Source organism: Misgurnus anguillicaudatus, chromosome 21, assembly GCF_027580225.2.
Source record: "Misgurnus anguillicaudatus chromosome 21, ASM2758022v2, whole genome shotgun sequence".
Lineage (NCBI taxonomy): Eukaryota > Metazoa > Chordata > Actinopteri > Cypriniformes > Cobitidae > Misgurnus > Misgurnus anguillicaudatus.
In genome coordinates, this window is record NC_073357.2 from 58,152,325 (window position 1) to 58,275,508 (window position 123,184).

At 36.1% G+C, this 123,184-nt stretch overlaps 8 protein-coding genes and 1 non-coding gene across 17 annotated transcripts in view; all 9 read left to right on the forward strand.

The window, feature by feature from the left end:
- The window catches only part of LOC141353071 (uncharacterized), a 121,954-nt gene extending 103,782 nt beyond the window's left edge, over window positions 1–18,172 (forward strand). The window contains exon 6 of the transcript XR_012360108.1: window positions 18,011–18,172. The gene's annotated coding sequence lies outside the window, so the exon portion shown is untranslated. The remainder of the gene's footprint in view (window positions 1–18,010) is intronic.
- LOC129452210 (uncharacterized) overlaps window positions 1–35,907 on the forward strand; it is a 44,074-nt gene extending 8,167 nt beyond the window's left edge. For 2 of the 4 annotated variants that reach the window (XM_073859504.1, XM_073859503.1), the window contains one exon: window positions 34,189–35,907. In XM_073859504.1, coding sequence (XP_073715605.1) covers window positions 34,189–35,165 — 977 coding nt within the window. In that variant the 3' untranslated portion in view covers window positions 35,166–35,907. Of the gene's footprint in view, window positions 1–6,175; window positions 6,347–11,294; window positions 12,997–34,188 lie in introns of those variants that run through there. The other 2 variants (XM_073859501.1, XM_073859502.1) reach the window with 2 other exon arrangements.
- Window positions 20,039–21,288, forward strand: LOC141349118 (uncharacterized). Its single transcript, XM_073859718.1, has one exon. It carries the CDS (start codon window positions 20,039–20,041, stop codon window positions 21,281–21,283), a length of 1,245 nt encoding a protein of 414 aa, XP_073715819.1. The 3' UTR covers window positions 21,284–21,288.
- On the forward strand, window positions 24,144–28,961 carry LOC129451991 (uncharacterized). The gene is made up of 3 exons (XR_012360117.1): window positions 24,144–24,325; window positions 25,928–26,090; window positions 28,242–28,961. It is a non-coding gene; the product is annotated as an uncharacterized protein (transcript).
- A 13,308-nt stretch (window positions 35,908–49,215) lies between the features above and the next one.
- On the forward strand, window positions 49,216–119,677 carry LOC141349128 (uncharacterized). 5 transcript variants are annotated; one of them, XM_073859482.1, is made up of 2 exons: window positions 49,216–49,408; window positions 117,776–119,677. In XM_073859482.1, the coding sequence occupies exons 1-2, from the start codon at window positions 49,333–49,335 to the stop codon at window positions 119,044–119,046; spliced, it is 1,347 nt and encodes a 448-aa protein (XP_073715583.1). In that variant the 5' UTR covers window positions 49,216–49,332; the 3' UTR covers window positions 119,047–119,677. The 5 variants fall into 5 exon arrangements, with proteins under 5 accessions (XP_073715583.1, XP_073715586.1, XP_073715584.1 ...); XM_073859485.1 differs by lacking the exon at window positions 117,776–119,677 and adding an exon at window positions 102,373–104,826 and having other exon boundaries at window positions 49,218–49,408; XM_073859483.1 differs by lacking the exon at window positions 117,776–119,677 and adding an exon at window positions 90,775–92,360 and having other exon boundaries at window positions 49,218–49,408.
- Window positions 53,873–72,404, forward strand: LOC141349099 (uncharacterized). The gene is made up of 2 exons (XM_073859453.1): window positions 53,873–54,013; window positions 70,214–72,404. Exons 1-2 carry the CDS (start codon window positions 53,947–53,949, stop codon window positions 71,380–71,382), a joined length of 1,236 nt encoding a protein of 411 aa, XP_073715554.1. The 5' UTR covers window positions 53,873–53,946; the 3' UTR covers window positions 71,383–72,404.
- On the forward strand, window positions 72,790–79,547 carry LOC129451938 (uncharacterized). Of its 2 annotated transcripts, XM_073859455.1 has the most exons (3): window positions 72,790–72,810; window positions 73,895–74,057; window positions 77,193–79,547. In XM_073859455.1, exons 2-3 carry the CDS (start codon window positions 73,982–73,984, stop codon window positions 78,377–78,379), a joined length of 1,263 nt encoding a protein of 420 aa, XP_073715556.1. In that variant the 5' UTR covers window positions 72,790–72,810; window positions 73,895–73,981; the 3' UTR covers window positions 78,380–79,547. The 2 variants fall into 2 exon arrangements, with proteins under 2 accessions (XP_073715556.1, XP_073715555.1); XM_073859454.1 differs by lacking the exons at window positions 72,790–72,810; window positions 73,895–74,057 and adding an exon at window positions 74,137–74,590.
- On the forward strand, window positions 94,287–96,407 carry LOC129452272 (uncharacterized). Its single transcript, XM_055216031.2, has 2 exons — window positions 94,287–94,686; window positions 94,980–96,407. The coding sequence occupies exons 1-2, from the start codon at window positions 94,611–94,613 to the stop codon at window positions 95,930–95,932; spliced, it is 1,029 nt and encodes a 342-aa protein (XP_055072006.2). The 5' UTR covers window positions 94,287–94,610; the 3' UTR covers window positions 95,933–96,407.
- LOC141349094 (uncharacterized) lies at window positions 105,599–112,720 on the forward strand. Its single transcript, XM_055215647.2, has 2 exons — window positions 105,599–105,761; window positions 110,798–112,720. The coding sequence occupies exons 1-2, from the start codon at window positions 105,686–105,688 to the stop codon at window positions 112,021–112,023; spliced, it is 1,302 nt and encodes a 433-aa protein (XP_055071622.2). The 5' UTR covers window positions 105,599–105,685; the 3' UTR covers window positions 112,024–112,720.
- Window positions 119,678–123,184: the final 3,507 nt, after the last annotated feature.

Here is a 123,184-nt window from a genome sequence, read left to right on the forward strand (position 1 = left end):
TTTCTTTAGGGTAGCTTTTACTTCAAATTAAACTCTCTTTTAACTCACTTATCCTGACAGTACGTTCTTATTTTGTCCTCGTTGGTGTCAAATGACCTCTGCCAGTGATCTGACTTTTCTTTGTAAGCTTAGAATTTCTCCTCTATCCTTACATTGAACGGGTAAGTCCAAGGAGGCTTCCATGTCGTTCCGCCATACTGATAATCTATAATAGCCGAGAGGGACAAAAAGCACTAGCCTACCAACGCATTTCCACAATGCGTTTTCATTTAGAACACGTGAACCAGCTGAAACGGACAAGGAGATCAGTGATTACATAATGGCTAGCGTAGCTGCAACGCGCATTTGGAAAAGCGAGGCGCTAGAGAGCACTATGAATGCAAAATACAATTTCACCACTAGATGGGGTAAATCCTACTTATTGTCCCTTTAAACATCACCTGATTGTATTTTAGGATAGGACAATATTTGGCTGAGATGAAATGGTGCAAAAAATTTTAATATTGAGAAAATCGCCTTTTTAAAGTTGACCTTAGCAACATGTTTTACTAATGATATATTAAAAAAAAATGATGCATTTCTTTACAAAATATCTTAATGGAACATCATGTTTACTTAATATCCTAATGATTTTTGGCATAAAAAAATAAATCACTTTGACCCATAGAATGTATTGTCGACTATTACTACAAATATACCTGTGCTGCTTATTACGGGTTTTGTGCTCCCAGGTCACAGATGTAAATAAATGTGATGGTATTGAATATGACAGAATTTGATTTTCTGTTTTTTTTTTGCATTCTGATATTAAATTTGCTTTCAGTTTTATAAATGTTACTGTGTTTATTTCAGACTTTGTGGAAGTGAATGATGAAGGTCAAGAACACAGTGAAGTAAAGGATAAACATCAGGACCACAATTTTATGACTGACAGCTGCTTAGAAACTGATGAAAATTCCCCTCAAGAAGGAGTTAAAGCCAAAAATGTTTTCGCATGCCATCTTTGTGATAAGACTTTCTCACTAAAAGGGCACCTAACACATCACCTAAAAATTCACACTGGTGAGAGGCCCCACGCATGCTCTCGTTGTGAGAAGACTTTTATCCAAAAATGTGAACTTAGGCGTCACATGATGAGTCACACAGGTGAGAGGCCATTTGCCTGCCCTCATTGTAATAAAGGTTTCATTAGTAAAGGAAGACTTAATTATCACATAAAGACTCACAGTACTGAAAGGTCGTACATTTGCCCTCAATGTGGAAAGAGTTTCTCATGTAAAGGATATCTTCAGCAGCATATGATAACTCACCGTCAGACACATGAGTCACATGAGTTGTTTTTATGCCCTCAGTGTGGAAAGAGTTTTTCACAGAAGAGATACTTTAATGATCATGTGAGACACCACACTGGTGATAAGCCGTACACCTGCACTCATTGTGAAAAGAGTTTCTCATGTAAAAAAAATCTTCAGATTCACATACGAGTTCACACTGGAGAGAAACCTTTCAGGTGCCCTCAGTGTGAAAAGACTTTTGCGCAACAAGTACAGCTCAAGTGTCACATACGAGTTCATACAGGTGAGAAGCCTTACTCGTGCCATCTGTGTGATAAGAGCTTTACACAAAAAGAAAATTTTAGGTGTCACGTACGACTTCATACAGGTGAGAGACCTTTCTCATGCCATCTGTGTGATAAAAGTTACACACGTGCAAAAGATCTCAGAGTTCATCTGCGCTTTCACTCGAACGACAGGCCGTTTAGCTGCGATCAGTGCGATAAGAAGTTTGTTTTGGCATCTGTGCTTAAAAGGCACCTAGAGACTCATTCAGATGAGAGGCCGTATCTGTGTTCTGTTTGTGGGAAGAGTTTTCCATCACCACAAAAAGTTAAAGTGCACCAGAAGACACATACAGGTGTGAAAAATCATGTGTGCTCTGTGTGTGATAAAACCTTTCTGAGAGGCACAGACCTAAAGCGGCACCAAAAGATACACTAAGGAAAACTTTGAAAGTGCTCAGCTTGTTGAAAGAGTTTTATTGAGTTTGTGAAGCTGATGAAACACAAGTGACTTTATATATCTCACAGAGAAAAGTGCTGTCCACACTGTAAAAAATCAGTAGAAATTACAATGTAATTGCAGCTGGGTTGCCGGTAATTTACCGTAGATTTTAATTTATGTTATTTACTGGCAAGGGTTTGTTCATAGTTAAATAAATTTTAAATATTAACAAGTCTTTATCTTTACAGAATAAAACTATACAATAACAGCCTCATGCAAAGAAATCATCATCAACCTTTTTCTGTTTTTTGCTTCAGATTTTGTTTCCCAGAATGTTTTGCTTGATGCTGTTTTTTGCTTTTACTCTGTAAAGACAAAGACTTGTAAATGTAAAATGTTTATTTAACTTTGAACAAAATGTTGCCAGTAAATAACATAAATTTAAATCTACGGTAAGTTACCGGCAACTCAGCTGCAATTTCTACGGATTTTTTTTTACAGTGAGCAAAGATCAACTTTAGTCTTTAGTTCCAAGCACATGGTTACCCCTAGCATTTTGTAAATTAGCTGCCGGTATTTCTGAATGACCTGAGGTTGAAATTAAACGCTAAAATATTTGATGAACTTATAAGTTGAAAATTGGATGGAATCTACAAATGGATAATGATCCTGAACACAACTCAAAATCCATGATGGACTACCTCATGAGGCACAAGCTGAAGTTTTGCCAAATCCCTCACAGTCTTCTGACCTAAACATCATTAAAAATCTGTGAATAGACCTCGAAAGAGCAATGCGTCCAAGATGGCTTAGGAATCTCACAGAACTGGAAGACTTCTGTAAGGAAAAAAGGGTGAAAATCCCTCAAACAAGAATTGAAAGACTCTTTGCTACAGCCACTGAACAAGCACTAGACTGAAAAACCACTTCATCAACCAGGTTGTTATAAAGCTAAAATCTCGATCTGTCCTCCTCAGATGCACTGAACTGTAACCCTCCACCCCCCAATGCACACACACTTAATCACACAATACACCAGTCACTTTTATATAAATGCTGCTATCCTATATGCACTACAATGTAAATATACTGTACTTTTATGTGTTTTTCAATGCCTTTTTCTTCTTTTTAAACACTGTATGGGTGATTCTCACAGAATCCAGACTTAAAAGGTCAAATTTTTTTAAAAAGCCATTGAAGCCAATTTTTTGCACATATAAGATGAACTATAACCATTATTTTTTAGAGGATTTAAAACATATTTCCTATATAATTATTTAAATTCTTTAGATTATCATTATAAGAAATTATCGTTACCTCAACATTATATTACTGTAAATTTATGCATTTACAAACACATGTTTCGGTAATGAGAACTAAAAAGTTGTCTTGGTACTATGACAAACAAAATTTCAACTTTTATCTGGAGAGAAAAAATAAGAACTGCTTACCTGTTAGTCATCTTGAGTGTCACAGTCAATTATGTCCCTTCCAACAATTATTTTTTTTTTTTTGAAAATGTTAGTTCCTTGAGGGCTTAAACAATGATTGAAAATTGTTGCGGAGGATGAGAATGGTCTTGGACACATTCATATTCCTTTTTATTGTCTCTACATTTATCAATGATCACCAATATCACATGTTTCTTTACTGTAAATGTTTATAGTATAACATACACTGAAGCTTTTTATTTTTTAGATTTTTTTAATTATAAATATTTCCATGTCAAATAACCCAAATCCAGTCATGGGCACGTTGCTGTACTGAAAATTTTCACCTTAAATGTGGAAAAAACAACAAAATTGGTTTGTATGATGTCATTTGAAATCATGTGCGAAATAGTACATGAAGAGATGTTTGTAACTGTATGCTTCTTGTTTTGATACACTTACTTTGCATTTACTTTTTTTTAATCAAAATGTTTCATGACACCTCATAAGTCTAATTTTGCGAGAATCACCTGTATATTATTTCTAATTTTTCTAATAATTTTGTGTTAAGTAATGTTGTTGTTGTAAAATGCAGACTTGAACGTGATTTCAATACTATGTATGTCCTGTACAAATGAAGAATTGACAATAAAGACAATTAAGTTGACTTTTTCAAGGGACTTTTATTTTGCTTCTCGGAGCCTGTCGTGTGGTGACGTCAAAAGGAGAGCGCTGCCGCTCGTCTGTCGTTGATGAGAGACTGGGGTATCTGTGAGGTAAATAAACTATACAGCATATGATTTAATTTTTTAACAAATGTACTTAAACAACTTAAATGTTACTGAAGCAGCTTTCGATAATATTAGAATATTGTAATACTTTATTGTAAAGTACTGAGAGTCGTTTTCATGTTCAACTGCATTGAGTTGCGTTTGGTCTCTAAAACAAGAATGTAAACAAAAAGAAAAATATTTACTTTCTTTTTCAAGAAAGGTTTGTATGTTTTTAAATCTGCTGATGACTTTTTTGAGTAAGTGTCTTTGAAGATTTTTTAGATATGCACGTCTATAATCTTTATAAATCTACATTCATACTTTTCATATTAAGTTGTAAATTTGAAAATGTGAATCTTAATTACTTGAACATCTTAATTATTAACTGTAGCTGTATTTGAATGGTACATCTTATTTACCCTTTTATTTTAAAATGAATTAGGATGTAACCTAGTTTCGTCACATACAGTATATGACAGGGCTCTAGTCTGACATTTGAGAGTGGTGGTAAGAAATAAATAAACAAACACTTAAACAACATCCAAATGTTGTTATATAAAGTCTATATATAGACTAATGTCTTTATTTTAAATTGTTTTAAATATTAAGTACATTTTACTATAAGTGGTAACTAAATCAATTTTTTGCACATTGTAGTTCATATTAACGCTGTTTCAAAATAAATAAGAAACATTGATGTACTTAAGATTATCTTAAGAAGTTCTAAAGAATATTTTTTTGAATATCAAGTACACAATTATTGCACAAAAATATAAGTTATGAGAGTGTACTACTTTTTTTACCTGGGAAGTTAATGTATACCGCTTTTTCTGCAATATAGTGCAGCCCTTACCTGTTCTTAGAGCAACTCCTAAAATGAAACGTGTTTATGTATTTCTATATTACATGGGTGATTCTCACGAAAACTTGGTTTTAAACATGTCAAGCATGAAAATATGAAAATTGCTTAAATTTACTTTTTTTCCCACCAGACATTGAAAAACAAAGTCTGGAGTAAATGGGAACATTAATTTAAAAACTTTTACTTATCATTTAACAGTTTTTGTAACATAATTAAAAAAAAAAATCCTAAAAAATCTCATTACCGCAACAGTCAGAAAACATCAACACTGACATATTTTCAAAATGACATGACAAACCTGAAAGAACATAATTTGGAGATTCTGCACATGCATTTAAAATCAAAGTATTATGCTTCTATTAATTAAATTAACATTTAATAAGCATCTGTTGCGGTAATGATAATCAAAATGTTGTGTAAGCATTCTGACAAGACAATATTTCAAATTAACTGTAAAAAAATGATCTTACCTGGTAGCCATCTTGAAGTAACTGGTCCATGTGCTTGGTCACTCAAAATCAAACTTTATTAAAATTCTCTATGTGTGCTTAAACTGTTCTCAAAAAGTGTTGCGGAGGATGAGAACATCAGGCATGGACACATCATTTTCCTAATTTTTCTTCATTATTACTATACATGAATATTCAGTAAATAGTTTTTCTGTCATCTAAAGTAGTCTAGCAAAACATCCATTTATTTTTTTCTTAATATTTTTGTGTTAATTTGATTAAATTACAACATAACGCATGTTCAAACACAGCCGGACACATTGCGGTAATGAGAATTTCAGCAGAAAATGAGATAAAATTTACAATTATAAATTCTTATGTTGAAATCACACATTGTGCAAGGTAGAACACAGTATTGTGTTAATTCTGATGCTTTTTAATGTTACTATATTACTCATTTTAAAGCTAAAATCATTAGTGCCGTGGTGTTTCAATGGTTTCGTGAGAATCACCCACATACCTATAAAGATCTTTGAAATGAAAAGTGTTTAAATCATGATGAACAACACAATGCTGAGAGTTTGTGTTGTAGATCACAGAGTAAACAGTGTCATGTTATTACATTGAAGATTCTGTCATTGTTTACCCGTTATGTTTATTTGATTATAGTTCATCTATAAATACTGTGAAGAAGTCAAACAAGCAGCTGCTGTCACAACACATTCAACTACTCTACTATTCTGATCCACTGTTGTAATGATGGAGTGTGTTAAAGAGGAGACTGATCCTGAATCATTCACAATAACACCTCAATGTACTGAACAACAGAGAGGTTTGTGTCAAATCTTCATTTATCATTAATAACTGTTTACTCAATGTCAGGCTCGGGAGCAGGGGTGGACTGGTCTTTCTGGAGAAGTCCTGGCTGGTTCGTCTTCGAAGAAAAAGTGTCTTAAAAAAAAGTTGCCAGCCAGCGCCAGCCATTTTTTTTTTGTGTGATTTTCACAAAAGTTTTATGCCTTCCAGTAGGGATGCACGATATATCGGGTGACATATCGTTATCGGCCGATAACTGCTTATTTTTATTTAATTTTATCGGTTATTGTTATGATTTGCAAGAGGGAACCCAAGTGCAGACAGAGGGATAAACACTAAAGACCTTTATTGATAATATAAACAGAAAACAAAACCCACGAGGGGGCAAAACAATATAAACAGGAAGACTAAAGAACACTAAACTAGACAGGACTAAACTGTGACACTAAACTGGAAACACTAAACAATAAACTAGACAAAACACTTAATATATAAACACTAGACTTGACTTGACTTTTAAACAGAGTACTCACAGGTATTGGGAACACAGAAACAATGCACAAGCACAGGACAATGAATACAAGAGGATTAAATAGGGGAACAAATCAAGAGGGGAACAGGTGATATAAATCAAACAATAATGGGATAATTAATGAGGAAACAAGGGGGCGGGGTCAAGAGACGAGACTGAGAGCACATGGCTAGGAATAAACAAAGCCAGTGCTCTCACACAAAACATGGGTCTGTCATGGTTCTGCCACAAGACTAGATAAAACAAAGGACAAGATGGCAGAACCATGACAGGTTATCGTCTGATAGCAAAATTAGGCCGATAAATGAAAGCCGATAAATGATGGATTATTTTGGTTTGTTGATCCACTTCACTTGCTCATTGCTGGCCATGTGGAGTTTTGATTGGTGCTTTCTGTGACATAGCACGAAGATGACACGTGTTGCGGGCTTAAGAAGAGTATGCTAGTCTAGTGCAAAGACAAGATGTCCGCGGTCTGGGAGTTTTTCATTGTGAATATATGAATATTTATCGCCCTATATATATATTGGTTATCGGGCCCCAAATATAAAGAGTTATCGGTATCGGCCAAAATTTCCATATCGGTGCATCCCTACCTACCAGAAAATGTTCTTCTTTAAATATTGTAACATAACAGACCCTATGCTTTCAGACAAACAAACAAACAAACAAACATTTGTACTCTTTTTACCACCTCTCAAATATGGGTAGGTTTTCTTTTAAAAATACCAAATTTTGAGCAAAAAGCTGAGATAATACATTTTTTGTGAAGGACTTTTGATAGAGATCAGAGTTAACTTGTGCCAAACTCATGCAAAAAATATTGCATAGCTTTTGTCAGCCGTTTGTTTAACTTCACTTAAGTCTTTCCCCGCAATTGACGAGTTAACTCGGTTGGGAGAGAAGCTAAAAGTAAAAAGCAGGCCGCAGTAGCCCTAATATTGAGCCAGATGAAAGAGAGACAGCAGCATTCAATTATTCAATCGATCTTCGATTAATTGTCGATAAGAATTAAATCAATAAAGCTTAACGATTGGCGTACGCACATGTTTGCGGTGCCTGTGCAAAACACATACTGTATTTCGACATGTCATGGACGCATGGATATGCGACTGTTGCAGAGTGCGCATGTTAAGGTGGAGTTATACACTGTGTCTATTAGTCATTATATTTCATTACTAGATAATTTTAACATTTTCTCATTTTACAATCCCACTAGCATGTTATTTAATCAAAATAAAATCTTTTAATTTGCGTGAGGAAGCTGGCGTTTTTACGCACACTTTTATGTCATTGGCTCAGAGGTGGGTTGTAACGAATTACATTTACTTCGTTACATGTACTTGAGTACATTTTTTGTGTAACTAATACTTTTAGAGTGAATTTAAGGATAGGTACTTTTTACTCTTACTCAAGTACATTTCTAGTGAAAAAACTGTACTTTTACTTCGCTACATTCGGCGGTGTTACTGCGCTACTTTCAAATGGTAATAATTAATGAATATATATTTTTTAAAAAGTTTATAGGGTCGTGTTCAAAAGTTTCGCGAGACAGGCTGCGTCACCCTTTAGCGCGCGCGACCGCGCGTAGATGATAGGAGAAGCAGATGAGGGTGCGTGTGCGTTGTCCAAGATATCGGGGGCAGATCATGCATGGCAAATACAGAGTTAACCGTCAGAAAAACATCTGTGTTTGTGTGTGTTTGAGATCTATTCTCAAATTACACGTTATGTGATGTTAATGTCCCATTGCAGGACTGAGATAGGCTGCTTTACTTGTATATAAGCAGAACAATGAGACTTTTAAGGAGAGGTTTGTGAAAACCCTCCAAGTAGTCTGAAATTCAGTGCTTTTGCCCTACTTCTCTATCAGATCGGAAGTAACGAGTTACTAACTACTTGAGTAGTTTTTTCATCTAATACTTTTTTACTCTTACTCAAGTAAATAATTAGATTGATACTTTTACTTTTACTTGAGTACATTTTTGTATAAGTACTTGTACTTTTACTTGAGTACAGACTTTGGGTACTCTACCCACCTCTGCATTGGCTATATGCCACTGCAGTAAAGGCTTATTGCATTATTACAGTTAAAGATTATTCGATTGAATGATTGTTAATTTAAACAATCATCGAATATGGGAATTTGCATAAATTGAGATCCCTAATTCAAATTGATAATTGATACTGGTTATGTTATAATGTATAAATAATCAAGTATTGACGATAATCAATTGTATTGATGCACTGAGAGCCCTCTACACAGGGTCCTATAAAGCCCTGGACTGGCCCTGGCTACAGTACTATGTGATCTTACAGTGTGAGGGGCAGGCCCGGTACTAGGCTTGCTGGACTGGGGGGGCAGTCAGGATTTTTGGGTGGGCAGCCATTTCTCGGCTAAAACGATTCATACACTAAAATTATGAATGTTTCAATCCAATATTATTTTGCATATGTCTTATAATAAAAGGCCATTTATATGTCATTTTGCACGTTCAAATTTTAAAAGTAGATGCAATTAGATTAATGATTTATAATGTTATAATGATTACACTTAATGTAGTTTTACACATTTAGTCACAGTTAATGAAATCAGGCAAGCAGGTGATATGAATACAAAGCTGTACATATAGCTATATTTTATTAATGTTTACACTGCATTTAATCAATTATTTCACTTATAGATAAATTAAAGCCATTCTTATACCTACCCTACCCAACATATACCTTTATTTTAAATAAACACTTGTTAGGAACTTTATTTCCACTTCTCAAACATTTTCTTCATTTAAAATAATGTATTTTCAATGTGATATATGTGATAAGCTGTATTGTCATTAATTCCTGACCCTATCATACATGCTGCTGCAGCAACCTCTAATATCACAACAAAGCACAACGCTTTAAATAATATATTTTGAAACATCATGTAAGCAAATTGACGTGCATGACAAATTCGTCAAAGGTTATCCTGTTTGCCTATAGCAGCACCAGACAAAAGCACAAGCCATAAAATACTGTAAGTGTGATTTGCGACGAGACTAAAGATAAATCACACTGCTTTGTTCATAACACAGCAAATCAGATATTATAATACAACGCAACATTATAAAATACAACGTTTTACCTTATGATGACCTTGCGGAGTGAAAGCTCCTCTTGAACTTAAAAGTCTGTAAATTTGTGCGTGTGAAGTTTTTCTCAAACGCGAGCTGAATGAGCTGATGAATGACGATGACAAAACCGCTAAAATGTGATTTTAAAACTGCACGCGATGCTCAGCTGTTACAATACTGTATATTTACTGTATAACCATCTTATATCATTTATATCTACTATATATAGTATGCCACAACCAAACTGCATATTCTAATTTTAATAAACAGAACTACGTCTAAAACAAACACATGAAATGCTGCTGGAGACTTGCCATTGGCTGTTGTATTTGAATGAATAAATTCTGAGGTGAGTCTAAGAAAGGATAAGGGGCTATTTTGGGCATGTTTTACTATAAAAAAGTTTTAATTTAATATGTGTTGGGTTATTACGTTTATGTAATACTAAATTGCATTGTTTCTGATATATATTTTAAAGATGCGTTTTATTTTTTAGTTACCGTCATAGAGAACAGTAGTACTTTTCCTATGACTTAAATACTGCTGAAAAGACCTTCAAAGCTAGAATAAGCTAAACAGACGATACTGGGCGGGAGCTGCAAACGCCTAAAGTAGATATTTTTTGTTTAAAGAGACTCCGTTATTTTAAGGTTGGCTGGACATTTTTGGGGGGGGCAGAAGGAAAATCTGGGGGGCAATGCCCCCCCAGCCCCCCCGTAGACCCGGCCCTGGTGAGGGGTCAGTCATAGAAACACACCATGTGCTGTCATTAATAATTATGCTAAACGTTTTCTCATTGGATGATAACACGCAGTCTCATGAATAATTATGAGACACTCACATGTCATCAATGAACTATAGTACAAATCGTAGTTTTAAACCCAGAAGATGAAAATCACGTCACTACTAGAGCAAGCTCTCTTTTCCACCAAAGTTCAAATTTTTCAACTCGCGCGTTTGCTGCGGCTACGCTTAATTTGCGCCATTCGCGTGAACTAGATGTGCAAATGAGGCGGAACATTTGACGTAATATTGAAATCACTCGTGCTTGACCCCTCTACTGCGGCTGGTCTGAACGTAGCATGAGGAAGAAATTGTTTTATAGACAAACAGGAAGTAAAGCACTCTTGAATGACTTTTGCGTGATTTGTGCTAACAAAATGCATTTCACACGTGAGCCCACCTCTCCAACTGGGCCAGGTTAAATATGTAAATATGATGATATTGATGTGAATTATTTAATTGGTTTTTCTTTTTTGCATTCTACTATTAAATTGGAATTCTTATTTGTATAAATGTTACTGTGTTTATTTCAGACTTGGTGGAAGTGGAAGGTCAAGAACGCAATGAAATGAGGAACGTACATCAGGACCACAATTATATGACCCATCAAGAAAGAGTTAAAGCCAAAACTGTGTTTACGTGCCATTTATGTGATAAGACTTTCTCACAAAAAGGGCACCTAACGTGTCACCTAAGGATTCACACGGGTGAGAGGCCTTACGCGTGCTCCCAATGTGAGAAGACTTTCGTCCAAAAAAGTCACCTTATGGAACACATGAGGAATCACAGAGATGAGAGGCCTTTTGCCTGCCCTCAGTGTGATAAAGGTTTTATTAGTAAAGGAAGACTTAATTATCACATAAAGACTCACAGTACTGAAAGGCCGTACGTCTGCCCTCAATGTGGACAGACTTACATATTTAAAGAATCTCTTAAGAAGCACATGGTTGTTCACACTCACACAAAACCTTTCTCATGCCCTCAGTGTGGAAAGAGGTTTTCACATCAGAGAAGTTTTAATGCACACATGAAATGCCACAGTAGTGATGGACCGTACACCTGCTCTCATTGTGGAAAGAGTTTCCCATGTAAAGCAAATCTAGAGAATCACATACGAATTCACACTGGAGAGAAACCTTTCACGTGCCCTCAGTGTGATAAGAGTTTTAGGCAACAAATACAACTTAGATATCACATACGAATTCATACAGGTGAGAGGCCTTACTCTTGCCATCTTTGTGATAAGAGTTTTAGACAAAAAGACAATCTTAAGCATCACATACGGGTTCATACAGGTGAGAGACCCTACGCATGCCATCTGTGTGATAAAAGTTACATATATGCACAAGATCTTAGAAATCATCTGCGCTATCACTCGAATGAAAGGCTGTTTAGCTGCGATCAGTGCGATAAGAAGTTTGTTTTGGCATCTGTGCTTAAAGATCACTTAAAGACTCATTCAAAAGAGAAGCCGTATCTCTGTTCTATTTGTGGGAAGGGTTTTCAATCACTCAAAAATGTTAATCAGCATCATAGGAGGCATACACATGTGAAAAGCCATGTGTGCTCCGTGTGTGATAAAGCCTTTCTGAGACCTGCAGAACTCAAGCAGCACCTAAAGATCCATGAAAAAAACACTAAAAGTGCTGAGATTGTGTAAAGAGTTTTATTGAGTTTGGGAAGTTGATAAAACACAAGTGACTGTATATCTCACAGAGAAAAGCACTGTCCACAAAGATCAACATGGTTACCCCTCTTTCATTGGGACTCGCCCCGTGCTGCACTACATCTTGAGAGAATGCTGATTGTAATACGTCAACAATGCCCAGAATTGTGCAGGGTTATGTTAAACTGTAGTGTTTTATATTTTATTACTAAGCATTATGTCATGTTGTTACGTTATATTATATAAAGAGTTCAGATGCAAACCCGACTAAGTGCATCTGACATGATTTCTTGTTAAAAAGCATTTTTATCTTAATGGATTCTGCATGTCCTGAGGGCAAAATTAAACTAATTTGATGCTAAAGTATTTTACAAACGTATAGTGCTGGTCGAGAGCATTCTCTGGTAAGAGGTTTCAGAGCCTCCAGGCCTGAACCACTAGACTGAAAAACAGCTTTATCTACCAGGCTGTTATGAAGTTGAACTACCTGTCCTCAGATACACTGAACTGTAACCCCTCCACCACCCCCCAATGCACACATACTAAATCACACAATACACCAGTCAATTTTTAATAAATGTATTTAATTTTTTTATGTAAATAAACAGTACTTTTATGGGTCACAATTCATGTGTCCTTTTCTCCTTACTGTATATTATTCTTTTATTTTTTATTTTTGTTTTGTGTAATGTTGTTGTACAATGCAGACTTGAGGGAACGTAATTTCAATACTCTATAGGATGGTTTCACGGACAGGAATTAGCCTAAACCAGGACTACGCCTTAGTTTAAAATAACCTAGTTACAATATAACAAACATGCCTTACTAAAAACATTATTGGCATATATTTTGAGGCATAATATAGGGCATTAATGTATTTTAAGACATGTCAGTGCAAGTTGTTTTCAGTTTGGACAGCTCTTACATTTATTTTAGTCTAGGACTAATCTAATCCCTGTCCGGGAAACCGGCCCCATATGTCCTGCACATAATTAGGGAGCGGGTAAATTAGAAAATTATTTGCTTTTCATTTAAAACATAATAATTTTGAACCCAGGGGGAAGAATAATTAAGAGAACGATTAAATTGAGTATTAAATAAAAATACTGTAAAGCTCACACAAGATTAGGGTCTTCGTAGCCTTCTTATTGAAAGATTTTTAATACTGCTCATACACAGATTTATCTCGGACAACAAAATCATAAAATTAGGTTTCTTATTTGTAAACTTACAGTTATCAATGTAAGATTTACAAAATTAAATAAAAGCATTTTTTATTTTCTTTGAGATAATCATTAAAGCCATAGAATATTTTACCATAAAAGTGAGAGAAGTAGTCCAGGCAAACTAACTAATTTTGGAGCAAAAAATAGAAGTAATTGTAAAATAATTTTTTTCAGCATAGATCATTTCTATGAGGTGTCCAGAACAACATACTAAAAGTCCTAAGAAATCCTAGTTGAGGAAATATGTTAATTTCTCATCAATCCGAAATGTGTGCCAATAAGGCCAGACTACAGTACAACCCAATGGGGCTATTTTTTTCCTTTACTCCTATCAAAATGAAACTTTACACAATGAAAGTACCCATGAAAAGTACTTTTTTTGTATTACAAGTTGCTTTGAAAATGAAATGTAATATGCAAATGAGCTATACACTAATCGAATATGCCCAAAATACACCCAAAAGTAACGTTTTGGTATTACAAGTTTCTCTTGAAATGAATTTGAATATCCACATGAGCTTTACACTTATTTAATATGTCCTAATTTGCATAGGCAGAAACACCGTTCATATGTATGATAAATATATCGGCCCAATGTTCATCCAATCATCTGCTGCTTTTAAACTGGCCTCTAACCTGAAAACTGCCTGGCTTGGTAGGTCCTGCCAGCTGTATAACCCCCGCCGGTATAATCTTCAGGGTCACGGAGGAACACAAGCCTGAACAGAAGGGGAGGGTTGTGTTTTTTTGTGTGTGTGTGTTTGTTTTTACATTTTTTATGTTTTTTTATCCAGCCTGGATCCTCAACCCCTTCTCTGTGGCTTTTGGTTCGGGCACCCCCATATCATTTCCTGGTTTGTTCTTTACTTGGTTCTTCCCCTCTGGATTATATTCATCTGATAAAATTGCCTCACTAAAGCAATCTGAATTGCAGCACTAGCTAAATCTGTACAATTTAAATGCATGTTAAGTTAGAAAATAGATCAACACAGTAAATGCATTAACAAAACACAAGAAAGACTGATACCTTTTTCTTAAGGTCACTAGTATAACAGCATAAATGTACCTGAGGTTCATGCAGCATTGATATGGGTAAAAAAATTGCATTGCAAAATACATTCATTACAATGCAGTGCAATTGGCCATTTATTTTGTTGGGGCACTATTATGGGTCAGTGCTGAAACAGTTTATATAAAATCCTCTTAAGTTTCTGAATTTAAATGACATTTTTATTAAGAATGTGTAATTGATTGTTTTCCATACTTACATTTTAATCAGGGAACGAAAACCCTACTGTATTATAGATTTTTATTTAAAAGCAACTAAATGATTTCAGACTTTTTCCATTCAAGATGACACATCGAGCTCTTCAAACAATCCAACCCCAATCATTTTGAGGCTGTAATTCTACATCTCGTCTATTTGTCATAGGAAAGGGATGGCACTGAAAAAAGTAAAGAATGACACTAGCTTTCTCAAACAAGCTAAGGTGTTTAGCCAGTCACAGGAAAATGTGGGAAAAGGCATCATCATTGCAGGTGAAAAAGCTCTAGTATCACTGTATGGGGGCAAAAGGATGAATCACTGGACATGCTAAGATACAGGCAATTCTTTATTAAAGTAACTCAGAACTCATCTCCAGTGGAAGCTCAATCTCTCCCTCCAACGTCAGCAGCTGCAAAGTTCCATAGTCGTCGGGTCTTTTACCAAATGATGAAGTGGAAAGGGGGAAGTGAACCTATGGACCCAAAACCTTGGGGGTGCCATGTTTTGGATGGGAGATTAATGCCAATAATGACTGATCAGCCAAGCAGCGTAATGAGCCAACACCATGTCAATTTTTTCCCAGGCTGGGAGGACCAGCTTAAACCAGCTACTGCCACCTTAAATCAGCAAAAACCAGTTACCAGCTTATGCTGGTCTTAGCTGAATTTTTCAGTAGGGATTGTTAATCACTGCTATGACTAAACACATACGCATAGGTCTAAAAGGTACCAAATTGTGAAAAGCGCTATATAAATAAAATTGAATTGAAAAAAATTAAATACATAAATAAGATGCTCACTTACATTATAGGCTATAGCGTTACATTATAACCACATTATACTTTATACATTATACTTTCATTTTCCGGGCTTCAGTTCTGGATGGCATGATGCACACAGCAGCTCTAAACTTCAGCTCAATCATTACATACGCAGAAAGATTGATCCATACCGTTTAAAATCATGTTTACTTACTGCTGCACTTTTGTAGTTGATAGTTACGTCCACTGTAGTTGCAAGAAAGACTGCAGCACAAAGAGATGCACATGCAAAAAAACATGGACTCCCTTGCACTACCATTTGTGGAGAATGTTGTGGTAATAGCTGTACAAACTCACAGTTGCCTGATTTGTCAGATGAATATGACCCAGAGGGGAAGAACTAAGCAAAGAACAAACCAGGAACTGATATAGGAGGTGCCAGAACCAAGAGCCACTGAGAAGGGGTCGAGGATCCAGGCTGGATTTAAAAAAAGATGTAAAAACAAAATCACCAAAAAATAAAAACACCAAAAAAAGGCCTCCCCTTCTGTTGCTACCTTGTTGTGGTGGGGAGGCTTGTGTTCCTCCGTGACCCTGAAGATTATACCGGCGGGGGTTATACAGCTGGCAGGAACTACCAAGCCAGGCAGTTTTCAGGTTAGAGGCCAGTCTAAAAGCAGCAGGATGATTGGATGAACATTGGGCCGATATATTTATCATAAATATGAATGGTGTTTCTGTCTATGCAAATTAGGACATATTAAATAAGTGTAAAGCTCATGTGGATATTCAAATTCATTTCAAAAGAAACTTGTAAATTCAAAAAGTTACTTTTGTGTGTATTTTGGGCATATTCGATTAGTGTATAGCTCATTTGCATATTAAAATTATTTTTCAAAGCAACTTGTAATACAAAATAAGTGCAAAGCCCACGTGGACACTCAAATTCATTTCAAAAGAAACTTGTAATACCAAAAAGTCACTTTTGGGTGCATTTTGGGCATATTCGATTAGTGTATAGCTCATTTGCATATTAAAATTAATTTTCAAAGCAACTCGCAATACAAAAAAAATCACCCCCCATGGTCACTTCCATTGTGCAAAGCCTCACCTCGACTGGAGCAAAGGAAAAAATAGCCCCATTGGGGTGTACTGTAGTCCGGCCCTACTGCACACACCTCGGATCCATGAGAAACCAACACACCTCCTCAACCAGGATTTCCTAGGACTTTTAGTATGTTGTTCTGGACACCTCATAGAAATGATCTATGCTGAAAAAAATTATCTTACAATTAGTCTGTCGTAAAACGCTATTTTGCCTGGACTAAAGGGATTTTTTTATTGGGATTTCAAATGTACATACAAAACAGGCCTGCAATAAAAAATAACTACAATTGTCAAAGGCAGACACATTGCACCATAAACATTTACAGTTCAAATATGAAAATACAAAGAAATGAATTAAATAATATAATTAATGAAAAAAATGAATTAAAGAAGAGAAAATAAATAACTAATGGTAAAAATAAATAAATAAATAATACTTTTTAATAATGTTGACAATACAAGGGGTTACAAATAATTATTGGGTACAAAGATCTTTGAAAAAACTGGCAATAACATTAAATTTTTCATTTGAAATGGTATGAAGAGAGTTTGCAATCGTTTTAAGTTCTCTGATGAAGCGAGGAAAGGATGGAGGGGGGACTTTTATTTTACTCCTCGCAGCCTGTCGTGTGGTGACGTCATAAGTAGCGCGCTAGCGCTCGTCTGTCGGTTGAGGGAAGATTCAATCGAGGTACAATACAAACAAAATACAATACAATACAAAATGTTTTTTTTTTACCAATTTATTCCAACAACTTAAATGTTACTGAAGCAACTTTAGATAATATTACAAAATTTTAATACTTTGTTGTGAAGTATCTGAGACTCTTTCTTGTGTACAACGGCAATGAGTTTGGTCTCTGAAACAAACAAAAACACAGGAAGAAATATTTTCTTTCTTTTTTTTTAAACCGTTTATGTATGTATGTTTTTATAAACCTGTTACTGAAATTTTGTTTCTTTTTTTGAGTAAGTGTTTATTTAAAATATGCAGACTGAAATATGAAATTCTTTTACAAATTCTGTTTATGGTATAGCATTAATATTTGTTTTGATTGGGGTAACTGGAATAGATAAACATGTTTATTTTTTCTTAACGTCATTTCAGCATTTATGGCAAATTTGGCAAGGTTTGCCACAAAATCAACCTTATGCTGATCTCAAGAGACAGTTTTATCTTGTTATACCCCTAATGTTTACCTTTTATGTTTATTTGATCATAGTTCATCTATAAATACTGTGAAGAAGCCAAACAAGCAGCTGCTGTCACAACACATTCAACTTCTCTACTATTCTGATCCACTGTTGTTATGATGGAGTGTGTTAAAGAGGAGACTGATCCTGAATCATTCACAATAACACCTCAACATACTCAACAACAAAGAGGTTTGTGTATAATCTTCATTTATTATTAATAACTGCTAAAGTTTCAAAATGTCAGATTTGACTTAAAGGGTAATGACACCACTTCTTTCAGATCCAGTCTACATCACTATTGTTTTAAAAATGCAATTTCAATTTAAATGGTGGTGGACACTGTGAGAGGAAAGGAAGTAAGGGCTGACTGGCCATAGGACTTTCTGGAGAAGTCTATAACGGTCGTCCGTCCTTGCTGGATCTGATGGCCAACAAAAAGGGCACTAATGCAATCTTTGTTGCTTATAATAAACAGAACTGATGAAGTGGGCTCGTGGTGGGAAGCAAAAAAAACATAAAAATAAAGGTGGTTGGGAGAAGCTAAAAGTTGAAAGTAGGCAGCAGTAATATTGAGCCAGATGAGAGAGAAACCGCAGCAGTTGCTCCTGAGCCAGTGGTTCTGGTGAGTCACATGTCAGGAAAGTTACATCAGGTTACATTTGCCCACCTCTTTCACTAAAAAGCATGTAGGGGGCAGTTTCCCAGACAGGGTTTAGATTAATAAGATTAATATAATTAGGCTTTGGTTATATTAGGACATTTAAAGGTGCAGTGTGTACATTTTAGCAGCGTCTAGTGGTGAGGTTGCGAATTGCAACCAACAGCTCAGTCCAATGCTCACCCCTCGCTTTAGAAACGTATAGAGAAGCTATGGTAGCCGCCACCGGAAAAACATGTCATTGACGGAGACAACTTGGCAAAAATAGTTTGTCCGTTAATGGCTTCTGTAGAAACATGGCGGCACAAAATGGCGACTTCCATGTGGGGGGACCCTCGGTGTATGTAGATAAAAACATCTCAATGTAAGGTTAAAAAACATAACGGGTCATTATAAAAAGGTATTTATACACCCCTGATAATATAGTTTTGTATATTATTTTGCATTTCTGTCAAGAGATCCTTTTAAAAATTACACATTGCACCTTTAATACTGGTGTGCATCTTGACACAAAAACAATGGCATTGATATATGTTAAGAAATGTCAGTGCAAGATGTTTATAAATTAAGGCAGCTCAAACATGTATTTTAGTCTGGGATAGGGCTGCCTAATGATTAGTCACGACTAATTGTTTGCATAATAAAAGTTTTTGTTTACATTATTATTATTATAAACAGTACATCAACAAATATTATGTATATATAAATACAAACACACGTATGTATAATTTTAAGGAAAAAATATATTGATATAATAAATATTTATATTTAAATATATATGATATGAATTATTTGTAAATATACAAATGTTTATACACATGCAAATATTTCTTAAATATATACATGCATGTATGTGCATTTATATACACATAATTATTATACACGTTACACACACATTTAATATGTAAACAAAAACTTTTATTCTGCAGATGTAGGCAGCTCTAGTCTGGGATTAGGATAAACTCTGTCCGGGAAACCACCCCTCAATATTTCAGAGCAGTTTAAGGATAGAAGTGATGAGTGACCGACAGTATTATCCATTGATGCAAACTATAAAACAGCATTTTAGATGGACAATATGAGATTGATTCACAAGAATCAGTAATGGGAGCCCTTTTCATCATTTTATAAGGAATAGGAAAAAATGTGTGCATTTGAAAAGAAAAAGAAAAAATATTTAGTAAAAAGAAGCATAGAGTTTTAAGTTTTATTGTTTAATATAACTTTTAAGTTTTATACGTTTTAAATTGATTGTTTATTGATAAATCATACTTCGAATTTTATAACAGCATCTGCCAAATGCATAAATGTTATATGATGGTATTGAATATTACAGAATTTGATTTTCTTTTTTGCATTCTCATTTTAATTGGATTTGACAATAAAAAAAGTTACTATGTTTATTTCAGACTTGGTGGAAGTAAAAGAGGAAGGTCAAGAGCAAAATGAAATGATAGAAGAACATCAGGAGGACCACAATCTTATGACTGACATCTGCTCAGAAACTGATGAGAATTCCCTTCAAGAAAGAGTTGCAGCCAAAAATGTATTTGCATGCCATTTTTGTGGAAAGATTTTCTCACAAAAAGGGAACCTAAGGCAACACCTAAGGATTCACACTGGAGATAGGCCTCACACATGCTCCCAATGTAAAAAGACTTACATCCATAAAAGTCATCTTAGGAAGCACATGATGATTCACACTGATGAGAGGCCTCACGCATGCTCCCACTGTGAGAAGACTTTTATCCAAAAATGTCAACTTAAGTATCACATGATGGTTCACACAGATGAGAGACCTTTTGCCTGCCCTCAGTGTGATAAACGTTTCATAAGTAAAGGAAGACTTAATACTCACTTGAAGACTCATAGTACGGTAAAGCCGTACATCTGCCCTCAATGTGGAAAAACTTACACATTTAAATCACATTTTAAGAATCATATGATAACTCACAGTGAGACAAAGCCTTTCTCATGCCCTCAGTGTGGAAAGTGTTTTTCATATAAGGGACACTTAAATACTCATGTGAGAATCCACACTAGTGATAAGCCGTATACCTGCTCTCATTGTGGAAAGAGTTTCTTATTTAAATCACGTCTACAGATTCACATACGAGTTCACACTGGAGAGAAACCTTTCAGGTGCCCTCAATGTGATAAAAGTTTTAACCACCAAGTACAACTTAGGTATCACATCCGAGTTCATACGGGTGAAAAGCCTTACTCTTGTCATCTTTGTGGTAAGAGCTTTAAACATAAAGATCATCTTAAGTGTCACATACGAGTTCATACAGGTGAGAAGCCGTACTCGTGCCATCTGTGTGATAAGAAGTACACTCAACAACAACGCCTCAAACATCATTTGCTGTTTCACTCGAATGAAAGGCCGTTTAGCTGCGATCAGTGCGATAAGAAGTTTGTTTCGGCAGCTCTGCAAAAAGCGCACCTAAAGATTCATTCAGTTGAGAGGCCGTATTTGTGTTCTGTTTGTGGGAAGAGTTTTCAATTGCTCAAAAAAGCTAATGAGCACCAAAAGAGGCATAATGCTGTGAAAAACCATGTGTGCTCTGTGTGTGAAAAAGCCTTTTTGACAATCACAGAACTAAAGCGGCACCAAAAGATCCATAAAGACAAATCCTGAAAGTGCTCACTTTGTAGACAGTGTTTTATTGAGTTTGTGAAGCTGATAAATAAAAGTGACTGTATATCTCACAGAGAAAAGTGCTGTCCGCAAAGATCAACTTCAGTCTTCAGGTCCAAGCACATTGTTACCCCTTTTCCTGGACTTACTCCATGCTGAACCAAAGCTACGTTGACCAGGGCTGGGTTTCCCGATAACGATTGAACTTAGCTCTTAAGAGCGCTTTCTACGAGCTACTTAACGAACATTCGTTGTTCATTTACGTGCGTTTCCCAAAGATGCACGTTAAATGATCGCTCGCAGCTGGGTTTTAAGTGCTACTTACGAGTCGCTATCCGTTTGTCAAGTGCTGAAATGTCACTAATAGAATGACTCGAATTTGTAGCAGAAGCTTGTTTAGGCTATACAGGCTATATCTTCAGCTGATGTGCACTAATGTTTTTTTTATAATATTTTTCATTATTGTTTAAAATTATTTAAATTTTTTAATAATTTGTGCATAATGAAATATTTTCCGTATGTAGTTAGGAGTCGCCCCACTGCGAAATGCCTTCTGCATTTTATGTAATAGTTTAGTTTATTATTATTATTTGTTTTTTTTATTATCTATGTTTATTTATTATTGGGGATTATTGAATTGTACCGTACATATTTATTTGGTTTCCTTAATCAGATGCCATTTCACTTCAAAACATTTTTTTTTACTGTAGATTAATTATAGAAACAATTTGTAGGAACCATTTATCAATTTGCTAGTACCAACTTTTACCAAAATACCAAATATGTTTTCCTTCTTTATTAATTTATGTTTAGTAATTTAAATTTCTAATTTTAATTTTAAATATATTATATTAAAGTAATTTAAACAAATAAACAAAGAAGAACCCAATAAATAAAAATACATTTAAAGCATTACATTATCGTCATTGCAGGAGTGCAATTTGCTGGTTGTCCTGTAGGTGACCTTGTAACTCTGTTGTCTTATGATGCACTTATGAATGAACGATTACTCCAGAGCACTCGTAGATCTACGATGATTTTCAAGTGCTACTTAAGTTACGAAGCTTTTGGGAAAAGGCCCGTAATTCTAAGATGATTCGTACGATCGTTTTTACGATCAACTTAGCCTTACGATGCTTTTGGGAAACACGGCCCAGAATTGCAGCAGGTTATATTAGTATACTGCAGTGGCAGCCGGAGACTTCTTTTTTCGAGGGCGCTCGATGCGAAGTTCGTCACAACATGTATGTAGCCTGTCGTGTGTTGTTTCTTTTTCAGAATATGTATTTTGCACGTCGAGTGATCCTGTGTGCATTACGTGTCTTGTCGGGGTGGGTGCCTGCTGCAGATGCGTCTAGGGGGTTTGTGATGGAGGGGACGCTTGTGTTTGCTAGATACTCGCATAATCAGAGTTTACTGTTAAGGGAGTGTCTTGCGTGTATTTTGTGAACGTGAGCGTCTCTTTTGTCGTGGGCCCATTGGACGCATGTGCGGCAGGCACTTGTTTTGACAGGACACGTGATGCACATGGATTACATGATGCAACAAACACCAGGGTTCCCACGGGTTCTTGAAATCCTTGAAAGTTTGTAAATCTGGGGGAAAAATTCAAGGCCTTGGGAAGTTTTTGAAAATATACATACATAGATACAGGTCATTGAAAGTGCTTGAAACTATTTTATGCAAGACATTTTCTGGGAAAAAAATCCATATTATTCCCTGTGTAGTGTAGAATAATATCATAAAAATATAAGCACATGCACATGTTAAACTGTTCGCTTTAAATGCTTATATCTTCTGTATGCGAATGTTGATTTATACCAAAATGCTTTTTTGCGTAGTTGTGTTTGACACATGAAAACATCTCTGGTTACGTATGTAACTGTTGTTCCCTGAGAAGGGAACGAGACGCTGCGTCTCCCTTGCCATACTCTCTGGGTTCCTGTAACGCCATCTTTGGCAATATTTCAGATAGCGATATACTTCCTGATCCCGCGTCACCCTGTCTTTGTCGTTAAGCCTCACCATTGGTTGAATTTGATATACATGTTCAGATGCACTTACCCCTGGAGGCGTCCCCAAAGTGTCACCGCAGTGACGCAGCGCAAGTTCCCTCGAAAGGGAACTGTGACAATGTACCTTTAAAGGTAACACAATGTATCCTGGCTCTTACTTGAAATGTGTCTCCACATTTAGTCCTTGATTTTGAGGGTATTGGACCAGGAAGTCCTTGAAAGGTCCTTGAATTTAAAGTTAACTAAGGGGTGGGGACCCTAAAACACATATTGTGAAAACGCAAGCAACACACATGACAGTCACGAGCCACCACTGCAATACACCAGTCACTTTTCATACAAATGCTGCTATCCTATCTGCACATTGTAATGTTTGTACTACATTGTAAATAAATATTTACTGTACTTTTATGTGACGCACTGTTTTTTAAATGCTGAATATTATTTATTTCTAATACTTGTTTTGTGTAATGTGGTTTTTGTACACTGCACGGCTGGCTTGAGGAGAGTAATACTCTCTATGTCCTGTACATATGCTGAAATGACAGTAAAGTTGACTTTGACTTAAAGGGATGGTTTACCCACAAAATAAAATTCAGCATAATTTTCTCACTCTCGTGTTGTAACTCACGTATATAATTTTTTTGTTCTGATGACCACAAAGGAAGATATTTTGAGAAAACTTTGAAACCAGAATGATCATGAGCCTCATAGACCTCCCTAGTAGGATAAATAATACTATAGATAGAAGTAAATGGGGCTCATGATCGGTTTATTTTAATTTGCCACTTACACGTTACATGAGGGAATCCTTTGGTTTGTCAGTTAAAAGTTAAACAAAACTAGCCTTTAAACACAAAGTAATTACTATTAACATTCAAATAGAATCAGTATATGTCCTATTTATATTCTATTTTTCAAAACGTTTTTTATTCAAGGGACTTTTATTTTGTTTCTCGAAACCTGTCGTGTGGTGACGTCATATGGAGTGCGCACGCTGGCTCTTGGTTGAGGGTGTTTTTGTTAGGTAAGTTAAAAACGATACATAATATGATTTTTTTTACACAAATGTTCTCCAACAACTCAAATGTTACTGAAGCAACTTTAGATAATCTTTGAATATTGTAATACTTTGTTGTGACAAATACAACGTCAATGAGTTATGTTTGATCTCTGAACCAGACATGTACACATGCAAATATTTACTTTTTTTTTTAAACCATTCAGGTATTTATGCCTTTATAAATCTGCTGATGATAATTATTTTTCAGTGAATGTTTTTGGAAAAATTTTAATGACTATTATACATCCATATCCAGTTTATACTGTGTCATGATTTACATTAGATGGCAAAAGTATTTTAGGACACCGATTCTAATGTAACGTTACAGGTTTGACTATTTCAGTATGCATAAATCTTAATGCTATAGCATTTAATGATATGAATTGTGTGCTTCTAATTATATAGCTACAGTTTGGGCAGAGCACATTTTTTTTATTTCAACGTGACAATGCTCCTGTGTATCATTGATAACTGCTAAAGTTTATAAAGCTATTGACATGAAATTTTCACCAGATGTTGGTAACATCCCAAAAATTCTTCTTTTATTAGAAGAGGTCTCCCAATACATGGGTGATTCTCACGAAAACTTGGTTTTAAAAATGTCAAGCATGAAAATGTAAATATTGCTTAAATTTACTTATTTTCCCACCAGACATTGAAAAACAAAGTCTGGAGTAAATGGGAACATTAATTTAAAAACTTTTACTTATCATTTAACACTTTTTGTAACATAATTTAAAAAATTAGTCCTAAAAAATCTCATTACCGCAACAGTCAGAAAACATCAACACTGACATATTTTCAAAATGACATGACAAACCTGAAAGAACATAATTTGGAGATTCTGCACATGCATTTAAAATCAAAGTATTATGCTTCTAGTAATTAAATTAACATTTAATAAGCATCTGTTGCGGTAATGATAATCAAAATGTCGTGTAAGCATTCTGACAAGACAATATTTCAAATTAACTGTAAAAAAATGATCTTACCTGGTAGCCATCTTGAAGTAACTGGTCCATGTGCTTGGTAACTCAAAATCAAACTTTATTAAAATTCTGTATGTGTGCTTAAACTGTTCTCAAAAAGTGTTGCGGAGGATGAGAACATCAGGCATGGACACATCATTTTCCTAATTTTTCTTCATTATTATTATACATGAATATTCAGTAAATATAATCTAAAGTAGTCTAGCAAAACATCCATTTATTTTTTTTCTTAATATTTTTGTGTTAATTTGATTAAATTACAACATAACGCATGTTCAAACACAGCCGGACACATTGCGGTAATGAGAATTTCAGCAGAAAATGAGATAAAATTTACAATTATAAATTCTTATGTTGAAATCACACATTGTGCAAGGTAGATCACAGTATTGTGTTAATTCTGATGCTTTTTAATGTTACTATATTACACATTTTAAAGTTAAATCATTAGTGCCGTGGTGTTTCAATGGTTTCGTGAGAATCACCCACTTAGGCTTATGTAGTGTATGATACCAGTGCCATGTTATTACATTGAAGATTCTCTCATTGTTTACTCTTTATGTTTATTTGATTATAGTTCATCTATAAATACTGTGAAGAAGTCAAACAAGCAGCTGCTGTCACAACACATTCAACTACTCTACTATTCTGATCCACTGTTGTAATGATGGAGTGTGTTAAAGAGGAGACTGATCCTGAATCAATCACAATAACACCTCAACATACTCAACAACAAAGAGGTTTGTGTCTAATCTTCATTTAATATCATTTAATACTTCATTTGACACCATTAATAACTGCTAAAGTTTACAGATTGTCAGGCTTTGGTCATAAAATCATTAGAGCTGTATAATTTTAGTGAAATTTGCCTTAAAGAGACCCTATTACGTTGCTAAAAAGAACATTATTTTGTGTATCTGGTGTATTGCAATGTGTTCACTTGGTTTATGGTTCAAAAACACATTATTTTTCACATACCGTACATTATTTTTGCTCCTCTATGCCCTGTCTTTTTGAAACGCGTCAATTTGTAAAAAAGCTCATCATTCTAAAAAGTGTGGTGTTCTTCGATTGGCCACCTATCCAGTGCATTGTGATTGGCCTAATACCTCAAGCGTTTGGCGGAAAGGTGAGGCTCCTTACCATATTTGGAATGTCAGCTCCCAAAGCAGATAATAAAGCAATAAGCCCCGCGAAGAAGTGGTGTTACAGTGCATTTTATAACAGGTAAGGGGCGTTGTTAGGCATGACGCGAAGCCAAGTTTCCACCACAGGAACTTTCTCCAGTAACTCATGACTTTGGGGTAGTACTCTGTGTGTTTCCACCACCGTAACAAGAAATTAAATAAGGTTCCGGGTAAAAAATTACCCAACAGAATGTCCCTACTCAAAAGATAGTACTTTTTCAAAGTTCAGGAAGTTTTGGGGCTGGGACTTGGGCACTGAACATGCTGATTGGTTTAGTTCACGCATGATTTTATTGGTTGACTGTACGCAGCATTGTGTGACGTTAAAATCCAAAACGATTTTTACACTTACGGTTAGGTTTGAAGTGCTGATTTGATGTTACAACATTTAATTAATGACATATATTTCAGTTATGTTATAATACAGCCCCCACCCCCAAAAAAGCTATAAACAAGAGTGTAGTCTCACTAAAGGGATAGTTCACCCAAATATTCTGTCATGATTTACTCACCCTCATGTTGTTACAAACCTGTATACATTTCTTTGTTTTGATGAAAACAAAGGCAGATATTTTGAGGAATGTTTGTAACCAATCAGAGGCCAGATTGACCTCCATAGTAGGAATGTCCAAGGGTTTTTGTCCTTCTAGGAGTTTTCCCACAGGGTTTTTCTCCTAGGGGTTTTTTCATCAGCCAACTTTGGCTTAACTTAGCACTTTACTGTATACATTACATTATTGCTACACTCGCTTGTACGGTTTAGTCTTAGCCACTGTATTCTACTTCTTTATCTATTGATTATTCTGTGTTTTCCCCTACATCTAATCGTGTAAAGCTGCTTTGAACCTGTTAACAATTGTGAACAGCGCTATATAAATAAAATTGAATTGAATAAATAATAGAGTGGAAGTGAAGGGGGCTCATGATCAGTTTGGATACAAACATTTCTCAAAATATCTTCCTTTGTGTTCATCAGAACAAAGAAATTTATACAGGTTGGTAACAACATGAGGGTGAGTAAATAATGACAGAATTTAAATTTTTTGGGTGAACTGTCCTTTTAATTTGCCTAATCTTCAGGGTACTTTAGGCCCGATGGAAACTGAGACAGCAACGTATGTGTCGGGGGGTTGTTCCTGGGAAAAGTTTTTGGGACAAATTGTTCAAAGTTATTCTGGTGGAAATTCGTTTTTAAAGGTCCCGTTCTTTCTGTGTTTTTGAAGCTTTCACTGTGTTTACCGTGCGTAATATAACATGTGTTCATTTTTCATGTGTAAAAAATTTGTTATTTTTCACATAATTGACTTATCTGTATAGCGCTGTTTTCACTGTCCTTAAAACGGGCTGATGTTTTTTTTTTGTATGAAGTCCCTCCTTCAGAAATACGTATAGAGTTCTGATTGTGTAGTTTGTTAAGTGTGTTGTGATTCGATAGCAGCTCAGCTTGCTGTTAGCTTAGCTGGCGACTGATGTATTCCTGTGGGCGGAGTTTAGTCAAAAAACTGTTTTATTGACGTCATTAAAGCAGGAAGTAGAGGGCTGTAGTTCAAACCGGCAGCTCGCTGTAGGCTTTGAAAGGCGAATTCTGTGACCTTTAAATGGATGTGGATGCTTTGTATGCTTTGGATGAAAGCATCTGCCAAATGCATAAATGTAAATATGATGGTATTGAATATGACAGAATTACATTTTCTTTTATTTCAGACGCGGTAGAAGTTAAAGAGGAAGATCAAGACCACAATGAAATAAAGGATGAAGATCAGGACCACACTTTTATGACTGACAGCTGCTCAGAAACGGATGAGACTTCCCTTCAAGAAAGAGTTTTTGAATGCCATCTTTGTGGTAAAATGTACTCAAAGAAAGGGCACCTAACACATCACCTAAGGATTCACACTGGTGAGAGGCCTCACACATGCTCCCACTGTGAGAAGACTTTCATCAAAAAAAGCCACCTTAAGTATCACATGATGGTTCACACGGGTGAGAGGCCTTTTTCCTGCCCTCAGTGTGATAAAGGTTTCATTACTAAAGCAAGACTTAAAACTCACATAAAGTCTCACAGTACTGAAAGGCCGTTTGTCTGCCCTCAATGTGGAAAAACTTTTACATTAAAAGGAGCTCTTAAGACGCATATAATCACTCACACTAAGACTAAACCTTTCTCTTGCCCTCAGTGTGAAAAGAGGTTTTCACATAAGAGAAGTTTTATTGCTCATGTGGAAAGATGTGTCAGTAATGGACAGTTAACCGGCTCTCACTCTTGAAAGAGATTTTCATGTAAAGCACATCTGCAGGATCACATTCGCGTTCACACTAGGGATGGACATTTTCAGTAATATAATATTTGAATATTTGAGCTTATAAAGAATATTCAAATATTTGTTTATTTAGATAAACTTATTAAAGACATACTTTTTGGAAGTTTTATGTATTTCTCATTTTGTCACAATTTTTACTGAAGGCTTATAATTAGGAAATATCCACAACAAGCTAAGCTTATATTCTGTGTGTGTGTATATATATATATATATATATATATATATATATATATATATATATATAGTTTGGTTCCAAAATGCGAAAAACACCATTTTTTAAAAAAATTAGTTACTGCCAAAATCAGTATTATATCAGGTCAGTATTTAAAAATAAATTCTTAATTTACGCAAAATACACTATCCGCCGTGTTATTCTGTCATCTTTTCTACCTTTTTTCCCAAAACCCAATATACGCCACTCCTCATTTTCTACAGAACGCAATAAATCCGCTCCACATATTACAGCGCACCATTCACGCAATGTAAACAAACAATGGCGGCGCGTTGAGTACACAGAATCCTAGTTTTCCTCATCTACTTTGTACTTCATGATCAACAAACAAACAAAAGCAAAATAATACTTTAATGGCATTAATAAACCTGTGGTTGTTTTCTGTGACGGGAAAGATTGTAATAGAATAGATTGTAAAAGAATCCAATACTCGGCAGATGGGTGCTTGTTCTCCTGACAGCATCTGTGATTCTAACACATTGACCCCAGGGGATCTTATGAAGAACTTTCCATTATTTTACTCAGTCAACGAAAATCGAGCAGGACCAAAACATTTTACAGCGGATCGCTTTGAAAAATGTTAAGCGACGGAGTCAAGTATAACCGCAGCAATGACAGTGTTCTTAATATGACAAAGTAAGTATTTTGATTAATGCCATTAATGTTTATTTTTTATCAGGGTCAACTGTTCAACTAAATTGATATATCATGGCAAAGATGAATGCACATTTATACATTGATTGAATAGATTTATAGCATTTTGGAAAAAAAAACTTGTCATGGATTAATTTGCATTTTGTGGAAAAAAAATGCGTTTTTATAATAAATCTTTGAAAATCAAGTTATGGATTTGAGTTTTTTTATAACCTAAAGATGCTATGTGAAAGTTTGTAACAGAAAATAGTGGTTTTCATCTTGTCACTTTCTTGGTATAGAAAACACGTTTTTACCGAAATTTGTCAAAATGAATTTATTGCGTTTTGGAACCAAACTCTTCATATAGGCTACAACACGAATTCCGGAAAAGTTGGGACGTTTTTTAAATTTGAATAAAATGAAAACTAAAGGAATTTCAAATCACATGAGCCAATATTTTGTTCACAATGGAACATAGATAACATGGCAAATGTTTAAACTGAGAATTGTGCACTTTTATCCACTTAATTAGCTCATTTAAAATGTAATGCCTGCTACAGGTCTCAAAAAAGTTGGCACGGGGGCAACAAATGGCTAAAAAAGCAAGCAGTTTTGAAAATATTCAGCTGGGAGAACATCTAGTTAATTGATATCAAGGCTGTAACATGATTAGCTATAAAAGATATGTCTTAGAGAAGCAGAGTCTCTCAGAAGTAAAGATGGGCAGAGGCCCCCCAATCTGTGAAAGACTGCGTAAAAAGATTATGCACTGTAGATGATGAGATTTGCAAAGCCTTTGCAATTTGACGTTGAGTAACATTGTTTTTAAAGTATTCCACACGGAGACCTTTATTGGATGCCCGTGGTTTTCGGGCCCTCAAACGACACTGCATCACTCATCGGCATGATTGTATCAATGACATTACTAAATGGGCCCAGGAATACTTCCAGAAACCACTGTTAATAAACACAATCCGCCGTGCAATCAGCAGATGCCAACTAAAGCTCTATCATGCAAAAAGGAAGCCATATGTGAACATGGTCCAGAAGCGCCCTCGTCTCCTGTGGGCCAAGGCTCATTTAAAATTGACTATTTCAAAGTGGAATAGTGTTCTATGGTCAGACGGGTCCAAATTTGACATTCTTGTTGGAAATCACGGACGCCGTGTCCTGCATGTTATTAGCGTTCAGTTCAAAAGCCAGCATCTCTGATGGTATGGGGGTGCATAAGTGCATACGGTATGGGCAGCTTGCATGTTTTGGAAGGCTGTGTGAATGCTGAAAGGTATATAAAGGTTTTAGAGCAACATATGCTGCCCTCCAAACGATGTCTATTTTAGGGAAGGCCTTGTATATTTCAGAAGGACAATGCAAAACCACATACTGCAGCTATTACAACAGCATGGCTTCGTCGTAGAAGAGTCCGGGTGCTGAACTGGCCTGCCTGCTTTCACCTATAGAGAAAATTTGGCACATCATTAAACAAAAAGACGTCAAAGACGACCACAAACTCTTCAGCAGCTGGAAATCTATATAAGGCAAGAATGGGACCAAATTCCAACACCAAAACTCCAGCAACTCATAGCCTCAATGCCCAGACGTCTTCAAACTGTTTTGAAAAGAAAAGGAGATGCTACACCATGGTAAACATGCCCTGTCCCAACTATTTTGAGACCTGTAGACGAAATCAAATGTGAAATTAGCTCATTTTGTGCATACAATTGTAAAATTTCTCAGTTTAAACATTTGCTATATTTTCTATGTTCTATTGTGAATAAAATATTGGCTCATGTGATTTGAAAGTCTTTTAGTTATAATTTTATTAAAGTTTAAAAAAAGTCCGAACTTTTCTGGAATTCGGGTTGCATAATGTTTTTTATTTTTTAAATTGATTTCACAAACTTAATGGAATATTGTATCGCGTATCATTTAGCAAGTGACCCCTTATACAACATACATTTCCCTTTAATATCATGCAGCCCTTACTTGTTCTCAGAGCAACTCCTTAAATGAAATATGTTTTTGTGTTTTTTTTCCCTTTTTTATTGAATATCATCAACAGTATAAAACACATTTTGTTCAATGCCACATGGACATGAGGTATTATTCACACAATTATTCACATGTTATCAGAGAAGAAAATAGAAAAAAATATACAAAAAATATATAATATTATATATTATAAAAATATTATATATATTATATATTTTTTAACTTTTCAGGGGGACTTTTATGTTGCTTCCCGCAGCCTGTATTGTGGTGACGTCATAAGGAGTGCGCTCATCATCTGTCGGTTGGTTGAGGGAATATTAAGGCGTCTGTTCGAGGTAAATTAAACGATAGATTTTTACAGATGTACCCCCACATCATAAATGTTACTGAAGCAACTTTAGGTAATATTAAAATATTGTAATACTTTATTGTGAAGTACAACGGCAATGAGTGACGTTTGTTATCCGAAACAAACATGAACGCATGAAGAACAAACGTTTACTTGCTTTTTCAAACCATTCAGCATGGTTCATGGAGTTTGATGTGTGAGTTTTGTAGTTACCTTACATGCAAATCAAGTAAACCTGTTCTAGGACAGCAAGATATAATGATTTTAATACTTTATAAAGTTATATATAGACTAAGTTTTTAATGCAGATTGCAGAGAGACTGGTGAGACAGAGATCCCCTTTTCCCAGAAAAAATGTAAAACGTCCTTTATCTAATCATTTAGTGAGCTACTACATATCGCATTGTAATATCATGCATCCCTAACCTGTTCTCAGAGCAATAAAATGAAATGTTTATGTATTTCTATGTGGCAGAGTGTAATAAGATCTTTGAAATGAAAAGTGTTTAAAAACCACGCTGAACAACACAAGTGCTCAGAGTAAACAGTGTCATGTTATTACATTAAAGATTCTGTCATTGTTTATCCTTTATGTTTATTTAATTATAGTTCATCTATAAATACTGTGAAGAAGTCAAACAAGCAGCTGCTGTCACAACACATTCAACTACTCTACTATTCTGATCCACTGTTGTAATGATGGAGTGTGTTAAAGAGGAGACTGATCCTGAATCATTCACAATAACACCTCAACATACTCAACAACAAAGAGGTTTGTGTCTAATCTTCATTTATCATTAATAACTGATAAAGTTTATGTCTACCTGTCTCCCAGGAGCGTAGCTAGGGGGTGGTCATATGGGGCCAGTGCCTCCCCTGATTGTGTTTAATTAGAGTTGGAGCTAAACTTTGCAGGACAGTGGCCCTCCAGGACCAGGAATGCCCACCCCTGCACCAGCCGAATTAAGTTTTTACCGCTCTTTGACGCAAGCAGTCTGTAGTGGTGGCTGAATAGCTACTAACTGCCTTTATGAGAAGAACGTGTGTGTGTGTAAGAGTCTAGGAGCTAAAGATACACAGATTGTCCGCCGGTCTGGTGGGTCAAGTAATTTTAGAAATAGCATTCTGATTATTTGGCGAGTCGCAAGTAGATGCGTTAAATCATTGACAATAGAATATCATCTACATTCTTTGTGCATGTGTATGTGACAAGCACAATAACTTTAAATACATGTTCATTTAAAAACATAATAATTTACCATATCATACATCTGTCACAGTGAAGGTAATAAGCCTATGGGTTGGGGTGTCGATGTATAAATATATACATTTTATATATATAAAACCCCAACCTACAAAAAGCCTTTTTAAGCAACATAGTTTGTCGATTTAATAAAGGTCTGAAGATGATTTATTATTGATAATAAATTGTTTTCACTTTGGCAGTGTAGTTACTTGATAACCATAACATTTATTCACATGCAGATATTTATGTATATCCCTATTAAAATGCTGAAAACAGCTGCATTACTGTTTCTAAGAAATTACATTATAAGAAAAAATGACAAATGGTTATATTTAAGGACGTGACCATTAAAACAGAATAAGGCTTAATGTTACCGCAATGTTAACACTTTAAAATGTTACAAAAAATTATTTTGTTTGTATCTTCTCATTGTCATACTTCTTTCTATTTCTGCACCCGAATGATATACTCGTTTTATTTTTTCTCGTCCAAAATAAATCCAAGTCCAGGGAAAGGGAACTAGCGATAGCGATTTTTTTTAAGGTCTATGGTCAGTGAAGCATAGTTTGTTAGTTAGTGGGGCCCCTAGTGGCAGCAGGGACCTAAGCAGGTGCTAAATTTAAGTATTGGGAGGGCCGGTACAGAGCAATCACACTAGTCAAAGAAACAAGGCTTTGGGGGTCCAACAGGCTCGGGTACAGTTTGGTTTGGATTGTGTAAGTACACCCACTTTGCTTTAAAAGCATCTGCCAAATGAATAAATGTAAATATGATGGTCTTGAATATGACAGATTTTTTTTTTTATTGGAATATTAAATTGGAATTAGATTTTTCATTTGACTCTATTTTTTTACATGTTACTATGTTTATTTCAGACTCTGTGGAAGTGAAAGAGGAAGATCAAGAACACAATGAAATAAAGGATGAAGATCAGGACCACAATTTTATGACTGACAGCTGCTCAGAAACTGATGAGAATTCCTCTCAAGAAAGAGTTGAAGACAACAATGTTTTTGAATGCCATCTTTGTGGTAAGATTTTCTCACAAAAAGGGAACCTAACGTATCATCTGAAGAGTCACACCGGTGAGAGGCCTCACGTGTGCTCCCACTGTGAGAAGACTTTTGTCCATAAAAGTCTGCTTAGGTATCACATGATGATTCACACAGGTGAGAGGCCCTATGCCTGCCCTCAGTGTAATAAACGCTTCATTAGTAAAGGAAGACTTAATAATCACATAAAGACTCACAGTACTGAAAGGCCGTACATCTGTCCTCAATGTGGAAAGACTTACACGTGTAAAGCACATCTTCATAATCATATAATAACTCACATTCAAACAAAACCTTTCTCTTGTCCTCAGTGTGATAAGAGCTTTAAACAACAGGTACAGCTTAGGTATCACATACGGATTCATACAGATGAGAGACCTTTCTCGTGCCATCTGTGTGATAAGAGTTTTAAACACAAAGCACATCTTAGGCATCACATACATGTTCATACAGGTGAGAAGCCTTACTCGTGCCATCTTTGTGATAAGAGGTACACACAACCACAACGCCTCAAACTTCATCTGCGTTGTCACTCGAATGAAAAGCCGTTTAGCTGCGAACAGTGCGATAAGAAGTTTGTACTGGCATCTGTGCTTAAAGAGCACCTAAAGACTCATTCAGATGAGAGGCCGTATTTGTGTTCTATTTGTGGGAAGAGTTTTGTATTGCTTAAAAATTTTAAACAGCACCAGAAGAGGCACACAGAGGTGGAGAACCATGTGTGTTCTGTTTGCAATAAAGCCTTTCTGAGAGCCGCAGAACTAAAGCAGCACCAAAAGATCCATGAAGAAAACCCATAAAAGTGCTCGCATTGTGTAAAGAGTTTGAGTTTGGGAAGCTGATAAAACACAAGTGTCTGCATATCTCACAGAGAAAAGTGTGTCCACAAAGAGTGAGCAAAGATCAACTTCAGTCTTCAGGTCCAAGCACATTGTTACCCCTCTTCCACTTGGGATGGCTCTGTGTTAGCACAGAAGTTGGAGCGAACGCTCGGCCAGATCTTATTACCTGCTCTTGTTTCCACCAAAAGAGAGCTGGGTTATATTATTATACTGCTGCTTGTTTTGTTGTATTATTTTGCGTTATATTGATACGTGATTTATTTATTTGCAGCTTACACGTAAAAGAAATACTTTTTTGTTATCAGAATCCACTAAACGATTTTTTGTCCTCTCAAGTGCACGAAAGAATGACAACGTGCAAAATGATTGTGGTTCAAATTCAAACTTGCATCTCCTGTGAGCACTTAGACCTGAATACAACCTGAATGTGGTGGTCACATGGACCACAGCGCCACCTAATGTGTGCTTCATTTTTACATTCCGACCTTTTTGACTTTGTAAAACAGCATCAGATGACTTTTTGAAGCAGTACATTTTTACTTTCGTAGTTATGCAACAATGTCAGATGTTTGTGACATAAAATAAGCAAGCAATAATGCGTCTAAAACAGTGGTTTTCAAACTTTTTCTGCGTGCGGCCCCCCTTGTATACGGTGCATTGCTTCGCGGCCCTCCCCCAAAGAAAATTTATGACAAAAACAGTTTTTAAATTTAACATTGTAATTAAACAAAAAATATTAAATTATGCAAAGTGGTGCTGTTGGTTAGTAGCCTTGTTTTTTAGGTGTAATTACACCGAATTCATGATAAATTAATGTATTTTATAAAATGTCATAAAACTAGGGCCCCCTGGCACAATCTCACAGCCCCCCTGGGGGACCCAGCCCCCAGTTTGTGGTCTAAAACACTGTAAGTTATTTTTATGAACCCCAACGCTTTTAGAAAGAGCGGTTAACCAAATGCGGTCTGTACTGGAAGCTCCGCCCACTGACATCACAGGTTTTTTGGCCTGATTCTGAACCCCGAACCATGGCATATAATAGTGAATGTGTTTTTCTGTGTGAAAGCGCAGCAAGTTTTAAGATTGAGTTTCAGCACAGGAGCCAGCCCCGGTGGAAAAGGAGTGCAGATAAAACTCATGTCTGAGTACTCCCAAAAATGTATTTCAGTGTATTATCTACAGTAGCATTATCTTGAGCATGCTATTTTAATGATGTGAATTTGTTGTATAGATTTTTAAATGTACTTTTAAATAAACCATGCAACATGTATAAGGTTGTTGTGTTTCTTTCCTTTTGAATCGATACCTTATCATTGGTAAACTTTGTGAATGGTGTTTTTACATGTTGGGAGGCATTATATATATATATATATATATATCAGATGGCAAAATTTTTGGCACGTAATATAAGCAAATAAGGCTGTGGACAATTTATTTTAAAAATCCTAATCTGACCTTTCACTGAAGTAACACATTGAAAATTGGGGAAAATCTCATTATGAGAGAGTTGTTTTTAAGTACACATTAGCCACAATTGTTGTTTTGTAACCTATAAATCAGATGTGATCAGAGACCAAACAGATCCTCTCCAGATTTTCCAAGGACTCTCCTCTTCTGTTCACCCCACTAGTTTTCTATAGGGTTCAGTTCAAAGGACCCTAATTTTGTGCTCATACCCTAATTTTTGGAGAGGATTGTTTTCCCTCTGATCAGTGGCGCATACAGAGTAAATGTTTGTGTGTGATGTGTGTGGAAAAGCCTTTCTGAGAGCCAAGAGACCTGAAATGACCAAAAGATCTATCAAGAAAACCCCTAAAAGTGCTCACATTGTACTGCAGTACTTACGATTAACCATAGATTTGAGAGTACTATGATGTGAAACAATTTCACTTGTAATATAAAATATTTGCCGTTAAATAGGCGAGAATATATGAAGAGTTTGGTTCCAAAATGAGATAACTCCGTTTATTATCATTTTATCATGTTTTTATTGCGCTACTTAGCTGTATTTTCTTAGTTTTGAAGGCTTAAATCAAAACAAACCAACTGCAGTTTGATTAATATGAATTGGAATGCACAATCAAAAAACATGATTTTTGAAAAATTAAAAAAATGGAGGTTATTTAATTTTGGAACCAAACTCTTCATATATAGAGAGGGAGGGAGAAAGAGAGAGTGTTTATATTAAAAAACCTCCACGTTGTATGTGTGAACAACATTCGTTTTTTGTAGATAGTTATTTTTCCTGCTTTTCACTGTCTTCGACAATTAAGAGGACTTTTATTTTGGTTCCCGCAGCCTGTCGTGTGGTGACGTCATAAGGAGTGCGCTGCCGCTTGTCGGTCGGTTTCGGATGAGTGAGGTGTTTGTTTTTACCTCAAACGACACATAATCTGATTTAATTTCATTTTAACAAATAATCTACAACAATTTAACCGCCAATATCACAAACGTGCACACCACTACAAGATCTTTGAAATGAAAATTGTTTAAAAACCATGATGAACAACACAAATGCTAAGAGTTTGTTGTAGACCAACAGAGTAACGTTAAACAGTTTCATGTTATTACATTAAAGATTCTGTCATTTTTTACCTTTATGTTTATTTGATCATAGTTCATCTATAAATACTGTGAAGAAGTCAAACAAGCAGCTGCTGTCACAACACATTCAACTATTCTACTATTCTGATCCACTGTTGTAATGATGGAGTGTGTTAAAGAGGAGACTGATCCTGAATCATTCACAATAACACCTCAACATACTCAACAACAAAGAGGTTTGTGTCTAATCTTCATTTATCATTAATAACTGCTGAAGTTTGTAAAGTGTCAGGCTCTGGTTATAAAATCATTAGAGCTGTATAATATTATAGTGAGATTTGTCTCAAAGGGTCATGAAACCCCTTCTTTCAGCTCCAGTCTTCCTCGTGTTGTTTTGAACAATGCGATTTAAGTGGGTGTGGCTTGACAAGTAAACCCACAAACGAAGAAGCAGCTTGTTGTGTGTGTTTTGAGAGGACCAGCGGTGATGGAAGTACAAATAAACAGTGACTTGTGTTGCAGTTTGAATTAAATTACTCCTTAACTTGGCCCATCTTTGTTCTCACCGTCGTAGCCCCGGCTAACAACTTAAGTGTACATAGAGTCGTGGAGGCTAACTTGTAAGTCTGTTGTCTCACCGCTATATATTTGGTTCACTTTTTTTAATGTTATTATGTTTATTTCAGACTCTGTGGAAGTGAAAGAGGAAGATCAAGAACACAAGGACGTAAAGGATGAAGATCAAGACCACAATTTTATGACTGACAGCTGCTCAGAAACGGATGAGAATTCCTCTCAAGAAAGAGTTGAAGCCACAAACCCTTTTGCATGCCATCTTTGTGTTAAGAGTTATTCAAAAAAAGCTCAACTAACGCGTCACCTAAGGATTCACACTGAGACGCCTCACGCATGCTCCCACTGTGAGAAGACTTTCATCCGTAAAAGTAAACTTGTGGATCATATGAGGATTCACACAGGTGAGAGGCCTTTCTCATGCCATCTCTGTGATAAACGTTTCATTAATATAGGAAGTCTTAATTATCACGTAAAGACTCACAGTACTGAAAGTCCGTACGTCTGCCCTCAATGTGGAAAGACTTTCACATGTAAAGAATATCTTCATAATCACATAGCAACTCACATTCAGACAAAACCTTTCTCATGCCCTCAGTGTGGAAATAATTTTTCATGCAAGAGAAACTTAAATGCTCATGTGAGACGGCACACCACTAGTGATGGCCCGTACCCCTGCTCTTATTGTGGAAAGAGTTTCTCATTTAAAACTCATCTACAAGAACACATACGAGTTCACACTGGAGAGAAACCTTTCACATGCCCTCAGTGTGATAAGAGCTTTAAACAACCGGGAGCTCTTAGGGACCACATACGAGTTCATACAGGTGAGAGACCTTACTCATGTCAACAGTGTGGTAAAAGTTTTAAACAACAAGGAGCTCTTGGGTATCACATGCGAATTCATACAAGTGAGAGGACTTTATCATGCCATCTGTGTGATAAGAGGTACATACATGCAAACAGTCTGAAAATTCATCTGATGATTCACTCAAATGAAAGACCTTTTAGCTGTGATCAGTGCGATAAGAAGTTTGTTTTGGCATCTTTGCTAAAAGAGCACATAAAGACTCATTCAGCTGAGAGGCTGTATTCTTGTTCTGTTTGTGGGAAGAGTTTTCTATCACAAAAAAAAGTTAAAGTGCACCAGAAAATACATACAGGTGTGAAAAAACATGTGTGCTCTGTGTGTGATAAAGCCTTTCTGAGAGCCCCAGACCTAAAGCGACACCAAGAGATTCATAAGGAAAAATCCTAAAAGTGCTCACATTGTGGAAATAATTTTATTGAGTCTGGGAAGCTGGTAAAACACCAGTGACTGAACTGAAAGGGTTATAGGGTTATCTTAATAAAGAATCCAGAATTGCGCTGGGTTATATTATTAAGCTGCTGCTTGTTATGCTGTATTATAACACAGGCCTGTTAATTGCTGTATTCTGATTGGTTGAGAAATGGTCCATGGGTGTCTGTATAACGCACACCTAATCTGTCAAATGTCTTTAAATAAAGATCAAAGCAATGTTTGTGATAACTGCTATAAGCAGAATAGTTGACTCCATTACTTTGAATTATTTGAAAATAATGCACACCTGCGGTGTAACTCATGCCGCATTACCATCTTGGGTGTGTATTATTTTTCGAATAACGGCCCTTTGTCAATAATTCCTTAGTTACTTTATGCTATGATTTTCTGATAATAATGCACAATCGAGGTGGTAATGCAGCCACAATGTGAAGTGGAGTTGAGGTCTGGACTTTGATTGGGCCAGTTGGGAAAAGGACCTAAATCTCCTCATGATGGCTCTATTCTGGTTCATTGAGAATAATGATGACTTTGCAGATACAGTAGTGGCTATCATGAAAAGATTTAGGTCATTTTTCTTACTGGACCCCTCAACGTCTGGACCTCAACCCCATCAATCAAAGTTTGAAAAATAAACTGGACTTGTAGATTCAAAGGAAAGCCTTTAATTTGAAAAAGCCATGGGATTACATTACTGATGAAGTTCTTAGTCACAACAACACCAATATTTCACGTCACTGACGCTATTCGCCGTTTTGTCTGTCAAACCACAGAGTAGAAATAAACCACAATTATCTCAATCAGCTCCCTTTTTCAGTAGTCAGGGCAACTTCAGCACAGGAGCCAGCCCCGGTGGAAAAGGGGTGCAGATAAACTGACTGAATTATTTTCAACAAATTTATTTCTGTGCATTAAGTAGAGCTTGTTATTTTTAATGGAGTGAATCTTTTGTATTGATTTTAAACTAATTATAAATAAATCATGCAACATTTATAAGCTTGTTGTGTTTCTTTCCTTTTGAATTAACACCTAATCATTGGTGAACTTTGTGAAAGATGTTTGTCCATGTTGAGAAGATAATGGCTTGTCTGCCCATGTCTGTCATTATATATATCAGATACAGTCCTGGTCAGAATTATTGGCACCCCTAATAATATGAGCAAATAAGGATATGGAAAATGTATTTAAAAAAAAATCGAATCTAGCCTTGGTGCTTTTTAATCCCAGTGTGCACCACCTGCTAAAAAAACAGTAGACACCATCACAGAAATTCTATTGGTTTTATTGGGAATTTATTGCTTTTAATGGAAGATGGACCAAAACACACTAAAGTATAGTGGTTTTAATGGTAAAAGCTAATGGTTCCTATTGGTATTTTAATGGAAACCATTAGACTTTTCTGTAATGGTTTTATTGTTGTTTCAGCAGGGAAACTCATCTTGTGTATTTGTTTTATAAAAGCTTTTATTTTGGGTTTCATCTGACCATAGAGCTCAGTCCCATTTGAAGTTTTAGTGTCCGCCAACTGAATATGCTGGACTCAGTGTGGTAAAAAGTGTTAAGATTCATATACAGAGTAAATGTTTGTGTGTGTGTGATCTGAGTGTGGAAAAGAAAAACCTTTGTGTTATCCTTGTGTAATTATTTAAAATACTTAAAAATACATAGTCACACAAATTACATCACTTTTGTGTTTGTAAATGATAGTTCATTATTTGTCTTGTTTTTTCACAATCTTGGAAATTAAAAGGGACTTTTATTTTGCTTGTCGGAGCCTGTCGTCTGGTGACGTCACAGGTAGCGCGCTGCCGCTTTCGGCTGAGGAAAGATTGCGGTGTTTGTGTGAGGTAAATAAAGCGATACAAAATGGATTAATAAATATACTCCCAAAACTTAAATCGGAAGCAACTTTAGATAATGAGTACTGAGAGTCGATCTTTTGTACTACGGCAAACATTTCAGTTACGCTTCTGTGAAACAAACATACAGCTACAGTTTTATAAATCGACATCCAAAAAAAAAAAAAAAAAATCGACATCCATACAATTCATAGTGATTTGCAGATAAAAATGTAAATCTTAATTCCTTAAACATTTTACCATTCACTTAAATCAAGTTATGTGTTCTTGGGCTGCCAGGTATATCGAAATTACCGCAAATATCACTGATGTGCGTATTGCAGCACATATTGCTATTGTTTGCAATAACTGAGTAATTGTAATACGTTAAAAAGTTATGTATAGTCTTAAGTTTTCAATGCAGAGTGATAGAGAGAGTGAAACAATTTTTTCTCCGAAAGAATGAGAAACATGTTTGTTGTTATCTAATTAGGGTTGGGCAAATATACATCAAAAGGAATTTTAAAATATAATACCAAATACCTTAGTTTTAAGTGTATCATAATAAATTACAAAATACAGCAGCCACAACATGTATCAAAATAAACTACTGTATTTTGAAAAACCAAAAAATGCTTTTACAAGAAAGCATTAAAATACCTGTTGTTGTACAAAACTGAAACGCCCTTTTTTTTGTGCAAAACCAACATAGTGAAAGTAGCAAGCTACAATATTAAGCCTAGGCTACTAAAACAAACATCAAAACTTAACATTAGGGGTGCTCCGATAAATCGTCCGATGATGCTTGCTATGCTGCTTAATGAATTACAGTGAAGATTCTGTCATTTGTTAACCCTTTATTTTGTTTGATTGTAGTTCATCTATAAATACTGTGAAGAAGTCAAACAAGCAGCTGCTGTCACAACACATTCAACTACTCTACTATTCTGATCCACTGTTGTAATGATGGAGTGTGTTAAAGAGGAGACTGATCCTGAATCATTCACAATAACACCTCAACATACTCAACAACAAAGAGGTTTGTGTCTAATCTTTATTTCTTTATTTATTATTAATAACTGATAAAGTTTATAAAGTGTCAGGCTCTGGTTATAAAACCATTGGAATATTATAGTGAAATTTGACTAAAAGGGTCATGAAACCCCTTCTTTCAGCTCCAGTCTGCCTCATCATTGTTTTGAACAATGCGATTTAAATGGGTGTGAATGCTGTGAGAAGGGCATTACATGAATCGTACATGTCAAACAACAGCAGCATTACAGAAGGAACTAAATATAATCAATTATTTCACTTAATTCAAAAGTCAAGTAAACAGTTTATGGTTAAAATATGACAGATATGGTCTCACATTCTTGTATAGACGTAAACTGCCTCATGAGCGAGGCTGAAGTCATAAACTCCTCTCTCAACTGCAGCAGGGCGCACACTTTATGTTTTTTGTATCGATTATAGATGTAATTTGATCATAGACTGATTGTGACCAGTCCAGTGCTCGTAAATAACTTTTTTAGTTTCTAGCAATGGTGCTCCCAAACAGGCTCGGTGCCAGGATGGCATAACATTTAATTCCTTGGAGGTCCACACTATACACTCAACTAAAGGATTATTAGAAACAACTGTTCAATTTCTCATTAATGCAATTATCTAATCAACCAATTACATGGCAGTAGCTTTAATGCATTTAAGGGTGTGGTCCTGGTCAAGACAATCTCCTGAACTCCAAACTGTATGTCAGAATGGGAAAGAAAGGTGATTTAAGCAATTTTGAGCGTGGTATGGTTGTTGGTGTCTGAGTATTTCACAATCTGCTCAGTTACTGGGATTTACACGCACAACCATTTCTAGGGTTTACAAAGAATGGTGTGAAAAGGGAAAAACATCCAGTATGCGGCAGTCCTGAGATTGAAATTGCTTTGTTGATGCTAGTGGTCAGAGGAGAATGAGCCGACTGATTCAAGCTGATAGAAGAGCAACTTTGACTGAAATAACCACTCGTTACAACCGAGGTATGCAGCAAAGCATTTGTGAAGCCACAACACGCACAACCTTGAGGCAGATGGGCTATAACAGCAGAAGACCCCACTGGGTACCACTCATTTCCATTACAAATAGGAAAAAGAGGCTACAATATGCACGAGCTCACCAAAATTGGACAGTTGAGGACTGGAAAAAGTTGCTGTTCTGATGAGTCTCGATTTCTGTTGAGACATTCAGATGATAGAGTCAGAATTTGGCGTAAACAGAATGAGAACATGGATCCATCATGCCTTGTTACCACTGTGCAGGCTGCTGGTGGTGGTGTAATGGTGTGGGGGATGTTTTCTTGGCACACTTTAGGCCCCTCAGTGGCAATTGGGAGTTGTTTAAATGCCACAGCCTACCTGAGCATTGTTTCTGACCATTTCCATCGCTTTATGACCACCATGTACACCAGATCTCAACCCAATAGAGCCTCTTTGGGATGTGGTGGAACGGGAGCTTCGTGCCCTGGATGTGCATCCCACAAATCTCCATCAACTGCAAGATGCTATCGTATCAATATGAGCCAACATTTCTAAAGAATGTTTTCAGCACTTTGTTGAATCAATGCCACGTAGAATTAAGGCAGCTATGAAGGTGAAAGGGGGTCAAACACAGTATTAGTATGGTGTTCCTAATAATATTTTATGTGAGTGTACCTTATTGTGACTGATTTCCTGCACATTTTCATTTATTTATTTTGGTTATCTATATTATTGTCTGTATTATGCCTATAAACATTCGCCTTTCACAATTAAATCGCCTAACAATCTTAATAAACCTGATAAAGAATTAACCTTCTCATCTCTTACCTAATCTCAAGCAAATTATATCTGTGCGCAAATAAAATGGAAATTCAGTGACATAGGTAGCATTTCCTTGATGTTTCAGCCGGGAAGTTTTTACACATTTGTTCCTTAAATGCAAAATAGACTAGGTAGTAATATTGTTGGTCTTTACATGGCTCAACTTAAGGGACTTAAGGGGTCTGGGGTCAGTGTGATTCGCCCTTAGTGACTAAAATATATTTTCTAACTGTGTTCGTTTGTCCAGATGTATTCTTATGCAATGTTACTATCGAGATGCATTTTAAGCGTCGCATTTTAAGTAGTTTCTCCTACCTCATTAGTACCCTTTCTTTTGGAATATTAAATTGGAATTTGCTTTTTCACTTTATGTTACTATGTTTATTTCAGACGCGGTGGAAGTGAAAGAGGAAGATCAAGAACACAATGAAATGAAGGATGAAGATTATGATCACAATTTTATGACTGACAGCTGCTCAGAAACTGATGAGAATTCTTCTCAAGAAAGAGTTAAAAATCTTTTTGCATGCCATCTATGTGTTAAGACTTACTCAAAAAAAGGGCAACTAATGCGTCACCTAAGGATTCACACTGAGACGCCTCACGCATGCTCCCACTGTGAGAAGACTTTCATCGATAAAAGTAAACTTACGCGTCACATGATGATTCACACAGGTGAGAGGCCTTTCACATGTCCTCAGTGTGATAAAAGCTTTAAACAACAAGGAGCTCTTAGGGATCACATACGAATTCATACAGGTGAGAGACCTTACTCATGTCAACAGTGTGGTAAAAGTTTTACACAACAAGGAGCTCTTGGGTATCACATACGAATTCATACAGGTGAGAAGCCTTTTTCATGCCATCTGTGTGATAAAAGTTTTAAACTAAAAGAAATTCTTAAGTATCACATACGAGTTCATACAGGTGAGAGACCTTACTCTTGCCATCTGTGTAATAAGAGTTTTAGAAAACAAGGAAATCTTCAGTGTCACATGCGAATTCATACAGGTGAGAGACCTTTCTCATGCCATCTGTGTGATAAGAGTTACAAACATGCAAAAAGTCTCAAACTTCATCTGATGTTTCACTCAAATGAAAGACCTTTTAGCTGCGATCAGTGCGATAAGAAGTTTTTTTTGGCATCTGTGCTTAAGGAGCACCTAAAGACTCATTCAGATGAGAGGCCGTATTCGTGTTCTGTTTGTGGGAAGAGTTTTCAATCACTCCAAAAAGTTAAAGAGCACCAGAAAATACATACAGGTGTGAAAAAACATGTGTGCTCTGTGTGTGATAAAGCCTTTCTGAAAGTATCAGACCTAAAGCGGCACCAAAAGACCCATGGAAAAAATCCTAAAAGTGCTCAGATTGTGGAAAGAGTTTTATTGAGTCTGGGAAGCTGATAAAACACAAGTGACTGTATATCACAAAGAGTGAGCAAAGATCAACTTCAGTCTTTAGGTTTAGGCAGATGGTTACCCCTCCAGAATTGCTCAGTGTTATATTATTAAACTGCTGCGTGTTATGCTGTATTATACCACAGGCCTGTTGAATGCTTTATCTGATTGGTTGAGAAATGTTCCATTGGTGTTGATTATTTTTTTTGTAAAATGTACAACTAATCTGTCAAATGTCTTAAAATAACCACCAGAGCAATGTTTGTGATAACTCGTATAAGCGGAATAGTTGACTCAGTTACTTTGAATTATTTGAAAATGATGCACACGGCTTTGTGTCATGCCGCATTACCACCTTGGGTGTGTATTATTTTCGAATAACAGCCCTTCGTCAATTATTCCTTAGTAACTTTATGTTATAATGTTACTGTAATAATGCACACTTGAGGTGCTGCAGCCACTATGTGAAGCGGAGTTGAGGTCTGGACTTTGATTGGGCCAGTTAGGAAAAAGACCTAAATCTCCTCATGAAGCCATCATGAGGAGATTTAGGTCTTTTTCCTAACTGGCCCATTCTGGTTTATTGAGCATAATGATGACTGTGTAGATACAGTAGTGGCCATCATAAGGACATTAGGTCATTTTTCTTACTGGACCCCTCAAAGTCCGGATCCCAACCCCATCTATCAAAATTTGGGCTTGTTGATAAAATAAACTGGACATGTAGATTCAAAGGAAAGCCTTTGGCTTGAAGAAGGCATGTGATAACATTACTGATGAAGTTCTGAGGAAATGACCAATCACAACACAGATTTTTTGCGTCACTGACGCTATTTGCCATTTTTTTCTGACATTCAAACCACAGAGAAGAGATAAACCGGATGTAAGCCAAGGTTGTGTCTCAATCAGAACCCTTGTTCAGTAGTCAGGGCAACTTCAGCACAGGAGCCATTACTGGTGGAAAAAGGTTGCAGATAAACTGACTGAATATTCCCAACAAATTATTTTCTGTGCGTTATCTAGAGCATGTTATATTAATGGAGTGAATCTTTTGTATATTTTTTTAACTAAATAAATCATGCAACATGTATAAGCAAGTTTGTGTGTTCTTTCCTTTTGAATTGACACCTTATCTTTAGTGAACTTCATGAATTGTGTTTATGTTAAGAAGTTAAGGGCTTGTTTGCCCATATCTCTCTTATATATATATATATATATATATATATATATATATATATATATATATATATATATATATATATATATATATATATATATATATATATATATATATATACCCTTAGTAATTTGAGTAATGTTCAATAATCATAATATAACCTTTAATTCAAGTAAAACTGGGAAAATTCTAATTATGAGAGAGTTGTTTTTCGGTACACATTAGCTACAATTGTTACCTACAAATCAAATTTAATCAGACCAAACAGATTCTCTCAGATTTCTACTTATTCAGTACTTATGATTAGTCAGTATTAGAGTACTATAATGTGACTTTAGACTGGTAGTTCTATTAGGCTGCCACTTTTCTTGCTGTCTCGTCCTTCTTTATAAAGATATTCATTACAAATATCTTTGCACTATAAACAAGAGTCTCATCTTGGATTTAAATGCGAGTAGATCATTTAAAGCACTTAAAGCATTTTAACTCAACATATTTGACATTAAATAGCAGAGAATAGAAAGGAATTGAACTCTCCTGTATGTTATCCTCGTGTAAGTATTTAAAATACTTAAAAATACATATACACTTACAAACAAATTCACTTTTGTGTTTGTAAATGATAGTTCATTATTTCATACTTTTCAAAATCTTGGACATTTAAAGGGACTCTTATTTTGTTCTCGGAGCCTGTCGTGTGGTGACGTCACAGGTAGCGCGCTGCCGCTTTCGGCTGAGGAAAGATTGCGGTGTTTGTGTGAGGTAAATAAAGCGATATAAAATATGATTTAATTTTTAACAAATGTACTCCCACATAAATCTTACTGAAGTAACTTTAGATAATATTATAATATTGTAATACTTTATTATGACGTACTGAGAGTCTTTCTCTTCTCTTGTACCACGGCAAACAGTTACGCTTGCCCTTAAAAAAATCAACAATGGTTTTACTACAGTAAAACCATGGTAACCACAAAATAACCATGGTTTTGACAACTATAGTTTTCAAAAACCATATTTAAACCATGGTTAGTGTAGTAAAACCATGGTTTTGCTAATAGTAATCAATACATTAAAAACATGGTTAACGTTACTACACTTTTACCTTAGTAAAACCATGGTTTATTTTCGTAAGGACAAAAACAAACATACATACAGTTCTATAAATCAACTAAGTTACATCCATACATTTCATAGTGATTTGCAGATTAAAATTTAAATCTTAATTCCATGGGTATTTTACAATTCTCTTAAATCAAGTTTATGTGTTCTTGGGTTGCCATGTATATCAAAATTGCCACAGACTTATTGCAATTGTTTGCAATAACTGAATAATTGTAATACTTTATAAAGTTATGTATAATCTTAATATTTTAGTTACTTTTTACAAAAGTAATGCAAGTTACTTTTTGGTTTAACTAATTTGATTTAAAAACAACACAACGTACTGAATTAAACTGAACTTAGTCACACAGAATTGCACACCATATGCGTGCACGCCTGAGCGGAACAGTTTTGAGTCCGAAACGGAGATGGCAGGCCAGACCTTGACATTTTTGCAATGGAAATATGCAACTTTTGAATGCAGAACTTCTCTGTCATAAAAAAACACCTGCAAAGCCTGAACGAGATCAAGCCTCAGCCAAGTTAGAAAAAGTAACTTAAAAGTTACAGAAGCATTACTTTTCAGGAAAGTAACCAACTAACACAATTAGTTACTTTTTGGGTAAGTAACTTAATATTGTAATTCATTACTTTTAAAAGTAACTTTCCCCATCACTGGAAATAGCTGTTAATAATATTGGCTGTGCGATTCAGAATAGTTATTAGCCACGTATTATATCGGCATTTACCCCTACTTAACATGAACTGTTAAAAATGATAGCAAATTATGCACAAAAAAAAACACGACGAAAAGCTGGCAGACCGCACTTTTCTTACTGTGAATACCACCTTTCATTTGGATCAATTTTCTGGTCTGGAGCTCGGCAAACTTCTAGGCACCAATCAGAGGCGCATTTTTATGATGTCATCATGTTGACTTATTTCTATGATGTCATCATGTTGACTTCTTACTTAGTATTTAACAGTATTTTAAAAATACAAAACACTAAAGTATTTTGATACAAAATAAGGCATTTTCATCAACCCAATCAAATCATAGCTCCTAAAATTAAACATGTTTATGCATTTCTATATTACACACCGTCACAAGACCTTTGAAATGAAAAGTGTTTAAAACATGATGAACAAAACAACTGCTGAGAGTTTGTGTTGTAGTAGATCACAGAGTAAACAGTGTCATGTTATTATATTGAAGATTCTGTCATTGTTTATCCTTTATGTTTATTTGATTATAGTTCATCTATAAATACTGTGAAGAAGTCAAACAAGCAGCTGCTGTCACAACACATTCAACTACTCTACTATTCTGATCCACTGTTGTAATGATGGAGTGTGTTAAAGAGGAGACTGATCCTGAATCATTCATAATAACACCTCAACATACTCAACAACAAAGAGGTTTGTGTATAATCTTTATTTTGTTATTAATCACTGATAAAGTTTATAAAGTGTCAGGCTTTGGTTATAAAATCATTAGAATATTATAGTGAAATTTGACTACAAGGGTCATGAAACCCCTTCTTTCAGCTCCAGTCTGCCTCATCATTGTTTTGAGCAATGCGATTTATATGGGTGTGTGAATGCTGTGAGAAGGGCATTACATGAATCGTACATGTATTCACTTAAATCAAAAGTCAAGTAAAACGTTTACAGTTAAAATATGAGAGATATGGTATCAAATTCTTGTAAAGACGCAAACTGCCCCGTGAGCGTGGCTGAAGTCATAAACACCTCTTTCAACTGCAGCAGGGCGCACACTTTATAGTTTTGTATCGATTATAAACGTAATTTGATCATAAAGACTGATCGTGCCCAGTCCATTGTTCATAAATAACTTTTTTAGTGCTCCCAAACAGGCCTGGTGCCATGATGGCATAATAGGGGGCATTTAATTCCTTGGAGGTCCACACTATACCTTATTCCTTTTCATTTATTTATTTTGGTTATCTATATTATTGTCTCTATTATGCCTATAAACATTCGACTTTCACAATTAAATCGCCTAACAATCTTAATAAGCCTGATAATCATGAATTAACTTTCTCATCTCTTACCTAATCTCAAGCGAATTATTTCTGTGCCAAATGAAAAATTAAAATTCAGCGACATAGGTGGTGTTTCCTTGATGTTTCAGCCTGCAAGGTTTTAAACATTTGTTCCTTAAATGCAAATTACACTAGCTAGTAATGTTGTTGGTCTTTACAGGGCTCAACATAAGGGACTGCCCGGTGGCCTGGGGCCAGTGTAAAAAACACTTGGGCCAAATGGGCCAGTGCTTCGCTTTTAGTGACTAAAATATATTTTCTGCCTGTGGTCGTTTGTCCAGATGTATTCTTATGCAATGTTACCATCGAGATGCATTTTAAGCGTCGCAAACGTTACCTTTCATGCAATGTCAAGAGGTTTCTCCTACCTTATTGGTTCCCTGTCTTTTGGAATATTAAATTGGAATTTGCTTTTTCATTTGACTTTTTAGAAATGTTACTATGTTTATTTCAGACTCGGTGGAAGTGAAAGAGGAAGATCAAGAACACAAGGAAATGAAGGATGAAGATCAGGACCACAATTTTATGACTGACAGCTGCTCAGAAACTGATGAGAATTCCTCTCAAGAAAGAGTTGAAGACAACAATTTTTTTGCATGCCATCTTTGTGTTAAGACTTACTCAAAAAAAGGGCAACTGACGCGTCACCTAAGGATTCACACCGAGGTGCCTCACCCATGCTCCCACTGTGAGAAGACTTTTATCCATAAATGTCAACTTAAGTATCACATGATGATCCACACAGGTGAGAGGCCTGTCTCATGCCCTCAGTGTGATAAACGTTTCATTAGTAAAGGAAGACTTACTTCTCACATGAAGACTCACAGTACTGAAAGTCCGTACATTTGCCCTCAATGTGGAAAGACTTACACATGTAAAGCAGATCTTCATAATCATATAATAACTCACATTCAGACAAAACCTTTCTCATGCCATCATTGTCAAAAGAGTTTTTCGTATAAGAGAAACTTAAATGCTCATGTGAGACGGCACATTAGTGAAGGGCCGTACACCTGCTCTCATTGTGGAAAGAGATTTTTAGGTAAAGCACATCTAGAGAATCACATAAGAGTTCACACTGGAGAGAAACCTTTCACATGCCCTCAGTGTGACAAGAGTTTTAAACAACAAGGAGCTCTTATGTATCACATACGAGTTCATACAGGTGAGAGACCTTACTCTTGCAATCTGTGTAATAAGAGTTTTAAAAAACAAGGATCTCTTCGGTATCACATGCAAATTCATACAGGTGAGAAGCGTTTGTCATGCCATCTGTGTGATAAGAGTTACATAAATGCAAACAGTCTCAAACTTCATCTGCTGATTCACTCAAATAAAAAAAGACCTTTTAGCTGCGATCAGTGCGAAAAGAAGTTTGTTTTGGTATCTTTGCTTAAAGATCACCTAAAGACTCATTCAGATGAGAGTCTGTATTCGTGTTCTGTTTGTGGGAAGAATTTTCTATCACAAAAAAAACTTAAAGAGCACCAGAAAACACATACCGGTGTGAAAAATCATGTGTGCTCTGTGTGTGAAAAAGCCTTTCTGAGAGCCTCAGACCTAAAGCGACACCAGAAGATCCATGAAGAAAAATCCTGATTGTTGAAAGAGTTTTATTGAGTTTAAAAAGCTAATCAAAGACAAGTTACTATATATCTCAGAAAAGCGCTGTCCACAAAGAGTGAGAAAAGATCAACTTTAAAGTCTTTAGGTCCATGCAGATGGTTACCTCTCTGAATTCACTACGTCACCAGTGACCAGATTCGCGCAGGTTACTGTTATTAAACTGGTGCATGTTATGTTGTATTATACCACAGGCCTGTTGAATTCTTTATTCTGATTGGTTAAGAAATGTTTCATGGGTGTTTATGTAATTTTTTCTGTAAAACGCACACCGAACCGGTCAAATGTCTTTAAAATAACCACCAAAGCAATGTTTGTGGTAACCGTGGTATAAGCGGAATAATTGACTCAGGTCCTTGGAATTATTTGAAAATAATGCACACCTGCATTGTAACTTTGCGTTGTGCCGCATTTACCAAATTGAATGTGTATTATTTTCTATAATTCAACAGCCCAATGTCAATTTTTCCTTAGTTACTTCATGTTATGTTATGATATGTTATGCACTGAACACTAGAACGGCCAGACACTAATTTTTTTTCTCCGGCTATATTAAGCCTGGACACTTAAAGCACATCTGCTATAACTGTATATTGTTTATAATCACCACAAATTATACATCTGTAAAAGACATCCTATGCAACTGAAAATATCACCTGTAAATAATTTATCTATCTGTACAATAACATCATCTGAACATCCATACATGCATCACTGTACACAATTGTAAAGAAGGAAGAAATATATTTATATGTATATATATATATATATATATATATATATATATATATATATATATATATATATATATATATATATATATATATTTCTTCCTTTTTTACAATTGTGTATAGTGATATATATATAGACTTACTGTACCACCCTGCTTATTTAAATTTTGTTTTTATATTACTGCTGTAATATTATCTTTTTTCATTTTACTTTGTAATTCAATGTTCAATGTATGTCTGGAACATATCTGCACTGTTTTCTTGCACTGGAAGCTCCTGTCACCAAGACAAATTCCTTGTATGTGACAAAAACATAGGTGTCAATAAAGATGATTCTGATTCTAAATCTCCTCAGGTGGGCTCTATTCTGGTTTATTGAGCATAATGATGACTTTATAGATACAGTGGTGGCCATCATAAGGACATTTAGGTCATTTTCTTTACTAGCTCCCTCAAAGTCTGAACCTCAACTCAAATTTATTACAGCGTTTTTTATTACATTTAATTCATGGTAGATTTAAAGTGCATGAATACTGCAGTAATTACAATTAATCATAGTTTTGAGATTACTTTAATGTGACTTAAAGCATTTTCACTCAACATATTTGACATTAAATAGCAGAGAATAGAAAGGAATTGACCTTCCCTGTATGTTACTTAAAAATACATATACACTTACAAACAAATTCACTTTTGTGTTTTTAAATGATAGTTCAGTATTTGTCATTAAAACATTGACATTAAAAGGGACTTTTATTTTGCTTCTCGGAGCCCGTCCTGTGGTGACGTCACAAGTAGCGCGTTGCCGCTCGTCTGTCGGCTGAGGAGAGATTGAAGTGTCTTTGTGAGGTAAATAAAACTACAAAATATGATTTAATTTTTAAAAAATGTACTCCCACAACTTCAATGTTACTGAAGCAACTTTAGATAATATTAGAATATTGTAATATTTTATTGTTTAGAATCGATCTTTTGTACAACGGCAAACATTATCAGTTATGCTTGGTCTCTATAAATCTACTACATCCATACATTTTATAGTGATTTGAAGATCAAAATTTAAATCTTAATTCCTTGAAAATTTTACCATTCACTGCAGCTGTATGTGAATTTTACATCTTATTTAACATTAAATCAAGTTTACGAGTTCTTGGGCCCATACATACATACATGCATGCATGCATGCATGCTATTCAAATTGATTTAATAAAATTTAAGCATTATTGTATTGCATATTGTATTATTTAGCAAATTACAGAATATCGCATTTTCCCTTCAATATCATGCAGCCCTAACCTGAACTCAGAGCAACCCCTAAAATGAACAGTGTTAAAAACAATGATGAACATCACAAGTGCTGATAGTTTGTTTTGTAGACCACAGAGTAAACAGTGTCATGTTATTACATTGAAGATTCTGTCATTGTTTATCATTTTTGTTTATTTGATTATAGTTCATCTATAAATACTGTGAAGAAGTCAAACAAGCAGCTGCTGTCACAACACATTCAACTACTCTACTATTCTCCACTGTTGCAATGATGGAGTGTGTTAAAGAGGAGACTGATCCTGAATCATTCACAATAACACCTGAAGAACAAAGAGGTTTGTGTCTAATCTTCAGTTATCATTAATAACTTATAAAGTTTATAAAGTGTCAGGCTCTAGTTATAAAATCATTAGAGCTGCATAATATTATAGTGAGATTTGACAAAACATTACCTTATTACACTGTGCGACATGGAGCGTTTACATTTGGGTTCGACAAGCATGTAGACTGTACGATGATGACACCTATTGAATCGTGGCTGTGACGACTGTGACACATGTAAGCCCAAACTTAATCAGCATGCGCTACTGGTAAACAAATACCGGTATTCAGGTTATAACAGCAAACACACTGTGCGTTGATCATGATGAATTTCTAACACTTTCAGAAAACTATCGTAGGCTATCTTTGGTCGCAAGACCAGGAAAACAGCCATCTTTAAACCTCTCGCACTGGACGACATAGGTCCACCAATGAGGAGCCACAATCACAGAAATCGCGACGATTGTTTAACGATGTCTTTTATCTGGGACAGCCAAAAATTGTGCAGTGTATCACGGGCTTAACAGAATATTGAATAATCATGAATAAAAAAAATTTCCAACACACTTTAGTTGTTGGCCAATTTTTAAACAAGTTCTTATGGTTAAAACATGGTTCCCTATAAAAACAATTTCATTATAAATGAAATGTTTTTAAATGCAGTTTTTTTTATTTTTACACATTTCATTTTTTCTGTTTTAATTTTTCTGTGAAAACAAAATCAAGAATGCCATCTCAGTGTTTCTCCCCAGACTTGCTGTTTATTGTGGTGACACATCCAACCAGGTGGACACGGAGCTGCAAGCAAAGTTGCAAAAATGCCCTGCAGACAAAAATGCAGACATCAACATGTGTGCCTGGCATTCAGGGTTCCTACGGGTCCTTAAAATCCTTGAAAGTTTGTGAATTTGGATGAAAAAATTCAAGGCCCTGGAAAGTTTTTGAAAATATACTTACATAGATACAGGTCATTGAAAGTGCTTGAATATATTTTATGCAAGACTTTTTCCCAGTGTAGTGTCGAATAATATCATAAAAATATAAGTACACGTGCTAAACTGTTCCTTTAAATGCTTATATCTTCTGTATGCAAATGTTGATTCATACCAAAATGCTTTTTTGCATAGTTTTGTTTGACAAATGAAAACGTCTCTGGTTATGTATGTAACTGTTGTTCCCTGAGAAGGGAACGAGACACTGCGTCTCCCTTGCCATACATCCTGCGTTCCTTTAACATCATCTTTGGTAATATTTCAGATGGCGATATACTTCCTGGCTCCCGCGTCACCCTGTCACCCTAGGGCTGGGCAAACGAAATTAAGGAAATTGTTTCCTATAAAATGGCCAAAATCAGGCATAACACATTTACGATGGCTAATATATAGATTTGGCAGAGCGCTGCGCAAAAGGCGTATTTTCAGAGACCACGCAGACTTAACTTGCCGAGAATGAAGACTGGTTAATGAGTTTCAGGCTACCCACACCAGTTCTTTTGTGAAAAGTTAAATCTGCTCAAATGTAAACTGCTTGTGTATTTTTCTCTAAAATTATTATTATTATTATTATTATTTTGAATAAGATTTTTTTGAAGTTAACTAATTCGTTTTTTGCAAGTTTCATGTCGAACCATTTTCTTTTCACTTGTGGGACTGTTCGATTAACAGATGAAATTTCATTAACAGCATCTGTAATGTGCTGCCAAGCTTCCTTTTTTTTAGGACCTGAGACGCCACTATGTATGCTTGAAAATAAAATTTGACTTTTTAAATTAACTTCTGATAATAAAACTTCAATTTCTGCATCTGATAAATGTTTCTTTTTCATTTGCTTTTAAGAAGACATGTTGAAATCCTTCGTTTGGTGTCATAATATGATGCCCATATATAGTTTTCAGTCGGATTTAATGGGCAGTATTTATGGTAATTGAGAATACGCGTGCACGCGCGTCCCATGTACGATTGATAGGAATTCACAAATCTGACGTTTATGAAGTATTTGTGAATCAGGAGGAGAGTTTTCGGGAAGGTCTGTTTACGTGCAAATCACTCACATATTTACTCATATATTTACGAATGTTTCATGAATGAGACCCCATGTGCAAAAATCTATTTGTAGCGGTCAATTTTGATTTTGTTGCAGAACAACACAAATACATGAATGCATGAGAAACACTGCATTCCATTGAAATGCTTTGCTGCTCCTATGTTGTGTGTTAGTTTGTTTCACGTTTACGATGATGTCACGGCAGAGGTGGTGTTACTGTAACAATAATTCTAATCCCACCCACTCTGAAGCGATACTAAACTGTAGTGGGAAAGCAAACAAAAGCGAGGCGAGCCAAGATGCATCTTGCCGAGTGTGAAGTACGTGTGCGTTATTTGCTGGCGCTACCCAAGCTGACTATGTACTCCGGTAAGAGAGTCGCTGCAACCTTGGTTTTATTCAACAGATTTATTGACATCCCATTCTTGCAGGCAAATACAGTGCTTTGTGTTATTGCAATTGTCTGTGTGTGTGTGTGTGGTTTTCTGTAAATAAAGAAATACAGAATATGTAAATATAACCTGTACATAACAATTACACATATACACAGATTAAAGATTAATAAGTAACTACTCACTCTGAAGTATAATAATTATATGCAATAAATAATTGCTATACAACCACAAAACAATACTGAGTAGTAATGGAAATTACTATAATCCAATAAAGTAAAGAATGCAATTATATCTATTGGCCACTAGATGTCAGTCTAAGACCACAAATGAACATATCGTCAATATGCAGGTGCAACAGTCACGTGACAGACTGGTGGCGCGAACGGCACAATGAAACGCGCTTCAACATTTCAATAAGCAAATACCATTGCTAGTGCAAAACTAAACTAATCCTAAACAGGATTATAATTAACAAATGTACAACACATGCATAAATCAAGATATTAACTATCGTTTCTGAATTATATTAACAGCATGTTATTATCATTACAGAAAACGTGAGCATGCTGAACTATATTTAAGAGAAACAATATTATGTTAACTAAACAAATAAAGACAATGCAATACCATCATTGACATAATATTGTGCACTTACGTTCTCAATAACGCACACGGCAACACAACAGAAAAGTATACAATTAACATGCAACTCAGGAGCAGCTGTAATCGTGTCAGCAGCGAACTATAAAGTAAAATGGCGAAACTGCGCATGTGCACAAATACGTGAGTCTAAGGGAGTGACGTCAGATCATCAGTCCAGCAGGGAGTTTTCCACACCGAGCTGTGTTTTGTATTGACTCTAGTAGATTGTGGTTTGTGTTGTCACAAATTCCCGTTCAGGTTAGTAACGGAAAAAGATCCTGTCTAGGTGGAGCATAGGTGGTTCTCTTACAATGGCGGAATTTGATTTTCCTTTGGAATATCAAATTGGAATTAGCTTTTTCATTTGACTTTTTTATGTTACTATGTTTATTTCAGATTCTGTGGAAGTGAAAGAGGAAGATCAAGAACACAATGAAATAAAGGATGAAGATCAGAACCACAATTTTATGACTGACAGCTGCTCAGAAACTGATGAGAATTCCCTTCAAGAAAGTATTAAAGCAAAAAATGTTTTTGCGTGCCATCTTTGTGGTAAGACTTACTCAAAAAAGGGGCAACTAACGCGTCACCTAAGGATTCACAATGAGACGCCTCACGCTTGCTCCCACTGTGAGAAGACTTTTTTTTTTTTTTTTTTTTATTTTTTTTTTTTTTTTTTATTGAATAGAAAAGTATATCAACAACAAAGGCAAATATATATTCACAGTTTAAATAAGTATAACAGGCTCAACACAAGAAAAAATTGAAAAAATAAATAGAAATCTGAAATAATAATTTAAATGAATTTAAATAACACGTAAAAGAAAAATAAATAAATGAATAAAACAAAGATACATATTAGGGGCAGTATCACAATAAATTAAATGACGTCAATAAGTAAAGCAGCTTCATAGCACTCTGACCTTTCATCTTATTAAGGGCTTTGGAAAAACATTTTAAGTCATTTTTGAATACAATAAGTAGTGGGGGGGATTTAAAGAATCTACATTTATGAATGAAATATTTTGCTAATATTACAATGTTATTAAGCAAGAAAGAATTAACACAACAGTCTTGAAATACTCCAAATAAAATATGATGCAAAGAAAAAACAAAATTATCAGCAACCACCTCTTTTTCTATCAACCAGTCCTGAAGTGATATCCAGAACAGTTTGGAAAAATTACACAAGAAAAAAATATGATCTGTGTCTTCAGATTGGCTTTCACAAAAGGAACAGGGGACCATTTCTATATTAAATTTCTGATTTAAGAATTTATAAGAAGGATAAATCTCATTTAAAATTTTGAAATGTATTTCTTTAGCCTTAGGAGGAACAGGAAATTTCAAATAAGCCGTTCGAAGAAAAGTCACAGTATTCTTATCAAACATGTGATCTAATTTGTTTCTTTTAACTTGACAGGGATAACAGGTTTTTAAAATGACCTGTCTTATATATTTGTTAGTACAACTATCACTTTTAAACTGAAAATCTCCAATATATAAGGCTGGGAGAACTGGTTTAACTTCAGAATAGGAAAGAGAGGATTTCATCAGCATTTTTATGCCAGAAGGTATTGCATTCACAACAATGAAAAACTCTTTCGGGTGACAGGCAAAACCATGTTTCAAAGTAAAAGCATTATAATCTAAAATGTTACCCTGTTCATCCATTAGATCTCTCACTGACCATATACTTCTGTTTAACCAATTCTTATAGCATAAAGATCTGTTCCTGTGCAATATATATCTGTTGTTCCAAATTGAAGCATTATGAGGTGTAAAATTGTGTGTATGTGCCAATTTCCAAAATAAGAGTACTTGTTGATGGAATGTAGATAGTTTCACTGGGAGTTTAGATAAATCAAAATCACATTTGAGAAAAAATTTAATTCCACCATATTCTTGAAACAGAGCTGATGGAACTGTAAACCAAAAACTATCTTCTTTACATAGAAACATTTTTAACCATTTAAGTTTTAACAAAGTATTCATGTTTTCAAATTCAATTACATTCAAACCACCTTGTTCATAGGATTTTGTAGTGTCTGTTTTTTTAATATAATGGGCTTTGTGCTTCCAAATAAAATTAAACATTTTTTGGGAACATACTTTGATGAAATTTGAGGGGGGAGCCAAAGAAAAAGCGGGATAAATCAGTCTTGATAAATATTCAACCTTCGTTAGCAAGATTCGGCCAAAGATGGAAATGTCCCTTTGTAACCAGCAATTTAATACTCGGTTTGCTTTTTGCAAGTTATTATCAAAGTTTTCTTTCGTACTTATTTTCTGGTCTTTGGTAACTATAATGCCTAGATATTTCACTTTATCTTTTACCGGAATATTATGCAAACAAGCACTATCACTCTGATGCAGGGCAAGAAGTTCACATTTGCTTAGATTCAACTGTAGTCCTGATGCCTTAGAAAACACATTAACTAATGAGATGGCCAGAGGAACTTGGTCTTTGTTTTTTAAGAACAGTGTAGTATCGTCTGCCAGTTGACTAATTGCTATACTTTTACCAAATACTATTAATTTTTGTACCGTTTGATCATGAATAACTAAAGTAGATAACATATCCGCAGCCAAAATGAATAAAAGAGGGGATAGAGGGCATCCCTGCCTTATTCCACGACTGACAGGAAATCTTTGTGATGTACCACAAGGAAGAGAAATCGAACTGTTCATACCTTTATAGATCATTTTTATAATATTGACAAAGTGCTCACCAAAACCAAAACTTTCTAAAGCTTTAAATAAAAACCTATGTTCTAGCGTGTCAAAGGCTTTCTTAAAGTCTAAGAAAAGAATATATCCATCATCCTCTATCAAGTGATTGTATTCTACCACATCCATTACTAGCCTTATATTATTGTGAATTGACCTTTCCTTAAGAAATCCCGATTGAACCTCATTAACTACTCCATTAAGTCCTTTTTTTAATCGATTGACAAAGACGTGTGTGAAAATTTTATAGTCACTGTTAAGTAAAGTGATTGGGCGGAGATTATCTAAAATTCTATGATCTTTATCTGGTTTGGGAATTAATGTAATCAAGCCTTGACTCATTGTGGGGCCCAATGAACCATCTTCAATAGATTCACTAAGGGCATTAAATAGTAGCATTTTCAATTCATTCCAAAAGAATTTATAAAAATTCCCTGTAAGGCCGTCAGGACCAGGCGATTTGTTTGGTTTGAGTTTCTGAACAGCTAAATCAAGTTCTTCCATACATAGTTGCGCATCACAAAGATCTCTCAATTCATTGTTAATCTTGGGAATATAATTTATAATTTTTTCAAAAAAAGTCATCACACTCATTTGGAGAAAAATTAGACAAATACAAGTCACTATAGAAATCATGTATTTTTTTGCTAATTATTTTAGGATCAGTAATTTCAACATCATTTACAATTAGGGAAACAATACTGTTTTTTGATTGGCGTCTTTTTTCCAATCTACAAAAATAGGACGTGCTCTTCTCTCCCTCTTCTATCCATTTGGCACTTGAACGAATGTATGCACCTTTAGCTTTTTTAATGTACAAGTCATCCAGTTGTGATTGAAGAGAAATAAGATTACTTTTTTCTAAGCTATTCAGAGAAATTTTACTACAGTACTTATTAAATTCAGATACAATTTTGTGTTCAGTTTGTTTTCTTATTTTGGCAAGCATTTTACTATAGTTTATAGAAAATTCACAAATTCTAAATTTAAGGAACTCCCACCTGGCTTTATGAGAACTGAAGTCATTACTGTTTTCAATTTCTCTAATCAAATCTTTTAACTTAGCACAAAATCCTTCATTTACAAGCAAATCAGAATTAAACTTCCAATATCCCTTACAATGTGAAATTTTACTTGTTGGCGTAACATCCAAGGCAATAGCACAGTGATCTGTTAAAGGTGCTGGTGAAATAGTGCAATGCTTAACGAAATGTAACAAATTATCTGAAATCAACCAATAGTCGATCCTTGATTTGCTAGAGGCATTGGGTCTAAACCATGAGAACTGTTTGGTGTTAGGGTTAAAATGTCTCCATACATCCAATAATTTAAGATTATTGCAAAAATTTGTAATCAGAGAGTTTGGTTGAGGGGTACTGCTTTTAGGTGGATGTCTGTCAAGAGTTTCATCTGGTGTAACATTAAAGTCTCCACCTATAACAATATTATCTGTTGGGAACAACTTCTTAAAGTCACAAACTAAACAGGAAACATCAGCAAAAAGCTGCTGATTTTGTTTTACATTATTATAGCCATAAATATTAATCAAAATAAAAAAGACGGATTCAATATCCATAACAATTGCAACCCAATGTCCATTAGAATCAGTTTTAACAGAGATAACTTTTCCTGGACAGTTGTTAAATAAAATAGCAGTTCCTGCAGAGTGGGAGGATCCGTGGCTTAGTAACACTTTATCTCCCCATTGACTCGACCAAAAAGCTGCATCAGCAACAATAGAGTGCGTCTCTTGTAAAAAGATGCAATGCGAACCAGTTCCTTTACAGAATAAAAACATAGCCTTTCTTTTGACCTTGTTTTGAATACCCCGAACATTTAAAGAGAGTAATGAAAACGGTAACTTAACTGGAAACATAAAAAAAAAAAAACGTATAAACGTAGAAAACAAACAAACACTGGTTGTACTGGATATGTACTAACTGGGTGACAACTAACCGTACATACCTCGCAACCTAGTATTTCTCCAAATTATCATTTCTCACACCATCCTACCCGTAAAAAAGTTCAAGTGCAGGGTTTTGTTGGGTCAATGCGCCTTCCTTCAATATAACCAAAAGGACCTCTGTAATATGCTTTCTTCCCTTCTTTACGCGCTTGAGCAATCAGTGGCCATAAAACCGCACGGGCGTTCCGGTCCTCCTTCGTAAAGTCTTCCACAAATCTGACTCCATGGTGTAGGCAGATAGAAGAGTTTTTCGTTGATTTCCATATTTCGTCTCTGTATTTTCGCATTGTGAATTGTACGATCATCTGTCTTGGTCTTCCTGGCTCCTTCTTACCGATCCGGTGCGCTGTGTCAATAATATCGTCCAATTTTTGTATCAAGTGCGGAGCAATTTCAGCAATCAGGCCAATCACCTCGCTGCGGGCATCCTCTTCAGATTTTTCATTCATGCCGTTGATCCGGAGATTCCATCGTCTCTTATATCGTTCAAGATCTGATGTTCTGTTTTCCAGGTCGTTCTGTGCAGCAGTCAGTTTCAGGACCGATTTGCTCATCTCGTTGCACTTTTCTTTGCATTCTTTGATTTCATCAGAGTTAAATTCGACCGCTTTGGAAATCTCCGCTATCATGATGCTGTTGCTTCGCATTTGGTTCGCCATTTCTTCTAACTTCTCATCCTGTGAGTCGAAGCGAGCAGTCAAGGAAGTAATGGCTTGCAGCAGAGTAGCGTTAGTGATGTCGTCGTCTTGAGATTTTAGCTTTTTCGGCGTGTGTGTTTTAGTGGGAGTAAAGTGAGAGGAATCACGCCGTTTTTCTAATGTATCAGTCACTGTTTCCATATCTGGAGCAGAAGTTTGAGCCACGTGCTGAGCCGGAGGAATAACAATCCTTGGATGAGTTGTCTGTTGAAATTTTCGCATTTTGGAGGCCCGTATACAGTAACACCAATCTTAAATATCACTCTGGGTAGGTGTAATTGAGAATTAAATTATTTTCATATTAGAAAACGGGAGATAACTAAGCCGCTTAGTGAGAACACATGTGTTCAGCCCGCCATCTTGCCGGAAGTCCCACTGTGAGAAGACTTTCATCCAAAGATGTGAACTTAGGCGTCACATGATGATTCACACAGGTGAGAAGCCTTTTGCCTGCCCTCAGTGTGATAAAGGTTTCATTAGCAAAGGAAAACTTAATGTTCACATAAAGACTCACAGTACTGAAAGGCCGTACATCTGCCCGCAATGTGGAAAGACTTACACGTGTAAAGAATATCTTCATAATCATATAATAACTCACATTCAGAAAAAGCCTTTTTCTTGCCCTCAGTGTGGAAAGAGTTTTTCATATAAAAGTAACTTAAAAACTCATGTGAGAAAGCACACTGGTGATGGCTTGTTCACCTGCTCTCATTGTGAAAAGGGTTTTTTAAGTAAAGCAAATCTAGAGAATCACATACGAGTTCACACTGGAGAGAAACCTTACACATGCCCTCAGTGTGATAAGAGCTTTAAAAAAAAGGTAGCTCTTAGGGATCACATACGAGTTCATACCGGTGAGAGACCTTACTCATGTCAACAGTGTAATAAGAGTTTTAAACACCAGGTAGCTCTTGGGTATCACATGCGAATTCATACAGGTGAGAAGCCTTTTTCATGCCATCTGTGTGATAAGAGTTACATACATGCAAAAAATCTCAAACAACATCTGCAGGTTCACTCAAATGAAAGACCTTTTAGCTGCGATCAGTGCGATAAGAAGTATTTTACAGCATTTCTGCTTAAAGAGCACCTAAAGACTCATTCAGATGAGAGGCCGTATTTGTGTTCAGTTTGTGGAAAGGGTTTTCAATTACACAGAAAACTTAAGGAGCACCAGAAAATACATGCAGGTGTGAGAAACCATGTGTGCTCTGTGTGTGATAAAACCTTTCTGAGAGCCCGAGACCTAAACCGCCACCAAAAGATCCATGAAGAAAATCTTAAAAGTGCTCAGACTGTGGAAAGAGTTTAATTGAGTTTGGGAAGCTGATAAAACACAAGTGACTAACAGAAAAAAGTGCTGTCCACAAAGAGTGAGCAAAGATCAATTTTAGGTCCATGCAGATGGTTACCCCTCTTCCACCGAGGCTGGTTCTGTGTCGACACCAAAACTAGAAGGAACACTCGGCCAGTGCTCAGTATGGGCTCACGTTACCACCAAAAAGAGAGCTGAATGCACTACTTCACCAGTGATCAGAATTGCTCAGTTATATTATTAAACTGCTGCGTGTTGAATGCTTAATCTGATTGGTTAAGAAGTGTTCCATGGGTGTTGATTATTTTTCTGTAAAATGTATAACTAATCTGTCAAATGTCTTAAAATAACCACCATAGCAATGTTTGTGATAACTGGTATAAGCAGAATAATTGACTCCGTTTGAATTATTTAAAAATAATGCACACCTGCGGTGTTACTGAATTACCACCTTGGGGATGTTTTTTTCAAATAATTCAACGGCCCTTTGTCAATTATTCCTTAGTTATTTCATGTTATGATGTAACTGTAATAATGCACACTCAAGGTGGTAATGCAGACTTTATGCAAAGTGGAGTTGAGCTCTGGACTTTGATTGGGCCAGTTAGGAAAAAGACCTACATCTCCACTTGATGGCTCTATTCTGGTTTATTGAGCATAATGATGACTTTGTAGATACAGTGGTGGCTATCATAAGGACATTTAGGTAATTTTCCTTACAGGATCCCTCAAAGTCCAGACCTCAACCCCACTAACTGTACACTTAGGCTGTTTCTCAATTAGAGCCCTTCACTGTAAAACCTAGGAGTTGACTCGACTCAAGCCATTTAAGTAAACCGGTTGCATTAGTTTTAAAACGCATACATTTGAGTACTGTGAACTTAAACAAATTGAGTCATATGCAGTTATGCACATGAATCAATTTCACAGTATTTAAATTTATGTGTTTTAAAACTTAAATGGCCCAATGCAACCGGATTACTTAAATTGTTTGAGTTGAGTCAACTGTTAGGTTTTACAATGTTGTTCAGTAGTCAGGGCAACTTTAGCACAGGAGCCAGCCCCGGTGGAAAAAGGGTGCAGAAAACTGCTTGAATTTCTCCCAACAAATTAATTTCTGTGCGTTGTCTAGAACATGTTATTTTAAATAATGGAGTGAATCTTTTGTATTGATTTTTAACTGTACCTTTAAATAAATCATGCAACATGTATAAGTGTGTTGTGTTTCTTTCCTTTTGAATTGATATCTACTCATTGGTGAACTTTATGCATGGTGTTTTTTTATGTTGAGAAAAGAAGGGCTTGTCTGCCCATGTCTGTCATTATATATATCATTATATATGTCTGTAATAATATATATAACATAGCAGACAATAGAAAGGAATTGACATTTCCTGTATGATGTTCTCATGTAAGTATTTAAATACTTAAAAATACATATACACTCACAAACAAATTCATTTGTAAAGTATAGTTTATTATTTGTACTGCTTTTCCCGAAATTAGATATTAAGAGGGACTTTTATTTTGCTTCTTGGAGCCTGTCGTGTGGTGACGTCATAAGGAGTGCGCTGCCGCGCGTCTGTACGCTGAGGAGCGATCGAGGTGTCTCTGTGAGGTAAATAAAAGGATATAAATAATGATAATTTTTTAACAAATGTACTTCCACAACTTAAATGTTATTGAAGCAACTTTAGATAATGTTAAAATATTATAATACTTTATTGTGAAGTACTGAGAGTTTCTTGTACAACGGCAAACATTTGTCAGTTAAGCTTGGTCTCTCAAACAAACATAAAGTTACAGTTAACGTTACAGTTTTATAACTCGACATCCATATTTATTATAGTGAGATTTAGAAAGAATTTTTTTATCAAAATTTAAACCTTCCTTACTTATCTTACCATTCACGGCAGCGAAATTTGCATTTATGTGAAATTTACATCTTATTTAACTTTTACCGTTAAATTGTGTAAAATGGCCACTAAATTAAACGGCTGTAAAAATGTATCAGATTAATATTTTTTTCCAAATTGTTTTGCATAAATCTGTTAATCAACCTCAGAACTGATCAAAACTACCAAATGTTTCCAAAAATTTCATGATTTTAACTCTTTCATTGCCAAGCTCATAAGTGATGCCACTGATTTGAGAAAAAAAACACACAAAATCACTGATTTTCAATATAAAAAGTGATTGTGGACTGAATTTTTTTTCACCCTTTTCACAGTCTTCGGCATGCCGAAGATTGGTAAAAACATTGGCTTTGATGCATTTTTAATTTTTTTGCAGCATCAGATTTAATTTTTTTCTCCCTCATTTATTGTTTGTGGCCATTTTTTCCCCATTGACTTCCATTATAACAAAATTTTTGATTGCAGAGCCATGACACCTTATTACCACGCATTCTTGATTCTTTGTGGTTTTACCTTTTGCAAAGAGGTAAAATTTGTCATTTTTACTGTTGATCACCATGTGGCACCATTAACCCTTTAGTAGACTGTGCAAAAAAAGAGCTTGAATTCTGGATTGTACATTGAGTTATATGGAGTATAACAGCATATTAGAGAGAGAGAGAGAGAGAGAGAGAGAGTGTGTGTCTGCGTGCGTGCTTGCATGTGTGTGAGTCTGTGTGGAAAAATCTTTAAAAAATCTTCTCTGCATCAGATTTATGAACAACATTTATTATGAACCAAAATGCAAAAACAACTTCAAATAAACTGAACAATGAATTAAGAGTAGAGGATGGATGGAGAACTAAACAATCAAACTAATTTTTTGGTGTGTATATGTGTACGTGTGTATGTTCAGTCTTTTCAGCAGGACTTGCAGCATATTACTTGGTGCTCTCTGCAAGTGTGTCTACCACAACAGATACAAGTGCTGACTGTTCTTTTTTTGGTTCTGTACACCACTTGCATGTTCCCCTCTTCACTCCTGAGCTGCTGGTGCCTGCTGGTGTCTGTGGATTTGTGTCTAGAGGGACAGCTACAGGAATATAAATCCCTCTTACCAGTGCAGCACTAACTGGTGCACGAGGGAGGTGCTCTCTCCTCAATACTAACACTAACCCTACACACACACACACACACACACACACACACACACACACACACACACACACACAATGGTGTTATAGTCCATATAACTCAATGTACAAACCAGAAATTAAGCTCTGTTTTTTTGCACAGGCTACTAAAGGGTTAATGGTGCCACATGGTGATCAACAGTAAAAATGACAAATTTGACCTCTTTGCAAAAGGAAAAGCCACAAAGAATCAAGAATGCATGATAATAAGGTGTCATGGCTCAGCAATCAAAAAATGTTGTTATAATGGAAGTCAATGGGGAAAAAATGGCCCCAAACAATAAATGAGGGAGAAACAAATTAAATCTGATGCTGCACAAAAACTAAAAATGCATCAAAGCCAATGTTTTTACCAATCCCTGGCATGCCCAAGACCGCAAAAAAGGTAAAAGAAAATCCAGTCCACAGCCACGTCCTACACCGAAAATCCGTCATTCTGTGTGTTCCCTTTCCCCAAATCAGTGACACCACCCATAAACTTGGCAATGAAAGAGTTAAAATCATGGAATTTTTGCAAACATTTGGTAGTTTTGATCAGTACTGAGGTTGATTAACAGATTTATGCAAAAAAAATGTGAAAAAAATTTAATCCGTTAAATTTTTACAGCAGTTTAATTTAGTGGCCTTTTTTGGCCGCTAACAACACGTAAGGGTAGTAAATTTGCCCACGGTATATTGTTAGGTTTTTGGAAAATTTCAAAGCATTTTCTTAAAATATGTGTAAATATAAGATTTGTCACCAAAAATCATTCCATTTGCTAAACACAGAGAAAGTTGTGGCCAAATCAAGAGAAAAAAATTGCAAAAATGGCCCCAACAACACATAAGGGTTAAGTTGCAGAGAGAGAGAGTGTGATGCTTTATTTTCCTAGAAAGTATCGCATATCACTTACCGCATATCACTTTTTCCTTGAATATCGTGCAGCCCTAACCTGATGTCAGAGCAACTCCTAAAATGAAATGTTTATGTTTTTTTATATTACACACCGTCACAAGATCTTTAAAATGAAAAGCCATGATGAACAACACAAGTGCTGAGAGTTTGTGTTGTAGATCATGTAGATTTTTTACCTTTATGTTTATTTGATCATAGTTCATCTATAAATACTGTGAAGAAGTCAAACAAGCAGCTGCTGTCACAACACATTCAACTACTCTACTATTCTGATCCACTGTTGTAATGATGGAGTGTGTTAAAGAGGAGACTGATCCTGAATCATTCACAATAAGACCTCAACATACTCAACAACAAAGAGGTTTGTGTCTGATCTTCATTTATCATTAATAACTGCTAATGTTTTCAATGCGTCAGGCCCTGGTTATAAAATCATTATTATAAAACGGCAGTTCTGGTTCTTCATTCTGATTAGTTGAAACGCGTTCTAAGCCGTGATAAAATACACCGGTAACCCCACGGTTCAAACCACATTACATAAGTATCACTGCTGCGCCACTGTTGCTGCGTACTGATTTATGAAAATAAACACCACAGTCTTTAATCATATTTTTAATTTGTCAAAAATTGCACAATTAATGGCGATATCCAGATAAATCTCAATAAATATTGTTGAGTCATCTCGTCGATAAAGAGAAAACGTTGTCTGATGAGTTTATAACTCAAGTTCATACGTCCGCTATTATCCACTAGATGGCAATCTTACCCAACTTAAACACTGACGCATTCACTGAAAACACCGTGTAGTACTGTTCATGGCTCTGAATCTGATCTCTTAATTAAGTTCTTCACAAAAATGGAATTATCTCCGCTTTTAGCTAAAAAATTTGTGAGGTGATAAGAGAACAAATGAAGGTAGGATGAAACGTTTTTTGTTTGTTTTTGTTTGAAAGCGGATGGTCTGTTCTTTCATTTGATATTTTATGTTTATTTAAAGAAGATAATTTTTCTGCAAGGCATTAAACTAAAACTGGGTGGCAACTTTAAAAAAAAAAAACGTTGACGGGGAAAGAGTTAAGCATGCTTTCAAGCATATTTGATCATCACTTCAACAGTTGCACGATATAAATGTTAATGTATAAATGTGATGAATGGTGATTTATAACATAAACACCACAGTCTTAAATCATATTTTCATTGTGTCTTTGCTGCATCTCTGTTGGTTGAGAACTGATTCTGAGGAACTACTTTGTTTGGCGGAAGAGTAATATTTGTACTAATATAATTACAACTTATTTGTGTTTTATTTTATAAAATCCCGCTAACGTTATGCATATGAAGTAAACGTTTTATAAACGCAATAAACCCCTCGAAGCTTTGTGTTACCAGTGCATTCGCGTCGTGCCTAACAACGCCCCTTAGCTGTTATAAAATGCACTGGTAACCCACTGCTTCTTGGGGTTTATTGCTTTAGAATATTGTAGTGACATTTGACTTAGTGTAGGGCTGCAGGATACATCTTTGTGTAGTAAATGCTGCTCCATCTGAAAGCAGGTGATGGTGATTTACTACTAATCAAGGAACCGGCTTCACTGACGAGATGTGCAATGACTATTGCATGTGATATATTGTGCATCCCTAACTTAAAGGGTCATAAATTCTCTTCTTTCAGCTCCAGTCTGCCTCATTGTTTTGAGCAGTGCTATTTAAAAGGGTGTGGATGCTGTGAGAAGGGCATTACATAAATCGTACATACACACAACAGCAGCAATAATATTGCGCAGCTGCCGAAATTAGTCCCCTTAGTAACTTTCAATACCAGAGGACTATTTTCGGGCACTGCGCAATATTATTGCGCCTCCTGCAGCAATGTTACGGCAACAAAGTCCTTGATTATTACACCAGAATGAGAGTATATTTCCTAGCAATCTGCCTAGAAAATCGCAACTTTTAATTTTCTGTCGGTCTTAGTACACAATGTCACTATAGAATAGGCAAGTTTTAAAAAGAAAAATATAGAAACGCTTTGGTTATTTTTTAGGGTAATGCTAATGGTTTAATCAGATTCAATGGATTGTGCTAAGCTTAGCCTAAAAGTGGTAACGCCAGACCCGGAGATCAGCTGAATAGATTCCAAAACGTTTAAAATCAAATGTTTAACTCTAGGGGAGCTGGAAAATGAATATGTTTTCAAAAAAAGTGGAGTGTCCCTTTAAATTCATATTACAAACAGCAAGATTTTAATTTTTGGACTCAGATAAAATTACCAAAATTATGTAACATTAATAAAAGTAATTTTAACAAGTAAGGGCCGAAAAAGAGTGAATGCGCAAGGACCCTTCGCCGTGCCGATTGGTTTCCACCATTCGGCAAACGAGTGGTTATTCAATTGGAATTTGCTTTTTCATTTGACTTTTTTTAATGTTACTTTGTTTATTTCAGACTTGTTGGAAGTGAAAGAAGAAGGTCAAGAACACAATGGAATGAAGGATGAACATAAGGACCACAATTTTATGACTGACAGCTGCTCAGAAACTGATGAGAATTCCTCCCAAGAAAGAGTTGAAGCCAAAAATGTTTTTGAATGCCATCTTTGTGATAAGACTTTCTCAAAAAAAGGGAAATTGACGTATCATCTAAGGATTCACACTAAGGCGCCTCACGCATGCTCCCACTGTGAGAAGACTTTCATCGATAAAAGTAAATTTGTGGATCACATTAGGAGTCACACAGGTGAGAGGCCTTTTTCCTGCCCTCAGTGTGATAAACGTTTCATTAATAAAACAAAACTTAATGTTCACATGAAGACGCACAGTACTGAAAATCCATACATTTGCCCTCAATGTGGAAAGACTTACGCATGTAAAGAATATCTTCATAATCATATAATAACTCACATGCAGACAAAACCTTTCTCATGCCCTCAGTGTGATAAGAGTTTTTGGTATAAGAGTACCTTAAATGCTCATGTGAGACGGCACACTAGTGACGGGCCGTACACCTGCTCTCATTGTGGAAAGAGTTTCTTCGGTAAAGCAAATCTAGAAAATCACATACGAGTTCACACTAGAGAGAAACCTTTCACATGTCCTCAATGTAATAAGAGCTTTACACAACAAGGAGCTCTTAGGTATCACATACGAATTCATACAGGTGAGAGACCTTTCTCATGTCAACAGTGTGGTAAAAGTTTTAAACAACAAGGAATTCTTGGGTATCACATGCGAATTCATACAGGTGAGAAGCCTTTTTCATGCCATCTGTGTGATAAGAGTTACATACATGCAAAAAGTCTCAAATTACATTTGCAGGTTCACTCAAATGTAAGACCTTTTAGCTGTGATCAGTGCGATAAGAAGTATTTTACAGCATTTCTGCTTAAAGAGCACCTAAAGACTCATTCAGATGAGAGGCCGTATTTGTGTTCAGTTTGTGGGAAGAGTTTTCACTCACACAGAAAAGTTAAAGAGCACCAGAAAATACATGCAGGTGTGAGAAACCATGTGTGCTCTGTGTGTGATAAAACCTTTCTGAGAGCCCCAGAACTAAAGCGACACCAAAAGATCCATGAAGAAAATCTTAAAAGTGCTCAGATTGTGGAAAGAGTTTAATTGAGTTTGGAAGCTGATAAAACACAAGTGACTGTATATCTCACAGAGAAAAGTGCTGCCCACACAGAGTGAGCAAAGATCAACTTCAGTCTTTAGGTCCATGCAGATGGTTTAACCACTTCCACAGACCAGCCTCAGTGTCGGCACCAAAACTAGGAACGAACACTCAGCCAGTGCTCAGTATGGGCTCACGTTACCACCAAAAAGAGAGCTGAATGCACTACTTCACCAGTGACCAGAATTGCTCAGTGTTATATTATTAAACGCTGCGTGTTATGCTGTATTATACCACTGGGCTTTTGAATGCTTAATCTGATTGGTTGAGAAATGTTCCATTGGTGTTGATTATTTTTCTGTAAAATGTACAACTAATCTGTCAAATGTCTTAAAATAACCACCAGAGCAATGTTTGTGATAACTCGTATAAGCGGAATAGTTGACTCAGTTACTTTGAATTATTTGAAAATGATGCACACCTGCGGTGTTACTGCATTACCACCTTGGGGATGTTTTTTTCAAATAATTCAACGGCCCTTTGTCAATTATTCCTTAGTTATTTCATGTTATGATGTAACTGTAATAATGCACACTCAAGGTGGTAATGCAGACTTTATGCAAAGTGGAGTTGAGGTCTGGACTTTGATTGGGCCAGTTGGGAGAAGGACCTAAATCTCCTCATGATGGCTTCATTCTGGTTTATTGAGCATAATGATGACTTTGTAGATACAGGGGTGGCTATCATGGGGACATTTGGGTAATTTTCCTTACAGGACCCCTCGGGGTCCAGACCTCAACCCCACTAACTGTACACTTAGGCTGTTTCTCAATCAGAACCCTTAAGTCAGGGCAACTTTAGCACAGGAGCCAGCCCCGGTGGAAAAAGGGTGCAGAAAAACTGCTTGAATTGCTCCCAACAAATTAATTTCTGTGCATTGTCTAGAACATGTTATTTTAAATAATGGAGTGAATCTTTTGTATTGATTTTTAACTGTACCTTTAAATAAATCATGCAACATGTATAAGTGTGTTGTGTTTCTTTCCTTTTGAATTGATACCTAATCAACTTTATGCATGGTGTTTTTTTATGTTGAGAAAAGAAGGGCTTGTCTGCCCATGTCTGTCATTATATATATCATTATATATGTCTGTCATATATATAACATAGCAGACAATAGAAAGGAATTGACATTTCCTGTATGTTATCCTCATGTAAGTATTTAAATACTTAAAAATACATATACACTCACAAACAAATTTACTTTTGTGTTTATTTGTAAAGTATAGTTTTTTATTTGTACTGCCTTTCCCGAAATTAGATATTAAGAGGGACTTTTATTTTGCTTCGTGGAGCCTGTCGTGTGCTGACGTCATAAGGAGTGCGTTGCCGCGCGTCTGTACGCTGAGGAGCGATCGAGGTGTCTCTGTGAGGTAAATAAAAGGATATAAATAATGATAATTTTTTAACAAATGTACTCCCACAACTTAAATGTTATTAAAGCAACTTTAGATAATGTTAAAATATTGTAATACTTTATTGTGAAGTACTGAGAGTTTCTTGTACAACGGCAAACATTTGCAGTTAAGCTTGGTTTCTCAAACAAACATAAAGTTACAGTTAACGTTACAGTTTTATAACTCGACATCCATATATATCATAGTGAGATTTAGAAAGAATTTTTTAAATCAAAATTTAAACCTTAATTACTTAACTTACCATTCACGGCAGCGAAATTTGGATTTATGTGAAATTTACATCTTATTTAACTTGTACCGTTAAATTGCGTGTTCTGAAAAATCTAGCCACCCTGCTGAAAAAACAATAAAACCATTACAGAAAATTCTAATGGTTTTATTAAAAATACCAATAGTAACCATTAGCTTTTACCATTAAAACCACTACATTGTAGTGTGTTTTGGGCCACATTTCATTAGTACCAGTAAAATTCCCAATAAAACCAATATAATTTCTGTTATGGTGTCTCTTGGTTTTTATTAGCAGAGCAAGACCAGGATAAGATGGTAGCTGGTTTAAGGTGGCAGTAGCTGGTTACCAGCTCACCATCTTATGCTTTTTATTTAGTAGGGTAGGGCTGAAGGATATATAAAAATTGCCCTAAATATCACCAATGTGCGTATCACTGCACACATTGCAATAACTGAATAATTTAAATATTTTATAAAATCATTTGTGAAGTTTATGTCTTAAGTTGCAGAGAGAGAGTGTGTGATGCTTTATTTTCCTAGAAAGTATCGCATATCACTTACAGCATATCGCTTTTTCTTGAATATCGTGCAGCCCTAACCTGATGTCAGAGTAACTCCTAAAATGAAATGTGTTTATGTATTTCTATATTACACACCGTCACAAGATCTTTAAAATGAAAAGTGTTTAAAAACCATGATGAACAACACAAGTGCTGAGAGTTTGTGTTGTAGATCACAGAGTTAACAGTGTCATGTTATTACATTGAAGATTCTGGCATTGTTTATCTTTATGTTTATTTGATTATAGTTCATCTATAAATACTGTGAAGAAGTCAAACAAGCAGCTGCTGTCACAACACGTTCAACTACTCTACTATTCTGATCCACTGTTGTAATGATGGAGTGTGTTAAAGAGGAGACTGATCCTGAATCATTAACAATAACACCTCAACATACTCAACAACAAAGAGGTTTGTGTCTAATCTTGATTCATCATTGATAACTACTAAAGATTTCAAAGCGTCAGGATTTGGTTATAAAATCATTATAACATTGTAGTGAGATTTGACTTAGATTAGGGCTGCAGGATACATCTTTGTGTAGTAAATGCTGCTTCATCTGAAAGCAGGTGATGGTGATTTACTACTAAACAAGGAACCGGCTTCACTGACGAGATGTGCAATGACTATTGCATGCGATATATTGTGCATCCCTAACTTAAAGGGTCATAAATTCTCTTCTTTCAGCTCCAGTCTGCCTCATTGTTTTGAGCAGTGCTATTTAAAAGGGTGTGGATGCTGTGAGATAGCCTGGCTCCGCCCTCCTATGTGCTTCCGCTTAATTTTCATTTCGCTTCAGTACTACGTCTGGGTCTGCTCTGTAGAGTTTCGTTTTCTCCTGCAAAAATCTGCAGGACCAATCAGCGAACAGATGGGGGTGGCTAAGAACGATGATGTTGAGGTCGTGCCGAATATACAGAAGTTAAAGCCGGAGCAAGAACCAGGTTTGCTAAGTTTGTTTGTCTGATTATTCTTACTTGTTGTTTCCGGCCGGTTTCGGTGCAAGATATACGTCACGACCAAACGTTAGCGATTGGTTATGGCAGATTCAGAGTGACTCTGGGCAGATCCAATAGTTTTAAACTTTAACAGAGGACCCTCCTTAACGGAAGTAACGCTTTGCAATGGAGCGTGGGCAGACTCTCTGTACAAATGAAATTAATGTACGAGAGTCTGGTTGTACCAGGCTAGCTGTGAGAAGGGCATTACACAAATCGTACATACAAACAACAGCAGCAATAATATTACGCAGCTGCCGAAAATAGTCCCCTTAGTAACTTTCAATACCAGAGGACTATTTTCGAGCACTGCGTAATATCATTGCTCCTCCTGCAGCAATGTTATGGCAACAAAGTCCTTGATTATTACACCAGAATGAGAGTATATTTCCTAGCAATCTGCCTAGAAAATCACAACTTTTAATTTTCCGCCGGTCTTGGTACACAATGTCACTATAGAATAGTGAAGTTTTAAAAAGAAAAATATAGAAACTCTTTGGTTATTTTTTAGGGTAATGCTAATGGTTTAATCAGATTCAATGGATTGTAGGGCTGTCAATTGTCCTCTATTATCCCATTCGAATTTCATTCATTATTTTTGTTTAATATTCGATTTATAATCGATTATTTAATGCTCAAATTTGACTTATTAATATTTACTATGTATCTTTCTACACACATTGAAAAAACGGGCTTATGCGTTGCCAATGCCACTATGAGCTCGTATAGTTGACTTGTTTTAAATTATGTCCACTAGAAGACATTGCAGGTGATAGCTTTCTTGCTAATGAATGATTAAGCTTAGACACAAAATTAACAAAGTTGTCAACTTTAATGAACAATTTCATTGTCAACGCAACAGTTCTCTTTGTTCTCGTATGAGGGCTGCGTAGATCGCATCATTAGTTATACAATACTTACACACAGCACACACATCCCCTGGCCTCCAATTTCACTATTCTTTTTTCATTAAAACACACCTTAGAGGAAGTGTGATCTTGAACAAGTATTTTGTCACTGGTCGAAAAGACAAACTTATCCAAACAAATTAGCATTAAAGACATTCCCAAAACGGTCGCCCATAGCGCTGAGAGCGGTTTTCTCCTGACACTGTGTCCTCTTCACCTTGGCTGCTCCGTTCTCGTCTTCCTCATAACCTTCCTCCGCAATCGCTATCAGCTCTGCTTTCCCTTTCTCACGTACCCCCTGCTGCTGGTTTCGTTTCAAATGAATTAGCTGATGGAAACGCGGGTCGAGGTAGCTAGCGGTATTTAACAGCGCAAATGCGTTAGATAGTGAACACATAAAAAATATAATAATATAATAAATATAATAAATATTTAAATCCCATTCGAATAGCAGTTTAAACGTTCGATTAGTATTCATTTTTTTAATATTCGAATTATATTCGATTACTGAAATTCGTTTCAACAGCCCTAATGGATTGTGCTAAGCCCAGCCTAAGGCTATGTTTACACGTGGACGGCTATTTTCATAAACGGACATTTCAACCTCTCCGGTTTCAAAGATAATATCGTGCACACATGTCAGTTTTCAGAAAAGTGTTTATTTACACATACCCGTGCATATATGCCATCAAGAGAAGCTCAAGCCCACCTAAGCCAATCACCGGCAGCGCTGGTGGTGACGCGAACTGGTTCTTCATGTTGGAGGGAGGAGTTGTTGCAGTAGGTGATCGATGACGTCAAAGTACCGCGAGAGCGAGTTGAGGAATCACACGTAGAGGTCTAATTTCGAATCGCTCTCGCGGTACTTTGACATCATCCGTCGGTCGGTTCTTGCAGCGCCGCATAAAGTCAAACACGCGTAAAATTGCTGACCTCCAAGCACTCGTCTCTGCTCCTCGACATAATGGAGCAGCTGTATTTGCAAATACAAACACACGAAACGAGTTTGCACGAACATAAATGTGAACTTAGAAGCGTTCAGAGTAGCAGTCAGACGTAGGTGCGAGCTCTGGCGCATACTCTGTGACGTTGCCTGCTTAAACATCCGTTTGTCTTAGTTTACATGCAACCGTGCAACCAAAGATTTTCAAGATCTCCACTTTAGCCGGAGTTTTTAGAAACAATCGGTTTCAGAGGCAAGTTCTCCGTTTGCGTTTAAACGAGGCGCACAAACGAAGGTAAATCTCTCAGTTTTTAAAAATAACCATGTACATGTAAACAGGGCCTAAAAGTGGTAACAGAAGACCCGGAGATCAGCTGAATAGATTCCAAAATGGTTAAAATCAAATGTTTAACTCTAGGGGAGCTGGAAAATAAGTATGTTTTCAAAAAAAGTGGAGTGTCCCTTTAAATTCATATTACAAACAGCAAGATTTTAATTTTTGGACTCAGATAAAATTACCAAAATTATGTAACATTAATAAAAGTAATTTTAACAAGTAAGGGCCGAAAAAGACTGAATGCGCAAGGAACCTTCGCCATGCCGATTGGTTTCCACCATTGGGCAAACGGGTGGTTATTAAATTGGAATTAGATTTTTATCATTTGAATTTTTTTAAATGTTACTTTGTTTATTTCAGACTTGTTGGAAGTGAAAGAAGAAGGTCAAGAACACAATGGAATGAAGGATGAACATAAGGACCACAATTTTATGACTGACAGCTGCTCAGAAACTGATGAGAATTCCTCCCAAGAAAGAGTTGAAGACAACAATGTTTTTGAATGCCATCTTTGTGGTAAGACTTTCTCAAAAAAAGGGAAACTAACGCGTCACCTAAGGATTCACACTAAGGCGCCTCACGCATGCTCCCACTGTGAGAAGACTTTCATCAATAAAAGTACATTTGTGGATCACATTAGGAGTCACACAGGTGAGAGGCCTTTTTCCTGCCCTCAGTGTGATAAACGTTTCATTAATAAATCAAGACTTAATGCTCACATAAAGACTCACAGTACTGAAAATCCGTACATTTGCCCTCAATGTGGAAAGACTTACGCATGTAAAGAATATCTTCATAATCATATAATTTCTCACATTAAGACAAAACCTTTCTCATGCCATCAGTGTGGAAAGAGTTTTTCATATAAGAGAAACTTAAATACTCATGTGAGACGGCACATTAGTGACGGGCCGTACACCTGCTCTCATTGTGGAAAGAGTTTCTTCGGTAAAGCAAATCTAGAAAATCACATACGAATTCACACTGGAGAGAAACCTTACACATGCCCTCAGTGTGATAAGAGCTTTAAACAACAAGGAGCTCTTAGGGATCACATACGAATTCATACAGGTGAGAGACCTTACTCTTGCCATCTGTGTGATAAGAGTTTTAAACATCAAAGTGTTCTTGGGTATCACATGCGAATTCATACAGGTGAGAGGCCTTTCTCATGTCATCTGTGTGATAAGAGTTACATACATGCATATAGTCTCAAACAACATCTGCAGATTCACTCAAATGAAAGACCTTTTAGCTGCGATCAGTGCGATAAGAAGTATTTTATAGCATTTCTGTTTAAAGAGCACCTAAAGACTCATTCAGATGAGAGGCCGTATTTGTGTTCAGTTTGTGGAAAGGGTTTTCAATCACACAGAAAAGTTAAGGAGCACCAGAAAACGCATACAGGTGTGAAAAAACATGTGTGCTCTGTGTGTGATAAAGCCTTTCTGAGAGGCACAGACCTAAAGCGACACCAAGAGATCCACGAAAAAAATCCTAAAGTGCTCAGATTGTGGAAAGAGGTTTTTTTTAGTTTGGGAAGCTGATAAAACACACATGACTCTCAGAGAAAAGTGCTGTCCACAAAGAGTGAGCAAAGATGAACTTTAGGCCCATGCAGATGGTTACCCCTCTTCCACTGAGGCTGGTTCTGTGTCGACACCAAAACTAGAACGAACACCCGGCCAGTGCTCAGTATGGGCTCACGTTACCACCAAAAATAGAGCTGAATGCACTACTTCACCAGTGACCAGAATTGCTCAGGGTTATATTATTAAACTGCTGCGTGTTTTGCTGTATTATATCATGGGGCTGTTGAATTCTTAATCTGATTGGTTAAGAAGTGTTCCATGGGTGTTGATTATTTTTCTGTAAAATGCACATCTAATCTGTCAAATGTCTTAAAATAACCAACAGAGCAATGTTTGTGATAACTGGTATAAGCTGAATAGTTGACTCCGTTGTGTTGAATTATTTGAAAATAATGCACACCTGCTGCGGTGTAATTCTGTTTTGTGTCGTGCTACATTAGCACCTTGGGTGTGGTTTATTTTTTAATAGTTCCTTAGTTATTTCATGTTATGATGTTACTGTAATAATGCACACTCAAGGTGGTAATGCAGACATGATGCAAAGTGGAGTTGAGGTCTGGACTTTGATTGGGCCAGTTGGGAAAGGGACCTAAATCTCCTTATGATGGCTCTATTCTGGTTTATTGAGCATAATGATGACTTTGTAGATAAAGTGGTGGCCATCATAGGGACATTTGGGTCATTTTTCTTGCTGGACCACTCAAAGTCCAGACCTCAACCCCATCAATCAAATTTTGAGCCAGATGGAAAATAAACTGGACTTGTAGATTCAAAGAAAAGTCTTTGGCTGAGTTGAAGAAGGCATTTGATTACATTACTAATGAAGTTCTGAGGAAATGACCAATCGTAACAGTGATTTTTTTTGCGTTACCGACGCTATTTTGTCTGACATTCAAACCACATAATAGCGATAAACTGACTGTACACTAAGGCTGTTTCTTGTTCAGTAGTCAGGGCAGCTTCAGCACAGGAGCCAGCCCCGGTGGAAAAACTGCTTGCATTTCTCCCAACAAATTAATTTCTGTGCGTTTTCTAGAGCATGTTATTTTAATAGAGTGAATCTTTTGTAGTGATTTTTAACTGTACCTTTAAATAAATCATGCAACATGTAGTATAAGCGTGTTGTGTTTCTTTCCTTTTGAATTGACACCTAATCATTAGTGAACTTCATGAATGATGTTTTTTTTTATGTTGAGAAAAGAAGGGCTTGTCTGCCCATGTCTGTCATTATATATATGATTATATATGTCTGTCATATATATAACATAGCAGACAATAGAAAGGAATTGACATTTTCTGTATGTTGTCCTCATGTAAGTATTTAAAATACTTAAAAATACATATACACTTATGAACAAATTCACATTTGTGTTTATTGGTAAAGCATAGTTTATTATTTGTCCTGCTTTTCACGATATTAGATATTAAAAGGGACTTTTATTTATTTCGCTTCTTGGAGCCCGTCGTCTGGTGACGTCATAAGGAGTGCGCTGCCGCCGCCGCGCGTCTGTTGGTTGAGGAGCGATTGAGGTGTCTCTGTGAGGTAAATTAAAGGATATAAAGTATGATTAATTTTTAACAAATGTGCTCCCACAACTTAAATGTTACTGAAGCAACTTTAGATAACGTTAAAATATTGTAATATTTTATTGTGCAGTACGGCAAACATTTGTCAGTTAAGCTTATTTTCTCAAACAAACATACAGTTAACGTTACAGTTTTATAACTCGACATACATATTTATCATAGTGATATTAAGAGATTTTTTTTATCAAAATTTAAACCTTAATTACTTATTTTACCATTCACCGCAGCGAAATTTGCATTTATGTGAAATTTTTGCTGAAAAAACAATAAAACCATTACAGAAAATTCTAGTGGTTTCTATTAAAAATACCAATAGGAACCATTAGCTTTTACCATTAAAACCAATACACTGTAGTGTGTTTTGGTCCATATTCCATTAGAACCAGTAAAATTCCCAACAAAACCAATAGAATTTTTGTGATGGTTTTTACTGTTTTTTTAGCAGAGCAAGACCAGGATAAGATGGTAGCTGGTTTAGGTGGTTTAAGGTGGCAGTAGCTGGTTACCAGCTCACCATCTTATGCTTTTTATTTAGTAGGGTAGGGCTGCAAGAGCAAGATATATAAAAATTACCCTAAATATCACCAATGTGCGTATCGCTGCACACATTGCAATAACTGAATAATTTAAATATTTTATAAAATTATGTGTGACGTTTATGTCTTAAAGCGTAACTAAACCATAGACAGTAAAATAAATGGACACAGCGACCCCCTTGGATTCAACGGAGACAAGTGAAGCCAATAGCCGTTTCTCAATACCAAGTACACCAAACTAGGACTTGTGTCCTTCGTAGTTCGAACTTGCAAGTTCAGACTCGGAAGAACAAACTCCTGACGCGAAATGCATTCTGGGAAACTTCGCTGTCATATGTCCACACAAGTCTCCGGCTGCGTCCGAAACCGCATACTGTATAGTAGGTACTGAATTAGATGAAGTACCTACTTACTTGGCGTTAAAACAGTAGGTACTGTATAGTATGAATCCTGGTAGTATGAATGAGATTCGGACGTACTACATCCGCCATGTTGCTACATCACGTGACATACGTCGTCATCACGTCATGTCATTTCAGCGCGAAAACAACCGCATGCCTTGTCTTCTTCGTTGGATAACTCCTCTCCCGGGGCATCATGGGATAGTGAAGCGTCCATCGTGTGCACACTGCAAAATCTAGCCGGAAGTAGTAGGTCATCCGGGTACTTTTCGCATACTATTTTTCGAATACTATGTATTCGGACATACTACTCGCCTCGCCTACTGCTTTTCGCCTACTATATAGTAAGTAGTAGGCTGTTTCGGACGCAGCCTCCTTCTTCTTCTTCTTCTTCTTCTTCTTCCTTTTAATGGCGAGTAGCACCAACTTTAAGGTGCATTATCGCCACCTACTGTATTGGAATATGGACCAGAGTTTCAGCCTTACATTATGTTAATAAAAAAAAAAAAAAAAACACTAAATTCTCCCAATCAGCCCTGTTGTTTTAAGATAAAGAAATAAACTTTCTAAACCATTATGTTTTATATTTTTAAGATTTAACTCCACCACTCCGATCTTCCTAAGTTCATTCCTCATTATTTCTCGTTCATTATTATATTTTTGACATGCACAAATAACATGTTCAACTGTTTCATCTAGTCCACAATGATCACATTTTCCTGTTGGATCACACAAGTCTCCTCTGATGCATCCTCGATAAAATAGGCGGATCAAGAACACATCCGGGGATTTTATGTGAACTTGGGCTTGATGCGAACTTTGAATTGGAACAGTGCTTGGGCCCCGACTGATGACGTTTCACAAGTCCACAAGAACGCAAGTACAGACAAGAACGCATATTGAGAAACGGCTAATTAGAAGCTCACACTTCCGGGGGGGTCGAGCGTACTGCGCAGACTCAAACTGAGCTTGTCTGACAATTGTAAGTCTTCTAATAGCTATGCCGAGAGAAATCTGAATCACCCACCGAATCTTGCAGAAACGGCGAGCGTGAACAGGAGTACATTCTGTATTAAGTATATTTAGTATTCTGATTAATTACTTTGTCATTTTGCATAGTATTTATTTATTGTAAAGTTTAACGCCAGTACGCCATATTCTACATGCGCTTCTCCTCCTGTCCATACGGTAATTTCTCTACTGTGCGACAGAGAGTCGCGTGGTTATGACCCAATCGTTAGCATAGTTTTACTAAAACTGCTTCTACTGGACCATAACGTAAGATACAAGGTAATGGAGCCTTTTATACATTTTCGTGTTTCTTTAGAAATAATTGATGCACAAATTGAGTCTTTAAACGCCTCAGATGTAAAGTTATTCTCTGTCAAAGTGACGCCAAAATGAATGGGAGTCAATGGAATTCTAAGAGCAGGTGGGGTCCGCTAGCTAATGGCGGTGCCCAGGGCTGCTTCAATAAAATATGAAACCCTGCCCCCCTGAACTAAACCCCTGGTCAGAGCGTGACTTCACCCACTGGCAATATTTGAAAAATGCAAGAAAAGTGGGCAGATCCCAACGGAGATGGAGGGGATGAACAAGTGTGTGGTGAGATCGTAACAAGGGCGTGGTGAGCTTGAATCTGCTTACGTCACAAGTTATTTTTTGGACCCAACATCCAATAGGGAAATTCAACTGCAGTAGCCACCGTTCAACCTCAAGAGGGCAGCACTCAGACGTTTTTACACCATATATTGTAGTATTGAAACACTTTATATCCAAATGTCAAAAAACTTACTAAAATCAATGAACAGCACTAATAAAGCCCCATTATTACAGATCATTAACTAAAAAAGTTGGTTTAGGGTTCAGTTACGCTTTAAGTTGCAGAGAGAGAGAGTGTGTGACGCTTTATTTTCCCAGAAAGTATCGCACATCACTTACCGCATATCGGTTTTTCCTTGAATATCATGCAGCCCTAACCTGATGTCAGAGCAACTCCTAAAATGAAATGTTTTTATGTATTTCTAAATTAAAGACTGTCACAAGATCTTTAAAATGAACAGTGTTAAAAACAATGATGAACAACACAAGTGCTGAGAGTTTGTGTTGTAGACCACAGAGTAAACATCATGTTATTCTGTCATTGTTTACTCTTTATGTTTATTTGATCATAGTTCATCTATAAATACTGTGAAGAAGTCAAACAAGCAGCTGCTGTCACAACACATTCAACTACTCTACTATTCTGATCCACTGTTGTAATGATGGAGTGTGTTAAAGAGGAGACTGATCCTGAATCATTCACAATAACACCTCAACATACTCAACAACAAAGAGGTTTGTGTCTGATCTTCATTTATCATTAATAACTGGCAAAGTTTGTACAGTGTCGGGCTCTGCATGGTTAAAAATCATTAGAATATTATAGTGAGATTTGACTTAAAGGGGCTGTGAATTTGTCGATTTTATTGTTTTATGCTGATGTCTACTTATGATATTCGCATGGTTTTTACATTCAAAAACATCAAAAGCAATAATTTTTTCGCTATCTTGTAACATGGATTAGTGGCTCTCTGGAGAAAAGCTTCTTTGGAAGGGGCGGCCGCATTGAAAACTTGGAAGTAAACGCCCACTGCTATGATTGGACAGCTTAATTCTTTGTCATTACATGTGGGTAAATGTTTTAAAAGCGTTAATGTGTAAAAAATAGCCGGCGAACACATATATGTTTGAGCCACAAAAGATTCTGGGTGCTAAAGATGATACACATAAATGACAATACGTATAGTAAAGTAGAAACAAAACTTTAAACTCGACGTGACTAAATTACCCTAAACAACACAGTAAGCGCGCATCAGAATCTAAACTGCGGCTGATAAATCATTATCAATAACTTTGTATATTTCTGTTGTGCTTGTGGGGTTGCTCTTATATACTCAAAACGTTAAATACCACAGTTATATTATAAAAAAGCTTTGTTGAATGTTTGACCTTTCAAACGCAAATTGCCTAAATTACCGTATACAACACAGTAAGCGGGCATCAGACTCTAAATTGCGTCTGGTAAGTCCTTCTTTAACACTAAGTTTGTATATTTCTATTGTTATATTACAGTCGTATTGTTAAGTGTTGTACCTTTATTAATCGTTTAATGTTTTAAGTAAATTAAAACAGTCAAACATACGTGTTTAGACACGGATGTTACAACAGGACATATCAAGCGATCTCTTCTAACAAAGCAATAGTGAAACGCAGTAACTTAAATAAACTTACTGTGTTTACTGCTGTGTCATTTTTGTCAGATCCATTATTAGTGGTGCTTTTAATCACAGTCTCTCTGCAAATCCAGCATCGACTTATTTACAAATTAATCTGCGGTACACAAAGTAAACAAACACTCCCCACGCAAGCTGGAACTTCTTCAAAAACAAACTTTATCCACGCATTCCTAATGTTATGTTTTGAGCCTCCGTTATCCACTGTCTGTGTTCTTCCCATAGACGGTTCTTCCACAACCGAAAACTGCGTTTCCATGGTTACTCTATCATAATAGATCACTGCGTCAAAATAAAAGTCTCTCAGAAAAAATTTATTTGAAAGTCATTTTGGTTACATTTGGCAATCTTTAAAGACATGTTTACTGATTGTTGAGACACATGTGTTTCAAGCGAAGCTGTGGGCAGGGCTACAAAAGCGGTCGTTGTATTTGGCTTTGGGGAGGTGCTCGGACATTTTCAGTTCTGAAACTTGCAGGATGTTCATTTAAGTATGATGACCTCTTATATAACAAACTATCACTTTAAAATTGAGTATTTGGTTCACCGCTCCTTTAAAGGGTCATGAAACCCCTTCTTTCAGTTCCAGTCTAACTCGTTGTTTTGAACAATGTGATTTATATTGGTATGGATGATGTGAAAAGAGCATTACACAAATCATACATTTTAGACAACAGCAGCATTACAGAAAGTACTTAATATAATAAATTAAATCAAATCTAAAGTTAAGTAAAACGGTTACAGTGGAACATGACAGTTTTGATTTGTCTAATTATTTTGCCAATTTTCTCCCCATTGCACAAGTTACATTTTCAGAATGTCCCTTTTACTATATTTATTTTACATTTATTTAACAAAGACATTTTTTAACATTCCAGCAGTCATTATAGGAACTGGTCACTTCTTCGGTCAGATAGCTATAGATAGACTTGTTAAAACTCTTCCATTTCGACCACACAAATGAGTCTTGGCTAAACGAATATTAATCCGACCTTCTTTTCCTGCTCAAAATGCAAATAACCTATTCATTACTATAATACCTTAAAAACTTGCAACAATGCATATGTATATCTGTATGTTGAGCAGCGGACGCGCGCCTGCCTGCACGATCAGAGGGAGAGAGAGCCAAGAAAGACAGGAGATGACAGAGCACTCAACAAAGCAGTCTAACAAAAAGCTTATTGTTAATAAATGTTTTATTTCTTGTTTAATAAAAGTCTGTTTGTCATCGTAGAACTTTTATTACATTATTACATTAAGCTGGAGAGACACTTTATGGTTTTTGTACTGAATATGAATATAATTTGATCATAAACTGTGCCCAGTCCAGGACTCTGAATAGGTAGCACTGGTAGCTCTTATCACAAATAATAAAATTACTGTCACTGCATTATTATTAATGCAAAATGTTTTAAAATATGAAAACTACATTCTTAAAGCTTTCCAATGATTCATAGTTTGTCAACATTTTTGAGGATTTATAATAGGATATAGTGTTATGAAAAGGGCTTGACATTAACTTTTTTGCTCACCAGCCAAAGTGGCTAGTTGTTTTCCAAAGTTACTAACCACTCAGCATTTTAGCATTATAGTTGTGCGTAGGTCCTACGGCATAGGTTCCCCGTCGTTTTTCATTTACACACTTGAGTCGTCGTCCGCGTCGTTGTGCAACCACACGTGCAGACCGCAGTATTCACGCGTGTAACCACAGTAGTAACGCGACTGTGAAAGAAGAAGAAGCTTGGCAAGTTAACCCACAAACAAAAAAGAAACAGCAACTTGTGTATGATTTGAGAAGACCAGCAATGATGGAAGTAAATAAACAGCGACCTTTGTTGCAGTTTGTGTTAAATCACTCCTCAACTTGGCTCATTTTTTTTTTTAAACACCACTTCTGCAGTTTGGCAGTATTTCGGGTTTGGACCGAACGAGAAGGGAGAGGCGGTAAATACGAACGAGGCAATATGCAAATTGTGCAAAAAAAAGTGACCACGAATGGGTCTATTTGCACTTTTTTTATAAGCTGCTCTTTGTTATTAAAAGTTGTTCGGGCGGTGTGATTTAATTTAATTGATTTGTGTGCGCGTCTTTCCATGAAAACTCTTCTGCATGTTTATGTTAATTTAATTCTTTTTGCACTTTTTATTAACTGCTATTTGTTGCATGTTATTTTGTCATTGTTTCAGTGTAAAAGGCTCGTTATAGTCGTGCGTAGGTCCTACGGCTTAGCCGTGACGGCGTAGGTTCCGTGTCGGTTTTCATTTATACTTTTGCGTCGTCCTCCGCGTCGACGTGCAAACACACGCGCAAACCGCTGGTAGGCAGTATCCACGGGTGTAACCACAGTAGCAGCACGACCGTCAGAGAAGAAGATGCTTGGCAAGTTAACCCACAAGCGAAGAAGAAACGGCAACTTGTTGTGTATGATTTGAGAAGACCGCAATGATGGAAGTAAATAAACAGCGACTTTTGTTGCAGTTTGAGTTAAATCACTCCTCAACTTGACCATTTTTTTCATCGTTGCAAACGGAAATACCTATGATGCAGTTTTTTTTACCTGACAGGAGGGGTTGTGGTGTACCAATCACAGCGCTTGCGGTCCGCGTAGAACTGACGCGCTGTTAAATTTTTTGCGAGGTGCACATTAGGCTACGCAGAGCTACGCACAGGTTATGGATAGGCTACACCATAGCTACGGGTAAGAACTTACGCACGACTATAAATCGCCCGGCATTATTACTATAAATTTTTTCCGGCATTATTTACAGACAGAGTGCTGGAAGCAGAAAGCGATTGCAGGTCATGTGACTAAAAAAAACCAACCTTTCCATGACAACATCGAAATCTCGGCCTAACATCTGATCATAGCTGAACAAAACAGGTTTTTATTTCTCATCTCTATGGGGTGGTTTAACGGACAGGGAATAGACTAGTCCTAGACTAAAATGTAAAGAACTGTCAAACTAGGGACATCCCGATCCAATCACATGACCCCATCCATCCGTTTGGCCCAACGACGGAATCCGATGATTATAGCGTGTTCTGTCTTTTCCGGCGCTTGCAGATGACGTTTTGGCATTTATGCGATTTTGTATTATTATCTGACTCCAAGATAAAGTTAATATAAATCAGATTGATAATTTCTTTTAACAGTTGCAGAATTTGGGTGGATGTTTGGTTATTCTGGTTTAGCCCTACTTGTTATTGCATCCGTTCATTCGGCCACTCATGTTGCTTTGGACTCACGCACCAGCCGTTTATTAATATTTAATAATCATGCGGGCCCACGATCACAACCGAATCAGGCTTGGTCGCTGCTAGAGGTTAGACCATATGTTCAGAGGTGCAACTTAATTTGCAATATTTATTTCTATCCAGAGGTTCACGACCACTATCATCAAACAAACTAACCGTCTTCTCCAATGATAGCTTTGTATAATTATGCCATAATTTAATATGCAACTAAGATAGATTAATATTGAAATAACCAGAGGCTGAGGCTCATCTGATTTAGAGTGGTCAGACAACATTTACTTGTTACTCTAAACAGGAAATTAGCCTCCACGCATCTAATTTAACTTAAACTAACGGCAAGTGCTAGTCGGATCTCCAAAATCCTCCGCTGATGTACTACTATGCCATCTAGTCTGGGATTTTGGTTTGTTATACTAGCTTGATTTCAGACATTGCGGTAACAAGGGTACATCGTAATTTACTAATCATGTCAAAAACTTTCGTAGCCACAGAATAAATCCAAACATAACAATTTATTAACCAGGTAAGAAGGTCATAATTCAAAGTCAATTTACATTCCAATTCAAATACGAAGAAACAAATGGAATCAAATGAGAATAATGCATACCTGGCAAATTATGAAATCTGGTTACAGATTTCTCAAAGTAAAATGAAAATACATGATGCTATATCAAAGATACAGCATCATTGGGGTGCATTTCTAGATATAGAAAGTCCCGCTGAACCATTTTACATCATTCCCTTAAATATCCAGAGAGACAAAGCATATATGAATTTGGTACTGATTGGTTATTTGTAAAACTCAGGGGTGTTGCCTAATATACATACAGTGGGTGATTTGTCAACATGTCTAAGGTAGGAGTTGTCATCCCCACAAAACAAATCACAACTTACCCCTGTACATATATACTATATATATTCTCATTATTTTTTAACACATCAATAGTTATGCGCTGGTACAGAGTTAGACTCTTTTGACTCCACACAGAAACAGCAACGCGTGGGGCATGACATAAGGAACATCCTGGTTCTGTTTTTTCGCTCTTCTTTATTCTTTTTTTATGTATTATAGAAGTATCGGATCGGGACTCGGTATCGGCAGAAACTCAAAATCAAATGACTCGGACTCGAGGGCAAAAAAAAACTGATCGGGACATTCCTAGTCCAAACTAATAAAATCTCTTTTTAACATATCTTAAAATACGTCAGTGCCCTGTGTTTTGCCTCAAAATGGACAGAAGTAATGTTTTTTAGTAAGGCATGTTTGTTAAAACTAGTTATATTTCCTAATTAACCTAAGCTCTAGTACTAGTTTAAGATAATTCCTGTCCGGGAAACCACCCCTATATTTATTTGTAGTAGTAAAATGCTAGAAATCAATATCCTTTGCTGATATTTGGAGAGTTCAGTTTATAGCACCCTCACCTGTTTGTACTATTTGTTAAATATATATATATATATATATATATATATATATATATATATATATATATATATATATATATATATATATATATATATATATATATATATATTTTTTTTTTTTTAGTTCAATAAATGTTACTTTTTTAAATTGAGACTTCTAACATTTGGCATCATCATTGTGTCATTTGATGTAAATTGAGTGAGCAAAAGCAGTATCGGCTCAAGAAAATCGTCAGCCAGTATCAGTCATCGGCTAAGGCAGATGAAACAAAAATCGGTATCTGCACTGAAAAATCCATATCGGTCGACCCCTACTGTATACCCAGGTAAAACAGGGAGGAGGTTTGCCCATATAACGCAGTTTTTTTTAACCTGACGGGAGGGGTTCAGGTGGACCAGTCACAGCGCTTGCGGTTCGCGTAGAACTCACTGTTAAAAATTTTGCGAGGTGCACATCAGGCTATGGATACCTACCGCGTAGAACTTACGCACGACTTTAAATTGTGCTTAAGATCTGCGTATGGGGTTCAATGTTGTTCTTGCTACGTCGCCCCTCTGCGGTTATAGGTTGCTGCTATAATCACTTTGATTCGCATTACAATTTACAAACAGCAATAAAATTACAAAAGCTACATAACATTAAAAGTAATTTTAACCAGTAAGCGCACAGAAAAGGAGTGAATGCGCAAGGACCCTTAACATTTCCGATTAATTTTTATCCATTGGAGCAATGGGTGGTTCCCTTACAATGGCAGAATTAGATTTTTTTATATTAAAGTTAGTGCTGGGCGATAATTCGATAATGATAATTTACCGGTATAAACTTTTTCGATACAACGGTAAGGACAGTTCGATAATGTTTATGCACTGTGCGTAATGAAGGAGTGGAAGATGAGGTAAGTTATTCATTTATTAGTAGAGCCCTATGATTTTCGCGATGCGGATAACGCGGATGGAATCACGGAATCCAAATCCGCGGAAACAGATTCATGTGTGTAATGTTGGACGAGTAAACATGGTTCGTCAAACACAGCAGACAGTATACTGTACTTTCTTTCAGCGTCCACACAGCTTTAAAAGTATATTTACAGGACATTCACAAATTCAGGAAACTGAGGAAAAACAGCAGATCCACCACTGCAGTGAATATACCGCTCTTGACATCCATTTATCAGCGTGTATGGACCATTTCAAAAGATGTAAACAACACTGGTCCAGAAGCACTTCCTGTTTCCGTTTTTTAACACTAGATAAACATTGGGATAAAATAAACCAACAGAACATATAAACCTGAATTAACTGAAGTTAAACAAACATCTTAAAGGTAATGATATATGTGAAATAAAAAAATACTGTCACAAACTGTAACGGGAGGTTTTTCTGGACCAGTGTTGTTTGCATCATTTGAAATGGTCTATAGCTCGTATATGTATAACACACGTGTGATCACTGAACTAAGTTTTCTTTCTTGTTTAAGTGAACATAAATAGCTGGATGTTACTCAGTATATTGAAACTTAAAGCAGTCTATCTTGGGTCTTAAAGTGACAGTAGATGTGTTGATTTCATAACAAATATATTTACATTTAATACAGATGCCTCAACATTCTATTAGTATTTATATTTGTCATGTTCTGAATAAAAATGAGTTTAAAACCATTATTAACTGTCTGGTTTTTACAATTTTCATTCAGGAGCAAAAATCTTTAAATTTGACTGGAATAAAGATTTGTTATTTATCATGATAATTATCGATATCGACCGATATGGAAAACATTTTCTCAATAATTTTTTTGTCATATCGCTCATCCCTAATTAAAGTCAAATGAAAAAGCAAATTCAAATTTTTTAACGTTACTATATTTATTTCAGACTCTGTGGAAGTGAAAGAGGAAGATCAAGAACACAATGAAATAAGGGATGAAGATCAGGACCACAATTTTATGACTGACAGCTTCTCAGAAACGGATGAGAATTCCTCTCAAGAAAGAGTTGAAGCCAAAGATTTTTTTGAATGCCATCTTGGTGGTAAGACTTACTCAAAAAATGAGCAACTAACACATCACCTAAGGATTCACACTGAGGCGCCTCACGCATGCTCCCACTGTGAGAAGACTTTCATCAATAAAAGTACATTTGAGAATCACATGATGATTCACACAGGTGAGAGGCCTTTTGCCTGCCCTCAGTGTGATAAATGTTTTATTAATAAAGGAAAACTTAATTATCACATAAAGACTCACAGTACTGAAATGCTGTACATTTGCCCTCAATGTGGAAAGTCTTTCACATGTAAAGAATATCTTCATAATCATATAATAACTCACATTCAGACAAAACATGTATCATGCCCTCAGTGTGGAAAGAGTTTTTCACATAAGAGTAACTTAAATGCTCATGTGAAACGGCACACTAGTGATGGCCCGTACCCCTGCTCTCATTGTGGAAAGGGTTTCTTTTGTAAAGCAAGTCTAGAAAATCACATACGAATTCACACTGGAGAGAAACCTTTCACATGCCCTCAGTGTGATAAGAGTTTTAAACAACAAGGAGCTCTTAGGGCTCACATACGAGTTCATACAGGTGAGAGACCTTACTCATGTCAACAGTGTGGTAAAAGTTTTAAACAAAAGGGAGCCCTTCAGTATCACATGGGAATTCATACAGGTGAGAGGCCTTTCTCATGCCATCTGTGTGATAAGAGTTACATAAATACAAACAGTCTCAAACAACATTTGCAGGTTCACTCAAATGAAAGACCTTTTAGCTGCGATCAGTGTGATAAGAAGTTTGTTTTGGCATCTTTGTTTAAAGCGCACCTGCAGACTCATTCAGTTGAGAGGCTGTATCTGTGTTCTGTTTGTGGGAAGAGTATTAAATCACACAGAAAATTTAAAGTGCACCAGAAAATACATACAGGTGTGAGAAAACATGTGTGCTCTGTCTGTAATAAAGCCTTTCTGAAACCCTCAGACCTAAAGCGACACCAAAAGATCCATGAAAAAAATCCTAAAAGTGCTCAGATTGTGGAAAGAGTATTTTTGAGTTTGGTCCAGACCTCCACCCCATCAATTTAATTTTTGGCCAGTTGGAAAATAAACTGGACTTGTAGATTCAAAGGAAAGCCTTTGGCTTGAGTTGAAGATGGCATGGGATAACATTACTGATGAAGTGTTCATTTCCTCACAAATCATAACACCAATATTTTGCATCACAGACGCTATTTGCCATTTTGTCTGACATTCAAATTAATGATTTAGAAATAAATCGACTGTGTCTCAATTATAACTCTTGTTCAGGAGCCAGCCTGGTGGAAAGGGCTGCAGATAAACCTCACGACTGAATTACTCCCAACAAATTAATTTCTGTGTGTAATCTAGAGCATGTTATTTTAATGGAGTTAATTTTTTGTATTGATTTTTAGCTGTATTTTTAAATAAATCATGCAACATGTATAAGATTGTTGTGTTTCTTTCCTTTTGAATTGACACCTAATCATTGGTTACCTTCATGAATGATGTTTTTTCAAGTTGGGAAGATAAGGGCTTATGTTCCCATGTCATTTTTAATATACAGTCCTCGTCAAAAGTATTGGCACCCTTAGTAATATGAGCTAATAAGGCTGTGGATTCATTCAAGTAACACAATTGAAAATTGGGAAAAATGTTATGAGAGAATTGTTTTTGGTGCACATTAGCTACAAGTATTGGCCCTCTTTTATTAAATAGTTTTTGTTACCTACAAATTAAATGAGATCAGGGAACAAACAGATCCTCTCAGATTTCAATCAGAAAAAGACTGAGTTTGATTTTTTTTTATCCAGTTGTTATAGAATCCATGATGTCTAGTATTGTTATAAGATGTCCAGGAGCTTTGGTAGAAAAACAGACTCACAACATTAAAGATCAAAAAGTATATTTAACCATGGACATTGGTACTACCTAATTCCAGTGTACACCAAACTCATCTTGTGTGTTTGTTTGTCTAAAAGCATTTATTTTGCGTTTCATCTGACCGTCCCATTTTAAGTTTTAGTGTCGACAACTAAATATACTGGAGTTTGTTTCTCTCCACTCCTGTCCAGTTGGTGGCGGTAATACACCATAAGTTGGCATGTCAACCGCCATTAAACACTACAAGAAGAAGAACAACATCAATCTTGGAAATTAAAAGGGACTTTTATTTTGCTTCTCAGAGCCTAACGTGTGGTGACGTCATAAGGAGTGCGCTGCTGCTCGGTTTTCGGCTAAAAGAAGATTGAGGTGTTGTGTGAGGTAAATAACACTACAAAATATAGAATTTTTTAACATGTATTCCAAAAACTTAAATGTTACCGAACCATTTTTTTGATAATATTAGAATATTGTAATACTTTATTGTGAAGTACTGAGAGTATTGTACAACGGCAAACATTTATCAGTTAACTTTACACTTGTTCTCTAAAACAAATGAAGACCCTGCTGAAAAAAAAATAAAACCATTACAGAAAATTCTAATGGTTTCCATTAAAATACCAATAGGAACCATTAGCGTTTACCATTAAAACCACTATACTGTAGTGTGTTTTGGGCCATATTCCATTAGAACCAATAAAATTCCCAATAAAACCATTAGAATTTTCTGTAATGATTTTATTGTTTTTTTTTCAGCACTGGAGTTTGCTTCCAAAACGTTTCTCTCGTTTTTTTTATTGTGCATTCCAACTGATACCAACCAATCTGCAGTTGATTTGCTTTGATTTAAGCCTTCACGACAACAACAAAAAAATACAGTCTTATCTCGTTCAGAGTTTTATAAATCCACTACATCCATATATATCCATATAAGGATTTGGAGATCAAAATTTTAATCTTAAATGGATGGTTAACCCAAAATGTGTCATAATGTATTCACTCTCATGTTGTTACAAACCTGTATAAATGTTGTTGTTCTGATGAACGCAAAGGCAGATGTTTTGAGAAATGTTCATAACCAAACCGTTCATGGACCCCATTCACTTTCACAGTAGGAATAAACAATAGCCTACTATGGAAGTAAACGGGGTCCACAAACGTTTGGTTACTCAAAAAAATACCTTGATTTTTCAAAATATCTGCCTTTGTGTTCATTAGAACAACGAAATTTATAGAGGTTTGTAACAACATGAGAGTGGGTAAATTATGGCAGAATTTTCCATTCACTGCAGCTGTATGTGAATTTTACATCTTACTTACCTTTTAACATTAAAGGTATAACGAAATTACTGCAAATATCACCAATGTGCGTATCGCAGCACACATTGCAATAGTTTACAATATAACTACTACATAACTTTATAAAGTATTACAATTATTCAAAGTATTAAGTATAAGTATTAAGTACTAAGTATTAACAACATGTTTGTTGTTATATAATTTTTTGTTTTTATATATATTTTATTATTATTCAAACTGATTTACAAACGTAAAAGATTATTGTATTGTATATCATTTATTTAACCCTTAAGCAACTTACTGCATATCACATTTTTCCTTTAATATCATGCAGCCCTAACCTGTTCTCAGACCAACAGAGTAAACAGTGTCATGTTATTACATTGAAGATTCTGTCATTGTTTATTCTTTATGTTTATTTGATCGTAGTTCATCTATAAATACTGTGAAGAAGTCAAACAAGCAGCTGCTGTCACAACACATTCAACTACTCTACTATTCTGATCCACTGTTGTAATGATGGAGTGTGTTAAAGAGGAGACTGATCCTGAATCATTCACAATAACACCTCAATATACTCAGCAACAAAGAGGTTTGTGTCTTATCTTCATTTATCATTAATTAATGCTAAAGTTGGAATGTGTAGCTCTCATAAAATCCAAAATGAGCCAATATTTGGCATGACATTTCAAAATATCTCACTTTCAACATTTGATATGTTATCTATATTCTACTGTGAATAAAATGTAAGTTAATGAGATTTGTAAATTATTCCATTACTTTTTTACTCACAATTTCTACAGTGTCCCAACTTTTTCTGATTTGGGGTTGTAAATTGGATTTTGCTTTTTTTTATTTGACTTTTTTAACGTTACTATATTTCAGACTCTGTGGAAGAGAATAAGGAGGATGAAGATCAGGACCACAATTTTATGACTGACAGCTGCTCAGAAACTGATGAGGATTCCTCTCAAGAAAGAGTTGAAGACAAAAATTTTTTTGAATGCCATCTTTGTGGTAAGACTTACTCACACAAAAGGAACCTAACGTATCATCTGAAGAGTCACACTGGTGACAGGCCTTATGCATGCTCCCACTGTGAGAAGTCTTTCTTCAAAAAAAGTAGACTTGGGGATCACATGAGGATTCACACAGGTGAGAGGCCTTTTGTCTGCCCTCAGTGTGATAAACGTTTCATTAGTAAAGCAAAACTTAATGTTCACATAAATACTCACAGTACTGAAAGTCCGTACGTCTGCCCTCAATGTGGAAAGACTTATGCATGTAAAGAATATCTTTATAATCATATAATAAATCACATTAAGACAAAGCATTTTACATGCCCTCAGTGTGATAAGAGTTTTAAACAACAAGGAGCTCTTAGGCATCACATACGAGTTCATACAGGTGAGAGACCTTTCTCTTGCAATCTGTGTAATAAGAGTTTTAAACAAAAGGGAGCTCTTCAGTATCACATGGGAATTCATACAGGTGAGAGGCCTTTCTCATGTCATCTGTGTGATAAGAGGTACATACATGCATATAGTCTCAAACTTCATCTGCAGGTTCACTCAAATGAAAGACCTTTTAGCTGCGATCAGTGCGATAAGAAGTTTGTTTTGGCATCTTTGTTTAAAGCGCACCTGCAGACTCATTCAGGTGAGAGGCCATATCTGTGTTCTGTTTGTGGGAAGGGTTTTCAATCACGCAGAAATGTTAAGGTGCACCAGAAAATACATACAGGTGTGAAAAAACATGTGTGCTCTGTGTGTGATAAAGCCTTTCTGAGAGCCCCAGACCTAAAGCGGCACCAAAAGATCCATAAAGAAAAATCCTAAAAGTGCTCACATTGTGTAAAGGGTTTTATTGAGTTTGTGAAGCTGATAAAACACAAGTGACTCACAGAGAAAAGTGCTGTCCAAAAAGAGTGAACAAAGATCAACTTTAGGTCCATGCAGATGGTATGTTTCCAACCAAAAGAAAACGTGACACAGTGCATTCAGCTTGCTTTTGGGTGGAAATGTAACCCCATGATGAGCTCTGGCCAAGTGCTTGCTCAGTAACCGTAATTGTGCAGGGTTATATTATTAAACTGCTGCATGTTATGCTGTATTACTTTGTGTTATGATGTTACGATAATAATGCACACTCAAGTTGAGGTCTGGACTTTGATTGGGCCAGTTAGGAAAAAGACCTAATTCTCCTTATGATGGCTCTATTTTGGTTTGTAGAGCATAATGATGACTTTGTAGATAAAGTGAATCTTTTATATAGATTGTTAACTGTACCTTTAAATAAATGATGCAACATGTATGAGCGTGTTGTGTTTCTTTCCTTTTGAATTGATAACCTATCATAAGTGAACTTAATGAATGGTGTTTTTCATGTTGAGAAGGGCTTGTTCGCCCATGTCTGTCATTATAAGATACAGTCCTGGTCAAAGGTATTGTAATATGAGCTAATAAAGCTGTGGAAAATGTATTTAAAAAAAATCATAATTTAACCTTTTATTCAAGTAACACAATCTTCTCAGATTTCTATCAGAGAAAGTCAGAGCTAGATTTTTTATCCAGTTGGTATTTAATAAAATCAATGATGCCCAGTTTTGTAATAAGATGTCCAGAAGCTTTGGTAGAAAAACAACACTTAGACCCACAACATTAAAGATCCAGCAGTGTATTTAACCATGGACATTGGTACTTATTAATTCCAGTGTGCACCAAACTCATCTTGTGTGTTTTCTAAAAGCTTTTATTTTGGGTTCTGACCATAGAGCTCAGTCCCATTTGAAGTTTTAAGTGTCGGGCAACTGAATATGCTGCACTCTGGAGTTTGTTTTTGTATGTTTTCGAGAGGATTGTTTTCCCTCTGATCAGTGTGGTCAAAAGTTTAAAGATGCACACAGAGTGAATGTTTGTGTGTGATCTGTGTGACACCCAAAAAATCCAGAAGGAAAACCCTAAAAGTGGTTACATTAGTCTGAGATGATGATAAAACACAAGCGATTGTATACTGAAGAGAAGCTGCATCTCACTGCAGTTGGTGGCGGTAATAAACCATAAATTGGCTTGTCAACTGCCATTAAACACTATGGGGCGGTTTCCCAGACAGGGTCCATTTCTCTGTCTTACCCCTTAGTTTTGCACGTTCACATGAGAGTAAGGGCTATCCCAATTGGGGCCTACTCTCACGTGAACGTGCAAAACTAAGGGGTAAGACAGAAAAAATGGGATTGGGCCTAAGCCTGGTCCTAGACTAAGTGTTGTCTTGAATCGAAAACAACTTGCTCTCACATTTCTTAAAATATATCAGTACGAGTGATGTAAGATGCACAAAAGTAGTGTTTATTTATAAATTATGCTTTTAAAAATGACCTAAATATCCTGTTTAACTAAGGCCTAGTCCTGGTTTAAGTTAATCCCCGTCTGGGAATCCATCTGTATAAGAACAACAATCTTGAACATTAAAAGGGTTTTTTATTGCGTGTCAATGTCAGCTTTATTTATATAGCACTATTCAAACAAGACATGTTGACCAATGTACTTTACAACATTTCATTATATACATTGACACGCAATAAAAAATTTCATTATAAAAAAAATGTTACATTATTGCTGGGTTTCAATATACAATATGTTACAAAATTATATAATTTGTAAATACAATTATGAAGGGACTTTTATTTTGAGTCTCACAGCCTATCGTGTGGTGACGTCATAAGGAGTGCGCTGCCTGCCTGCTCGTTGGTCGGCTGAAGTAAGATAGAGATGTTTGTTTGTGTGTGAGGTAAATAAACGATAAAAAGAAGAATTTTTAAAATGTATGTACTTTTTCCAACAACTTAAATGTTACTGAAGCAACTTTAGATAATATTAGAATATTGTAATAATTAATTGTGAAGTACTGAGAGTGTTGTACAACGGCAAACATTTATCAGTTAGCTTTACACTTTTTCTCTGAAACAAATGAAGAGTTTGGTTCCAAAAAGAGATAACTCCGTTTCGTTTTTGTTTTTCCAATTGATAGCAAGCAAACTGCGTTTTCTCGTTCAGAGTTTTATACTCTTCTATACGTATCGCCGCACACATTGCAATAGTTTGCAATAAAACTACATAACTTTATAAAGTATTACAATTATTGATAGTGTTGTTAGGTTTTTGATATAGATAGCAGAGAGACTGGTGAGACCAAGATAATGATGCTTTCTTTTTCCAGGGTAATAATATGAAACATGTTTGTTATTTAATTTTCAGTTTTTGTGTATATATTATTATTATTATTAGTCAGACTGATTTACAAACGTACAGGATTATTGTATTGTATATAATTTAGTCAATCATTTAGCAACTTATCGTGCAGTCGTAACCTGTTTTCAGACCAACAGAGTAAACAGTGTCAAGTTATTACATTGAAGATTCTGTCATTGTTTACCCTTTATGTTTATTTGATCGTAGTTCATCTATAAACACTGTGAAGAAGTCAAACAAGCAGCTGCTGTCACAACACATTCAACTACTCTACTATTCTGATCCACTGTTGTAATGATGGAGTGTGTTAAAGAGGAGACTGATCCTGAATCATTCACAATAACACCTCAACATACTCAACAACAAAGAGGTTTGTGTCTGATCTTCATTTATCATTAATCACTGCTAAAGTTTATAAAGTGTCAAGCTCTGGTTATTAAATCTTTCCAATAGATATTGTATTGATGTAATATTATAGTGATAATTTGATTTAAAGGGTCATGAAACCCCTTCTTTCAGCTCCAGTCTACCTCATTATTGTTTTAAACAATGTGATTTAATGGGTGTGGTTACTGTCAGAAGGGCATTACACAAATCCTACATTTCAAACAACAGAATTAAAAAAAAACCAACTAAATATTATCAATTAAATTAAAAGTCAAGTACAACGGTTACAGTTGAAATATGACTACTATATTTGAAGAGGTGAAAAATTCCTCACGATATAGTCTCACATCCTTGGGTAGACACAATCTGCCTTTGTGAGGCTGAAGTCCACCTGTCTCCAATTCTCATAGCTTTCCTAAAAACGTGGGTAGTTAATGGCCGGCCAAAACCAACCAACCGCAGCTAGACTAGTCCAGACATCATCACGAGTAGAACCATGCGACATACGTATACTCTTACACAATGGAAACAATCATTTGCAACCCATAAACACCTTTCTCAAATGCAGTACTTGCATGATTTTAAGCTGGAGACACACTTTATGGTTTTTGTACTGATTATGAATGTAATTTGATTATTAAGATTGATCGTGTCCAGTCCAGGGATCGAAAATAACTTTTTAAGTAGGTAGCACTGGTGCTTCCCAATGTAAAAGTTAGGAGCACTGGCAAAAATGTAGAAGCATCCATTTAAAGGTCACGTTCTTTCTGATCCCTTTTTTTTAAACCCTAGTTGTGTAATATTGCTATAATAGCATAAATATAGTTATCGGCCGGCCGATACATCGGGCCGATTTTAGCAGGTTTTAGGTGTATCGGCATCGGCCGATTTGCGGCTTGCGTTCGCCGATAGCTTTTCCCCGGCATTAATTACAGACAGGCGCCCACAGGCAGCTCTGTGTTGCTGGAGGCTGCCTGCAGCCCGTGCATTGCCCCTCCCCCCACTAGCAGAGCGGAGCGCTCCAAGCCTGCTCTGGTAAGTTTTAAACTTCAAAGCATCTTTTAACTGTTTGACTGAAATATTGCCATATACTTTGAAAGTGTTAACACGTTGCTCTATATGTGCGTGCAACCATAGCTAAGAAAGTTTAGTGGTCCTAATGGAAAACGCGAATGCCTATAAAACTGCTTGCCATTGTATTAAAGGAGCTTCAAATAGCTTTTAGGCTAACCATATGCATACGGCAGCTGTTACGAACACTGGTCATAGGATTAAATAATGCTGACGTTGTTCCGTGATTTCGTGGTATTTATAGGAGTTTTATTCAGCGACCACCAGTCTGACGTTTGGACGCGACGCGTGCTCATGCCGCAAGCGAACGCAGGTCATGTGATCAGCCGAACAGCTGATCATAGCTGGACATGCTGGGTTTTTAATTCTCATCTCCATAAATATATGTAGTAGTAAAAGGCTAAAAATCAATATCCATTGCTGATAGTTTCTCATCATTGTGGAGAGCGCAGTTGCATACGTTTATGGTTGTTAACGCGGAGTTTCGCGGAATTTTGTCAGCGAAAAAAATTAAGAAATTCGACCCAAAGCACTTAGTTCCAAACAGTTCCCACATGACTTTTATGTGACCGGAGAAGTGTTTTTTTGTAAGTTTTGTCAACATTTCCGTTCACTGGGAGCGCAAAGATACATGCACTCTCTCATCCATGTCTCACTGCATCTCTCCCACGTGCACGCGCTTTTTACTATCTGACCGAAGTCCGTACACAAATCCTCATGTATTTGTTCAGTTTTATGCGTTTTAAGCGAGCTGAGGCAAACTACCTATCCCTCGCATTTATTATAGGGCACTAGGGTGTGTGAGGTACAGAAGTGGGGCAATGCGCATGTTATTCAGAACAGGTTGTAAATAGTTGGTTACTTTCATGGATAAAGTAAAGTGTTCCCCTTGTTATGCTGCTTGGTTGCTGCTACTGTGTGCAATGGTGTAATTATTATTTTATTTATGTATTTTAAGCAGCACTGAATTTTCTTACTTGTTCTACCTCACCTTTTTTACTATTTGTTAAATATAGTTCAGTAAATATTCCTTTTTTAAATTAAGAGTTGTAACATTTGGTTTTATCATTGTGTCATTTTTATGATATAAACTGAATGAGAAAAAGCAGTATCGGCTCCAAATATCAGCTAAAGAAAATCGGCAGCCTGTATCGGTCATCGGCTAAGGCTGATGGAAAAAAATCGTTATCGGCATGGGCACAAAAAAATCCATATCGGTCGATCCCTAAATAATACCTGTAAAATGACAATGCTCAAAGTTCATTGCCAGGCAATATATTTTCTTCAACAGAATTCGCCTTTCAAAGCCTACACACTGAAAAAAATGTTTCATTGAATTTAATAAATTTTTTAAGGTAAGTGCATGGTTGCAATCAATTTATTTAAGCTACATTTATTTAAACAATTTATTTAAGCTACATTTATTTAAACAAAAAAGATTAGTAAAGTAAAATAAAATATAAAACTTTAGTTTAAATGTAGCTTAAATAAATTGATTGCAACCACTTACCTTAAAAAATTGATTAAATTCAATGAATCATTTTTTTCAGTGCACCGAACGGCCGGTTTGGACTACAGTCCTCTACTTCCTGCATTAATGATGTCAGTAGGACAGTTTTTGACTAAACTCCGCCCACAGGAATACGTCAGTCGCCACCTAAGCTAACGGCAAGCTAAGCTGCTATCGAATTACAACACACTAAACAAGCTACATAATTAGAACTCGATACGTATTTCTGAAGAAGGGACTTCATAGAAAAAGAAAGACATCAGCTCGTTTTGAGGACAGTGAGAAATGCGCTGTACAGATAAGAAAATTGTGTGAAAAATACCACGTTTTTTTACATGTGAAACGTGAGCATGTTATATTGCGCACTGTAAAATCAATCAAAGCTTCAAAAACACAGAAAGAACGGGACCTTTAAAATTATAGGAGCACCACAACTTCATCATTCTGAAGAGAGAGAGAGCGCGCATCAAAGAGCGTGCATTAAAGAGCGCGCGCGTCAGAGAGAGCTTAAAAGTGATTGATATTGGTCTTGGATCAGGTTGGGTTCGGGCTGAAAAAATTGCAGGCATTGTCGGGCTGGGGTCGGGTAGGGCTTGAACACTTTGGGCCGGGTTAGGGCTGGAGTTTTTGGCCCGTGCAGGACTCTATTGGGGCCCACTGTGCTCCTAGTGAAAAAAGTTAATCTGGAGCCCTCTGATGGTCTTGCGAAACACAACCTTTCATTCCTCTGTATGTTCACACATGTAGCGGAATGACAATAAACTCGACTTGACTTGGCTGGACTTTTTAGATGTTTATAGTAGATTTATAACATAATACATTGTATTATATTACCTAAGCATTATATTACAAAAATACTGTAGTTAATGATAGTGCGAGGGTGTTTTCTTATACAGCATCTATGAAAGGCACAGGAAATTTGACATTGTCTACCGTTTTAAGGACATTTCATTGTGTAATGGCATAAACAACATAATGAATAACAATACATTATTAATACAAATATATATGAAGAGTTTGGTTCTTAAACAAGATTTTATAACTGTTACTATGTTTATTTCAGACTTGGTGGAAGTGAAAGGGGAAGATCAAGAACACAATGAAATAAAGTACGAAGATCAGGATCACAATTATATGACTGCCAGCTGCTCAGAAACTGATGAGAATTCCTCTCAAGAAAGAGTTAAAGCCAAAAATGTGTTTGCATGCCATCTTTGTGTTAAGACTTACTCAAAAAATGGTCAACTAACGCGTCACCTAAGGATTCACACTGAGACGCCTCACGCATGCTCCCACTGTGAGAAGACTTTCATCAATAAAAGTAAACTTGTGGATCACATGATGATTCACACAGGTGAGAGGCCTTTTCCCTGCCCTCAGTGTGATAAAGCTTTCATTAATAAAACAACACTTAATGCTCACATAAAGACTCACAGTACTGAAAGGTCGTACATCTGCCCTCAATGTGGAAAGACTTACACGTGTAAAGAATATCTTTATAAGCATTTAAAAACTCACAATCAGACAAAACCTTTCTCATGCCCTCAGTGTGGAAAGAGTTTTTTGTATAAGAGAAACGTAAATGCTCACATGAAAAGTCACACTAGTGATGGGCTTTACACCTGCTCTTACTGTGGAAAGAGTTTCTCATTTAAATCACATCTACAGGATCACATACGAGTTCACACTGGAGAGAAACCGTTCACATGCCCTCAGTGTGATAAGAGCTTTACACAACAGGGAGCTCTTAGGTATCACATACGAGTTCATACAAATGAAAGACCTTTTTCTTGCCATCTGTGTGATAAGAGTTTTAAACAGCAAGTAGCTCTTGGGTATCACATTGGCGTTCATACAGGTGAGAAGCCTTTCTCATGTCATCTGTGTGATAAGAGTTACATACATGCATATAGTCTCAAACTACATTTGCAGGTTCACTCAAATGAAAGACCTTTTAGCTGCGATCAGTGCAATAAGAAGTATTTTACAGCATTTCTGCTTAAAGAGCACCTAAAGACTCATTCAGTTGAGAGGCCGTATTCGTGTTCTGTTTGTGGGAAGAGTTTTCAATCACACAGAAAAGTTAAGGAGCACCAGAAAATACATACAGGTGTGAAAAAACATGTGTGCTCTGTGTGTGATTTTGCCTTTCTGAAAGTCTCAGACCTAAAGCGGCACCAAAAGATCCATAAAGAAAAATCCTGAAAGTGCTCAGAGTTTTATTAAGTTTGGGAAGCTGATGAAACACAAATGACTGTATATCTCACAGAGAAAAGCACTGTCCACAAAGAGTGAGTAAAGATCAACAGGCCTAGTCCACACGGACACGGGTATTTTTATAACCAGAGTATTTCCTCAAAATAACATGCTCGGTTTAAAAGTAATCTCCGTCCTAATGAAAAAGCAAAAAAAAACACGCTATTAAGCGCTGTCAAGAGCATTCCACACCAGCAGGCGGCGATATAACTCCAATCGTAAAGACACCTTGGCCAATCAAAAGTGACGTCGCAAGGCAAAAACACATGCTGCGTCCGAAATCGCCTACTACCATACTATATAGTATGCAAAAAGCACTACTTTGCCTACTATATAGTATGGAAGTAGGCGGTTTCGGACGCAGCGACAGTTTTACTGTCTACAACACTGCAACCGTCATTTCTTAAAATACTCACCCTGGCAGGGCTTTTCAAAAATGTTTGGTTTCAGTGCCCTGATCAGTGCGTTTTCGTGTGGACGAACGGCCGTACCGTGTAAAAAAAGTCACGGTTATGAAAATACCTGTGTCCGTATGGACAAGGTCTTAGATCACTAAATAACCTGTAGATTGATCAGTACTGTAACACATAAAACAAGAAACGCAATGCGTTATAAGAAAACGACCACTTTCTGGATCTAAATGTGCAAAACAGTGACGAAATGACACAATATTTGTCATCTTTGTCAAGGGTTGCGTACTAAAGATGCTGTCATAGTTTGGAATTTAATCAGGGCTCAGAGAAAATCACAACTGCGTTACTTTCTCCCCAGTTCTTCCCTATTATTTTCGAATAATTCAACGGCCCTTTGTGAATTATTCCTTAGTTACTTCATGTTATGACGTTAAGATAATAATGCACACTTGAGGTGGTAATGCAACCACGACGTGAAAGGAGTGGAGGTCCGGACTTTGATTGGGCCAGTTAGAAATATAATTAACTTCAGCACAGGAGCCAGCCCTGGTGCAAAAGGGTGCAGATATACCTCACAACTGAATTACTCACAAGAAATTAATTTATTTTAATGGAGTGAATCTTTTGTTTTGATTTTTAACTGTACTTTTAAAATAAATCATGCAACATGTATAAGCTTGTTGTGTTTCTTTCCTTTTGAATTGACACCTAATCATTGGTAAACTTCATGAATGATGTTTTTTTAATGTTGAGAAGATAAGGGCTCATCTGCCCACCATGTCTGTCATTATATATATCAGAAACAGTCCTGGTCAGAATTATTGGTACCCTTAGTCATTTGAGCTAATAAGGCTGTGGAAAATGTATTTTAAAAAATCTAAATCTAACCTCTTATTCAAGTAACACAACTAAAAATTGGGAATTGACATTCATGTTATCCTCATGTTAGTATAAAAATATACATGCGCATATATATATATACACACACACACACAAACAAACAAATTCACATTTGTGTTTATTTGTAAATTATACTTATTATTTGTCCTACTTTTCACGATATTGGACATGAAAAGGGACTTTTATTTAGCGTTTCGGAGCCTGTCGTGTGGTGACGTCATAAGGAGAGCGCTGCCACTCGTCTGTAGACTGAGGGAAAATGTTGGTGTTTTGTGAGGTAAATAAAACGATATTATTAAATTATTTTTAACAAATGTACTCATACAATAACTTAAATATTATTGAGGCACCTGTAGATAATATTAGAGTTTTGTAATAATTCATTGTGAAGTACTGAGAGTCTCTTGTAAAACGGCAAACTATCAGTTGACGCTTGGTCTCTCAAACAAACACACAAATACAATTTTATTAATCCACTACATCCATACATTTCATAGTGAGATGAAGATCAAAATTTAAATCTTAATTTCCTTAAAAAATGTTACCATTCACTGCAGCTGTATGTGAATTTTACGTCTGACGGTTGAAATGAGAAGTGTTTAAAAACCATGATGAATAACACAAGTGCTGAGAGTTTGTGTTGTAGACCACAGAGTAAACAGTGTCATAATACATTGAAGATTCTGTCATTGTTAACTCTTTATGTTTATTTGATGATAGTTCATCTATAAATACTGTGAAGAAGTCAAACAAGCAGCTGCTGTCACAACACATTCAACTACTCTACTATTCTGATCCACTGTTGTAATGATGGAGTGTGTTAAAGAGGAGACTGATCCTGAATCATTCACAATAACACCTCAACATACTCAGCAACAAAGAGGTTTTTGTCTATTCTTCATTTATCATTAATAACTAGGGTTGCCAACTTTCTCACTCAAATACGGGACAAAATGTGGTCTGCTGCAGCAGTGCGTATATGGTTTTGTATACAGTATATTTAAGTTATTTGTCAAAATCATAGCTAATCTCCTAATTAAATATTAATTTATAACTCTTATGCCCTGGGAACATACATGGTAGGTTTATTAATAGTTTGTTAATTTACCGCAGGTAGCCTACTTTTAACACAGTAAGGCTAATTTGGAACCATTAAGTTAACTTTACCTGTCAAAACACTTGTGACTCCCGCACTAAAGGTAAATAAAACGTTACCCCCTTCATTTTAATCTTGTGACAAACTAAACTAACATGGATTCTATAAGATGTGGTCTTAGAGGATCGACATCAAAACATAAATTAAAACACACTTACAGTATGTGAATCAGAAGTGCCAAAATGTCCTAGTAAAGTTGAAAATGATTAAATCCTTCAGATTGATGTGTTTTAGGCAGGTCTGGATCAGCGATCTCTTCAGAATTGAGACCAAACTTTGTAATTATGCCGATCTAATACAAACAGCTAAGTAACCGACTATATATATATATATATTAAAAAAAAAAAAATCGTATCATTTGACTCTCTTAAACGTGTACTGAATGTGCTGGGGATCTGTGATTGGATAAAAGGTGTCGTGATCAGCACTGATGCTGCTTGTGGCATCGTAAGGACTGACAGTGGATGACATCAAAGTACCGCGAGAGCATTTCGATAGTGGCTTCTGTAGAATTTCTCGAATTCTCTTTGATGTTATCTGCCTGTTGTTGTGGTGCCACATGAAGTCGAAGCCTGTTGTATCAGTCACTGGTTAGATCAAGCATAGCAGTCAAAAAATGGGACAAATAAATTAGGCTTAAAATACGGGATGTCACGGCTAGTCCGGGACAGTTGGCAACCCTATTAATAACTGCTAAAGTTATAAGTGTCAGGCTTTGGTTATAAAATCATTGTAGCTATATAATAATTAGGGCCGGGACTTTAACGCGTTAATTAAGATTAATTAATTACACAAAAATAACGCGTTAAACATTTTTAACGCATTTTAATCGCACTTATTTTTGCACCGCGGAACATTTCTCATGAGTTTCGGCGGACCGATTATACTGGAGCACCAACTAGCGTTCATGACTTCACAACAAACCACAGTGAACATGAACCAAGAGGCTGATGAGATCGCTTTGGTTGGCCCCGTGGATGGGATTTTTTTTTATAAAAAACGAACGGATGTAAGCGTCGATAAAAGCATGGTTGTGTGTAAGCTAGTGATGGGAGAAACGAAGCTTTTCGAAGCTTCGGATCAATTGAACCAATTGCTTCGAAAATTGATTCAGTTTTTTAAAGCAGTTCGAAACCCACACACGCTGGCGACCCCTGCTGGTCAAAATAGTGTAAAAGCAGATGTGTTGAAACATTTTACACTTTTTTTACAAAATAATAGCAAGATTTTTATTAAAATATGTTAAAAAAAGTATTTAACTTAATTAAGACATAGTTAAAAGTCTATTAGGTGTTTTTAGTTTTATTTAGGGCAAACAAATGAATAAAACTTACTACCCTTTTAATTATGCACATTTTGTCATTAAATCTGTCTATAAACAAAAAGTAGACAACATGGCAGTGTTATCAGTCAGAAGTATAAATGTTTTATGAACTTTCATAATAAAACTGACCCGAGTTCACCTAAACTTATTAGACACTGGTCATGTGATCAACTCCCCCTACTGGTGAACCATCGGATTTTCGAAACGTTTCGAAACAGTTATGACGTAATGAAGCCTCGTTTGCAAAAATCACGTGACTTGGGCCAGTTTGAAACAAGCTCCGAACCACTGATTCGAAACAAAAGATTCGTAAATGTTTCGAAGCCTCATGAAGCAGTGCTTCGAAAGCGACCATCACTAGTGTAAGCTATGCAACAAGGAATTCACATATCACCGCAGCACATCGAGCATCTCAATGCAAAACATGTCAGTAAAGATTACGGCGTCTTTTACCTTCTGTAAAAAGGTCCGGAAAAATTACCTCAGGTAATACAAATCCAGTGCGAATAGACCAGCTGTAAATATACACGTAAAGTTAAATCGCGTCATTTCCTTTTAATTTGCGGGTTTCTTTTAAATATAAAAGCGCTTAAAGAAGCATTTACTTGCGTTCTAGACGGAGAAACAAGTCAGTTACAAGTCAGTTTCTGAATAAAACACGACACAAACTTTAAAAAAAAGTCAAATTTACTTCTCAGAGGCATGGAACTGTTTATGACGTTCTCCCCAAACTGAAATTAAACACAGTGTTTCGCGTTTTCCTTGTCTGTGTCATGTTGTTTGCACATCTGATATCTGGAAGCAAGGTAACGTGCACGTGAAGACGAGAGGTGACGCGCTGCGCCAACGAGTTACCCCTCCCACTTCTGAATGTTTTACAGAGATTTCTAATCCCGTCCGAATTGACCATTAATATTACCGACGTCCTGTGGTAAAATTACATTGCGCCATCTACCCCTGTAAAACTAATCCTGTCCGAATAGGGCTCAATAAACAATATTTTGTTGCTTAAGCTTATGTATTCAGTCATTATTCATGGTACACTCTAAGAACGAATGTGTTAAAAACCACACATTAGTGTTGATTCTGGGACAACACACTAACTGCGTCGTCCTGGAATCCACCCATCTCTGTGTTATTATTGAAACAACACATTTTGTTATACTTGAACACAAAATCAAGACAAAATGACTCATAATGTGTTAAAATTACACATAATGTGTTAAAAGCTTACAGCACAATGATTTGTATAAAATTAACACATCCTTTCTAAGAGTGTATACTAAAATCCATGTAAAAAAGTACTTCTTAATGTTCTCAGGTCAAATATTTATATGCGATTAAAATGCGATTAATTTAGATTAATTAATTACAAAGCCTCTAATTAATTAGATTAATTTTTTTAATCGAGTCCCGGCCCTAATAATAATATAATGAGATTTGACTTAAAGGTGGGGCGCATGATCTCCGAAAGCCAATGTTAACATTTTGAAATCACCCAAACAAACACGCTCCTACCTCAATAGAATCTGGACCTTCTTTTGATAGACCCCCTCACACATACGCAACCCAGGCAACGATGTCGGTTAGTAGACACGCCCCTTACTGCTGATTGGCTACAAGTGTGTTTTGGTACTCCGCCCGACTTCCTTTTCCAAAGTGTTTTTCAAAAATTATGCACCCCAACTTTAAAGAGTCATGAAATCTCTTCTTTCAGCTCCAGTCTCACTATTGTTTAGAAAAATGCAATTTATATGGCTGTGGACTATGTGAGAAGGGCATTACATGAATCCTACGTTCAAAGCAACAGCATTACAGAAAGAACTAAATATAATCTATATTAATTTAAATCAGAAGTCAAGTTAAACGGTTGCAGTTGAAATATGACAGATATGATGTCACATCTTGGCCTAGACACAAACTGCCATTGTGAGCAAGGCCATTGTCCACCTGTCTCCAATTCTCATAGCTTTCCTGAAAAACAGTTTTGATTAGTGGGTAGTTAATGGCCAACCAACCGGAGCCAGACTCGTCCTGACATCATCATGGGTAAAACCATGTAACGTACATATCCTCTTACATAGTGAAAACAAACATTTGCAACTCTTAAACACCTTTCTCAAATGCAGTACTACATGATCTTAAGCAGGGGGCACAGCTTATGGTTTTTGTATCGATTATGAATGAAGTTTGATCATAAAGACTGATCGTGCCCAGTATTAGTTTACTGTCATAAGATAAAATCATGTAGTGTCTAAAGATTGTAGTTTTAGAGGCTGTCTACAGCTGGTATTTAGATGTGGGGCCTGTCCCAATTGGCGCACTATGTGGACTTTCGGTCTCGTGGCCTTAAAGGGACACAAGGCAGCATTTTTATTTTAATAAATCATCTTCGTAAGTCGGTATATGTTTAAATGACTCATTACATGACGAATGAAGACTCTCTCGCCCGCCCCTACCGTCTGTAGGAAGAATACCCCACTTGCAAGTTTGCTGTATCCGACCCGGTGTCCTTCAGTCTCGTAAAGTCTCAGATATAGAAAGCATTTACTCCCAGACACTAGGGGGAGCTAGTAGAGAAATAATACTCAGACTTGCCTTGTGTCCCTTTAAAGCAACACTATGTAGTTTCCATGTAAAAATGACTTACAGCTCCCCCATGTGGTTGAAAAGCGCAACAGTGCCTGGTATCAGACACTCTTCTGCAGGCAGGGGGAGGGGCGGGGCTGTGATTCCTACCCTCCACCGCCACTTTCAGAGTGTGCTTATAGCAGCTAGGAGGCTGCTCAGGTTGCAGCAATAGTACAATTTGTCCAGTTAAAAGTTGTTCTATCACTGAAATAATTTTAAAGACATTATTTAAAGGTAAAAAAACGACATAGTGTTGCTTTAAATTGTGCGTGATATTGTCCATAGGGTGTCTGATCTGTCATTTGCACACTCCGAATTGTGCTCATTAGCGCCCCCTTTGCACCCTTGTTATGGACTGCAGCAGGCTTTGCGCACTTTACCAACCCAGAAGTCCTTGCGAAAGAGCAATCAGATGACGAAAGGGAGGAGTTCATACTGATGGGCAACTTCTCTTCCTATTTCCAGCGAGACAGGGCCTAGAACGCAGCTTAAATTTAAACCCGGAAAAGGAAAATCTAGTTTTTACCTATTGTTGAAATGAATGGATGCTCACAACAACCACCTCGGTTAACATCTCAGAAAATTGTTGTTTAGTATTTCATGACCCTTTAAATGATTGTAAAATAAGCAGGTAGTCATCTAGAGTTTTGCGAACCTAGGGAACACATACTGATAAAAAGTTTACCTTGTAAGTTGCTTTGTATAGCAGCATCTGCCAAATGCATATATGTAATTATGATGGTTTTGAAATTAAATTGGAATCTGCTTTCTCATTTGACTTTTTTTTAAATGTTCATATTTTTTTCAGACTTGGTGGAAGTGAAAGAGGAGGATCAAGAACGCAATGAAATGAAGGATGAAGATCAGGATCACAATTTTCTGATTGACAGCTGCTCAGAAACTGACGAGAATTCCTCTCAAGAAAGAATTGAAGCCAAAAAATCTTTTGCGTGCCATCTTTGTGTTAAGACTTATTCAAAAAAAGGTCAACTAACGCGTCACCTAAGGATTCACAATGAGGCGCCTCACGCATGCTCCCACTGTGAGAAGACTTTCATCCATAAAAGTAAACTTACGCGTCACATGATGATTCACACAGGTGAGAGGCCTTTTTCCTGCCCTCAGTGTGATAAACGTTTCATTAGCAAAGGAAAACTTAATGTTCACATAAATACTCACAGTACTGAAAGGCCGTACATCTGCCCTCAATGTGGAAAGACTTACACGTGTAAAGAATATCTTTATAAGCATTTAATAACTCACAATCAGACAAAGCCTTTCTCATGCCATCAGTGTGGAAAGAGTTTTTCGTATAAAAGAAGCTTAAATGCTCATGTGAGACGGCACATTAGTGACGGGTCGTTCACCTGCTCTTACTGTGAAAAGAGTTTTTCATTTAAAACAAATCTAGAGAATCACATACGAATTCACACTGGAGAGAAACCTTTCACATGCCCTCAGTGTGATAAGAGCTTTACACAAAAGGGAGCTCTTAGGTATCACATACGAGTTCATACAAATGAAAGACCTTTTTCTTGCCATCTGTGTGATAAGAGTTTTAAACAGCAAGTAGCTCTTGAGTATCACATGGTAATTCATACAGGTGAAAAGCCTTTTTCATGCCATCTGTGTGATAAGAATTTTAAACAACAAGGATCTCTTCGGTATCACATGGGAATTCATAAAGGTGAGAGGCCTTTCTCGTGTCATCTGTGTGATAAGAGTTACATAAATGCAAACGGTCTCAAACTTCATTTGCAGGTTCACTCAAATGAAAGACCTTTTAGCTGTGATCAGTGCGATAAGAAGTATTTTTCAGCATCTCGGCTTAAAGAGCACCTAAAGACTCATTCAGATGAGAGGCCGTATTTGTGTTCTGTTTGTGGGAAGAGTTTTCAATCACTCAGAAAAGTTAAGGAGCACCAGAAAACACATACAGGCGTGAGAAAACATGTGTGCTCTGTGTGTGAAAAAGCCTTTCTGAAATCCTCAGACCTAAAGCGTCACCAAAAGATCCATGAAGAAAAACCCTGAAAGTGCTCACATTGTTGAAAGAGTTTTATTGAGTCTTGGAAGCTGATAAAACACAAGTGACTGTATATCTCACAGAGAAAAGCACTGTCCACAAGAGGGGGGAAAGATCAACTTCAGGCCTAGTCCACACGGACACGGGTATTTTATAACCGGAGTATTTCCTCCCAAAAAATGCAGATGGTAACCCCTCTTCCGCTGGGACGGGCTCTGTGTCAGCACGTGGGCTGCATGATAAATTGCATGTGATTGTCATGCGCATCTCATCAGTGAAGCCGGTAGTTAATCGCCATCACCTGCTTTCAGATGGAGCAGCATTTACTACACAAAGCCGTACTTCACTGACAAATGAGTGACTAGGGGAGATCAGGGGTGAAAGGACTATTTTTCAGAAAACTTAATTTTAAAAGCGAATGTTTTAGAAAGAGATATCATTTTGCTGTGGTTGATAACTCTCAAGTGTGGTTTATCAATACCAGGTGAAATTTTGAACAAATGTAAAATGACTTCAGTATAATTTCACTTTGGACATGGGTATTTCGGCCACGACAGCTTTGATGAAAGTAACACAACAGAACAAGATAGATTTTTGTGTTACACTTGTTTTTAGTAAATATACATGACTATGACCTTGTTAATATGAAACTGAAAGCATATTTTGTCATTTATCTTTGCAAGAAATAATAAAATCAAACTACATCATTTTCATTTAACATTTTAGTTTCATTAAAGGTTTCAAAAGCAAGCCGACAGTATAAACTTGAATTGTTCAGAATAAAAAAAAATTCAACAGTATGAACACTATAAAAATTAAATCAGAATATTAGAATATATTATATTAGAATAATATAAATTCTTAACATAATGCAACAGTATTAGCAGTGGGACAAAAGTAACAAGTTACTTTCGTCATGACAGGAACTCTTAACATTTAAATCTGATTTACTTTTATTGTGAAAAACTCTTGAGAAGGCAAACTTCAGGGTGTGTTAGAGCACTAGATAACATGTAGATTAATCAGTACTGTAACCAGTGTTGGGTAAGTTACTCCAAAAAAGAAATTAATTATTAGTTACTAATTACATCTTCAATCATGTAATTAGATTACTTTACAAATTAACTCTCTCCAAAAAGTATTTAAATACTTATTACAAATTACTTTCTAAATCCTATTTAGTACATGATATAAGGATAGGCTTGAAATGGCTCGAAGAAATAATATATAAAAGTACATAAATTATTCTGGTCACACTTTAGAGTCCAATTCTTTCTATTAACTAACTATTAACTACTACTGCGTATTAATACTAAAGAATTTTAAGTATTGGTAGAAATGGGGAGGGTTAAGGAAGTAGAATAAGGTTTTGAAGAATTAGGCATTAATATGTGCTATTAAGTATTAATAAAAGCCAGGATCTCATTATGCTAATAATCAACCAGTTAATAGTGAGAATTGTAAACTTAAACCATGTTAAATCCACTATTGTATTATAGTATACAGGATTGTTTTATTGTCCATACACAGGATTTAGTTACATCAGAAGTAACTGTAATTAGATTACAAGAAAAATAAGAGTAATCCCTTACTTAATTTACTTTTTCAAGGGAAAAGTAATGAAATTACCATAACTAATTACTTAGTAACTAGTTACACCCAACACTGACTTTAACACATGAAACGAGAAATACTACACGTTGTAAGATTAAAACGACCGTTTTCTGGACCTAAACGCACAAAACGGTGACAAAATAATGCGATATTTGTCATCTTTGTCAAGGGTTGCGTACTAAAGATGCTGTCATAGTTTGGAATACAAATGTAATCAGGGCTCTGAGAAAATCACTTTGTTACTTTCATTCTGCGTTACTTTTGCCCCAGTTCTCCCCTATTATTTTCGAATAATTCAAAGGCCCTTTGTGAATTATTCCTTGGTTATTTCATGTTATGATGTTAGGATAATAATGCACAAGATGCACGAGTTGGCCAGTTGGAAAATAAACTAGACTTGTAGATTCAAAGAAAAGCCTTTGTCTTGAGTTGAAGAAGGTATGCGATAACATTACTGATGAAGTTCTGAGGAAATGACCAATCATAACACCAATATTTTGTGTCATCCGACACTATTCGCCATTTTCTCTGACATTCAAACCACAGAGTAGAAAAACCGACTATACGCTAAAGCTGTGTCTCAATCAGCACCCTTGTTTAGTAGTCAAGGGCAACCTCAGCACAGGAGCCAGCCTTGGTGGAAAAGGGGTGCAGATAAACCTCACAACTGGATTACTCACAACAAATTAATTTATTTTTTTAATGGAGTGAATCTTTTGTATCAATTTTTAACTAATTTTAAATAAATCAACGTGTATAAGCTTGTTGTGTTTCTTTCCTTTTGAATTGACACCTAATCATTGGTAAACTTCATGAATGATGATTTTTCATGTTGAGAAGATAAGGGCTTGTCTGCCCATGTCTGTCATTATATATATATCAGATAGTGTTGACAGTTATTGGCACCCTTAGTAATTTGAGCTAATAAGGCTGTGGAAAATGTATTTAAAAAAAAATCATAATCTAATTTCATAATGTAAATTTCATTTAAGTAACACAATTGAAAATTACTGGCCCTCGCTGTCTGCAAAGAGGGAACACAGATCAACTTGGATTTGTGGTGGTTATTACAGCTCTTTAATAAAAAAATTACATTGCATTCAGGGCAGATTAAAAAGTGCATGATTAATGCAGTAATTAAAATTAATCATAGTTATGATGTGACAGAGCATTTCACTCAAAATATTTGACCTAAAAATGGAGAGAATAAAAAGGAATTGAACTTACCTGTATGTTAACCTCGTGTAAGTATTTAAGATACATTCATTATGTTCATTATTTGTCCTGCTTTTCACAATGTTGGACGTTAAAAGAACGGGACTTTTAATTTGCTTTTCGTGTGGTGACGTCAAAAGGAGTGCGCTGCCACTCGTCTGTCGATTGAAGACTGAGGTGTTTTGTGAGGTAAATTAAACGATATTACTTTTAAAAAATTAACAAATGTACTCAAACAACAACAATTTAAATGTTACTGAAGCAACTTTAGATAATATTAGAACATTTTAATAATTTTTTCTATAATTTATTGAGAGTCGGCAAATTTATCATTCGCTTGGTCTTTGAAACAAACAAACAAATATAACGTTACGTACAGTTTTATTAATCCACTACATGCATACATTTCATAGTGAGATGACATCAAAATGTAAATATTAATTCCTTAAAAACCTTAGCCATTAAGCTATTTATAATTTTTACTCTATTAAATTAAGTTAACGTGTTCTAGGGCTGCAAGGTATTCAAAATGCATTTCTGTTTTACACACCGCCACAAGATCTTTGAAATGAAAAGTGCTGAGAGTTTGTGTTGTAGACCACAGAGTAAACAGTGTCATGTTATTACATTAAAGATTTTGTCATTGTTAACCCTTTATGTTTATTTGATCATAGTTCATCTATAAATACTGTGAAGAAGTCAAACAAGCAGCTGCTGTCACAACACATTCAACTACTCTACTATTCTGATCCACTGTTGTAATGATGGAGTGTGTTAAAGAGGAGACTGATCCTGAATCATTCACAGTAACATCTCAACATACTCAACAACCAAGAGGTTTGTGTCTAATCTTCATTCATTATAAATAACTGCTAAAGTTTATACAATGTCAGGCTCTGGTTATAAAATCAGAGTTTTGTAATATTATTAGATATATGAAACCCCTTCTTTCAGCTCCAGTCTCACTATTGTTTTGAAAAATGAAATTAAAATGGCTGTGGATGCTGTGTGAGAAGGGCATTACATGAATCATACATTCAACAGCATTACAGAAAGAACTAAATATAATCAATATTCATTTAAATCAAAAGTAAAGGAAAATGGTTACAGTTAAAATATGACAGATATGGTATAGACACAAACTGCCTTTGTGAGCAAGGCTGATGTCCAGCTGTCTCCAATTCTCATAGCTTTCCTGAAAAATGATGAGTGGGAAGTTATAGGAATAGTCCACTTTCTTAAAAGAAAAATCAAGATAATTTACTCACCACCATGTCATCCGAAATGTTGATGTCTTTCTTTGTTCAGTCGAGAAGAAATTATGTTTTTTGAGGAAAACATTGCAGGATTTTTCTCATTTTAATAGACTTTAATGGACACCAACATTTAATACTTAACTCAACACTTAAAAGTTTTTTTCAACGGAGTATCAAGGGACTCTAAACGATCCCAAGCGAGGCATAAGGGTCTTATCTAGCGAAACGATTGTCATTTGTGTCAAGAAAAATAAAAAATATGCACTTTTAAACCACAACTTTTTGTTTAGGTCCGGTGCAGCGTGACCTAACGTAAATGCGTAGTGACGTAGGGAGGTCACGTGTTACCTATATAAAACGCACATTTGCGGACCATTTTAAACAATAAACTGACACAAAGACATTAATTAGTATCATTCCACATACAACAATGTCGGAACGGTCCTCTTTCTCCACACTTGTAAACACTGGGGCGGAGTTTTGCATTCGTCCTCTGTGACCTCTTGACGTCATGACGTATTGAGTGAGGTCACGCTGGCGCTTTCAGGAACGGATCTAGATGAGAAATTGTGGTTTAAAAGTGTATATTTGTTATTTTTATTGTAAAAAATTACAATCGTTTTGCTGTGATGTACTGAGCACAATGTTTTTACATCTATCCTGATTTTAGTGCGAACCCAAGTGTTCAGTTTTTATTTAGTTCTGTTATTATAATTTTTTTTATTGTTTATTGCCTAGCTTTTTGGTGAACTACGGCTCTATGTAGTAAATGTCGCTCCATCGGAAATCAAAACTATTTTTGCATCACAAAATAACTAAAAAACAACTAAAATGGTTATTATCGCAGGCAATTCATCAACAAAACACACAACAGGGCGCGGTTTAAAACACCAGGTGTGTGATCAAAACATGTCTCTCTCGTCCACTTTTTATCCGGTCGACCAAAATAGATCTTAATACCAGATATAAACAGCCTCTTAGAATTTAAGAATTCTTGTTGCCAGTCGTTCTCACAGAGCTTTTATTAAAAAATGTAATATTTGTGACTGGCACCTGCAATCAGTGGGGTCGCGGTTGCACTGGGGAGAGCACACAGAAAGAGACAGAAAGATGAGAAATGGCCAGATGAGAGAACTTTTTTTGTGTATGTATATAAATTATTGACACATGAAGCGTGATTTGTTAACCAATGGTGCAAATCAAATCAAAATGTTCAAGTGTCCAACTACATATACATTTATTTGCTTCATTAGCATCTGGTGTGAACCAGTAATGCGTGGGTTGAACCAAAATGAGCAGGTGCCTGTGGTCACCTGCGTTTACGAGTCAACCAAAAAATATTTTTAATGATATTCGGGTCACGGTCGGTCGGGTCGTTTGAAATAAAGTTGCAAATTAACTATTTTAAACAATTACTTATTTTAAAAAAATGCGGGCCAGGAAGCGGGTTGGGTACAATATATGCGCGATCCGAGTTGCGGGCAGGTTAGTTGAAAACGTTGGTCGGGTGCGGGTTGTTTATACATTGACCCGTGCATCATTGGTGTGAACGCACCATAAATGTCATGCAAACTAAAATAAATTTGATAAACTACTGTAGCTAAGCTGATTATATTCACTGAGGTAAAAGTTAATGATTTAATAATAATTTCTCATGTTACTATGTTTATTTCAGACTTGTTGGAAGTGAAAGAGGAAGGTCAAGAATGCGAAGATATGAATGGCGAACATCCGAACCAGAATTTTTTGACTGACAGCTGCTCAGAAACTGATGAGAATTGCCCTCAAGAAAGAGTTGAAGTCAAAAATGTGTTTGCATGCCATCTTTGTGGTAAGACTTTCTCAAAAAAAAGGCACCTAACTTATCACTTAAAGATTCACACTGGTGAGAGGCCTCACGCATGCTCCCAGTGTGAGAAGACTTTCATCGAAAAACGTAAACTTAGGGATCACATGATGAGTCACACAGGTGAGAAGCCTTTTCCCTGCCCTCAATGTGATAAAAGTTTCGTTAATAAAGCAAGACTTAATATTCACATGAAGACTCACAGTACTGAAAGGCCGCACGTCTGCCCTCAATGTGGAAAGACTTTCACATGTAAAGCATATCTTAAGAATCACATGATAACTCACACTCACAAAGAGCTTTTCTCTTGCCCTCAGTGTGAAAAGAGTTTTTTTTATAAGAGTAACTTAAATACTCATATGAGACGGCACACTAGTGACGGGTCGTTCACCTGCTCATATTGTGAAAAGAGTTTCTCATTTAAATCACATCTACAGGAACACAAACGAGTTCACATTGGAGAGAAACCTTTCAAGTGCCCTCACTGTGATAAGAGTTTTAAACAACAGAGAGCTCTTAGGTATCACATACGAGTTCATACAGATGAGAAGCCTTTCTCATGCCCTCAGTGTGATAAGAGTTTTAAAAATAAAGAAACGCTTAGGTCTCACATTCGAATTCATACAGGTGAGAGACCTTTCAGGTGCCCTCAGTGTGATAAGAGTTTTACACAACAAGGAGCTCTTAGGGGTCACATACGAATTCATACAGGCGAGAGACCTTATTCATGCCACTTGTGTGATAAGAGATTCATACATGCACAAGGTCTCAAACTTCATCTGCTGATTCACTCGAGTGAAAAGCCGTTTAGCTGCGATCAGTGCAATAAAAAGTTTGTTTTGCCAGCGCTGCTAAAAAGGCACCTAAAGACTCATTCAGAAGTCACACACGAGTATTCGTGTTCTGTTTGTGAGAAGATTTTTCCATCATTTAAAAAAGTTGTTAAGCACCAGAATACACATACAGGTGTGAAAAACCATGTTTGCTCTGTGTGTGATAAAGCCTTTCTGAGAGCCGCAAACCTAAGGCGGCACCAAAAAATCCATGAAGAAATCCCTAAAAGTGCTCACATGGAGGAAAGAGTTTTATTGAGTCTGTGACGCTGATAAAACACAAGTGACTGTATACTGGAGAGAAGCTGCACCGCTGTCATTCATGTTGAAGAAGTTTCAGACGATCACACAGCTGCAGACTCACAGAGAAAAGCACTGACTGTAAAGACTGAATGAAGATCAACTTCAGGTCCAAGCACATGGTTACCCATTGTATCTTCCACTGGGACTTTGGTGAAGCATGCAGCGAACGCTCAGCCAGACCTCAAAACCTGCTTGCATTTCCACCAAAAACAGAGAGCTGAATGCACTACATCACCAGTGACCATAATCAACCAGGGTTATCTTGTATTACTTTACATTATGTTTTTACATGTTATGTAAGGAAAAAAAATTGACGACTGGCTTTTTATTTATTTAATGATTACGCACACCTGGGGTGGTAATGCAGCCACAACACGAAGCCGAGGTTCGTGCTTTGATTAGGCCAGTAAGGAAAAATACCAAATTGTCTTCATGATGGCTCTATTCTGGTTTATTGAGCATAATGATGACTTTGTAGATACAGTGGTGACCATCATAAAAAGATTTAGGTCATTTTCTTTTCCTGACCAGACCTCAACTCAACTACATTCAAAGAAAAGCCTTTGACTTGAGTTGCAGAATGCATGGATTAAAGGGACTTAGAGTTAACTCCCCTAGAGTTAAACATTTGGTTCTTGCCGTTTTGGAGTCCATTCAGCTGATCTCCGGGTCTGACGCTAGCACTTTTAGCATAGCTTGGCACAGTCCTTTGGATCTGATTGGACCGTTGGCATCGCGCTAAAAATAATCAAATTTTGATGTTTTTCCTATTTGGAGCTTGACTCTTCTGTAGTTACATCGTGTACTAAGACCGACGGAAAAATAAAAGTTGTGATTTTCTAGGCAGATATGGCTAGGAACTATACTCTCATTCTTGCGTAATAATCAAGGACTTTGCTGATGTAACATGGCTGCGGCAGGCGTAGTGATGTTGCGCACTGCTCGAAAATATTCCCTTGCTATTGAAAGTAACCAAAGGGAGTATTTTTGGACAGTGCGTAGTATCACTAGGCCTGCTGCTTGGTGCACGGTGTAGCTACAGAGGGGTCAAGTTTTGAATGGGAAAAATATCGAAACTCTTTATTTTTTTAGCGCGATGCTAATGGTCAAGTCAGATTCAGTGCATTGTCCTGAGCTATGCTAGAAGTGACCCGGAGATCGGCTGAATGGATTCCAGGATGGTAAGAATCAAATGCTTAAGGTAATATTCAATTTTCTTGAGGGAAAAATCCAGATGGTTTGCTCACCACCATGTCGTCCAGGGTGTTGATGTCTTTCTTTGTTCGGTCGAGAGGAAGTTGTGTTTTTTGGGGAAAGCATTGCAGGATTTTTCTCATTTTGTTGGACTTTAGTGGACGGCAACAATTGGCACTTGACTCAACACGTGGCGGTTTTTTTCAGCGGAGTTTCAGAGGACTGTGGACGGTCCCAGGCGAGGCATAGGGGTCTTATCTAGCAAAACGATTGTCATTTTTGACAATAAAAATAACAAATATGCACTTTTAAAGCACAACTTCTCGTCTAGATCTAATCATGATACGCCAGGTGACCCCACGCAAAACGTCATGACGCCAAGAGGTCACAGAAGACGAACGCGAAACTCTGCCCCAGTGTTTAAAAGTGTGTTGAAATAGGACCGTTCCTACGTTGTTGTATGTCAACTGATACTAATTAATGTCTTTGTGTCAGTTTATTGTTTACAATGGTCCGCAAATGTGCGTTTTATATATGTAACACGTGACCTCCCTACGTCACTACGCATTTATGTTAGTTCGCGCTGGACCGGACCTAGACGAAAAGTTGTGGTTTAAAAGAGCATATTTTTTTATTTTTCTTGTCAAAAATGACAATCGTTTCGCTAGATAAGACCCTTATGCCTCGTTTGGGAACGTTTATAGTCTTTTGAAACTCTGTTGAAAAAAACTGTTGCGTGTTGAGTTAAATGTTGATTGTTGGTGTCTATTAAAGTCCATTAAAATGAGAAAAATCCTGCAATGTTTTCCTCAAAAAACATAATTTCTTCTCGACTGAACAAAGAAAGACATCAACATTTTGGATGACATGGTGGTGAGTAAATTGTCTGGATTTTTAGTTTAAGAAGATGGAATGTTCCTTTAGCTCTGGGAGAGCTGGAAAATGAGTATGTTTTCAAAAAAAGTGGAGTGTCCCTTTAAAGCTCCCGTTCTGTCTGTGATTTTGAAGCTTTGATTGTGTTTATAGTGGGCAATATAACACATGTTCATGTTTCACGTGTAAAAAAAACGCGGTATTTTTCACACAATTTACTTATCTGTATAGCGCTGTTTTCACTGTCCTCAAAACAGGCTAATGTCTTCCTTGTTATGTGAAGTCCCTCTTAAAAATCATGCTTTGGAGTTCTTTTCTGAGGTTTTTTTGATCTGTCACGTGTTCTAATAATTTTGGCCACCACTTTATATTTATGGTTTATTTGTAAAAAATGTATTTCAGTTAAACTGGGCGTAGTGAACTGTAATGCGGTCAACAGACCTGGAACTACTTCATAGGTGTAGGTTGAATGAAAAAAAATGCACACTCGTAGAACGTTTCTTAACCAATGAGATTAAAGCATTTAACATCTCTGTGGTATAAAGTATAGTCATTTGCCACTTAAAGGTCCAGTGTGTAGATGTTTATCTGGATTTAGTGAACTTGTGATTTGCAACCAGCGGCTCAGTCCACAGCTCACCGCTCCCTTTCGAAGCGCTTAGTGAAGCTACAGTAGCCACCACAGGACAAACACGTCAACATCTGAGACAATGTAGCGATAAAATATCTTTTAGGTGAAAATTATATTGTTCATTGTTTGTTCATGTTATCAAATGCATTTACTATTGTTAACAAATACACCCTTACTGTAAAGTGTACCGTGTTTCTAATCTTAAATACATGTAAAAAACATGTTGTTAAAAAATAAATATGAACTTGTTTTCTTTAAAGTAGTCAAGGTGTACAGAACATTACAACTTTTTTGTTATTTTGACCAGTAGAGATGCGTAATATACAGAAATGACCGTAATATTGCAAATGTGCATATCACAATGTGGGTATCACAATAGTTTGCAATAAATAGTATCTTGTACATGGATGTTAGTTGGGATATGTGTGTGTATGCAAATACACATAATAGTGTTTGTTTGTTTGTTTGTGTTGTAAAAATGTCTGATTTGTTTTATTTAACACTAAAACATGGCTGTTCACCTCAGAAGTTTGTTGTGATGCTTTTATTTCCCTGAAATATTAATCATATGTTGGTTATTAAAATGTTTAAAATATATTGGATTGCAATTTAAATTGATTTTTTTTTAACCGTATTGCATATTGTTTACGCCATTACTTAGCATGATATCGTATCCCCACCCCTCAATACAGCAACACACCACCTCAGTATCGCACAGTCCTATTGACCAGTTGTCCTTATTTCATTTTCTGCAGATAAGAACGATATTTAAAAATAAAATGGTTTCTATAATTCACAGAATGAAACAAAATATAATTTTACCTAAAAACATACATGTAAATAGTATACGGTATTCAGATAAATTTAAAATAATTATAATTGTAACATTACACTGTAAAAAAATGCTGTATTAATGCAGCTGGTTGGCAGTAACTTGCTGTAAAAGATAAAGACTGAAAATGTTTCATGTTCATTTAACTTTGAACAAACTGTTGCCAGTAAATAATATTAATGTAAAATCTACAGTAGGTTACTGGAAACCAGCTGCATTATTACAGCATTTTTTTACAGTGTAATGTTATAATTATAAATATATTGTTCATATATATATATATATATAATATTGTTCATATATATGAGTTTAGTTGCAAAACGAGATAAATCCATTTTTTTACATTTTTGACAAAACATGTTTATTATTATGTTATCATGTTATTATTTTGTTTTATGGTGCTACTTAGCTGTATTTTTAAGTTATGAAGGTTTAAATCAAAACAAACCAACTGCAGTTGCATTGAAATTAATTGGAATGCACAACTAAAAAACGAGATTTCTGAGCAATTAAAAAAATGGTGGTTATCTCGTTTTGCAACGAAACTCTTCATATATATAATATGTTCATGT

Bases quoted from the DNA above. Each gene is read 5' to 3' on its own strand.
- LOC129452272 (XM_055216031.2), top strand. From the start codon at position 94,611: ATGATGGAGTGTGTTAAAGAGGAGACTGATCCTGAATCATTCACAATA. The intron at 94,687-94,979 runs GTTTGTGTCTTA...ACTATATTTCAG, and splicing joins ATATACTCAGCAACAAAGAG to ACTCTGTGGAAGAGAATAAG.
- LOC141349118 (XM_073859718.1), top strand. From the start codon at position 20,039: ATGTTTATTTCAGACTTGGTGGAAGTAAAAGAGGAAGGTCAAGAGCAA.
- LOC129451938 (XM_073859454.1), top strand. From the start codon at position 74,194: ATGCTGCTTCATCTGAAAGCAGGTGATGGTGATTTACTACTAAACAAG. The intron at 74,591-77,192 runs GTTTGCTAAGTT...TGTTTATTTCAG, and splicing joins AAAGCCGGAGCAAGAACCAG to ACTTGTTGGAAGTGAAAGAA.
- LOC141349128 (XM_073859482.1), top strand. From the start codon at position 49,333: ATGATGGAGTGTGTTAAAGAGGAGACTGATCCTGAATCATTCATAATA. The intron at 49,409-117,775 runs GTTTGTGTATAA...TGTTTATTTCAG, and splicing joins ACATACTCAACAACAAAGAG to ACTTGTTGGAAGTGAAAGAG.
- LOC141349099 (XM_073859453.1), top strand. From the start codon at position 53,947: ATGATGGAGTGTGTTAAAGAGGAGACTGATCCTGAATCATTCACAATA. The intron at 54,014-70,213 runs GTTTGTGTCTAA...TGTTTATTTCAG, and splicing joins AACACCTGAAGAACAAAGAG to ACTTGTTGGAAGTGAAAGAA.
- LOC141349094 (XM_055215647.2), top strand. From the start codon at position 105,686: ATGATGGAGTGTGTTAAAGAGGAGACTGATCCTGAATCATTCACAATA. The intron at 105,762-110,797 runs GTTTTTGTCTAT...TATTTTTTTCAG, and splicing joins ACATACTCAGCAACAAAGAG to ACTTGGTGGAAGTGAAAGAG.